Source organism: Myotis yumanensis, unplaced genomic scaffold (assembly GCF_028538775.1).
Source record: "Myotis yumanensis isolate MYYU_CA2020_CCGP unplaced genomic scaffold, mMyoYum1.0.hap1 SCAF_7, whole genome shotgun sequence".
Taxonomy (NCBI): Eukaryota; Metazoa; Chordata; class Mammalia; order Chiroptera; family Vespertilionidae; genus Myotis; species Myotis yumanensis.
In genome coordinates, this window is record NW_027223758.1 from 32,127,577 (window position 1) to 32,268,702 (window position 141,126).

The 141,126-nt window shown below is 49.4% G+C and overlaps 5 protein-coding genes across 15 annotated transcripts; 2 read left to right on the forward strand and 3 right to left on the reverse strand.

Annotated features, from left to right (window-relative positions):
* The first annotated feature begins 8,997 nt into the window (after positions 1–8,997).
* SDCBP2 (syndecan binding protein 2) lies at positions 8,998–26,597 on the forward strand. Of its 2 annotated transcripts, none has more exons than XM_070420072.1 (9): positions 8,998–9,072; positions 16,759–16,831; positions 17,431–17,500; positions 18,217–18,317; positions 22,717–22,875; positions 23,478–23,653; positions 23,730–23,901; positions 25,788–25,879; positions 26,099–26,597. In XM_070420072.1, the coding sequence occupies exons 2-9, from the start codon at positions 16,778–16,780 to the stop codon at positions 26,151–26,153; spliced, it is 879 nt and encodes a 292-aa protein (XP_070276173.1). In that variant the 5' UTR covers positions 8,998–9,072; positions 16,759–16,777; the 3' UTR covers positions 26,154–26,597. The 2 variants fall into 2 exon arrangements, with proteins under 2 accessions (XP_070276173.1, XP_070276172.1); XM_070420071.1 differs by lacking the exon at positions 8,998–9,072 and adding an exon at positions 12,197–12,433.
* Positions 26,598–27,144: 547 nt separating this feature from the next.
* SNPH (syntaphilin) lies at positions 27,145–68,229 on the reverse strand. 6 transcript variants are annotated; one of them, XM_070420076.1, is made up of 7 exons: positions 68,164–68,229; positions 67,803–67,909; positions 41,210–41,237; positions 39,898–40,500; positions 39,153–39,260; positions 34,952–35,101; positions 27,145–31,870 (listed from the first exon to the last, which is right to left on the reverse strand). In XM_070420076.1, the coding sequence occupies exons 4-7, from the start codon at positions 40,077–40,079 to the stop codon at positions 30,697–30,699; spliced, it is 1,614 nt and encodes a 537-aa protein (XP_070276177.1). In that variant the 5' UTR covers positions 40,080–40,500; positions 41,210–41,237; positions 67,803–67,909; positions 68,164–68,229; the 3' UTR covers positions 27,145–30,696. The 6 variants fall into 6 exon arrangements, with proteins under 6 accessions (XP_070276177.1, XP_070276174.1, XP_070276178.1 ...); XM_070420073.1 differs by having other exon boundaries at positions 39,153–39,359; XM_070420077.1 differs by lacking the exon at positions 41,210–41,237 and having other exon boundaries at positions 39,153–39,359; positions 39,898–39,994; positions 68,164–68,223.
* A 6,926-nt stretch (positions 68,230–75,155) lies between these two features.
* On the reverse strand, positions 75,156–104,421 carry RAD21L1 (RAD21 cohesin complex component like 1). Of its 2 annotated transcripts, none has more exons than XM_070421465.1 (13): positions 104,278–104,421; positions 102,309–102,438; positions 100,456–100,549; positions 98,638–98,744; positions 96,564–96,734; positions 95,571–95,666; positions 94,499–94,609; positions 92,645–92,871; positions 92,309–92,408; positions 91,371–91,495; positions 89,080–89,163; positions 80,400–80,477; positions 75,156–75,496 (listed from the first exon to the last, which is right to left on the reverse strand). In XM_070421465.1, the coding sequence occupies exons 1-13, from the start codon at positions 104,419–104,421 to the stop codon at positions 75,308–75,310; spliced, it is 1,656 nt and encodes a 551-aa protein (XP_070277566.1). In that variant the 3' UTR covers positions 75,156–75,307. The 2 variants fall into 2 exon arrangements, with proteins under 2 accessions (XP_070277566.1, XP_070277565.1); XM_070421464.1 differs by having other exon boundaries at positions 89,080–89,166.
* Positions 104,422–113,133: 8,712 nt separating this feature from the next.
* CUNH20orf202 (chromosome unknown C20orf202 homolog) lies at positions 113,134–131,981 on the reverse strand. Of its 2 annotated transcripts, none has more exons than XM_070421469.1 (2): positions 116,364–116,490; positions 113,134–114,539 (listed from the first exon to the last, which is right to left on the reverse strand). In XM_070421469.1, exons 1-2 carry the CDS (start codon positions 116,427–116,429, stop codon positions 114,306–114,308), a joined length of 300 nt encoding a protein of 99 aa, XP_070277570.1. In that variant the 5' UTR covers positions 116,430–116,490; the 3' UTR covers positions 113,134–114,305. The 2 variants fall into 2 exon arrangements, 1 of the variants encoding a protein (XP_070277570.1); XR_011472238.1 differs by lacking the exon at positions 116,364–116,490 and adding an exon at positions 131,841–131,981 and having other exon boundaries at positions 114,495–114,539.
* A 326-nt stretch (positions 131,982–132,307) lies between these two features.
* On the forward strand, positions 132,308–137,581 carry TMEM74B (transmembrane protein 74B). Of its 3 annotated transcripts, none has more exons than XM_070421466.1 (2): positions 132,308–132,681; positions 136,603–137,581. In XM_070421466.1, exon 2 carries the CDS (start codon positions 136,644–136,646, stop codon positions 137,340–137,342), a length of 699 nt encoding a protein of 232 aa, XP_070277567.1. In that variant the 5' UTR covers positions 132,308–132,681; positions 136,603–136,643; the 3' UTR covers positions 137,343–137,581. The 3 variants fall into 3 exon arrangements, with proteins under 3 accessions (XP_070277567.1, XP_070277568.1, XP_070277569.1); XM_070421467.1 differs by lacking the exon at positions 132,308–132,681 and adding an exon at positions 132,852–132,924; XM_070421468.1 differs by lacking the exon at positions 132,308–132,681 and adding an exon at positions 135,822–135,874.
* The last annotated feature ends 3,545 nt before the right edge of the window (positions 137,582–141,126 follow it).

The following is a 141,126-nucleotide window of genomic DNA, read 5'->3' on the forward strand; positions in this document are numbered from 1 at the left end:
GAGCAGCAGAGATAAGGGGCAAGAGGGCCTGGAGAGGGAACTCCCTTTGTTGAGGAGCTTATGTGTCTCAGATTTCACGCCCCTGCAGTGGTCACGCTTATTCTGGCCAATGACCTGCTCCCAGGTGTGACACACGTAATCACCTTTCCTAGTCATCAGACCTTACTGGGCATGCCTATACGATTCAGCCTTCCCTTTGCTCCTTTTCTGTTAATTAATAACTAGGTTAAATACAACGGTATTATTGGCATACAGTAAGTGCTCAGACAATGTTAGTGGTTAATCTTGTCAGTCTCCTGTGCAGAGGCCTCATTCCCACAGTCTCTACAGCCGGCTCCACCCTGCTCCGGAACCCAGCACCCCTCTGCCGCCGGCTGCCCATTGTTCCTGCCTTCCTGCTCTGGCTGCTCCAAGAATCCTGCAGGAGCAGCTCCAGCCCAGGATGGAAAAGCACCCGGGCTCTGGCTGCCCCTCCCCCTCCTTTATGGGCCTTCAGCCAGGCCTCTCCTGACTCCAGCGCCCACGGGGTGGGGGGGAGGCGGGGGAAGAAGCGATGTGTGAGCACTGGACTGCGAGTCCTGGGGGCTCAGTTTCCTCTCTGGAAAAATAGAAAACCTCACAGGACCACATAAGGGTTCAACGAGACCACACGTGCAGGAGGCTGAGCCCCATGCCTGGCTTCCCACCGTGAACACTTCTGTCCTCAGAGGTATTGTCTCACTCAGGTCAGCTTTCAGAATGCGGCTCCCGACTGGTTCAGCCCCTAGTGTCTGGGCCTGAACGGATCTTCGGAAGATCAGCTTCCTCTCCCTGCAATCGCCCCTCCGCCAGCACCAGGCACAAAGTGGGTGAAAGGGTTGGGCAGCTTTCCCAGGCTGGCAGCCAGAGAGACAGGGTCTGGAGTCCTTGCATCCTGGCTCTGCGACAGAAGTGCTGTGTGACCTTGTGCAAGGCCTTCCCCCTCTGGGCCCCGTCTCCTTCCTCTCCTGGCTTAGGGAGCAGGTGTGGCTCCTCCGCCCGGCTGTCCCACTGGCTGGTTGGGTTACTCTGGCAAAGCTGACCCCTCCAGGGCTCAGTTTATTTTATCTGCAAAATGGGATGCCCGGGAGATTAATGAGACGACTCCTGATCTCCAGATGTTTCTTTGGTTTTCTGTCGCCCTCTCCCCCATTTCTCTGTTCAGAAGAGGGACTGTGCCACCCAACTGGGGCAGGCTATGGGAGGCTTCCGGAGACTAAATCTGAGCCTTAGCAGCATGTCTTCCTGTGCTGGGCAGGACCAGGCCAGGCGCTGGATGCGCTTTCTCCCCATCCCGATCCCCGGAAGCGGAGAGGGCCTCTGTGTCCACAGGCTGGCTCTGGCATGCCATGGACACACTGGGCAGCGTGCCCATGGTGCCGGAGCGAACCTCCTGGCAGCTTCAGAACTGACCCTGTTCTCAGAATAACTTGCTGGAGATTACTGTACCTGCTGGCCTCTCCCCATCACACTGCCTTCCTTCCCGCTTCCCTTTTCTTTGCTCCCTAGTCTGTGGAACCCCCAAACCTTCTGTTGCACAAAACAGTTGATCTCTTTCCAGTTTTGAAGGGGACAGGTGTGGGGGGCTTGGATGCTCCCAGATTCTCCATCGACTCTCTCAGAGCCATCTCAAATAAAGGCACCCCAAAGACATCGTAGGAATGTATTGTGCCTCAGTAAGCACACACAGCCTCGGGAAAGCCCCTCCGGCCTGTGTCCTCCAAGCCCCTCTTCGCCAAGCTCCTGCTTTCGAATGTGTCCACCCAAATTCATCAACGGGCTCAGCAGGGCAAAGGCTTTCCACCAAAAATATCGCCCTCTGCGGAAGGCTGCTTGGAGGAAAAAGGCACGTTTCCCCGTGCTGCTCACCTATTCCAATGAATCTTCACTCAGGTTCCTCAGGTCAGGGAGTACTGTCCCTATTTTACAGCAATGGAGCCTAGACGGCTGGCCAGCTTGGTGGGTAGGACTATCGGGCATCACAGCCCCAGGCTCTGGAATGCCAGCCGTCCTTTCTTCTCCTCAGCACTCTCAGTCCAGGTGGGTCCCAGCAGGCTCCACTGCCGGACACAGCTGCCCCCCCTGCCCCTGCACAGGTGATCGCAGCACCCTGGCAGACCCTGATCAGGTCTGAGGTCATCATCAATGTCATTCTCCGTATTATTTCCCAAGCTCTGCCCTCAGGCAGGTGGTGGGATGGCATATCTCTGCACCCTTGTGATTGGGTTGGGGTCATGTGACTAGTCCTGGCCAAGGAAGTACGAGAAGTGACATTAGTCCCTCAGCCTGGAGCCTTTTATTGCCAAGTGAAGACCCTCCCCCACTGCGGAGGCTACTGGTAGCCCCTGAGATAGATGGTGGCTGCAAAGCACCCTGGGCCCTGGAGGAGCCCTGAAGAGCCCTGCCAGCCCCCCACGGGTATGTGGTGTGTGTGACAAATAGCTTCATGTTAGGAGCCACTAAGATCTGGGCTGTTTGTTCTGCAGCGTGACCCAGCCTACCTTGCCTCGTCCAAATCTCCAGAAAGCAAAACCCCAGCAGGAGCTGAGAGGTGGCCTGGAGGACCTTCTGCCTCTGGAGACTTGTTTGTATTCTTTTATGAGATGGCCAGTCAGGTACAGCATAGAGGAGAGGCTCAGAAAAAGTTTCTTAGACTCTCTGGTCCTAGAGACGGGAGGAACGCATGCCACTCAGGGCCACGTGGTCTCTGCTGCCGGTGGCCCGGCCACTGCACTGGGAGAAATACAGGATCCGCCCTAATCGGTTTGGCTCAGTGGATAGAGCGCTGGCTTGAGGACTGAAGGGTCCCGGGTTCGATTCCGGTCAGGGGCATGTGCCTTGGTTGCAGGCACATCCCCAGTAGCGGTGTGCCGGAGGTGGCTGATCGATGTTTCTCTCTCATCGATGTTTCTAACTCTCTGTCCCTCTCCCTTCCTCTCTGTAAAAAATCAATAAAACATATTTAAAAAAAAAAAAAAGAAATACAGGATCCGAGGGATAGAATGGAAAAGGTGATCACTTCTAGAGTAACCATCTCAGGGAGAGTCCAACCTAAACTTATGGTCCAGAAAGGATGCAAGTAATTTCTGTATGTCTGATCTTCTACCACATTAAGAACTGTGCTGCGCCAGCACGGCCATGGGTGAACCTGAGGTGGGGTAGAGAAAGATTAGAAACAACAGACAAGAGAATAAAGCTGGGGCTAGGTGGGACCCTGCCCTCTGATTAGAGAGACAGTGCCATGGCCTGCAAGCCGAGTCTTTATATTATTTTATTTTATTTTTTTAAATATATTTTATTGATTTTTTACAGAGAGGAAGGGAGAGAGAGAGTTAGAAACATCGATGAGAGAGAAACATCGATCAGCTGCCTCCTGCACACCCCCTACTGGGGATGTGCCCACAACCCAGGTACATGCCCTTGACCGGAATCAAACCCGGGACCCCTCAGTCCGCAGGCCGACGCCGAGTCTTTATTTTATAGCCAGATTCCAGGAGGCAAAGTAAGGGCGTGGTCAAGGGTTTACAATGTTCAAATCTACTCAATTACATGCACCTGATCAAGCTTTGTTTACTTGCTGTACCTCCCGCAGCCCATATCAGCCACGTGGGACCACAGGTTCGGACCATAAGTAACCTGCCCAAACACTGTAGCCGCTCTCCACAAAGAACAGTAATGGATCATTTCTCACTTGGATAATGCAGTAAATCCAGTAACATGGATGGAAATATAATAGTTCAAATGTAGTTAGCACGTCCCCTGAGCCAGGCATTAAGCGAGAGTACTTTATTTGTGCTAATAAATACAAAGTGAAATCATTTTCCCCATCTCACAGGTGAGGAAACTGAGGCCCAGAGAGGTCATTTGCCCAAGGTCACATAGCCTAACAGTACGGATTTGAGCCTAAGCTGTGCCCCCTTCAGGATGTCACGTCGGGGTATTGTGAGGGCCTTACAGGTCAGGGTCTCTGGCCAGTGCCTGCACTACCAGGCAAGGGGCTGAGGTGCTGGGTGGGGCTAAGTGGGGGACAAGTGTGAGGAACTGTCGGACATTAGCCCCCTGGGCATCTGACTCGGCTACCACCTGGGACATCTGTGACTCAGCCGTGAGGGATGGGAGACTCCTGGAGCCCAGGCAGCTCCATGCGACTTACAGTCAAAGCCTGGCCTTCCCCCTCGGGCTGCGTGGTCTTGGACAAGGTGCTTCACTCTCTGAAGCCGGGGCTGCTGTGAACAATAGAGGAAACCAGGTAATGCCCCAGGCCCAGCAGAGCACCCAACATGGAGAAGGGGCCAACCAAAGACCTCTTCCTGTTATCATCATCCCACGGTGAGGAGCCGCCACGGTGACCTGCCATCCAGATCCCATGCAGAGGCAGGCGTGCACAGCGGGTACTTCTCTGCCCAGAGCCCTGCTGCAGGTAAGGCCATTTTCACTTAAACCAGATAACTTGTATTTCTGTAGCTTATAGCTGGACTGAGTCCATGAGGAAGTCGGAAACTAACGTTTACTGAGCGCCAGCTGTGTCCTAGGTACGGTGTATGACTAATTCATTTAATCCTCAAGATAAGCCTGTACAGCAGGTCCCAATATCCCCATTTGTAGATGTGGAAACGGTAGCTCAGAGAGGTTTAGTAATGGGCAACGTCATAGATCTGGGCCTCAGATTTGATGCTGCAGCCCTGCCCAGCCCATCTTTTATTTATTTATTTAAAATATTTTTATTGATTTCAGAGAGGAAGGGAGAGGGAGAGAGAGAGATAGAAACACCAAATGATGAGAATCATTGATTGCCTGCCTCCTGCAGGCCCCACACAGGGGGTCAAATCCGCAACCCGGGCATGTGCCCTTGACCAGAATTGATACTGGGACCCTTCAGTCTGTAGGCCAACACTCTATCCACTGAGCCAAACCTGCTAGGGCCCAGCCCATCTTTTAAATAAGTGAGCCATTAAATCTATCACTGTGATTGATTTTCCTAGGAGGGGTATTTATTCACTCAGTAAGTACTTACTGAGAGCCCACTGTGTGCCGGGCAGGGCCCTCGGACAGGGGTGGGAACATCTGGCCCTCGGGCCGAATAAGGCCCAGGAAATCATTTGTTCTGGCCCTGCCATGGCATAAGGGGTGAGTTAATTAAATGTTTGACCAAATATAGCAGGCTAATTTTTAAGTTGATAATTTTGTGTGGCCTGTGAATGATGTTATAAATATCCAAATGACCTTGGGCAGAAAAAAGCCCCCCTCCCCCCCCCCACCACCACCTTAGGACTAAGAATCTCCCTCACAGACAAGCCCCTGCCCTCAAGGAGCACCCACTGGGACCGGGTGGCGCAGAGGTTTCACCTTGGGGCAGAATCCAGGTGGAGGCAGCCGTCTTTGACTTTATTGTGAGAGGATTCTGAGCCACCCCTGGGCTCAGCAGGGAGGACAGTCAATGTTTGGTTACTTAGGTCTGACAAGGGTGCTGTTAGGGAGTTTCTGACTGTATGCTGGATATTAGATACCCGTTTTAGACTTTTGAAGATTGTTCATACCAATGTGTAAAAAACCAGAAATATCTCCTGGTCAGAGCACAGTTTCCAATTTTATTTTGAATATAGTTACTGTAAACCTAATTACTAGGCTCTGCCCTCAAGGAACTTAGGGTCTAGCCTACAGTACACATGAACAATAAGAGGTGATTGCTATCAAAGAACAAACTGGAAGGTCTGATCCAGCCCTCAGAGGTGGGGCAGGCCACATGATGGGGGTGACTGGGGAAGCTTCCTGGAAGAGGGGCTCAGTGGATCTGGCTGGGTGGAATGGGGGCAGGGGGAAGGCGTTCCAGAAGCAGCAGCACAGGCAAAGGTATGGAGGTATGAGGTGGGAATTGGACTGGAGAGGATTCCCACCTGGCTAGGAAGAGGTGCTGGGGAGACAAGGTTGAAAAGGTAATAAATGAGTGTGGGGGGGTAGACCATGTGGCTTCAATGTGAGGTCTGGGAGTTTGTCTTTCCCTAACCCACCCTCATTTGACCCTTCAGTAGTGGATCACTAAAGACTTTGAGCAAGGTCATGCCCAGTGAAAGAAACTTGGTGGCTGAAATAGGGATGTGAGAGATGGGAGGTGGCTCGCATGCTATGGAACATGTAAGTGGGGGTTTGGGGACCTGGGTCCTAGTCCTAGGTCTATACTGAGGTGCTGTGTGACCACAGGCAAGTCCTTTTCTCTTCTGGGCTGGTTTTCCTCCATCTTCTCTTTTTAAAAAAATATATTTTATTGATTTTTTACAGAGAGGAAGGGAGAGAGATAGAGAGTTAGAAACACCGATGAGAGAGAAACATCAATCAGTTGCCTCCTGCACACCCCCTACTGGGGATGTGCCCACAACCGAGGTACATGCCCTTGACCAGAATCGAACCTGGGACTCTTCAGTCTGCAGGCCGACGCTCTATCCACTGAGCCAAACTGGTAAGGGCTCCTCCATCTTCTCTTAAAGGCCCTTTCAGACCATGACTAAAGGAATTGAGGTGTGTGTGTGTGTGGCGGAGGAGGAGGGCTGTCATTTGGTTTAGTCAGGATCTCTATTTCCTACTTTTCTTTGGCCTTGAAGACCTGGCCCAAGGGGGCCCATCACCCACGGTTTACTTCATGCTCAGGACCACGTGGCACAGCCCTGGGTGTGTCCACACTTCAGCTTCAAGCTGCATTTGTCTCACAGAAGAGAAAACATGGCTTGGAGCCACTTTCCAGCGTGTAACTAGGAAAGGGGCTTCCCTCTCGCGCCTGCTCACAGGGAGGAAAGGAGCCACGGAGAGAGGCCTTTCAAGCACCTGGGGCAGGATCTTCACTTCCACAGGCAGGACTGGAAGGGACTTCCAAGCCTGTATGTGGAGAATCTTTATGAGTTTATTTGAGCCAAACTGATGACAACTGCTGGGAGGCAAAATCCCTATGGACTGAGAAAATTCGCTGGAGAATGCAGCTTATTTTATACGCTGGGATAAAGGGAGAAGGGAGGGAGGGTTCCTTGAAATCCATTAGTGGTAGATTAAGGAGGCGGGAGAAAGCAAAGTGGGGACATCTCTGGGATTGGATAAAAAGGCAAAATAGAGAAACCCTATTGGTGTTTACCTTGGTGGGTACAGGATAGTTAGTGAACATTCACAGCACATGGAGAGGCTACGCCGGGAACAAGGTATCAAGGAGCGGTTCCAGGACCTCCTGCTCCGGTGCAGGCAGCTGCGCCTTGATGGGCCTGGAAAAGGCTACTCTGCCATTTCAGAGGTGTGCTCTCTTAGTGTGAAAAGACAGTAGACGGGTTCACTTAAGGTAAAGATCCACCTTTGCCCGGGAAGCTACAGGCCTAGGATGTGACTCCCGTCCCTGTCCCCCTCCCGCCCCGTGACCCGCTTTCAGTTAGGAATTTCAGCGTTCAGATCCTCCTCTGTGGTTACTTTCAGCCTCTGAGTTTGTAAAGCCACCATGCAGGCCTCCCTGAGCTTGTCAGGGTTAGTATGTGGCCCCCTTTTCGTCCACTGTGCTACATTAATAACAGCTGCTTTTCTTGCTATTGTCTCTTATATTTCCTATGGGACTCTTGGCTGTAAGCTCCTCAGAGGGGAGCAGTTCCCTCCTCCAGGGGGCCGAGCACCAGCCGGGCCCCTGGTCAGGGTCTGACACCTGAGGTTAGTGGCAGCTCCACCCAGGCTTGTCATGGGGACCGACCCGGACCTGCCTGGCCTGGTGAGCAGCCCTGATACTCACCCCACCCTGTGTGGGTGCCCTGCGTCATCACATGGGACTGCCCCGCACACAGGGCACCAAGTGTGACAGGCACCTCGGTACAACTAAACACCAGGAACTAAACACAATTTGTCCTCCTTCCTGTTTAATTTTATGTGATTATTTTTGGGGGATATGTAATACATTCAAATGTTTCAAAATTTAAAAGGCACCAAAAAATGTGCTATAGAAAAGATCCCCTCCTACCCCAGCACACAGCCAATCTAAATTCCTTTCTAAAACAAACTTAATTTGCTTTCTCTTTGAAAAATCATAAGCACTCAAAGCAAAAACTAACTTTGAAACAAAACAAACTCCACCACCTTAGAATATACACAAAAGTACAAACCCAAAACCCCACCCACCATCCAGATTTTCAGCATTTAGTATAGGCCTTCCCAGAACGTTGTCAATGCAGATCCACTTTCAAAACAATAAAAGCACAAGAAGAGTATCACAGTCCTGATCATGCCAGTATCTCAGGGACATTCCTCATGGCTTCTTCCTTAAACAACGTTGATAGCTGTGTGATCGTCCATAGGTACTGACTTATAATCAGACCTCATGATGAGCATTTGGGATTTCTAGATTTGCCTATTATAAGCAACATGGTGATGGTCCCTGAGACCTCACTTGTTTGTTTGCCTACTTGTTTGTTTATTTTTTAATATATTTTTATTTCTTTCAGAGAGGAAGGGAGAGGGAGAAATATCAATGATGAGAAAGAATCACAGATCAGCTGCCTCCTGCACACCCCCCAGTGAGGACTGAGCCCACAACCCTGGCATGTGCCCCTGACTGGAATCGAACCCGGGACCCCCCAGTCCGCAGGCCAACGCTCTATCCACTGAGCAAATCGGCCAGGGCTATTTTTTGTAACATATTCCCAGAAGAGGAAATGCTGGATCACGATTTTTTAAGACCCTGGATACCCCTCAAACTGCCTTCATGTTCAGCAGGACTGGTGTCCAATGAAAATCTGAAGGCCAAGAAGTTTTGGTTCAAATCTCTCTTAATAGTAACAGCTGTGTGTGCCCCAAACCCACCTCCACATCTAGACAAAGGCCAGAGCCCTCCTCTGGGCCTGGTGACCTCTGTTTGCCCGGCCCCAGAGAATTACCTGGGCCTGCCCCGGTCCCAGGCCTGGTGAGTCAGCTGACCAGGAGCGGGCACCACCCTCCAGGAGCAAGAACGCAGTTGCGACAAGGGCCACCACCTTCCAGGGAGGGAAACAGACTCTCTGGGCAGTGACTGGAGGAGGACGTGCAGCAGCTCCAGGCCTGCAGGTAAGATCTGCCGCCCCCTTCACCCCAGCTCCCCTATAGACTGGGGCCCAGGTAAGCGAGGTTTGTTCTCACCCTGTCCTGAGCTTTTTGGGATTTCCCAGGCAGTTTCCTTTCCAGGTGCTTCACTCTGGGAGCGAAATGTGAACTGGGGTTTCCTCCTCTGATCCCAGCCCTGGGCCAGGTTTGAGGGCTGAGAGATCTTTATCCAGGCCAGGGCCCCAGCCTCCTTCTGCCTGCCTGTGAGGGTGCTCAGGGAGACGGGACCCATACTTTACCCCTCGAAGTGGGCCCTTAAAGGCCAGGCAAAAAGAAGCCGATTTCCACAAAACGGAGTGCAGGCCTCCGTTTCTGTTACTTACTTCTCTGCCTGAGGCTGTTTCTATCCACAGCCTCCCTACCACAGCCAGGAACATCTTGGGCCAGTGGCTTGACCCCTCTAAAACCTGGTTTCCCCATTTGGAGACTGAAAATACCCCTAAAATCAGGAGAACTGAGTGAGGTAATGGACATGAGGGGCCAGGACGTGCCCTCCACACAGCAGAGCCCCAGCAATGGAAAGGGTGCTTAAAATGCAGCCGATGTGCCGGGCATGCACTGCTGTGACTGCTTTGCCCAAACTAATAAGTCTTATGCCACCATCACTCCTTACCTGGGCTCCCCCTGTCCATTGTGGCCCCTCCAGTCGATTTTCTAAACATCAGCAAGAGGGGGCCCATTAAAATGAAACTTGGACCCTGTCATTCTGCTGCTCAAAATTCTCCAGAGGCCCCAGGGTAAAGGCCAAGTCCTGGCCAGGACCCACCAGCCCTCCAGGCACTGCGACTCCTCCTCTGGACCACTGACTGCCTCACTGGTCAGATGTTCCCTAGACACAATAGGCAGCCCTACCTCAGGTGGCAGTGCTCTGTCCTCGGCCGGACTGCTCTCCCCTACCCTTCAGGCTTTCCTCGTCACCCACCACCCCCTCCCCAAGCAGTGAGGCTCTTGCAGACCTCCTGACACTCTACCCTCCACCTCTTACCTTTCTCCCCATCGCTTCCCACCACCTCACACAGCAGAAGCACTTACTTATCCTCAGCCAGGAGGTTAGCGCTCCTCCGGGGCAGATTTCTCTTTTGTTCAATGCCTTACCACTGGCCCCTAGAACAGAGCTGGGATGGAGGTGCTCAGTAAATACCCTGAGTGAACAACAGCTAATGATTGCTGTGTGCCCTTCAGGTGCCCAGCACTGTGGTAAGCGCTTTCCATACAAAGCTTATCTCTATTTAAGAATCTTTTCACCTCCACAGTAACGCTGTGATGCATGCATTGTTCCCTGCATTACAACAGAAATGACGTTCAGAAGGGACTTGTCCATGCTTGTTCTCACAAGGTCCTGGCTCCTGCCCTGCCCTGCCTCTCCTGGGCTGGCTGGGGAGCACCTGCATTCTCTGAAGAAGTCCCCAGCTTCTCTCCAGCAGGCAGGACACCCTGAGAGGAGGAGGGGGTCTGTGCCGGTGGCCTAGCAACAGCCTCTTTCTTTCCAACTCACCATAATCCTGGGCTAATTTGGCCTTCCAGGAGCTACTCCTCTGCCGCTCTAGCCCACGCTTCCCTCCTGCACACTGTCTTCTGAGATGGATGAGTTGTCCACAGAACAAGTGGGAGTCCCTCGCCTCAGCTCTCGGGAACACAGTGTCCCAGAGGAGCGTTCTCACCCCGAGTCCAAAGATGCGGCTGAACTCTGAGGACCTGACTGCCAACGTGTTGTGGGTGTTGTTATTGCTGATATAAAAAAATAGTGAGGCTGAGGGATGGGCATTCTGCAAAGTGCAGCGGGAGAAGAAAATTCCTTCCAGAGGGGCTAACTGTGCGATTCCATCAGCACTGAACTGAGCAAATTCGTCCCTTGCCAGTGTGTGGGAGCCAGATGTTCAATCTGCCTCATTAGGCTGACTTATCTCCCTTTCTAGGCCCAGGGTATTTGTTCAAAGACTTCTTGGGCTTTCTCTTCCCTTTGTGTCTGCTTTTCCATTTCTTTAAGAAATGGTAACCGGACGCCTGCTGGGTGCCAGGCCCTGGGCTCAGTACTGGGGATTCAGAAATGAGCAACATTCTTGACCAGAGAGGGAAGACAGGCAAACAAATACAAAGCAGTGGAAATCCCACCCAGAAATGCCAAAGGCCTTGATCACAGCAGGTGATTAATCAGCATTAGTGGAGTAAATGTTGAATAGGTGAATATCAATCCTGTGGTCTAGAAAAGGGAGGCTGTGGGTGTGGGCATTTTGGGGAAAATTTAGAATTGGAGTCCACCAGATGAATAAGGGGGAGGGAGAAGGCGTGACTGGCATTGAAGTCAAAGGGCACAGCCATGAACAAGCAGGCTGAGTTTTAGGATCGGCTGTCTGGAATGAATGAAATGCAAGGTGAGTGCAGAAGAGGGTGAGATTGGAGTTGTACCAGGAGTCAGGTCATGGGAATGTGAATACGAAGTTGAAGTTTGAGATGTATCATAAGGAAAAGAGCTGGGTCTGGATGACTTCACGAGCAGGTGCTGAGGATAACTCCCAGGCTTCTGGCTTAGACCTTGGGTTGATTTGGTGGGGAAAATGGGTTCAGGCGGTAGTAAAGATGTGGAAGGCGGCTGGACTCCTGGCCTGGGCCTCCCTGTCCCTGGAATAGCACCCCCCACTCCCACCCTCCTGAACCTCCATACTTCGATCTTCTCAGGGTCTCCTTCCTTCCTCCAAGTGGCCTTTTGTCCTGCACTCCATAAACCCACCCGCCTGAACCCCTAGTAAAATGCAGTGGGTCCAATTTTGCTGTAGGAAGTGATCTGCTCGGCCAAGCACAAGTCCCCTAACCTGGGCAGCAGGGGCTCAAACCCCTCAGTCACCCGGCTGGGAACACTGGGTGGGTCAGTGTGGAGTGGGGCGAGGCACTTGCGGCTCAGGGCCAGGCAGGTACAGGCACCGCCCCCCCCACCCCCCCCAAGAAACCGGTGAGAGAGTGGGCGGGACAGTGACGTCACAAAGGGTAGGAACTAGTCGGTCAAAGACGCTTCCGAGTCCTAAGGAGCCAGGGTGTGTGTAGGTTCAGATTCCTTTTCAGTTTGAGCAACAGGCAGCGGGAAACGCAGGAGTGTTGACTGCCCGCCTCCGCTCCCACAGCCGCCTTGGTACAGAGCTTTGTCAGCGGTGAGCAGCTCAACGCACCGATTGCTTCGGAGGCAATAAATGGCCCTCAGGGGTCCGTGGCCACGGGGCACAAGCCCCTTTAAAGCTCGATTTGACCCGCAGCCTCCAGCCGGTAAAGAGAGAACCGCGGGGCCTGGCCAAGCCTTCTTCCTGCCTCTTAATCTGCTTTACCTGATCTTTTTGTGAGTGCCTTGCCAACCCTGACAGCGTGGCTCAGTGGTGGGGCAGGGACCTATGAACCAGGAGATCATGGTGGGGTTGGGGCACTTGCCCGGGTTGCGGGCTCCATCCCCAGGGCTGGGCGCGCAGGGGGCAGCCGATCAGTGATTCTCATCATTGCTGTTTCTCTCTCCCCCCTTCCGCTCTGAAATCTACAAAAATATATTAAAAAAGAAAGAAGGAGGCCGAGTGGATTCTAGTAACCAACCACGCCAACAACCCACCCGGCGGGGAAGCGGGCATTTCCAACCCCGCAACCGGAAAGCATTTTGGGCAGTGGTTCTCAACCTTGGCTGCACATTACCATCACCTGGGAATCTTTTTAAAATCCTGATTTCTGGGCCTCATCCTCCGGAAATTCTGTTTCTTTGTTACTAATGTTGTGCCCCACCCCATAACAAAGAAACAGAATTTCCAGAGGATGAGGCCCAGAAATCAGGATTTTAAAAAGATTCCCAGGTGATTCTAATGTGCAGCCAAGGTTGAGAACCACTGATTTTGGGAGTCGCCCGCAGCCCGCGCTGGCCGGGTGGGCCAGACGCATGCGCCCTAGACGCCACCGCGCACCCTAGCGGCCTGGCGGGGCCTCTGCGCAGTCGCCGTAGCCCATAGCAACCGGGAGCGGTCGCTTCCGGCGGGAATCGGACTGCGAGGGGATTGGAGTCCGAGTGTCTGGAGATCGATGAACAGGCGGCCTGACCGACTGGGAAGCCGGCCTGGGGTGCAGCACGAACCCCAGGGACCCCGGGGCGCTCTCTGGGCCCCGGGCATGGAGTCTGTGCTTGGCGGCTCCCATTTGACAGCGGGGATTGCGGCTGAGGGAGGGGGCGGGTTTGTCCACAGCGGCCATTTCCTCCGTAAGAAATTGATAGGATGCCCTCCCTGCCTTAGAACAAGGAGAGAGGAGGGCGGTGAAAGTAATTTATAAGATGCACTTCACTATTGGGCTACACCCGATCATGCTCGTCCCTGACAAAATGATTGTTTGGATTATTAAAACACAACATCCAACTGAATTTTGCCAACAGTTTATAGTTGACATTTAAAAAAAAATACATTTTATTGATTTTTTACAGAGAGGAAGGGAGAGGGGTAGAGAGTTAGAAACATCGATCAGCTGCCTCCTGCACACCTCCCACTAGGGATGTGTCCGCAACCCAGGTACATGCCCTTGACCGGAATCGAACCTGGGAACCCCTCAGTCCTCAGGCCGACGCTCTATCCACTGAACCAAACCAGCCAGGGCTATAGTTGACATCTTAAGTCGCAGGCGTGGAATCACTGTGGCAGCTACAAATGCAGACACGCATGGGTGTGTGCTGGTGACTGACCTGTGGTGAGAAGGATCGACAGTGATGTTCCAAAATGGTGAACAAACAAAGTATAACTTCCCTCGATTAACCTGGTTCATGCACTTCTGGATAATTTATTGTATGTGAAAGCCGGGGGGGCGGGATTTTGTGTATTTTGTATTTGTATATAAAACAGGTTATAAGCAGGTGTTTTGCCTCCCTGAAGGTTTGCAGGACAGAGACATTTACTGTGGTGAATTATTCCGTGCATGACAAGAGGCCCAGGTCCCTGCTCCCTGCTTCCTGAAGGCTAGTTGTGTCCCCTCAAAATGCCCTCACAAAATTCCACTCTGGGCTTTTGGAAACACTGATTTATTCAGTCAAATAAGTTTTGCCAGCCTTCGCGTGCTGGGCACGTTTGGTGGGGAGGCATGGAGTGGTGAATGGAGTGGGTGGGAGGGCGGGAGGGAGGCCCCCGCCCTTCTGAGGTTGGGTCCAGTGTGAGAAAATGCCCAGATAGTAATCGTATGATATGCTAAACAGGCCCTAACCGGTTTGGCTCAGTGGATAGAGCGTCGGCCTGCGGACTGAAGGGTCCTGGTTTCGATTTCGATCAAGGGCATGTACCTTGGTTTCGGGCACATCCCCAGTAGGGGGTGTGCAGGAGGCAGCTGATCGATGTTTCTAACTCTCTACCCCTCTCCCTTCCTCTCTGTAAAAAAAAAAATCAATAAAATATATTAAAAGAAATATGCTAAACAGCTTGGTAATAGAGGCAGTACAGCTCAGGTTAGGAACAAGAGAAGGCCCAGAGGGTCCTCTGACCTCAAAAACAGAGAAGTAGTTTTTGAGCTGAGCCTTGAAAGGGCGCCAGGCAGAGAAGGTGGCGGGCCAAGCAGAGGGGCCAGCATGACGGAAAGGGCCGGGGCGCCCGCACACAGTAGACGCTCACATTCTGTGAATGGGACACAGCCATGCTTGCTGGCAGGGAGCACTCCCCACTCTGCCATGAACTGCTCAAAACTGCGACAAGGCAGGGGAACACCGGCCTCTTGATGCCCCCCAGAGCCCCGGACTGAGTTGGGACCCCGAGCAGGTGACAGTGGTGGAAGGGCCACTGAAACGGAGAAAGGGTTGTGTGGCCCTGGCCTGGGAGTGATTTCCAGGAAGTGGCTCTCTGATTCCCCTCTCCCAGAGGGCAGCTGCTAAAAATACAGCCTCCCTGTTGCTTCATCGTTGGGAAAAAACAGGGCAGGGGTAGCCTCTCACCGCTGTCCGTGCGAGGTTGTGCTGGCACGGGGCGTTTTGGGCAGATGGTACCTGCCGAGGACTGTCCTAAGATAAGAACCTCCCAGAGTATGTGCGCAGGGGGAGGCCACAGGCAGAGGGCCCCCCAGCTGGTCTAAAGGAGGTCAGCGTCAGTCTCCCTCTCCCCCTGGGAGATCCCTGACCTCATGAGATGATCATTTCTTCCCCGAAGGCCAGGCGAGGGCAGGATCTGGAACTAAACGGGCTGGCTGGGTACTTGGGGAATAGGAAAGCACTAGCAGCCCCTCCGGAGGTAGGCTGAGTGTTGCTATGCATGACCCCTGCTCTTGCATTGCCCAACGTTCTTATGGTTTTCAATACAATTGGAAGTGAAGCATTTTATATTTCCATATCTTACAATGTTGGCACTAATTCAAAGACCGTGAGAGGTGAACAAGACTGTAGGACCACTGGGCCTTGCTTCCATCTCAGGAAGGCGGGTGTCCTCAGGACATCAAAGCTTTAAAGAGAAAAGTGAGGGCCGGGCAGAGTGCAGTGCTTCTGGCAATATCACCGAGTTAGTCTCCACGCTAGGGGTGAGGGGCTCCATGACAAGTGAGAAGGCCCAGTCCTGCCATTTTGGAACTCCCAGTCGAACAAGGTAGATGGACCATTAAAGAGGCAACTACAGGCAATTGAATAATCAGCATGAGTAAGGACATGGGTGGGGGTGGGGAGAGAGAGCACAAATCAAGGCAGGCTTCCCGAAAGAAGAGTGCTCTGATCTGGGACTTGGAAACGATTAGCAGTTAGCCAGGCAGGAGGTGGAAGGGGTAGAGGAGTATTCAGAGGGAGGGACTAGCATATGCAAAGGCCTGGAGACACGAAAAAAACTCGACTTATTCAAGAATCTGAAAGCAGCCCCTTCCTCACATTTCATCTAGGCAGGAAATAAAGCATCACTTGTAATTCCTTTGAATTTCTTTGGATACCTTGCCCCAAGGTCTTACTGACTCTCCTCTGGGACACGTAGCAGGTATTTGGTAAATGTTCATGGTGCTCCCCCAAGTCCCCATTCCTTCCTGTTCTCTGGAGTTTTTAAATTCTGCTACAGCTTGTGTGCCTTTTTTAAAGAATTTCCGTTGGTCTCACTTCACCGTGGCCAAGATCAAGGCTAGAAATGGGTTATACAGTAGGAACCCAAATGTCCAGAAGTGAAAAGGGGCGTGGGGGGTGGGGTGGGGAGGGAATTCTGAAGGGCCTGCTGCCTTTCTGTTGTAACTAAGTCCCCCCCAACTTGACACTGGACCGGATTCTGTGTGGTGGTGGGGCAATGCTTTGCAAACCCCTAACATAGGCTGGTGTGCAGCGGGTACTCACTACCCACCTGCTGGATGGAATGTAGGCCTCATAAACAGGTCTGATCCTTGAAACAGGGCAGGGAAGGATGTGGCCCCCAGTCCTGCTCTTCCCGGCCAGCATGTCCTGGGTGGTTCCCTGAGCCCGGGTTCTGTAGCCCAGAACCAGTTGAATGTGGTGGGATGGAACTCTGCAAGGGTGGAGACCAGGAGCTGGGGAACCAAACAGACTTGGGTACAAACCCCAGCTCCCCCATTTCCAAAATGGGGGTAATTGTGCCTCCCGGGTATTGTTTTCATCCTGAGAGTGCTGAATGGCTCATGTGGACGGACGGTGGACATGGTGCCTCCTCTCACCTCTCGCTCCTCCTTGCCTTCTGTGCCCTGCAGGGTGTTTCCCGGAGCAGCCATGTCCACCCTGTACCCATCTCTGGAGGACCTGAAGGTGGACCAAGCCGTTCAGGTACGTCGCCAGGCCTGTTAGCCTGGGCCCCCTGATGGAGCCTCAGGGTCACCCAGGGCAGCTAAGGGAGGCTGGTCTTGGACGTCGCTGGGTGGTTGGGCCCCAGGCCTGCAGGTCACCCCCAAAGGGCCTGCTGAGCAGGGCAGGTGCCCAGAGGCCAAGGCAGTGGAGTCGCAGCAGGAATGGAAACAGCCGGGCACCTGTCATGCCTGCTTTGTCCCAGCCTCTCCTCCACCAGGTTCAGTCCCTCCCACACTGTAGGGCAGGCTCCTGGCCTTCTGAGCCCCTTCTCCCTCCATCCCATGTGGTCTCAGTGGGTGTTGAGAGTTTGGGACTTTTTGAGAACTTGGCCCCAATGTTCTGGCTGCTTCAGGGCAAAAATGGGTCATTTGGTGGCTCGTAGAGAACGACCACGAACCTCCCCCAGAAACATGGGCATCTCAGAGACCACATCTACACAGGACCTCAAAGGGTCATGGATGTCTTCCACCCCCCAGGCCCGCCAGCATACATAATGCCTCGCTCCTAGGGTCCAACGGTTCGGGGGGGCAGGGGCCGGTCCCAGACACAGCTGACCAGCACCCCTCACCTCTCCGCAGGCCCAGGCCAGAGACACCCCCAAGATGCCCATCCTGCCTGTGCAGGAGACACCTGTCCCCCAGCCTCCAGGTGAGTGAGTGGGGTGGGGGTGCTCCTGACTGAGAGTGACCTCTTCTGGCATCTCCGAGTGCTGGTCTCTTGTCTGCTACTGTGCTGTGTGCTCTGGACACGTCCCACCTTCACCAGAACCCTTTGAGGGCCGCAGAGGAAACCGGCCCAGTGAGGCACTCACTGCCCTGCTCTGGGCCATCTTCCGTGGTGCCGCCTGAGGGCCAGATGTTGTGGTGGCCCCTAGCGTTGTTCATGGCCGTCTTGATTCAGGTTTTGGCAGCAAACTTGAACTTAGGCTCAATTCTCCCCTCCTCCCTGGGCACAGTGTCCCCAGAGCTGAGCTGCCCTTGGGTCAGACGCCTGCTTCTGTGGATTTCTTAAGAGCAGGGCCCCATGGCCCCAGTGCCAGCCCTGTACTTCGTGTTGGGTGTCTGGCCGGTGCCAAGTAAAGTGGTACATGAGGCACTCGGGGTCCCAGGCTGCTCCTGGAGGGAGTAGGACCCCTGCCCCTCAGACCTGGGGAGAGGACCACCTCACCAGCTCGTGTTCCTGCCTCCTCTCCCACACACCCCATCCCCGGGATACACTGTTCTCGGGGAGAAGCTGCATCCTTGGGCGCTGACAGCATTCCCAGGCCACGTGTCTTAGAAATGAGCCCCCACATTGGAGCCAGGCAGTTGTGGCCAAGCTCACCTTGGTAACACCTTTCTTCCTCCTTCTTCCTTTCCCATCAGTTTTGTACCCAAACCTGGCAGAACTGGAAAATTATATGGGTCTTTCCCTCTCCAGCCAAGAAGTCCAACAGAACCTGCCTCAGAGTCCAGACGGTACCAGTGTAGGTATCTGTCTCGTGCCTGAAGTGGGCACAGATCTTCCAACTCCCCCTCCTTCTTGGTCTTACCTTTGAACCATTCTTGCAGCCCTGTTTCTTGATGGAACTTTCCATTTTGAGCCCTCATTACAAGTGTTGTGGGATTTCATGGGGTCCCGCGGGCCTGGGGGTTGCAGAGCCCTGCCTGCCCTTTGACCCCTCCCTGGCTGCAGGCTGCTGAAGGAGAAGGGAGGACAGTAAACCCAGCCTGCGTCCGGGAGCTGCTCATGAAGGGCTGCCCGTAGCGTGAGAGCAGCCGCGTGGACAGGAGGAGCTCGTCACCCAGCCCTGGCCCCCAAACTAAACAACGTGGCTTGATTCCCGAGCTCCATGGCTCAGGGAGCAAGAGAAATACTGACAGAAACATTCACCTTGAAAACGTGTTCACTCACAGACTCAGTCCCCACGCAGACCCCTCCCAGTTAGGTCCAGCGCCCCTGCGGCCATCTGTCCGTGTCCTTGTCGGCCAGTCTCGGCCTGGCCCGTGAAAATCAGTGGCAAAGTACGGCGGGGACCTGCTGGGCCTGGAGGGTTTCGAGAGGGTGGTGGGAGTGGCACGAGAATGCACAGCCACATGCAAAGCTGCTGACAAGGGAGGATCTCACAGGAGAACGTCGACAAAGATGAGGACATGTGGGACCCTGAGAAAAGCTAGTGGCACTGGGGTGTTTCTCTGAAATGACCCCCTAGATAGTCATGCCGTGAAGTCCACACACCAAGGAAAGAAGGTCATGTTTATCTAGTTCAATTTTAGTCCATTGATTTAATCCCTCTGTTCCAATAATTAGGACATAAATGCATTTAACCTAAGTGTTGATAAAAATATGACAGCTGAATGCATTTTATAATATTTTAAAGTTTTGTTTTTATTTTTAACTTTTTATTTTTAAATAATCATAGATTCACAGGACGTTGCGAAGGACAGAGAAAGGCACCGAAGAGTGTACCCTTCTCTCAGTTTTCCCAATGACTACGTTTTACATAATGATAGCATAATGTCAGAGCAGGCACTGCATTGGGTGCAGGTGTGTCTAGGGTTCTGTGTTGTTTTATCACCTGCAGAGATTCCTGTAACCACCAGCACAATCAGGGTGTTTCATCCCCACCAAGGGCTCCTACGAGCTGCCCTTCATAATCATGCCTGCCCTGCCCCCCCCCTCTCCTGTCCCTTTAAACGTCGTCATTTCAGAATGTCATGTCAGTGGATCCTACAGTGCGTGACCTTTTCACTCAGCATAAGGCCCTGGAGATGCTTCCAGCTTGTCACGTGCATCACCAGTTCCCCCTTTTTACTGCTGAGCCGTGTCCATGGTGTGGATGTGCCACAGTTTGCTTACCCTGTTGAGGGACACTTCAGTTGTTTCCAATTTCTATTACAAATGGAGCTGTTGTGATGTTTGTAGACAGGTTTTGTATGGACATAAGTTTTTATTTATCTGGGATAAATGCCCAGGAGTGCAATTGCTAGGCTGTATGATAAATGAATATTTTCATTTTTAGAGAAATCACTCAACTATTTCAGAGTGGTTTGACCATTTTATTTTCCTGTTAGCAACACACGACAGCCCCAGTTTCTTCACATCCTCACTAGCACTGGGTTTTATCACCATTTTTAGTATTAGCTGTTATGATGGGTGTTTATTGGAATCTTATCAAGGTCTTAATTTGCATTTCCCTAATGGCTAGTGATGTTGAACATCTTTCCATGATCTTATTTACTACCTATATTCTTTTTTTTTTTTAATATATTTTATTGATTTTTTACAGAGAGGAAGGGAGAGGGACAGAGAGTTAGAAACATCGATGAGAGAGAAACATCGACCAGCTGCCTCCTGCACATCTCCCACTGGGGATGTGCCCGCAACCCAGGTACATGCCCTTGACCGGAATCGAACCTGGGACCTTTCAGTCCGCAGGCCGACGCTCTATCCACTGAGCCAAACCGGTTTTGGCTACTACCTATATTCTTTTCAGTGAAATGTTTCCTCCTATCTTTTGCTTATTCTCTAAATGGATTGTTTGCTTTTTTTTTTTTTTTAAATATGTTTTATTGATTTTTTACAGAGAGGAAGGGAGAGAGATTGATAGTTAGAAACATCGATGGGAGAGAAACATCGATCAGCTGCCTCCTGCACATCTCCCACTGGGGATGTGCCCGCAACCCAGGTACATGCCCTTGACCAGAATCGAACCTGAGACCTTTCAGTCTGCAGGCCGATGCTCTATCCACTGAGTCAAACTGGTTTTGGCTGTTTGCTTTTTTAAGTCAAGTTTTTTTTTGTTGTTTTGTTTTGTTAATCCTCGCTTGCGGATATTTTTTCCTTTGCTTTTCAGAGAGAGTAGAAGGGAGGGAGGGAGTGAGAGAAACATTGATGTGAGAGAGACACATGGACTGGTTGCCTCCCAAACTCGCCCTGACTGGGGGGGCGGGGGGCAGAAGTTTACCTGAAACCGAGGTACATGCCCTCGACCGTGCCCTTGCCCGGGAATTGAACCCATCACTCTTTGGTGCGCAGGCCAACACTCTAACCACTGAGACACACTGGCCAGGGCTAAGTCAGGTTTTGAGAGTTCTTTATTGTAGAGTCCTTCATTAGATATGTGGTTTGTAAATATTTTCTCCCAGTGTGTAGCTTCTGTTCTCATCCTATTAAAAGGGTCTCTTGCAGAGCAAAAGTTTTAATTTTGATGGGGTTCAATTTATTGATTTCTTTTCTTTTGTGGGTCATGCTTTGCTGTCCTAAGGAATTTTCACTAAGCCCTAGGTCCTGAAGATTTTTTTTCCTTCTAAAACCATTATAGTTTTATGTTTTACATTTAAATTTATGATTGAATTTGAGTTAATTTTTATATAAGGTGTGGGGTAAAGGTCAAAGTTCATATTTTTGCTATGGATGTTCAATTGCTCCTGTACCATTTGTGGAAAAAACTATTCCTTCTCCATGGAACTACTACTGTTGCATCTCTGTGAAAACAGCTGGCCCTACTTAGGGAGGCTGTTCTGTTTCATAAGTCTCCATCCCTCCATTAATCCACACTGTCCTGGTTGAGTGTGTCTTCTCACTTTCCTTTTGTCAGGATAGTTTTAGCTATTCTAGTTCCTTTGTCTTTTCATATGAAGTTCAGATTAACCTTGCCTAAATCTAGAAAACATCTTACAGGCTTTTGATAGAAATTAAATCTGTATTATCAACTGGGGACATTTGACAGTTTTCCTATTTTCTTCAAATCCATGAATCTCTATGTTTATTTAGATATTCCTTGATATCTTTTATCAGTGTTTTGTAATTTTCAACATACAATTCCTATACATGTTTTGTTAGATTTATAAGAAGTTATAAGCTTTTTTTAAAATTCTCACCTGAGGATATATTTTTCATTAATTTTTTTTTTAGAGAGAGTGGAGGGGAGGGCAGAGGGGCACAGAGAGGGAGGAGAGAGAAACATCGATGTGAGAGAGACATACACATTGATGTGTTGCCTCCTGCACGCACCCTGACCGGGGGTCATGGATTGAGCCTGCAACCAAGGTACATGCCCTGGACCCGGAATCTAACCCACAACCCTTCCGTCTGACGCTCTAACCACTGAGCAACCGGCCAGGGCTTATAAGCTTTTTGGAGTGATCATAAGTGGTATTGTATTTTTAATTTAGGTTTCCACAGGTTCATTGCTAGTATATTGAAGTACACTTGATTTTTGTATGTTGATCTTGTGTCCCGTGGCCTTGCTGAACTCATTTATTAATTCAAGGAGTTTACTTGTAGATTCCTTGGAATTTTCTAGGCCATAATGTCATCTGCAAATAGGGACCATTTAATTTTCCATTTCCAATCTGTATGTCTTTTCTTTTTTTCCTTTCCTTTCCTTTCCTTGCCTTGCCTTGCCTAGCCTTGCCTTATTGCTCTGACTAGTTCTTTCAGTCCTATATTTAATAGTAGTGGTGAGCTTGGACATGTTACCTGTTCTGGATCTTAGGGGGAAAGCATTCATTTTTACTTTTAGACTAAAATCAAACTGAGCCCACTTTTTCCCATTGGTCACTATTGCTGTTTTGTAATTTTATTTACTTTTACTTAAAAGTGAATTTTAAAGAGGTCTTTACCTGATATCAATTAGCCTTGGAAAACGAGGGCCTCTTTTCTGTATAGCCCTGCTCTTTCCTCATTTTCCTGGCTGTTTTTCAAGGCCGTGGACTTGGATGCCCCCTAGCGGCTTCATGGAGTCATGTCCCCTCTGGGCTCCAGCCGATAAGTGTGTGATCTGCTGGTGGGCGAGGCCCCAGGGCCCATTCCATTCTCCTTTCCCCCTCCTTTCGAGGCCCCAGGGGCCCGCTGACCCCCTCCTCCCCTGCTGTCTGCAGACGGTGGTCTCTGGCCCCTCGCCGGGCCAGGTGGTGGCGCCGGTGTCCGGGAACAGCCTGGGTGTGCGGCGTGCGGAGATCAAGCCCGGGGTGCGTGAGATCCACCTTTGCAAGGACGAGCGCGGCAAGACGGGGCTGCGGCTGCGGGCCATCAACAAGGTGGGGCTGGCGGCCTGGCGGGAGCGGGGTGGTGGGCAGCACCCGTAAGCAGCCTGAGCCACCCGAGCCCCGCGCCTTCGGGGCTTTGGCTGCACAGCCCAGCAGCTGGGGAGGGCATTGCGGGGTGGGGGTGGGGGTGGGGAAGATGCAGAGGGTGCTGGGAGCAAGGCCCACCTAACTCCCAAGCCCAGCCCCTTCCTCTTAGCCCCTCCCCCAAGGCCCAAGGCCTGGCACTGGATTGCTGCAGGGACCCACCAGCTGCCTCTCAGGGGCTCCTGCTGCTCAGAGCCTCCCTTCCCCGTGTCCCCCGACTCACAGGGATCTGGCTGCCAGGCGGCTGTCCGTAGGGCCTTGATGCCATTGTGAGAGGCTGCGGTCCAGTGTTTGGGGGTGCAGCCTCCAGCCAGGCTTGAAATTCTGCCTCCGGTGCTCCCTAGCTGTGTGGCCTGGGAGTTTCCGCACCAGGAAAATGGGGAGCCAGTGCACCTGCTGGCAGAGCTGTCGTCTCCGCACCCTACAGGCCCCCAGAGCATCAGGAGGAAACACCTAGGAGGAGGGACCTGGGTCGGTGGGCGCGCTGACTGATGCCCTGCCTCTTCCAGGGACTCTTCGTGCAGCTGGTACAGGTCAACACCCCTGCATCCCTTGTGGGGCTGCGCTTTGGGGACCAGATCCTGCAGATTGACGGGCGCGACTGTGCCGGTTGGAGCACAGACAGAGCGCACCGGGCAGTGAAGAGGGCTTCCGCAGAGAAGATCGTCATGGTTGTTCGGGACCGGTGAGTGCCGGCGGCAGGAGCTCCTCTGTCCGCCTGCAGCCCCGACCCGAGCCCAGCTCACTGTCCCTCTCCGCAGGCCTTTCCAGCGGACGGTCACCATGCACAGGGACAGCACCGGCCACGTGGGCTTCGTCATCAAGAAGGGGAAGGTGGTCTCTGTGGTCAAAGGGAGTTCCGCAGCCCGCAACGGGCTCCTCACCAACCACTACGTGTGTGAAGTGAATGGGCAGAACGTCATCGGGCTGAAGGTAGGCCAGCGGCCGGCTCTGCCCCAGAGCTTCAGGGGCAGGAGGCTGCTGGGAGGTGGGAGGGCCCATGTCTGTGGGCACCATCCGCGCTTGTTTCTTCATCCTAAGGTTGCTTCGAGGAGTCGATAAGACAGTCAGTACATAGAACTTTGGGCACATGGCCAGTGCTCAGTAAATATTAGCTATTGATACTAACATGGAGGTCAAAGGAGTGACAGAAAGAGGGGGTGTGGTGACATGTGAAAGGCCACCGGTGCCCAGGTGGCTACGGGCTGCATGAATACCTCCCTACTTGTGTGGTACTTCTGTTTGCATCCCAGATCACGTGACAGGAATGTTTCTGAAAACAGTTCTTCAGAAATCCATTTCTGACCTCTGTTCACTTTTTGAGGGAATGTGTGTAGCGACTTTTATTTTTGAAAAATATAAGTGGTCTCGAGTCAGTGCTAGGGGCATGGACTGAAGGTGGGTGCCTGCAGGGAATGGACCACAGAGCATGCCGAGTCACATGGCTTTTGGTCCCTGAACAAGTGAAAGTTATGTTGTCCTAACCTGATGCTGCTCCCTGGGTAAGAGGGGTTCTCATCGCAGGCGTGATTTAGATGAGGCCCTTCCCCTCCTGCAGCCAGGGCTCTGGGCTCACAAGGCAGGTCCCCCTGCAGAATGGCCTGGGTGGTGGCATTCATTCTCCGCCCCTCACAAGGGCCATCACCAAGCCTTTCCTGTCACATCTGCTTCCCTGTGCCCGGTAGTCTCTCCGCCTTCCCTGGAGGCAGGTTCTGGTAGCTCACTGTGATCAGGAAGTGCTTCCTAATGTCTGTCCTAGATCCTTCCTGCTGCATCTCTGCCCTCAGGGATCAGGCGTGACAGTCCGAAGGGAACCCCCATACCTGAAAAGCTGGCACACTGGTACCAGTTCTGAGTAGCCGGCTCTTTCGGATATGAATGAATCCGTCCTTTGAGAGCATTACCGCTCATGGACCCTAACTGAGAGCAGTCATTCTACAGGTGCTGTCGGTCCTCTCCTTTCGGACGGCTCACGGCTGCGTTACGGACTTACCCGTTATCCTGCCAAGCCACCGCGTGTGAGGCTCTTAGGACTGGGCTGGCCCCTTTACAAGTGGCCACAGAGAGCTATGCTGCTTGAGATGATCTTTCCACAGTTCATCTGCTTTCACTCTGGCCATCACTAGTCCTATCCAGCACGTCTTCTCCCCTTTATCCTGAACAACCAGACAACAGAAACCAAGCTAGAGTGAAGTCAAGGCCTCTAGTCTCTGGGCGGGCCAGGGCTCTGCTGCCATCGCTCTAGCTGTTGGGCTGCTCGGCACACTTTGCACGGAGACTTTATGTGTTGTGCTCCCCAGGATCTCATCGGCTTCTGCAGGCCTTTCCTCTTCACCGAGTGAGATGTACGAGGAAGCGGCCCCTGTGGGCAGCTCAGGCTGGCTGGCCAGCGGGCCCGGCGGGGGTGGCGCACCTAATGTTCCCCACGGCATGGCTGTTTTCTTCCTGCTTTGGGGCCAGAACCTGGCCGGGCCCAGGGAGATGGGATAGGAGATGTGGCTGGTGAGATTCGGGGCCTCTGTGGGTGAGGGAAGGAGCGTAGTTCTGTTTGTAGGCCCTGCTCCATCAGGCCCAGGTGACTGGCCCTCGAGGCGAGGGTGGGGAGTGGCCCATTCACAGAGGGGAGCCTCAGGGGAGGTCCACGTTCTCGGTCAAGCAGGGCCTCACCAGGTGTCTGCCTGCGACTCTCCCCTGAGGGCAGCCCTACCCCCGAAGTCAGGTGCCAGTGGCTCCCTAGCAGAGGCCACGCTGACCCATCCACAGCGTTGCCTGCAGTTACCCCTGGCCCCGGGGTGACCGCTCGCTCGCCTCCGCTCTAGGACAAAGAGGTCACGGAGATTCTGGCCGCGGCCGGGAGCGTCATCACCCTGACCATCATCCCCACCGTGATCTACGAGCACATGGTCAAAAAGTAAGGCTCTCCCTCGGTTCTTCCCTCCCCGCCCCTCTGCCCCGCCTCCTCAGAGCTCACACAGTGCACAGCCAGCTGCCCGCCCCACCCACCCCCCTTCAGCGTGGCTGGTGGCCAGAAATCTTAGAAATAAAAGTGGAGGCCCACGTGGGAGGCACAGGCGGCGGGGAGGAGGGAAGGCACTGCCCGTGTGGCCACTGTCGTTGTTGCTGTATCTAGGTTGTCCCCGACCCTGCTCCGCCACACCATGGACCACTCCATCCCGGATGTCTGACGTCCCGGGCAGCTCGCCTCCCTCTCCTGCAGGAACGCAGAGGCCTCAGGACGGCAGGTTTCGGAGACCTGCTGCCTGGAGCCGGGATGTCCTGACAGGGTGTGCTCGGTGGTGTGTGTGTGTGTGTGTGTGTGTGACCGCAGAGCACATCGTCTTCATGTGGAGCACAGGCCTCCTCGGAGCCTGACTTGCCTGGACTACGGCGGCCCAGGGCCACAGGCAGCGGCTTGCGCGGGTTTCAGTGTCGCGGCAGCCGGCTCAGGGCCTCGGGAAGGTGCAGCTGGGTCCCTTTCGAGACGTCACCTCTACCAGGACAGTCCACATTGAGAGAACAGAAGCACATTCCTTGTGAGAATTTTTCCCTTTACTTGATCTTTGACACACACTGTACATGGGTATAACTCCTCACTTACCTTTTGAATAAAGCTTTGATTTTAAGTAAAATTCCTTCCTCCAAAGTCATTGAAAAGTCCGGAATTTCAGTCCCAGGACATGCCAGGCTGGTTTTCTTTTAAGCAATCGTGAGACCAAGGCCTTGCCCATGCATTGCCTCTGAGAGCCGTTAGTGCTCTGACCCGTCACAGGCTGCTTGCCGTCGGAGGAGGGACGGCTAGTGGGGGGCTGGGTGGGCCCTGGAAGAGGGGACCAGCTTTGGACACCCCTCTCTCCGGCCAGGCTGCTGTGCACGTGCAGAACGGGCGTGAGAACTAGTGAGGGGAGGAGGAATGGATGCACTCAGGGTCTGACACCCAGGGAGGTGCTTCTAGATGCTTTGTCTCCGCCCCCCCCCCCCCCATGAGGGGCGGGGCCCAGCTGCCCATGCAGCTGCACAGCGGAGCGGAACCACCCGCAGCTTGTGTTCCCCTGACCTGGAGATGACCCCTGCCAGGGGGCACGCTCTGCCTCCCACGCGGGTGGGGACAGCTTGAGCCCCCTTCACCCCCCACCTCAGAAAAAAGACGACATCAAGAAACAGGCCGAGGGTCGTGTGTGTTTTCATGCTTTAATTCAGAGCCGTCTCCGCAGGTACAACTCTGTCTGAACAAAAGGACAAAGGAGACCAAAGTGAATGCCCCTCCCCACCTCCCCCCTTCCCGGGCCCCTGAATTCAGTCAAGGGGATGGCCGAGTGTGAGTGTGCACTGTGACTGGGGTGCACTGTGCCCCCAGGTCAGAGAGGGGATCATGAGGTCACTGGGCAAAGGCCCCTCCGTAGACCTTTGCCCCGGAACCTTGTCCTTTGCCCGCCCCTCCCCAAGGCTGTCAGCTACCTGTGCTGCTGCCGGCGAGCTGTGCGAGTGGCGATTGGGAAGGTGTTCAGTGAAGAGCTAAGTCATCCCCTTGGGAGACAGGCAGTAAACTCCGCCCGGGCCAGCTCTGTGTGCAGAGTCCTGGCCCGACTCTGATTCCGGCCTGAGCCTGGACCAGAGGAGCAGCAGGGCCGCTCTGGCCCGGACCCTACAATGAAGAAGCCACTTTTCCCCGCTGGGCTTCATGGGGCCAGCGTTTCCGGAAAGTGACTCCTGGAAAGACTGTCCCGTAGGACCTAACCGTCCGCTCTGGCAGAGGCTGGCGAAAGGGGGGCCCACGGATTTCTGCTCCAGAAGCGGAGGGCAGGCGGGAAAGGTCAGCCCAACGGGAGGAGGCGTTAAGCAGACACGTGCAGAATGAGCACTCAACAGCCCCACACTCTGTGCCCTGCACAGTCAGGCGGGCAGGCCCCACCTCCACCGCCTGCAGCCGCACAGGGAGCGCTGCACCTTTTGCATAGATGCGGACACTGAGCACACACACGCATACACGCAGGAGCCCTGCGGGGCCACTGGCCAACAGGGTCCCCTGGTCTGTCTCAGGGCTGCCGGTACGCCGCCGCCTCCACTAACACAAAGAAACGCCCGTCCAAGGCCCCACCAGACCCCTCCCTCCCAAGAGCGAGGACCCTCAATGCTGAGAGCAGGGCCCTTCGGACCCAGACAGGCAAGTCTCAGGCCAGAGGAGGCGCCGAGGGTGGCGGCTGGACCCACTCACCTCACCCAGAGGCCTTGGGTCCGAGCCCGGCCAGCCCTTCACCAGTGGCTTCTCTGGCAGCAGACAGTGTTGACTGTGGCCCCAACCCTGACCACATCCACCAAAACATAAGACACAACAGGAAGGCCACAGACAGCAAGACACAGACAAGAGCAGAGGGGCTACGCAGCACCACTCAATTCCAGTGGTGAAAAATATATAGATTTTATGTTGTCAAATAGAGTCATATGTTTATTTCCTCAGCAAAGCTTTGCCTGTTTCTAAGGAGACACTACGCGGCCCATGAGTACATGGCGCAGGAGGCTGGGTCCCGGCCCGGCCCGACTTGGCTTTGGATTGGGCTTGTCCTGCCCCCATGCCACGGCCCCAGCGTCCCTGGGCAGCCCTGGCCAGGCCCCAGGAGCTCGGGTTCAGTTCGGCTGGGGTGGGAGGTGCTCCACAAAGGAAGGCTGGCCTGAGGCCCAGACCGAGGAGGGGGAGCTTTGGAGGCACAAAGCGCGTGGCAGAGGGGGCTGTTGCCCCAATGGCTGGGCCGGCTGCCCACTCCCAGTGCATGCAGGCGCTGCCCCCCGTGAGGGGAGAGCGCAGAAAGGAAGGGCAGAGCCCGTGAGTCAGGCAACGGCTTCCGGAGCAGCAGGGGTGGGCAAGCAACCTTGGCAGAGAACCAGAGTGTCCCATAGGCCAGAGGGGTGAGTAGGACACAGGGTCCCACCAACCCCCCCCCCCCCCCCCCCCCCAGTGTGGGGCCTAACTCTGAAGAGTGGGTGGGACAACTAGATGGGTGTAAGCCCTGAAGGGAAAAAGGACCGGGTTTACTTTGTAAAATAATCTATATATATATATAAAAGGCTAAGTGACCATCCGACCGTCTGACCAGTAGCTATGACGCGCACTGACCACCGGGGGCAGACGCTCAATGCAGGAGCTGCTGAGCTGCGGTGACTTGGCAGCAGTGGTTCTCGGGTGATGTACCCTGGAACCAGAGAGGAGGGAGCCCAATTCCGGGGTGCATCACCCGAGAACTGCCCTTCTGGGACCCCTCGGGGAATGTCAGAGAGCCAGTTTTGGCCTGATCCCCACAGGCCAGGCCGAGGGACCCCACCTGCCAGAGGGGCCCCGCTCACTCCGCAGATGTCCTTTGAGCCCCAGCGCTGTCCCAGGTGTGGCCAGCCGGGGAGGGGCCACGGGAGGTTGGCTCCAGGGCGTGTCTGGCCTGTCTTGCCCAGTCCCGCCCCGCCAGCCACCTTCTAATTAATTTCCCTTCAATGTGCATGAATCCGTGTACCGGGGCACTAGTAATGGTAATAAAAGGTCAGCAGCGTTTCTGGGGGCCCTGATGTGGTCCTGGGAATAGAAGGAGGACAGTGAGTCTTCCCAGGCTGGGCTCGGACTGGGAGCAGGGTGTCTGCAGGCTCCCTCTCCCCCCAACCCAAGAACACCCAGGGCACCTGCTTTGGCTTGGACGACAACATGGCTTCAGTTCCGTCTTGCCATTCATCCTGCAGTAATTCCTCCTGAGGCACATGAGTCTAAGATCCGGGAACCCTTACCCTAGACAGTAAGCAGCCCCCTTTCAGGAGGTCCGGATACATGAGAACCAAGCCCCCGAGTGAGCACAGTGCAAAGCAGAAGTTGGGCCTGGGGCCCCAGAGAAAGTCGGGGTGCGCTCCAGGGCCGTCATGGCCTTGGCTGTCCACACCAGCTGAGGACTGCTGAGTGCTGCCCGGCCTCCCAGACCACAGGGCCTCATCTCAGGCCGGAGGCGCCCGAGCTGCCAGCCCACCTCCTCTCCTCGTGCCGGCACTCTGGACGGGAGCATTCCTCCCCCAGCACCGAGCCGTCTGGCTTAGCTCTCACAGGAAGAATTATCTGACGCCCAGACGTGTCAGGAGGAAAGTGGACCGTAGGGAAGGTCTGGGGCCGACAGATGCAGAACCCACACTGCCCTCGGCCCCTCTTGCCCATCTCCACCTTTCACCCGAGTGTGGAGCAGTCTGAGGGGCTGGGGCTCCAGCCAGGCCCGGCAGTTCAGGCTCTGCTCGGAGTCCTGGGTCAGGAGCCTGCACTTTGGGTCGCAGCTGCCTGCACCTGAGGAGATAATACTGGTCCAGACGCCGGGCTGAGGGCAGGGGTGGTGTGGTGTGAGCAGGGAACTGAACGGGATGTGGGGGGTGGAGGACGGGGAGACTGAAGTGGGCAACTGAGGTCCAGCCTCTCCAGCTCAGTACGCCAGAGACTTCCTGAGCAGTGGCCGCCCTTGTGAAGCGCCGAGCGGAGGGGCCGGGGTGAGGACTCCCCTGCACTCGGTCCTACAGCGGGCCTCCCTGCCTTTGGTCTCTCTTCCCCTCTCTCCTGTCCAAGCTCTGACCCCCAGCCCCCACACTGTTAACATCCAGAAAACACCACTTCCGAACCCAGAACTAAGTAAGATGATGCCCCACGGGGATGTGCGAGAGGGAGGACGGCACCCCGACAATCAGTGGTCAGGCCGCCCGACCCCCTGGCCAGGAAGGGCCTCAGAGCTGGGAGCCGCCGGCGGTGCTGGGGCCCGGCTGGCTCAGCGAGCGGCAGCTGATCCTGCGGATGGAGTGCAAGGCCACCGTGCAGCAGCCCCGCAGCAGGGAGCTGATGTTGTAAATGGGCTGGCCCTGGCGCCGCTGGGAGCGGCAGAGCCAGGCCACTGTGGGGACAGCGGGCACCACCACGGCCAGCAGATCGACGATGTAGTGGCGGCTCCAGTAACTCTTGGGCTCGGCCGCCTCCTCCTCCTCTTCCACGGGGCATGCCACGCTCACCGACAGGCTGGGGTTGGGGTTGGCACCGGGCCGGTGTGGGGTCGGCCCGCGGGTGATGGGCTCCTGGGCCTCAAGCTCATCACTCACCTCATCACCCACCGTCACCACCACCGCTGAGTTGGGGTCTCTGGGCCCTGGGGGGTGGGGGTCCGGCTCCGGGCACCTGCCCCCTGACTCGGGACCCGTCCCGCAGACCTGGGCCTTGGTCACCTTCTCCAGGATGGTGTCTAGGTCAGGCTGGTACTGCAGCGAGTCTGTCTGGATGGCACGCTCCTGCATGCAGCTGACCTGCACGCCAGCCTCCATGCCGCAGAGCAGCCTCTCGTAGGTGTTGCTGGCAGGGCAGCGGGGCCCCAGGCTGAAGGAGCTGTGCAGCGAGGCCTCCTCGGGGCCGCAGTCCACCCCCGACGACAGTAGGCTGCTGGCCTCCAGCACATCCGTCCGGCTCATGGTGTCATCGTTGGCCGCGAAGCCACTGTCAGCCCCGTCCTCCGTGGAGGAGCCAGGGTGGTCCCCAGGGGGCTGGTCCCCGCAGACGGCCGGGTCGCTCAGCTTGGTGTAGGTGGAGCTGCGGGTGAGGGAGCGGGCGGGGGAGCCGCCCGCTGACTCCCCGGCGCCGTCCTCCTTGGCCGTGCCGTTCTGGGCCACCTCCATGCTGTGCAGCAGCGTCTCCAGCTTCTTGTTCTGGATGTTGATGTCCATGAAGTACTTCTGCAGCCCCTTGTCCTTGTCAATCAGGTTGTTCTTGACGGTGTCGATGACCTGCTTGAGCTGCTTGATCTCCTTGCGGGCTTCCTTCAGGGCCAGCTGGGCTTCCACGCGGTGGCACTCCTCCTCGATCCAGTCCTCCTGCATGCGTGACAGCTGTGTCTTCAGGTCGTCGATCTCGGTGTCCCTGTGGCGGACGAGACACATGCTCACTGCTGGCCTGGCACCGCCACCAGGGGGCCAGGTCCGGAGGGGGCTGTCACCACGGACAGACGGCCTGTGCTGCCGGCTCACAGAGCTAAAACCAGGACCGACTCAATGCTCCTTCCTTCTCCTTACTCCCCAGGGTGAGGGGGGTGGGAGAGGGCCAAGGGGTAAAGACAGGAGAGGCCTCCTCCCGGAGGGAGGGGGCGGGAGGGAGGGGGGAGAAGAAATGGGGCAAGAGACAGCACGGCATCCCACGCCCTCCGGGCCGTAATGCACAGGCCTGTCCACGTTTAAATCCATCACCTGCAGAGCAGAGCAGACAGTAAAGTCTCAATTTCAAGGTGCTCCTGCTATAAAAACCCAAGACATCCTTAAAAATCTTAACGTACAACCACAGAAGGAAACCTACAATCTGTTCAATGGGAAGGGATGTGGCTTCCTGTTTGGCGGCTTTAAATGACCACCTGCAACATGGGGGCTGGGGCGGGGGCGGGGGGGAGCTGGTGATTCTACATCTTCCCTCAAGTGGAGGGCGAAGTGGGCAATCAGAGGGGAGCGATGAAACGGGTGGCACTCTTTCATCTGGGGGGGCGTTTCTGTTTTATATCTACTATAAAGAGGAAAGCCCCCCCCCCCCAAAAAAAGGCAAAAAAAGGCAAAAAAGGGCAAAAAAGGCACGCAGCTACTCCTGAGGGAAGAGGCAAGTGCCAGGTGAACCCAACAGTCCGCAGACTCTTGTCCAGAAGCTCTCGGCCTGTAAGTCCCTGAGTTGACGATGACTTAGGGGGTGTGGGGGAGGGAGGTGAGTTCAACAAAGATGCCATCAAGTCCGGAGCTAACACCAGGACGGACAGAGCAGTGAGAAAGCAGTGAGCCTGGAACCGGCTGGGGGTCCCTCCCTCAGCTCACCCCTCGGTGACACGGCCACACGCAGCCGCCGGCCCGGCGTCCGTGCAAATACAGCCCACAAGTGGCACAACGTCACTCTGGGGTTCTTGATCCCATTCGAATGACAGTCCCAGATCAAAGTGAGATCGGAAATGCAGTTCAGGAAGTGCGCCCAGGAATCGCAGCCGCAGTGCGCCGAGGGGCCTGGGTCACGGGAAGGGGACAGACTGCTGACAGGACACAGCTCGGCGCCGCGGCAGCAACAGGCTCAGAGCGGCAGCAACAGTGATGTTGGGGGTACAGGTATGGGGGTACTCGCTCTTCACTCCTCCCGTCTCAGGGTGGGGGGCTCATCCTATGGGGACCCTCCTCACTGACATGGAGCCCAGGGAGGAAGAGTGAGTTTGGAAGAAGGAGCTGGGCATGCTCAGCTCTGCGGGCACCTGCCCCCTCTCCTGGGAGCCAGCAGGGTCCCCGGGACTGTGGCTTTCCAGTCTTGCCTGGGGCTTTATTTTTGAACTGGGTCCTGAAGGATAAGTTTGCCAAGGAAGTCAGATGGGGAAAGGCCATCCCAGGAAGTGGGGGCACAGCCTCCAAAACCACAGGGTGTAAAGGATTACTGAGAGGGAGGCGACTGCTAGAACAGCAGGCACCAAACTGGATACACAGAGAGCGTGTGGAGTGAAGCCAGTGGTGAACGGCCATAGGTTCCCGCAAGGGTAGCAGGCGGGGAGCGGCCAGAGGTTAGGTGTAGGCCCTCCACGGCAGGGCACGCTGCCTGCTCAGAGCCCAGGGCAGCCCTCGAAGCTGTGAGAGGGGCCGCCTCCTTCCTGAGACCTCTGTGCAGACAGCCCAGCAGACCCAGGGCATCGCTGAGGGGAAAGAAAATCAGAAACCCGCTGAAGCCGGTTTGGCTCAGTGGATGGAGCATCGGCCTGCGGACTGAGGGGTCCCGGGTTCGATTCTGGTCAAGGGCATGTACCTGGGTTGTGGGCACATCCCCAGTGGGGGATGTGCAGGAGGCAGCTGATCGATGTTTCTCTCTCATCGATGTTTCTAACTCTCTGTCTCTCTCCCTTCCTCTCTGTAAAAAATCAATAAAATATATTAAAAAAAACAAACAAACCAGAAACCCCAGCCCTGCAGACAAGGAGGCCCAGAGTGCCGCCTGCAGCTGCCACGGTTCGAGGAAGAGGTGGCGTGCGAACTGTGTGCTTCCCGTGACCTGCAGTGCCCGGGACCGACAAGTCTGTAGAGACAGAGACTCGTGATTCCCAGGGGCTGGGGGGATCCAGAGAAGCGGGCATGACTGCTGCTGGGAGTGGGTTCCCTTCTGGGGTGATGGAATGTTCTGGAATTAGATACTGTGATGGTTGCAGAGTTCTGTGAATATAACAGAAACAATAGATTGTGTGGTATGTGATTTACAACCAATAGAGCTGATATATGTGAAAAGAAGATGAAGGAAGACCTGGTCGTGGGGGCTGGCCCCGCCCTCCAGTGCCCCGGAGCGCCCACAGCTCCCGGTCGGCTGCACATCAAAATCAACACAGTCGGAGAAGATGGTGGAGGCGAGGAGGAGATCTGAGGGCGGCCCTGAAGATGAGGCCACCGGCCTGGACAGGGGGAGGCCAAGCATTGGCCCTCAGGTCTGGAGAACGCACTTAGGGGGGCCTGAGGGGGTCCTGGGAGACCCCTGGGCTGGGGAGGAGCTCAAAGATTTCTCCTGACTGAACATCATCTATAACAGACGAGGAGGAAGGCCTTGGGGCCTGAACTGGTGGGTCAGGAGTCCCCTGGGGACGAGCAGGGCCAACGGGCTGCTCCTTCCTCACAGAGAAGGAAGGCCGGGAAGACAGCCCTGCGCGCCCACTGCCCAGGAGGGAAGGAGTCAGGGAGAAGTGGCCAAAGGGGCTGCCGGCTAAACTCGGGAGAGCCCTGCCCTGGGTGGGAAGTCCGACAAGCCCTCCTGGGAGAAACTGCTCCTGGCCTGGCCCCAAGCAGCTTCCTGAGGTCAAAGACAGCAACTCAGGGGGGACAGGGACCCGCAGGTGCTCTGGAAATGGGCTCCCCAAGCCACTCCCTCCTCCCAGCGAGGCCCAGGGCCCTGGTGCCTCGGAGTGTGGAGCGTGCCCCCAGGGCTGCCAAGGGCTGCCCCTGGCCACCTGCTCACCGGTCCTGGAGCCGGTCCTGCGTGTCCTTCAGCCTGGCCCTCAGGTGCCGGATGCACACCTCCTTCTGCTGCAGCGGGGTCAGGTACTGCTCCGGGGTGGGCGGCTTGATGCCATGGTTGTCGCTGCACAGCATGTACTTCATGGAGCGCCTGCAAGGGGGCGCTCGTCAGCCAGGAGGGACGGCGAGCAGAGCCAGGGCTAGGCCCGTGCCTCCAGGGAGCGAGAGGATGCCAGCCCCACCACCCAGGTCCACGGCCACCAGGGCTCCAGGCCAGGCCTCCCGGACAGGCCCCCGTGGGCCCCAGGACACCCCGCCCTTTTCTGGAAGGTGGGCGTTATCAGAGCTCTTCTGAGTGAAAACCACAGCGTCAGGTGGGGAGCCCCGGCTCCTCTAGTTGGGGGTGGGGAGACATACTGTAGGGCATACTGACACCACCTCCATCAGTCCAGTCCCAGAGAGCTCAGGAGCCCAGTCTCCCAACCCGAGAACGAGGCCGGGTCTGGAGGCTGGGGCTGGAGGGCCTCTCCCTCCTCGAACCCGCACACACACTCACTGGGCGTGCACATCGGAGCACACGGACTCCCAGTCCATTTGTGCCTGCATGTCCACAGACATGAGTACACACCCATGCCCACGCGTCCCCACCCTCTCTGCGGGGACAGGCACATGTGAGGACACCATGCATGGACTCATACAAGTGCACGCCCCCCTTTTCTCTGGGGCACCTGTGAGCACACATGTGGACACGGCTGGCTCTGACCCGATGTACCCGAGGTGGCAGCGGGCTGGCTGTGCACTGCTCCGGAGGCCACATGCTCCCCAGCACGAGGTGGCACAGGCGTGTGTATGGTGAGTGCACCCTGGTCCCACCAGTGTAGAGGAGGGAGGGCCAAGGCTTTCACCCCGAGAAGGAGGGCACCCCAATTCCACCAACAGAGCCTGGCCCGGCCTCCTCGGCTCCCAGCTTCCTGCCTGCTGGTGGTTCTGTTCATGAATCCCTCCTCCCCCCTTGGGTCTTGGCTGAACACCCTGGGCAGGTTTTTCAAACAACTTGGCAGGGCACTTGCTGTCCCCCAACTCGGCTCCTTTGGGGCGGGGGGCTCCCAGGTCTAGGGAGGGACGATGGCAAGTGAGGGGCCTGGAAAAGCAGGCCGGGGAGGGCCACTGCTGCAGCGCCAAGTTGCTCCTGTTTTCTGTCCAAATTAACAAAACAAAGAGGGAGCTCAGGGTGCCTCTCTGGTGGCACAAGAAATCTCTTTCCAAAAGACAAGCAAGCCAGCAGAGCCCCGCGGCCCTACGCGCTGGCCCTGTGGGCTCCTGGACCCTGCAAGGACTGCTGGGGACAGCTCTGTGGCGAGTGAAAGGTCTCTTCCCCATGCCTGGGGGCGGGGAACCACGGTGAGTTACGCGAGTAAGTGCTGAGGCTGAGAGAGGAAGCAACTCTTTTAACCTTTCCATTTGCTTTCATGAGTGTTTCCCCAATATAACATTTAACACTCGCACATTTTAGTCACTAGCTCTATCTTTGTGGGAAAACATTTATACACAGGGAGAGAGTGTACTATAATTCAAGCCTCTCCGCTGTTCCCCTGGAGAGCCCAGGTATCTGTAAGGGAGGCCAGCAGCAGGCTCTCCGAGGGCAGCAGGCTCTCTGTGGGTGAGAGGACCCTTCCCCGGCAGAGGTCAGCCTCTGGGCTGGGACCGCCCCGGGGCTGCAGGTATGACATGCATTACAAACATCTGCTACTGAAAGGAAAAATACTAAAGTTGTCAATTATGAACTTTTAAAAATTTAAGTGGCCCGGCTGGTGTTGCTTAGTGTTGAGCAACACCATGAACTAGGAGATCATGGTTTGATTCCCAGTCAGGGCACACGCTCGGGATGCAGACTCGATCTACAGTAGGGGGCATGCAGGAGGCATCCAATCAATGATTCTCATCATTGATGTTTCTATCTCTCTCTCTCTCCCTCTCCCTTCCTCTCTGAAATCAAGCCTATATAATAAAAGAGAAACATGCAGATTAACCATCACTCTGCCACTCTGCTACACCCACCAGCCAATCAGAGTGACTATGCAAATTAACCCAACAAAGATGGCGGTTAATTTGCATATGCAAGCACAGAGCAAAGACTGAAGATGGCAGCGGCCACGGAGCTGGAGCGAGCAGGAGGTTTGGGTTGCTCCTGGCGAAGGAGGAAGCCGAGCTTCCGGCCGGCCCTGGACTCCGCTCAAGGAGGGGATGGGGGTCTGGGGGCCTGGGTCACCGGGGGCGACCCAGGCTTCCATCCAGCCCTGGCCTCTGCTCGAGAAGCTGGGAAAAAAAAAAAAGGAGGGGCTGGGAGCAACCGGAGTGGAGAAGCCAAGCCTCGCTGCTGTGGCCGGACCAAAGGCCTGGGTCCTGGATGCCAGAAGAAAACTGGTGCTGGCAGCCAGGCGAAGGAAGGCCTATTGCATGAATCTTCGTGCAATGGGCCACTAGCACAAAGATATTTTAAAAAATAGTTATTAACTAATCAGAACTGCATCTAGGCTGGCTGGTGTGGCTCAGAGGTTGAGTGTCAACCTATGAACCAGGAGGTCATGGATCAATTCCTGGTCAGGGCACATACCCAGGTTGTGGGTTCAATCCCTAGTAGGGGGTGTGCAGGAGGCAGCTGATCAATGATTCTCTCTCATCTATACTAATAAAAGGGTAATATGCTAATTAGATTGGACAGCTTCTGGACGTCCTCCCAGACAAAGCCACGGTGGCAGGGGAGAGCAGTTAGGGGCAATCAGGCAGGCAGGGGAGCAGTTAGGGGCGATCAGGCAGGCAGGCAGGTGAGTGGTTAGGAGTCAGCAGTCCCGATTGCAAGAGGGATGTCCAACTGTCGGTTTAGGGATTGGGCCTAAACCGGCAGTTGGACATCCCCCGAGGGGTCCTGGATTAGAGAGGGTGCAGGCTGGGCTGAGGGACACACCCCCCCCTGCCGCATGCACAAATTTTGTGCACCGGGCCTCTAGTCATTGATGTTTCTATCCCTCTCTCCCTCTCCCTTCCTCTCTCTGAAGATGGATGCATACACTTTAAAATGTAAGTGTATGCCTCCGTCTTCCTCATGCCCTGTGTTCTGGAGTGTGGTTACAAACGGAATGCTGGGGCATGGGTCCTGCACACGTGTGTCACCCATCACTCGTGTGTCATGCTGGACAACACTGAGAACTGTTGCCTCAGCACAACCCGAACATCACTTCACACAAATGACATGCTCTCCACTGGAACGGGCAGACGAGTCCTCCCAGCGGGTGCGTTGGCCACGGGGCTGCAGGCTGTCTTCCGGCCACGACTCTCAAGGAGGACCAAAGCCCCACCGACGGCCGTTACCAGTGTCGGATGGAGACGTGGGGATGGGAAGTGACCGAATCCCCAGGCCACAGTCTTCTGCCTCCCCCAGCATTTCAACGCTGGGGACAGGCTTGTGCCGTCGTCCCAGCTCGAACTCCCTGGTCTTCGAGGACCCACGGCTCCCCTTGCCCTGCCTCCCAGCCTGATCCCGCTTCTCAGGTCTCTGCTCGCCTTTCCTGAGGGCACAGCTCAGCCTTTCTCCCCCACTTTCCTTTCCAGACCTGCTCACCTCTGCCACCCTCATGGTGCCCCCCAGGAAAGCAAGCAGCAGAAGCTGCGAGGTGCCCTCCAACGCTGTGCCCGGGAGCACACAGCTCTGCCCGACCTGGGCCCGCACATCACCCAGCTCCACAGGGAGGCGCACACAGGATTCCCGGGGAGGGGTCCCCGTCAGGAAACATGAGCCGGGAGCCTGGGGGTGGGGCTTTGGGTTGTCCCCTTTTCCTTCCTGGGCATCAGCCCGCTGCCTGGAGGTGTGGGAGCCACATGTGACAAGGACAAGAGCTACACACTGAGGAGGGGGAGCAGGAAGGCAGGAGGCGGCCTCTGACGTGCAGAGAGCTGCCGCCTGTGGCGCCTGGTCCTGAAAGCATCCCTCCTCATGGGCCTAGGACACTGTCTTTGGAGACTCACAGCTGGATGTATCACACCCATTTCACAGACACAAGAACTGAGGCTCAGAGAGGACGCGACCTGCTTGGGGTCGGACAGCCAGGGAGTGTGGGGGTGGTTAGGACACCCACTCCCCGCCCCCCAGGGTACCCAGGCTCCCAGGCGGCTGGGCCGGGCCAGGCTGGAGGGGAGGTCGTTACCTGGGCGTGGGGCTGCCATCGCTGCCCTTGCAGGAGCCCGAGGTGCTGCTGCCGCTGAGAGAGGAGGTGCCGTAGGCGTCCCGCATGCTCACGGGGGGAGAGGTGCGCCTGGAGGCAGGAAGAAGGGGCAGGTGCTCGTTCTGGCTGGCGGGCAGCTGCGGACACTGGGCGAGCACTGCCAGGCCGCTGCGGCCCAAAGCGCCCCCACTTCGGGGTCACCGCCGGGAGAGAAGCAGAGGAGAATTGGGGATGCACAGACAGGGTGACAGAACAGACAGTGCAAATCAAGATGGAAAACCAGAAGGAGGCCGGTCCTCCTGACTCCCCAGGGCAGGAATGGAGGCTGGACAGGGCTGCAGGCCAACGGGGGGTGGGGGGAGGGGAGGAATGTGCCCTTAAAGGGTCCCCCAAGCCCAGAGGAGGAGGTCCTGCATGGACCGAGTCCCAGATGGAGAAGAATGAGGCAGGCGGGGGGAGACAGGAGGGAGCTGCGTGGAGGACAGTGTGACATCCCTCTAACGGTGAAGGTCAGACAGCACTGATGTGGGCGGGAACCCCATGGTTGTGCCTTCAGAGAACTTTACACCCACCGTGCCAGGGAGCCCTAAACAGTTCCAGGAGGAGCGAGCGTCAGCAGCCCATTTTAGAGATGGGAAAACTAGGGAAATGCCTTGCAAGGGGGTGGCAGAGTGGGGACACCCCTCCCATCCTCTGAGGCCAAGGTCTGGGCCAGGGGGAGACTCACCTGCGGGATCCAGCAGAGGCCCGTCTACTGCCCTGCAGGGACATGGCCATGAGGCTGCGGGTCCGGGTGAGGGGTGGGATGGGTGGTGTCCCCGGGGCTGAGGAGAGAGCGCGCATTGGGGGGGCCGCGGCGAGGGCCGGGCCGGGCCAGGTCATCCTCTCGCTGGGGCCGCTGCCCGGCATGGCTTCTCCTTTCGCCCTTCAGCAGGGCGCCCAGGACGGAGCGAGGGCCTGGCAGGCCAGGCTCTGGCCACAGCTGGCTCCGGGCACCCGACGTAAAATGACTGGCAGAGCCTCAGGGCAGCCAGAGATCATCAGTCCAACCCCGTGCTCTCCAGGTGGGCGACTGTGCGGCACGGAGTGGAGGCCTCGCCCAAGGTCACACAGGCATCGGCAGCGCCTCCCGACCCCCGGCAGCACCGCGTCCTCTATGCTACACGCCAGCCCCCTGGGTCCCTGACACTCAGACCCCGATTCTCCCTCCTCGGCAGGGGCTGGAGGCTGGAGGCTCCCGGAGCAGGACCAGGACCCCCAAATTATGCTGGGCTAGTCTCGACGTCACCGTCCCAGAATGCCTGCTGGCGTGTGGCTCGGGGCTTCCCGTCTACAGGGGAGACAAGACAGACCAACAGACCAGCACACGTGTAGAAAGACATATGGACACACACGGTCATGAAAAGGCACCATGCCTGACATTCCACGTGAACATGCTCAGGGGACCTGCGCACGGTGCAGCACATGCAGCGGCCCTCCCGCACACGTGCCGCACACACACGCCCGCACCCATGCAGGAGCGCGTGCTGATCCTGCCATGCACAGGAGCTCAGGGCGCAGGCTCAGAGCAGGCGAGGACTGGGCAGTGGGAGCAGAAGCCCCCCTCGGGGTGTCTCTGGGGCTGGGCCCAGTAGAAAGTGACTGTGCCTGCAGAGGCCCACCCTTGGTCCTCTAGACAGTGGGTAGGGGGACGCAGGCCCTCTGGCTCCGGCCTAGGAGTCACTAGGCCCCTCTCCCGGGACCCTAGGAGGGGAGGGCCCAGGCCAGACGGGGTGTGAGCTGCTGTGGGGAGGTGGCTGCCTGGGCACCAGTCCAGGGCTCCTGGCGTCCAAGGTGGAGGGCCTGGGCCCTTGCAGCCAACATGCTAGTCCTGTGCCGGCTCCAGAGACCCATCCCCTTCTTCCACCCTCAGGTCAGTAGCCTGGGTCACAGGAGACTTGCCGAGGACGCTGGACCCCAGACCTGCCCCCATGCCAGGAAACAAGCATTCACCAAGCCCCGCTCCTCGTCTCAGACCCCAGGCCGAGCACGTTACGTACATTCCGCCATCGACGCCTCCCAACAACCCTAAGAGGAAGTGCTGTGGTTAGTCCCTTTACAGATGAGGAATCCCAGAGGGAAGGGACGGGCCCAAGTCACACCCAGTGGTGGCTGGGCCAACACCAGACGCTCAGGGGCTGGACCTCAAACCCTGGAGTCCCCGGGCCAGGGCACCACCCCTTCCCGCGTCAGGGCCCCCGGGGAGCCTGGCCATCCTGGCCGGCGGCGGGGCTGCCTCCTGAGCAGACAAAGGCGCTCCTCAGTGGCCTGTTTCCTGGCTGTGACACAGATGCGGCCCGTCCCCTGGATGGCCAGACACAGCCCGCATTGTCCGCACGAGGTGTCAGGTGCCGGCGCAGGAGCCTCCGACACCAGGCCTGTCACCTGAGCCGCTCGCCCTTGCTCGGTGACGCGGCCCACCCATCACGCCCCGTCACCCAGGCAGGGCCTTCTGGGACCGTCTGGCCGGACCTGGAGGAGGAACCACGGGACAGGGGCTGGGGCAACAACGGTGCCCCCACACTTGGTCCTTCTTCGTGGGGGGGCCAAGGCTTCCGTGATCACCTGCCGGGGACTGAACCCCGTGCGGCCAGGTGACCGTGCAGAGTGCGTTTGTGTGCCCCGCCCATGTCTTCAGATATCAACCTTCCAGGCAAGCAGGGTTTGTGATCACATTTTGGCCAAGGCCACGCGGCCGCAGGTCTGACAGACCCTGGGTGCTGGTCCCCGCCAGCCCGCTTCACCGGCATCGGCCCACATCCCCGCCTCACCCTGCTTTTGGGAGGAGGCGAAGCGGAGGCTGTGCCTCTAGGAGGACCTCTCAGCAGAGGCAGGACTCAGATCTGAGCACGCGCCGCGCTCTTCCAGGCCGGCTGGGATGCGTGTTGCTAAGTAGCTTGGGTGGGAAAGGCCAAGTCGAATTCTAGTCCCAGGTCCCGGGAGGCAGGCAGATGCCTGGCCTGCCTGGGAGCTGCGTGTGGCCTCGGTACAATGAGGGCCTTGTCCCAGCTGTCCCTCCCCTACCTTGCTTGGCAACCCCACGCCTCCCCCTCTTGAGCTCCTTCCTTCCTTTCTGACAGGAGGGTGGGGGTGGGGGTGGCGGGGTGGGAAGGGGACTGCGTTTGTACCTGGATAAAGCCCACAGTCTCCTGGGAGGCCAGGGCCAGCCACTCATCCAGGGCGGAGGGGAAGTGGCGTTTCCCCTGCTGGGACGGGACCTTGCAGGCGGGGGTCCTCAGGGGAGGGCAGAAGCCACCCAGGCCCAAGGCAGCCACCTTTCTAGGATCCTGCTCAGAAGTCCCAGTGTGGGGCCTGTGCGCTCTCAGCTCCCCCCTCCCCTCCAGGCCCGAGAGGAGGCAGGTTGCCATGGCATTTGTCACCACGCTGCCTGCTGGCCCAGAGTCCCCGCAGGCCTGTCCCCAGGTGGCCAGAGGCAGCCACTGGAACGGAGGGCGGAAAGGAAACCCTTAGCCATGGGTCACAGTCTCTCATCATGTCAACCCCAAGTAACTCCAGCCCCTTCTCCCTCCTGCCTCCCTCCAGTTCCCCACCTGCCAGACCAGGGTGCCCTGCCGAACCCAGCCCTGTGGTCAGTCCCTCACACGCCCAGCATTTCCTGAGGACCCACAGGGGGGCCTGGGGGATACAGGAGGATCTAGGGAAGATGCAGGAAGAGTCCACCAGATGTGGGCCCAAATCCCAGCTCTGTCTCCTGCAGCTGCAGGCCTCCTCATCTGTCCGGGGGCTGTGCCAGAAGGCGCCCCCTGTGGTCACTGTGGGAATGACATGGGATGATGCATGGGTGGGGCTGAGCCCAGGGCCCATCACCCGACAGACCCTCACAAAGGGGAATGCCAGTCAGTCAGAAGGGCATCACTGCAATGCAATGTGACCCCCAGAACAGAAACGCACCCAAGGCGCAATGGCGGCCTCAGGAAGGCCAGGGGAAGCTGCTCTAAAGAGAAATGTGCACGGGGCCCTGAAGGATGAGTAGGAGTTCACCAGGCAGGGAAAGTGAGCAGGAAGCAAGAGGCCCGGGCAAAGGCACAGCTGCTCAGGACACGAGGGGCCTGGTGAGGGCCGAGTCACAGCTGGGGTGAGGGGGGGCGAGGCTGCAGGGGAAGGCGGGGCCCAGCCATGCAGAGCGGCATCAGCCAGGGTTTCGCCCGCCCTCTGGGCACAGGAGGTCACGGAGGAACACCATCAGACCTGCATTTTAGAAAGCCTGGTGGACAGGGGCCCTTGTGGAGTGTGGATGGGAAGGGACAAGAGTAGAGGCAGGGAGATGAGGTAGGAGGTTATCAAAAACCCCCAGGTAAGAATGAGAGGGCCCAGGTCAGGGTGGCAGCGGGAGCAATGGACAGGAGGGCCCGAAACTCCCTCAAAATTCACTGGAGGCGTCTGATTAAGTAAAGATCAGGGCAAAACTCTTAACCCCGGAGTCCAGGGCCCTCTCACCTGTACCCTTCCCCCCGCTCTCAGCTGTCTGCTATTCTCCACCCCACCCCCACCCCAGGAAAACCATTCTTTGCTCCCACAGCTCTGCCTAGGCTGTCCGACCATCCTGCATCTGCCCCCCACCCCCCGCCCCAGGCCCCATCCCCACGCGCACACCACACGCTGGGACCCCTCCCATCATTTACTGTCATGACCACTTGCATGCCAGGCCGGGGGTTGGAACGCCACCCTCTGGGGAGTTTCATACAAATGAACACAACCAACACACACTGTACATAACACAATGGCTAAAACAGGCACGTTTGCTAAGCCCAGAGGTTGGATTAGATGGTCTGAGACGCTTCCAGAGCCAACCTTTTCCGATTCTGTAATTCCAGGGCTGTTACTGAAGCGATGGACCCTCGTCATGCTCCCCCCCTTCCATCACTAGGGCTCCAGGTTTCAGGTCCCACGGCTGTAGAATCGGGACGCTGCATCCTTTAAAGACACCATGGCATTTCACTCCACCAGCAAGTCACGGGGGAGAAGCCAGGCACTCGGGTTAATCTAATATTCCAGCTAAGTGAAAGTCCCTGCACAGCCTATAAATTATCCTTTTTCAAAGAATTAGCCATCCAGAAAGAAGAAAGCTATCCTAAAACCCAGCCAGGGAACAGAACAATCTGCGACTGGTGACTCACGCCTCTGACAGCTGTGAAAACCAGAGCCTCTCGACCAGCAGAATAGAACTTGGGGAGGGGGTCCCCTCTCTGCCCAGGCAACGCGGGAATGCGGAACACCCCACCCATCACACGGCAGAGCGCCGGGTGCGCCCAGAGTGCGGATGCGGAGAGACGTGGGAGGAGAAAGAGCGGCCTGGCAGCGTGCCAAGCGGCCACGGGGATCGCAGAGGGTTGTGCTCTGAGGGCTACTCACAGCCGCGTTCAGTGACCCTTCCACTGGCTTTGCAACCTGACCAGCCACCCCGCTCCTCCTCGGCGCTTCCAGCCAAACCCAGGGCCTCCCTTCCTGGGCCTGGGAAGGAGGCAGTGGCGGCGTTTCTCCAGCCGGCTTCCTGGTCCTGCCAGAGCTGCCCTCTGAGCTGGAGCCATGGGTGGGAGCCACTGAACGCCTCCTCTCACCATGGCAACCCCGGCTCAATGGCAGGGCAGACCCACCGCTGGGCCAATGCTGTCTGGGTTCCTAGGGCAACCAGGACGGGCCTGAGGGCTGAGGTGGCTGCGGCACAGGACTCTCCGGGAGTCAGACTCCAGGCTGGGAACCACCCGGCGAACTTGCCTCTGGGACTGCTGAGGGGTGAGCTCGGGCCTCCTGCCCCACTGCACCTGACGGGGCTCCTCTTGTGTGTGTCCTACATATGGACAATCTACAGGAAGACGGCTTTTTATTTTTATTTATTTATTTTACTTTTAAAAGAAATATTTTTAAAAAAATATTTTTATGGATTTTAGAGAGGAAGGAAGAGGAAGAGAGAGATCGAAACATCAAAGATGATAGAGAATCATTGATCGGCTGCCTCCTGCTCGCCCCCTGGGCACATAACCTCCTGGTTCATACGTGGACGCTCAACCACTGAGCAGTGCTGGTCGGGCAGGAACTGGCTTTTTAAAGAGGGACTTGCAGATTAAAAACCTGTGTCATATACAGTTCCCACAATGAGATACTCTCACATCCGCTAGGATGGCTATGATAAAAAAGATGGGCAAGCCGAAACCGGTTTGGCTCAGTGGATAGAGCGTCGGCCTGCGGACTGAAGGGTCCCAGGTTCGATTCCAGTCAAGGGCATGTGCCTGGGTTGCGGGCACGTCCCCAGTGGGAGGTGTGCGGGAGGCAGCTGATGGATGTTTCTCTCTCATCCATGTTTCTGGCTCTCTATCTCTCTCCCTTCCTCTCTGTAAAAAATCAATAAAATATATTTAAAAAAAAAGAAAAAAAAAAAAAAGATGGGCAAGCCTAGGTGAGAATGTGAAGAAACTGGAACCTTCGTGCATCGCGGTGGGAGTGTAAAGTGGTTCAGCTGCTGTGGAAAACCGTCTGGCGGTTCCTCAAAAGTTACACATAGAATCACATGACGCAGCAATTCCCCCAGTGGGCACGAGCCCTGAGGAACGGGAGAAGGTGTTCACACAGAAACCTGCACAGCAATGTTCCCAGCAGCACTAGCCACGGGGGCCAAAGGAGGAAACAGCCCGAATGCCCATCGATGGAGGAGGGGGTACACAAACGCGGTACATTCATGAAACGTAATACCAGTTAGTCACAAAAACGACGAGCTGCTGACGTGCCACCACGGGCACGGACCTGGGCAGCATGATGCTAAAGGGAAGAAGCTGAGCACAAAGACCACACATTGTAGGATTCCGCTTATGGGAAATGCCCAGAGTGGGTGAATCCACAGAGACAGAAGGCAGATTAGTGGGTGCCAAGGGTCGGGGGAAGGAGGAATAGCAAGTGACTTAATTGGTATGCAGTTTCTTTTGGGGTTGATTAAAATGTTTGGAAATTAGAGAGTGGTGATGAATACACAACTTTGGGACTATTCTAAAAACCCCTGATTTGTGTATCTTTTAAAAGGGGGAATGTTATGGTATGTGAATTGTATCTCCATAAAAAGCAAATGTGAAAGTCTATGTAACACATGTGTAAAATGAACATCTGCAAAAGGGCAGGCATGGTCCAGGGAGGGAAGGGAGCTGCCCGGGGTGGCTTGGCAAGGAGCGCCAGGACAGGCTCGGACCATCCTCCTCCACCCTCCTGACTTTGGTCAGCGCTTCCCCGCTGCTCCTGGCTCTGGTCAGCCTGGGGGAGACAGGCGCCACGGCCGCCCCTTTGGAAGGCTTTGCAAATCCACTCACCCCATCTGGTCCTCACACGCTCCCTGTGGAGGGAGGCCAGGTAGAGACTGTTCCATCCGACCCATGGGAAACCAGAAGGTGCAGAGGTTGCAAGATCACTCAAGGTCAGACCTTGGACGGCCAGGTCATGAGCACCTGCATTTCTACTGGATCATGAAGGTCTCATGATAGGAGAGATCTGGGACACATCCCATTTTGCTGCATAAAAGAGAAAAAAATCTACTTGCCCAGAAGACACTCAGACCACGGTGAGATGAGGGGGTTATATCCCTACATCCTGGCCTCCTCAAGCTTCCATAAAACCAGACATCACAGAAACAGGAGGTAAGCAGGGCAAGGAGGCTGTTAAAAAGAAATTCTTGCCCAGGCTGGTGTGGCGCAGTGGATAGAGCGTTGGCCTGCAGACTGAAGGGTCCTGGGTTCGATTCCAGTCAAGGGCACATGCCTGGATTGTGGGCTCAATCCCCAGTAGGGGACGTGCAGGAGGCAGCCAACCAGTGATTCTTTCTCATCATTGATGTTTCTATCTCTCCCTCTCCCTTCCTCTTTGAAATCAATAAAAATATATTTTAAAAAAATAAAATAAAATAAAAAAATAAAAAGAAATTCTTCAAGTCTTCTCCCTGACCAGGGCAAGTCTCTCCTGCTCCTAAGAATCAGCCACGCAGGCAAGGGAGAAGCCCTCACTGTGAGGATCACCGTTCCCAATTCTTCCAGCAGCTGCTGCAGCCCAGTCTTCAGCGCAGGTACTGGGCCAGGCCACCACTGAGGGACCCTCAGCTCCCCTGAGCCACACCTCCTGGTCCTGCTTGGTGACCCTGGGCCTTAACCTCTTTCGGTCTCAGCTGCCTCATGTATTCAGTGGGAATCACCTCCTGACCCTGCCCGTCTCTTCAGGACCCAGCCAAGGCAGGGTATGGAGGGATGGGGGAAGTTCTTGGACAACTGGAGGTCCCGACACTTCTTGCTATTACTACTGCCATCTCTTTTAAAAACAATTTTATTTCTATTGATTTCAGAGAGGAAGGGAGAGGGAGAGAGAGACAGAAATATCAATGATGAGACAGAATCATTGATCGGCTGCCTCCTGCACATCCCCTCCTGGGGATCGAGCCCACAACCCCGGGCATGTGCCCCAACTGGGAATAGAACCATGACACTTAACCACTGAACCACACCGGCCGGGCTACTACTACCACCTCTTGAGGGGATCTCTCTTTTCTTCAGAGATAGCACTGGCTTTGCCCCTCAGGGTAAGTCAGAGCAGGCCCAGGGGGTGGCTCTGAAATTCCTGGCACCTTCTGCCACACCGACTGCGGTGGGTGGCTCTCCAGGGCGATGTCTGGCAGGCCTCCTGTGTGGGGAGAAGCAGCAGGTGGGACACCGGTTTCCATCCTCCCACCGCCCAGCTCTATGCTAGGGCTGCCTCTCTGCAGACAGCGTGGGGACGGGTGGGGGACAGAGGGACTGTGGGGCTGGCCTAGCCGGGCAGCTGCCTGGCCAGCAGCTCCTGGCAGATGGAGGCCCTTCAGTGACCTTGGCCGCAGCATATGCTTCCCTGGCCTTCCTGGCTGATAGAGCTGTCAAGCCTCAGCCTGGCTCCTCTACCTGCTCCCGAGGTTCCAGCTCTAGAGCATCATGGGAAGGGGGAGAAAACGGGGCCTCCATGTCTGCGGATTCCCCCTTTTTCCCAGATCTCTGTCCTGGTTCTTAGGATCCTTGAGTCGGTGCCCTCCCTGCTTTCACTCCAGGTACCAACAAGGGCTAACACACTCTCAGAATTCTAGAATGGGAAGCATCTTGGGTGGGCTTTGTCACAGTCCCTCATTTCAGGAGAGGAACGGAAACCTAGGGAGAGCGTGTGGTCTGTCTGGGGTCGCACAGCAAGTGGGTCAGAGCCTCGCTGGCGGCTTCGGCACCACAACCCCGCCCCTCACTCGCATCTGAATCCGGGCAAAAGCTCCACAAAATAAGAGCCAAGGGCAGCTTTCTGAGTAAAGAAGTCGGAGGGGAAGCCTAGAGCGAAGACGGGGAAGTCTCACCAACTTCAAGACAGCTCGCAAATGACCGTAATAAAATATACATGGAGTCCGGGCCCAGGAAGAAGGGGGAACCACAGCCTGGCCGCAGACACACATGGCACAATGACAAGGCTCAGATTTGACTCCGAGCTTCCTGGCCACCGATGCAAAAAGAGAAATTATGCCCAATCTTCTTGCTTTCTGGGTTAAGGGGGAATGGAAAGTGGACCAGTTCTTTAGGAGAAATAAAGCCCTCCCTAGAGTAAAAGCTAAAAGAAGTATTGCTGCATGGGATTTGCTGCAGGGGAAGAGGGGCTGGGTACACTTTATTCCTGTGGCCACACCAGTGCCTAGTACACTATAGACCAGCCGTGGGCAAACTACGGCCCAAGGGCCGGATCCAGCCCGTTTGAAATGAATAAAACTAAAAAAAAAAAAAAAGACCGTACCCTTTTATGTAATGATGTTTACTTTGAATTTATATTAGTTCACACAAACACTCCATCCATGCTTTTGTTCCGGCCCTCCGGTCCAGTTTAAGAACCCATTGTGGCCCTCGAGTCAAAAAGTTTGCCCACCCCTGCTATAGACCATGCTGCTCCAGCCAGGTTGCCTATTGGGAACCTGCAAGGAGGGTCCTAAAATAGAGGAGAGATAACGCCCTCAGAGTTCACCCAGGTGGCCCTGTGTGTGCTGTGGCCTGTGTGTGCTGTGGCCCTGTGTGTGCTGTGGCCTGTGTGTGCTGTGGCCTGTGTGTGCTGTGACCCTGTGTGTGCTGTGGCCCTGTGTGTGCTATGGCCTGTGTGCTGTGGCCTGTGTGTGCTGTGACCCTGTGTGTGTGTGCTGTGGCCCTGTGTGTGCTGTGGTCTGTGTGTGCTGTGGCCTATGTGTGCTGTGGCCCTGTGTATGCTGTGACCCTGTGTGTGCTGTGGTCTGTGTGTGCTGTGGCCTGTGTGTGCTGTGGTCTGCGTGTGCTGTGGTCTGCATGTGCTGTGGTCTGTGTGTGTCTTGTGGCCTGCGTGTGCTATGGCCTGCGTGTGCTGTGGTCTGCGTGTGCTGTGGCCCTGTGTGTGCTGTGGCCTGTGTGTGCTGTGGCCTGTGTGTGCTGTGGTCTGTGTGTGCTGTGGCCTGTGTGTGCTGTGGCCTGTGTGCTGTGGCCTGTGTGCTGTGGTCTGTGTGTGCTGTGGCCTGTGTGCTGTGGCCTGTGTGTGCTGTGGCCTGTGTGTGCTGTGGCCTGTGTGTGCTGTGCTTTGCGGACATGAGGGTGAGGACTCGTGGAACACAAGGGCACATGTGGCGATGTATCTGATCTGCCGGGACCACTGCCCCTTTCCATGGAGACCGCTCCTGGCTCAGCCTGAAATCAGAGAGCTTCTGTGTTCCTAGGAATCCAAAACAGGGAACCACATAAACTCATTCATATTCTCTCACTCATCTCCTCTCTCTCATCATACTCATTTCCTCCTCACCCTTCCCCTCCCCCTCCTGGCATTTCATGACCACCTAGTTCAACTGCCACATTTTCTACGCAGAACAGAGGACTTGCCAAAGGCCACAGTGTGAGCCACAGGAGCAGGGACAGGCTGAGAGCCAGCTGACTCCAGTCCCACCAACCACTCGGGGTGCGCTGCCCTGATGGAGCCGAGTCTCCTCTGTCTCCTTGAAGTTCCTGGGGGCTCTGCACGGAGATACAAGCCCAGCTCATCCGACCATTCCCGCTTTAGCCCAGGAGCCATGTAGACCCCATGTCAGCACCTTCCCCTCCCCTCCCAGATCCTCTTTCTTCCTGCAGCTGCCAGCGTCTCCGCCATCCTGAGCAGCCGGTTCCTGTCCGGCTGATTTCCAATGGCACTTCCCAGGTCCAGCTGAATTCGTGTGCCTTCGCCAAGACCCAGGGCCTCCCACAGGTCCAACACGGCTCGTGCTTGCAGGGAGAGCGTGGGTCATTATAGACCCCTCTCCTGAGAAGCCTGCTCTCAGGCTGCCCCACACCTTAATTTAGCTAAAGCGAACATTTTAAAATGTTTTAAAAGGGAGATCTGTAAATAGCGATGTCCTATTTATTTATTTATTTTTAATCCTCACCTGGGGATATTTTTCCATTGATTTTTAGAGAGAGTGGAAGAGAGAAGGAAAGACAGAGAAATACTGATTGGTTGCCTCCTGTAGGAGCCCTGACCAGGGCCCGGGCTGGGGAGAAGCCTACAACCGAGGTATGTGCCCCTGACTGGAATCGAACCAAGGACCCTTCGGTCCGCAGGTGGACACTCTACCCACTGAGCCAAACCGGCTAGGGCTAAGTCCTATTTAAAAAGCCCTTTGTCACAGAGAGGCCGGCGAACCTAATAGAAAGAAATCATGGCTTTGGGCTCAAATATGCCTGGATTTGAATTCCAAACTCCACGTCCACTACCTTGTGACAGTGGGACGCCCTTCACTTCTTCAAGCCTCGGGGTCCCTGTGAGATGGGGCCCATCACAGCTGTGCGTGAGCTGGTCATGACTCGTGACAGCACAGGCTCAATGCCCAGCAGTGAGCTGGCACAGGGAAAGCACTCTGTGCACAGTGGTGCTTGTTTATTCACCTGAATACAGTCTGATTCCTAATGCTCTTCACACACACGACATCCTAGCCCACTCCCAAATCTTAGCCTGAAATATTCTCATAGTTGGTATCTCAGGGGTCCTGGACCCCAGAACCATTTATACTTACCTAGGTCGGTTGGCACCCACAAAAATCACAACCCAGTCATCGCCTACTAACCAAAAGAACTCCCGGGCATTGCTACTTCCATCAAACAGAGCATCTTAAAATGAGTATGTCCAAAACATGAACTCCTGGTGTGAATGCGACGCCACCAGCACCTGACGGCCCCTCCCTGGTCCACGCCACCACCTCTCTCCTGCATGATGCCAGTCTCACCCCTACAACCTCTGTGCATTAGTCAGGGATCCTTCAGAATGTGAGTCAGATAATGTCACTCCTCCGCTCAACTCCTTTTCCAAGGGTCGCATCTTGTTCTCATGGTTAAGGGATAGTGAAAACTCTTGGATTGGAATAGAAGCCAAAGTAACGAGAGCTCTTCTCTCTCTGACCTCACCTACCCCCCCCCCCCGCCCCCGCATTCATGCTGCTCTAGCCACTCTGCCTCCGTGCACACCCCCACTCAGGGCCTCTGCACATGCTGTTCCCTCTGCCCAGTGTAGTCTCTCTCCCTTCCAGTCTTCGCTCCAATGCCACCTTCTCAGGGAACCTCCCTTGACCACTTTATCTAAATTGCAACCCCAACTCCCTCTCTTTCTTCCCATGCTTCATTTCCCCCACAGGCCTTAGCAACAGCTAATATATTTATATATTTACTTTGCTTATTGTCTCTAACATATAAGCTCCAGAAAGGTAAGGATATCTTCCCATTGTGTCCTTTACTCCCGTGCCCACACCAGTGCCTAGTACACCATAGGCCTTCAATAGATATTTGCTGAATGAACACGTAGGCCTACACTCATCGACGTCACCACCCAAGCAAGTGCAAGCATCTTAGTAAATAAAAAAAGGGACAAAAAAGCTTTGTAGCACTTTGTTAATATTATTACAGTATTCTTTTTTTTTTTTAAATCCTCACCCTGGGCTATGTTACTGATTTTAAAAAGAGAGGAAGGGGGAGAGCATGCATAACAGAGAAACATTGATGTGAGAGAGAAACATCAATTGGGATCAGTTGCCTTCCATACGCACCTTGACCCAGGGATCAAACCTGTAACCTTTTGGTGCACAGGGTGATGCTCCAACCACCTGAGCCATCCAGCCAGGGCTTATTACAGTCTTTTTAATTATTATTATTATTTTTAAAATACATATTTATTGATTTCAGAGAGGAAGGGAGAGAGAGAGAGAGAGAGAGAGAGAGAAACCTCAATGATGAGAAAGAATCATTGATCGGCTGCCTCCTGCATGACCCCTTCTGGGGATCGAGCCCACAACCTGGGCATGTGCCCTTGACCGGAATCAAACCCGGGACTCTTCAGTCCACAGGCTGACATCTATCCACTGAGCAACCCGGCCAGGGCTTATTATAGTCTTTTTCATACAGAGTCCTATTTAGGTGCTGTCTCTCCTACTAGATTAGGAGCCGGAAGGGTTTCTGTCATCTCTGAAACATCAGCATCTCACAGATCTTGAGTGCTAAGCTCTTAGTAACTGCATCTTAAGGGAAGGCAGGAAAGCACCGCGGTTTAGAACTGCCAGCAGCTAATCAGCGTATTGCCAGGCACTATCTTGTTGCTCCACCTCTGTTCTCTCAATCCCCCCTTAGGTCGCCCCCACAGGCTACAGTGTGTCCTCTCTGTTATCCCCGAGGAAGCTCAGGCTGCAGAGACCATGAACTTGAACGAAGGCACATGGCAAGTAGGAGAGCGGAGCTCAGAACGGATGCCAGCTGCCCCTCCAAACGACACCTGCACTCAGAACAGCCAGTTAGTTCCGCCACCAACCCCAGGTCCTGACAGCAGCCCCGGAAAGAGGTGAGAGATACACAGCTGAAACTCATGCCGCGCGGGTTCTGTATCTGTGGATTCACCTACTCCCTGAGACTCATCTGGGACCCTCCAATCAGCTCACAGCTCCTGCACAGCCCTCCTCGGACATGTGCTGAGCAGTGGGAACATCTGAGGTGGAACAAGGCGACCTTCTGGTTCCATCTCCAATCCTTCAGCAAGCTTCCTTTTGGCAGCCTGTTAATGCCATGTTTGTCACACGTCTGTGTTTTTTGTGGATTTTGCTGATTAAAATGGCCCAGGCCTACAGGGTGCTGAAGTGCTGTCCAGTGTTCCTGCGCACAGAAGCCTGTGCCTGACAGAAAATGTGTGTCCGATAAGCTTCACTCAGGTACGAATTATAGTGCTGCTGGCTTGAGTTCAATGTGAATGAATCAACAATCTATTAGGAAGGTGTCTTTAAACAGAAACACACATCAAACAAGGTTAGGGATCGATCAGCTGATGAACTGTTGTGACCAAAGGCTCACAGGAGCCTAGCCCTGTACTCTCCCTCAGGGGCACTGGCTCAATACTCACTGGTTCAGGGTTCACAGCGGCTTTATAGAACCTAACTATTACCAAGGATGGGAATCGACGGTGCTGGGCACACCCATCCAGGACACAGATTTGCACACAGTACGTGGAGTTGTGTTTGTGTACAAGTGTGCACACATAATCACACTCATTTGTTTGCTCTCCGCTCTGTGTACCAAACACTGCCGTCAGCACCGCAGTCCCATCCGAGGGGCAGGGTGACTACTGCGTGTGAGCCCAGGGGGCAGACACTCCTGGATTCAGCTGGGAGTTCTGTGCCTCAGGCCAGTCCCACTCAGGGCCAATTTCCTTACGTGTACACTAGTGGCCCGGTGCATGAAATTCGTGCACAGCGGGGAGGTGTCCCTCAGCCCGGCCTGCACCCTCTTGCAATCCGGGACCGCTGGCTCCTAACCGTTCACCTGCCTGCCTGATTGCCCCTAACCAATCTGCCTGTCAGCCTGATCAACCCCAACTGCCCCCCGCCCCTTCCAGCCTGATCACCCCTAACTGCCCACCCCTGCCAGACTGATTGCCCCCAACTGCCCCCTGCCCGCTGGCCTGATTGCCCCCAACTGTCTCCTCCCCCCCACCGCCGGCCTGCTCTCCCCCAACTGCCCTCCCCTGCCAGCCTGATCGCCCCTAACTGCCTCTGCCTCGGCCCTGCCACCATGGCTTTGTCCGGAAGGTCTCCCGGTCTAATTAGCATATTACCCTTTTATTAGTATAGATGAGGCTAATCACTGACAAGACCATAAAGGGATGTCAAGCTGCTGAGCACAGCGTCTAGTGCACAACGACCCACAGGCACGGCTGGGCCAGCGGTCCTGGCAGGCAGCAGCACGGCCCTTTCAAAGGCCTGTGTATTTGCCCAGGGCGTGGATGGGGCCCAGGAGAGCCAGTCTAGGGCCTCTTCCTCCTGGGCTGACTGACCTCCCTGCTCTCGCAGGCCTGGGCCTCATTTGCCCAGCAACACCTCCAGCAGGATTTGTAGCAGGAATCCAGGAAGCAGAGAGGCCAAGCCAGATGGGCTCAGAGGTGGGCGCCTCCAGAGGTCAGACTGGCAGCCCCTAGGCCCTCTCGTGGCTGTAGACCTGCATGTGCATATATTTTAATTTTAGTTCTCATTTATAAGTGGAGAGATTTTATATTTGAATGAGTCCAGGTTTCTAGCTTGTCTTACCAACCCAAAGACCCCACAGCGCGTGTCTCATTCCAGCTTGGAAAGCCTGCTGAGGCCGAGCAGAGGCTCCTGTGCCAGCATCTCTTGCGCTTACACCAGGGCTGTTTGGGGAGCTGCCAAGCACTGGAGTTCGGAATCGCTTATCTAGTCAACCCCATCTGACAGGTAGAGGGTCTGAGGTCGGGGAGGGTGGCACCGGGGAAGTCAGTGGTAGAACTGGGACTCAAGCTCTAGGCTTGCAGCGCTGAATTCGGGGTGCTGGGGACATGAACAGGGGCCTTGGGCTGAGGGGACACCCTGTTCAGGAAAAGGCTTCTGGGTTGGAGAGGTTCAGCAGAGAGCACCGCCCAGGCTGCAGTCAGCAGAAGGGCTCTTCTCCCCGCCGCTGGCAGACACCGACCTCCCCGCCCTGTAAGAGAAACCCCAGCACGGGCTCTGCGGACACAGCGCTCTCAGGTGTCCCTCCCGCCTGCCTTCCCCGGAGCAGCGAGATCTTCATAATCACGGGGCCCCTGGGGTGGTGTGCAGAGCAGGACCTCCCCGGAAACCTAGTTCTAATCAGACTGAGCATGAACTTTAGCCTCCACATCTGAAAAGCAGGGCTCCGGTGGTGAAATTCAATTAGATGATGCGTGTGAAGAGCCTGGCACACCAGCTCCTCACGTGCCCAGGGACACGGGCTCCTCTCCCTGATGCCCTAAACCAGGCCCAGAGACAAGTGAATAATTCACCCTGAGAGGGTCATGAACGAAAATGTGCCCCCTCAGCTCTGACTGGGTATTTTTAAAATGTTAAATATACTTATAGTTATAAAAGCAGCTGTTACAGTCTAAAAATAGCACATACCTTTTAAACAAAAAACTCCAGTTTTGCTACTTGAAGATAAACCACTGGTCCTTCTCGATTTTTTTCTAGGTCTAGAAAAAAACTTTTTTCTTTTGTGTGTGAGTGTGTGTGTGTGTTTCACACAGTTACAGCCATGGTACACATGCACCTCTGTATCTTTAAAAAATGTAACATGGTTTAAGAATTGCCCCTAATATGGTATATGCTTTATAAAAAGTATTTTATGGGCTGCATAATATTTCATTTCACGGGTCCATCACAGTTAACATTTAGACTTTCTCCCTATCAAAAAGAATGCCTTAACAGATATCTGTGCATAAGTACGTTTCTGTATCCAGAATGGTTTCCTCAGGAGGGGTCCCCCGTGGATTTATAGGGTCAAAAAGTATGAAGATGCTGCCGGCCGCTTCCCTAAAGGGTTGAGTTGCCGTTGACAATGCTCCCCCATAATACGTGCACATCAGCTGTGCCTTCCCTCGACAAGGCCGTTGGCGCCCAGCCTGGCCTCCTAAAAGGCAGGAAGTTCAAGCTCAAACACAAGACTTCACCAAGGTGATGGTTCTGTGCCTCTCCGGCCTTGGGGCAGGGCGGGGGGTGGGGGTGGAGGCGGGAGGAGAGACCTGGCTCAGAAGCGGCCCAGCTGCAAGACTGGCAGCGGCTCCCCAGAGCTCCTTCCCTAGATAATTACAGCACTTATCTGTGGGGCGGCCCTGGCAGGGCCCTGGCAGTCAATATTTACCAAGTGTCCACTGGGCAGGGCCTCCTCCCTCAGTCCCTGTAATCGAAGCTGTGGTCAGGAAGGGCAGGCCCAGGAGGGCGGAGTCTCTGTGCCGAGCGCAGGGGGAGGATGCAGAGCTGTCTGCTGTCTGCAGGGGAGACATGAGATTCAAGGCAGGGGCAGGGGTGAGCACCGCAGAGGCACGAAGAGGGAGGAGGACAAGGGTGTGGGTAGACCAGACAGTGTGGGGGACGCAGGGGAGCAGGGAGGAAGGCTGGCAGTGCCACGTGAGTCCCCAGAAAAAGGTTCTGGGCAGGACAGTGACAAGGTCGGGTCCACGTTAAGAAGGAAACCCTGTACCAGCTCTGCTGGGAATGGGCTGGGAAGAGACGAGAGGCATCGGAGAGCTGAAATGGGAGTAGAGGAGCGAGAGAGGCAAAGATGGAGTCAAGGGAAATTACGGAGGTAGACTCTTCAGGGCCCCAAAGAGATGGGCTGTGGGAACGTGGAGGGGAGAGCATCATGGTGGTGCCCAGGTGCCTGGGTGGGTGGAGTGATGGACACTAGTCACTGTCCACTCAGTGTTCCCTCTCCCCTAACAACAGAACCCCATTTTGTTCAAGTGTGGCCACAGAGCCAACCTAAAGCACAGGAGTAGCCAGAGTGACCGTGGCAGGTCTGGGCCGTGCACCGTAAGCAGCAACACCTGGGCTAGTGGTCCACTAGCCTGCGAGGCCGGAGAGAAGCGGGCATCGTGCCTTCAGGGGCTCGGGGCCTTCCCAGGTGCCGAGAAAGCACTGGCCTGAGAACCAAGGCCTAGCAACGCCCGCGGAAGGAAGTCAGGACCAAGCAGATGCCCTGGGAGTGCTGAGACCCCCACCCCCCCCCACTATCCAGGGAGAGCCCCACCATCCATCGCCCCTGGGACACAGCAGACAGAGCACGGCGGTGGGAGCCTCTGGCTCACAGGCCCAAGGCACACTCCACCTCGTGGTACTTCAGTGACCCCATTTGTAAAATGGAGATACACCCCCCGCCCCCCACCCCCCCCCACACCCACCCACACACACAGCTGCTGTGGCAACCTGACCCCGGCCTGCCTTGCGAGCTCTGGCTCCCATCACACAGTCTTCTCTCCATCTTCCCCGAGCTCGCTCTGCGTTCGCCTGTGTGGTAACCTCTGCCTAGAAAGCCCTTCCAAGCTTCTAGCTCCTTATCTTCCAAAGCCCAGGTCCAGCCCAGACGCCCAGCAGAGCTCACAGGAGACAGAGGTTGGGGCTCCTCCGTGGGCCCCGCATGCTCCTTTGGGAGCACTTCTCACACCAATAGGACACAGACTACTTACACACATCCCACCTGGGGACCACGAGCTTCCATCTTTTGAAGGTTTCTAAGCGACAACCACCCCCCTCCCCCGCCCACCCCCTCACAGCTTAAGCAGCTGGGCTGCTGCTGGGAGCTGTGCAGGGCCGTGCAGAGGGATGAAGATGCCCTCAACCAGGCTCTACACAGCCCAGAGCAAAGCAGAGGAGGTTCCCAGCACTGGCCCAGCCACACCCCCCCCCCCCCCCCCGGCCCCCAACCCAGCCAGTGTGGAGCTCAATAAACCTTCTTTAATGAACACAGGGCTTCCCCTCCAGGGCCTGTGATGGCATAGATGGCGCTTGAAGTTGGGATGGTCAGCTAGAGGGGTCTGCCCTGGGCTCTCCCCCACAGGAAGGCACTGCTGTGCCCACTTTACAGACAAAGTGAGAGAAGCTCAGAAGAGTGACCTGACTTGCTTGGGGTCACAGGAAGAAAAGAAATCCAGGCACCCAGCCCTGGGCCTGCTCCCTCTGTGCTGTCTTTCCATGATTCTGCACGTTAGTGGAGAAGAACTGAATCCAGAAGCAGGAATCTCACAGGAAGCCAGGCCCTCTCTCACACCTGCACGTTCACACGTGCACACACATGCGCACACTGAGTTGGAAACTCCCACAGGGCCCTCTACGGCAAGACACAGACTGGGAGAAAATATGTGCAAAATACATACTTGCCAAAGAACTTGTATCCAGAATGTATAAAGAACTGTTACAACCCAATAATAAGATGACCAACAACAAAATGATTGAAGATTTAAAGGTGGGCAAAATACTTAAACAGTCACGTCACCAAAGAGATGCATGGATGACAAGCACACAAAAGATGCTCAACATCATCACTCATTGAAAAATGCAAATTAAAGCCACAAGGAGATACGACTACATGCCTGTTAGGATGGTTAACGTTAAAAAGACTGACCGTAGCAAGTGCTGGCGAGGAGCGGAGGAGCCGGAGCTCTCATACACTGATGAGGGGAATGTAAAATGCTACAACCACTTGGGAACTATTCGGGCAGTTTCTTAACAGGTTAAATATATATTTACCGAATAATTCAGCCATTCCACGCCTAGGTATTTAGCCAAGAGAATAGGGAAGTATATGCCCACACAACAACTTATACACAAATGCTTCCTGCAGCTTTATTTCTAAGAGCAAAAAACCTGGAAAAAAAAGTCCAACAAATGAAGAGATAAACAAATCAGGGTTTATCCATCCATGCAATAGAATACCACACAGCAATAAAAAGGAATAAACTATTGATATACACAACAACATGAATCTAAAATAATTATGCTGAGTGAAAGATGCCAGACCAAAAAAAGAGTGCATACTGTATGATCCTGTTTCCATAACATTCTAGAAAATGCTACATAATCTGTAGTAACAGCAGGTCAGTGGTTGCTGGGGACGCGGTGGGGGAGGGAAAGACACAAGAGGGAGGAACTACCAAGGGGCAAGAGGAAACTCTGGGGGATGATGGAGGCGTTCATTGTTAATCATGGTGATGGCTTCGTGGGTTAGATGCTATGTAAAAACTAACCAAATTGTACACTTTCAATATGTGCAGCCTGTTGTGTGTTGACTATCTATCTATATATAAAACCCTAATATGCAAATAAACCTAAGGGTGGGATAACCAAACAACTGAACAACTGGTCGTTATGATGTGCACTGACCACCAGGGAGTGCACGCAGAACATGGCGGGCATTGGCCACGGTGGAATGGTGGAGCAGGTAAGCAAGGGCACCAGACCAAGGCAGGGCACCAGTCGCTGTCATCGAGGGGAGCCTCTGGTGGTGGTTACTGAAAATTCTTTGCTCCTGTGTGCCACAGTCCTGCCCAGAGCTCGCACCCACTGCTGGAGCCAGAGCTGCTGCTCACACCTGCTGTCGGCACCCAGCACCAGCCCCGATTGCTTGATGCCATCAACGGGTGCGAGGAACGGCTGCCGGCCCTGATCACCCCTAAGGGCTTCTCCACCTTCCCCTGCTCCTGAGGGGTGATCGGGCAGCAGCCGCCGCTCTGGCCCTGGCCCCAATTGTTCCGCACTGTCTACGGGTACGAGCTGAGCCGGCGCAGTCAGCATGTGGGAGCAGCGGTGGTGGGAGCGGGGCTGCGGGCAGACAGGGGACCCGGAACTGTGGCGGGAGGGGCAGTGCGGGGCCAGGCTCGGAAGATGGGCCAAGACTTGCCCCTGTGCCCACTGCAGCCTCATGGCCCATCGTTCCTTTTTTAAAATATATTTTATTGATTTTTTACAGGGAGGAAGGGAGAGGAAACATCGATGAGTGAGAAACATCGATCAGCTGCCTCCTGCACACCTCCTACTGGGGATGTGCCCGCAACCAAGGTACATGTCCTTGACCGGAATCGAACCTGGGACCTTTCAGTCCGCAGGCCAATGCTCTATCCACTGAGCCAAACTGGTTAGGGCCCCACTGTTCCTTTTAAGGTGCACGAATTCATGCACTGGGCCCCTAGTAGTTCAATAAAGCTGCAACACAGAGAAGGAGGGACAGGGAAAAGAGAAGCAGAAGGAGCAGCAGCAAGCAGGGCGAGTCTTACTTAGGATGCCAGGCACACACATAGACATACACATGTGTGTGGAGGATGAAGCTGCCACCTGGCCTCTAGGGATACTTAAGTCTCTCAACCCAGGATTCTATCGGCTACTTTTCATTTGCTCACTTTCTTTTTCCAGAGTACTTCCTGTGGGCCTGGCTTGTGCTGGGCCCTGGGATTCAGCGGTAAAGCAAACACAGTCCTTGTCCTGGGCAGTTCGTTCCATCAGTCATGGCATAGCCTGCCCCAAATTCAACCTGAACATTTAGCCACGTGCCCCAGCTGGCTCCCTGCTCCCTTCACGGGACCTCTCAGAGCTCTTCCTGGACCTCATTTTGCTTCTAGCCTTGCCACCTCTGGGGAAAAGCCTTCAATGAGCGCACTTCTCCAGCAGAAATCTGTCTTTTATCTGTGCCGAACACACACTCAAGCCAAACTCAACTGATTTCTAATAACTGACTAATGAGATCTGAGCCAAGTCTGCACAGAATCACAGGAATTCGGGGTGGAGGAGAATCTGAAGGTTTCAAAGCCCAACATCCATCTGTTTGAAGCTCAATTTCTCTGACATCCCTCAGACCCAGTTTGAATACCTCCAGTGAGAGGGGAGCTCACTACCAACTAAGGATGCATTGGGTCTTTGGAAAATTAGAGAAGTTACAGTTCTTTCTAACTGTGGATGGAAGGGCATGGCATTTATTAAGCACCTACTGTGAGTTGAACCCTGTGCAGGGGGCTTTGCGCATGTGGGATTTCTTATCTGGCTTAATTCTCATGCCAGCGGTGCCCTAAGAGGCTGGAGCTATGCTTATGATGCCTGTTTTTACTGCTGAGGAAACAAGGGCCAGAGAAATCAAGTGACTCGCCCACGTCACAAAGTAAGTCCACGTGGAGACCGAGGTGGCAGCCCAAGTGTGTCCACCTCCAAAGTCCGGGCTTTCTGTCCTCGACCGCTCAGGGCAAAGGGCCTGCCAGCGTCTAGATCTGGAGCCTGGTTTCCTTCACCTGGATGCTGACCTCTGGGATTCCTTACGGTGACCATCTCCTGACAGTCCTACCCAATCTGAGGCTCCTCCTCTCGCAGGACAGAACGCTCCGCGGCCCCTCCTGCAGGGGATGGAGAAGGGCTTTCCGAAGGGAGTCGGCCCAGGTGGGCCGTAGGCCCAGGTACCAGCCAGCAATCCCCATAGCCACCCTCTCACACAGGTGCTATAGGGCTAGTATCTAACATTCGGAAGGCGCGCAATCCAATGGCAGCTGTTACTACTATTTCTCCGAGCCAGGCACCATTTGTATATCTTCATCAGGCTGAACAGCTCCCCAAGGGCAGGACCACACCTTGGCGCCTGCCTCAGAGCAGACACCCCGGGCATTCTGGTGGAATGAATGGGTGTAAATACTTCTTTGCGTTCCCCCACAGAGGCGGGGATCAAACCTTACCACGGAAGGTGCTTGATGCATATTTGATTAACGGGAGCCGCAAAAGAGAAGCTGTCATTAGAGCTTTCCATCGGAATCCCAGAACGCCCTGCAACCTGTCCGTGGGCGTCCTCCCGCGAACTCGGAACTCTTCTGGGGCCTTTCTCGGAGAACGATCCGGGCTTCCTCCACAGCCAGATCCCGACACCCCCTCCGTGGCAGCCACGTGGCAGAGCCGTGCACGTCCGGAGGGACTGCTTACCACCCAGCCCTCACCACGACCCCAGCAGAACCTCGCCCGCAAGGCCAGCCAGGCTTCCCAGGACAGGAACCGCCCCCCACCGAGCAGCTGCCAGAGCCTCTCTTTCCGCCACCTCTCCAGGCGGCTTCTCTGCCAGGCTTCCCAGGCCGTCAGCCAAGTTCCCTCTTCTGAGGCTGCCGACCAAGCTCCCAAAGACCCAGTGGTAGGGAAGCCCTGCTGGTGCCAACTTCAAGGGGGCACAGAGGTGTCTGGAGGCCTCGGTCCCTAGAGACTCGATCCCGACAGTGCTGCCCAAAGGGAAGGGGCACAAAAAGGGCCTTTGACGCCGGAGGCCCAGACGCAGATCACAAGCTGCCAAAGAAACGTGTTCCCAGCCTTGCAGACAGGCATGCCCGACCCCGGCGCCTTTTCGGCCTCCCCTCCCTCTCCGACCTCACAGCTACTGAGCTTTAGTGTCTGACACCTGGCACTTGACATCGCAGGACACGAACCGATGGCCCACCACACTCACGTTCTAATATGTGCATTTAAAAATGTTGACCATGTTTTAAAAATCAAGAGATGTCACGAAGGAACATCCAGATTTCTGTTTTATGAGTCAGAAGATCTGGCAACACAGGGCCCAGGAGGCGGCTGGCAGGAGCCTCTTTCAAGCAAGCCCCTCTCCATTTGCCGCAGTCCCCGCACAGCCCAGCCTGGTTTGCCTCTGTGGACAACTGGGTTGGAGGTCCCTGGCTGTGCTTGCTTTATGGTGGCACACAGACCTCCTAATGACCGTACGAGGTGGATGGCACCGTTTCCCCATTTTACGGATGAGGAAACAGAGGCTCTGGGAGAAAAAGTCACTTGGCCAGGATTCGAACCCAGGCAGCCTGACTCGAGTCAAACACAAGGACACCCCTCTACGGCAAAATTAATGGACAATGCAGTGTTTAGTAAAGCAGAATGCATTCAATTTGAAGAAGTACTTCCCCCCTGATATTATACGGCCTTCTTTCTGTGGGAGATGGAACTGTTAACATGCTCTTTCTCTCACTATGTGGTAGTGATAGTAAACAGAACTCTCACTGCCCTTTGAATGTCCTTAGATGGCAAAATAGAATGCTGGCTAACCGAGGACAGACTCCCCAACGCACCGATGTTTGAAATCTAAGGCCGGGGACCGCTGCTCTGCTATGAAACCTCCTCTCCCAGGAAGACAGCCTGCTTTGGCGACTGCCTGGCTCAGAACCCCCAAACCACCTTATCTGCATCGCATCTGCATCCTATCACCGAAGAGGTGGCTTCTGAACTGAGCCTTTCCCAAGCCCCGTCCCTGCAGCAAACCCACAGAACACTTGTTCTTGCCTCTTGTTATATTTATCTCATTCTTCCTCGAGTTACAGTTATCTGTATCCTCTCCACTCCCCTACCCCCTAAAGTGGTTACAGAACAGAAGAAAGAGCGGTTGAACTGTCCGCCAGTGGGAGCTGGCGAAGCCCTCAGAGACCACCTCTGGCGCTCATTCTGAAGGTGTGGGGAAGCAAAGGCCTCGCCTCGGGCCACCCAGGGAGCTGCTGGCAGAGCGAGGTGAGTCTCACAACTCGGCGCTGGCTCTTTCCACTGCACCAGGCCGCTTCCTAGACACTCCCTTTTGGTTGACTCAGCACCTCAATTCAGAGGACAGCGCTGAGCATGTGACAAATGCTTTGTAAATATCTGTCTATTAAGAGGTGCAAAGCGGCCCAGGGAACACAGGCCTCTCCCTCTCCAGGGCCCTCAGCCAGAGCTTCATTTCACCAACATCCAACCTTCGCTCAGTGTGAGCTGCCCATCAAATGAAGAAACGGCCCCTCAGGCCGCTGGTGACCTGGATGGAGAATGACTGCATGCAGCTGAGAAATGCCATTCCCACGAGGCTGGAGTTATGATCCCAGGCTTGCTGAGGGATCGTGGGTAAATGCCTTCACCTCTCCAGGTGCTGCAGACAGGAGGGATGGTGAGAACAGACGTGTAGGCACGTTGTTGTAGGCACCTGACAGACTTTCCAAGAGGAATTTCAGAGTCCCACCTCCATAAGCACCTGAGGAGGTAAAGCTTTAGGCCCCCCTGGGGCACACGGGTAGCTCCACTGGAAGGGTGCCACACGGTGAGCTTGAGCTGTCCCTCAGATGTCTGTGGCTACTTTTTGGGTTGTTGGGATCAAGAGTCAACAAGACTTTAAAACTGTTGGGAAATATCCTAAGCTGGGTAGAACATTTATCATTGTCCTCATCATCATCCTCTTGCATAAACTCAATGCCGAAAATTAGGAGCTGACCATGGTATGAACTCTCTAATGCTTTCCTGGCCTCTGAGTAGAAAAGACCACCCCTCCCACCCCAGGCCCATCATAGTCCATATCAGGATTATCACAGTTCCTAGACGGTTTATCATACCTACACGTTTAGATATTTGTCTCTTCCGTCAGCTTCTTAAAACTAAAGATCAACTCTACTCTTTCCTGTATCCCCTGCACTTACCCTGCGGGTAATAAATAACAAACAGATGCTGATTAATGTTTCTCTGGACAAGGAATCCCCTTCACGCCTATTCTGGGACAAGGTGGCATTTAGGTCTTTTACAGCCAGTAGATTCATCCAGTCCTTTTGTGGGACGGGAGCACCGACATTCAGAGGGAAGCTGGTTTACCCAAAGCTACTCAGTCAATGAGAGGGCACAGACTGAAAGCAACTCTTTGACTCCCAGGACAGCGCGCTTCCAGCTCAACTTTCTCAGGTTTCACAACAAATTCGCCGTGTAACGCTGGGCAAGACCCTTTGCCTCTCTGCCCTGACTTTCTCACTTGTGAAATGGGTAAAATTATGGCGTCCACATAACGGGATTTTCTGAGGAGTAAATGAGTGCCCTGTGTAAACCACACAGCACATGGGAAGCCTGTCTGTCCTGATTAGCATTCATTCTGAGCCATTCTCCGTGGTAAAGGGCACCCACCACCCACCAGCACAGCAGAGGTCACAGTGAAGGAAGACTTTTCAGCACCGGTTTATGCACGTTTCCACCCAGCAAGTCCTCTGCAGTAATCACTTCAGGGAAATGCCTTTCCCTTCTCCAAACCGCTGTGTGCACGTGCAGCGTACACACACGCACAGCGATGACAGCAGGTCTGACGGGGGGGCAGTGAAAGTTTTGCAAGAGCATGCTCTTTCGAGTCAGGTGGACCTGGTGTCAGATAATAGTTCTGCCCCTTCCAGCTGTGCAATCTTAGGCAAGTCAGTCTCTCTAAGCCTCAGCCTCATCCTCTCTCAAATGGGTATGCTTTTTAATGAGAATTACATGAGATAGGGAATGGGCTGGCACTCCATCAATGATACTGAGAGCAATAACAGTCCCATTTTTATTTAACAAAATCCACTTAAAAATGTCAGAACCTTAGGGATCATGTAGTCCAGTCCTCTCACTTTATAGCTGGAGACCCAGATCTTGAGAGGAGGCGTGATTGGCCCAAGGTCACCCAGTGAGGTGGCGGAATGAGACCTGGGACCTGGGTCTCCTGGTTTTCTACTGTGCATCCATTTTGGCTCACTTGATTCTGCTCATCTGCCTCTACCCCACAAACACAGCAAGTGGCTGGACTCACTCTCTTCCCAATCTTCTTCTCTTCATATTCATCTTAGCACCACCTGTTTGCCAACGACGCCCCTCTCCCAGGCACAGCTAGCCCCTTTAAACCTGACTTGAGAAGGTAAAACCGCTGTTGGCCACTGGCAATGGCGATAACAACAGTATTAACAACAGAAGTGACAACCAGGAACTTGCACAATGCCCTGTACTTAAAAGTGCCTTCACCTACACAATCAACACATTCCCAAAACTTCTCCCTAACCCAGTTGGCTCAGGGACATAATTTCCTCAATCTTCCTGAAGACCTACTTTGTGCCTAGCCACAGACCAGAGGTTGAGGACATAGAGAGGAAAGACAGGGCCTCTGCCAGGAGGATGTAGGCAGGTGGAGACACCACAACTTCTTTTGACCCAAAGAGTACAGCAGCCAAGTCCCTGCCCACCCCCTGGGGTGCAGTCTTTATCATGCCATCAAGAGGCAGAAGGTATGTGTGGAATAGGCTGGAGAGAGACAGGGTAAGTGCAAGCCTGGAAATTACAGCAGGGAAGGAGATAAAGAATCGAAAAGATGGACACTAAACACGTGACTGCCTCGTCTCAGGGAGATTCTAGTAAGAGACTCCCGAGAGGACAAGGGAGCAGCAGGGGGTCCACTTGAAACCAGGAAGCCTTGGTCCCCAACCCCCTGCTGGCACATAAGATTCTGATGCTTCTGTTCCCTTAGCGACTCTGCCCTCAGATGCCAAGATTTTCCAAACCCAGGGCCAGGCTATCTATGCCTCTTTGGGACCATCTTTTGCTAAAATGATGTCAAAGCCCTTGCAGTGGGAATGTGGCTTCCTAGGCCCTCAGCCCAGCAGCCCAACACACTCCAGCATCATTAGCTCCTGGCAGGGACACCATCCGCAGGGATGTAGAAGAGGCTGCTGGGGTGGGGTGGGTGGGGGTACCAGGCAGAGAGAAGAGGACTAAAAGCAGCTACTCCTCTTTCCTCAGTCTATCTCCCAGCTCCCATGTCTCTGAAAACCTACTATGTGCCAGGCACAGGTACAATTCTAAGTGTTTCCTTTAATCCCAACATCAACCCTTTGAGACGTGTGCCCTTCTTCCCGATTGACAGATGAGGAAACTGAAGCTTGGGGAAGGGGAGTGACTTGACAAAGGTCACCCTAGTGACGGCACGGGGATGCCAGCAGAGGACTGCCTGGTGCCTCCAGTTCCACGAGACCCACAAGGTCAGTGTTTCACTTGAGAAGTCCAGAGTTGAGAGAGATCAACTGAGGAAACCCCAATGATTTCATAGACTCGAGTTTAAATCCTGGGTTGCTTTAAGAGACGGGTCTCCTGCCACGTTAAAGCTGCTTGAGTGGCATATTAACATTGTACAGACCATCTAATCCAACTCCTGCATCGAACAGATGAGCAGACAGACACCCACGCCTGGAGCATTTTAAAATGGCTACTAGTCGCCTACTAGCCAGCTAAGGGGCCAGACCCCAATCGCTGGCACTTTCCCTACCCCACCCTGTCTGAAGACACCACCGTTTTCTGGGGAGCAACTCCAACTCATCCCACACCACCCGATGGGCAGGGAAGGCAGAGGACCCAGGCCTCCCTCATCTGCAGGGCCGAGGGAGGGGATACAGGGCTGCTCAGGCCTGTGGGTGCTCCCAACAGCCCAGCTCCCTGCCGAGGAGTGGAAGGAGGGAGCATCCCACCCCAGGAAGCTCCAGGGAGAGTAGGGCCGGGACCTCCCGCGTTAGAGGTCACGGGCATGTTCCCCTGATCTACTGCAGAGCCTGGATACTTCTCAGGGGGATATGGAGAGAGGCCGTCACTGGTACTTGACCTTGGGTTGGGTGTGGGGTTCCAGCCTTCTTCCACCCCCAGGGAGCCTTGCTCCTCCTCCAAGAGGAAAGAGGCGAAGTGTTTGCCAAACGCTGGGAGAGGAAGACAGACAGCAATGCGGGGAGTCCCTAACGCCCTCTTCATCGCCCACCTGGGGCATCTTCCTTGTGGCAATGAGTATCCTCTAGTTGTGAATTTCACGGTGGTGGCGGTGGTGGGGGTGCAATGAGAAGGATGTAGGGGAAGGAAGGGAGGGTATGAGTGAGTCACAGTTAACCCCTCCTCGGCCGGTGCCCTCTGCGGATTCTACCGCAGCGAGCGGCCCCCGCCCGCCACCCGCCGCGGTGCAGCGCAGGGGCCCCTCCCGGTCGCCGCGGCCTCCTCACCTGAGTCCACTCGCCCTCTGCGGCCGCGCGGGCTCGCACCGCTCCGGCCCGGCTTGGCGCAGCGCCTCTGCAGTCGCTGCTGCAGCTGCCCGGCCGCGATCAGCAACCTGCGGCGGCGGGGAAAACAGACAGACAGGTGCAGGTGAACGCGGGCGGGGACCCCGGGCAGGGGAGCCCCGGGCCGCCGACAGCTGGGCCGCCGCAGCCGGAGAGCTTGGAGGGCGGGCTGCCTGCCGGGCGCGGGGCCCGCTCCTCCCGGCGGTGCGCGCCTCCCCTCCCCCCACCCCGCACTGGGCACCCCGGGCTGCGGCGGGCGCCGCTGGGTGGTGGGCTCGGAGGTCCCCGGAGACCCTGTCATCACCTGTGGAGGCTGCCATGGCCTCGGCTGCCCGGCCAGGGCTGCCGAGCTGCTCTCCGGAGCCCCTGCTGGAAGCGGCTAACTGGGCGCTCGCCGGGGCTGGGGCTGCCGGGAGGGCGGGGCGGGGAGGGTGAGGTGGATGGAAGGGATGAGCCAGTCGGCGGCTCGCCGGCAGCTGCGTAAGCGGCTGGTCTTCACTTTCCTTCTTAAAGAGATAGTTGGCCCCTTGCTCCAGAGGGCGTGGGAGCGGACACGCGAGCACGCAGAGCGGCGTCCTCTGCCACCTACACACCAGTCTGTACTGGGCGGTGGGGCATCGCGGAACGTGAGTTGGTTCACTAAGCGGCTGTGTGACCCTGGGCGAGTCCCTTAACCTCTCTGGGCCTCAGCTTTCTGCTCTGTAACACGGGATGATGATACCCATCTGGCTTCCTGGCACACGGTTGGCTTACATGAAATAAACATTTTGATCTGAATTCCTTTAGGAACATATTTCACTCCCCAAACCAAGTATTTCTGAGTACCAGGGTTATTTAATGCAAACTGCACTTGGACTATTACAAAAATGATAGCAAGAATCTTAAATATCTGAAAACGAACATGTTTTTCTTTGAAGCTAAGATGGTGAATCATTGGAAAGATGGAAAGAGAAACAATCACAACCTAAAAATAAATGTTCATGAAACATTTTCCCCACTGCCTTCCATCACTATCACGGGGGAAGCATGGGGGGAAAGTCCAGGAAATTGGATTGTCTCGCTCACCCTTTCACTTCTGGCTATGCAACAAGCGCTAGCTCCACAAGAGAGAAGTTAACTAGCTCTCTGGGCCTGGTTTCTTGTGGCTCACGTGGGAAGGGGGAGCAGTGGGCAAGGGCTGCCTCCTTTTGAACCAGCCCTAACTACCTGACCGGTCATTCTTCTGCTCAAAACCACCCCTCACTTCCAGGACTGTGATCAAGTGTCACTGTTTCAAGGAGGCCTTTCTTGACCTCCCTACATAAAATAACTCCCTCTCCCCCTCTCCCTCTGCTCTAGTTTTGCTGCATTTCGCCATCAGCTGATGTGCTATTTATTTACTATTTGTTAGTCTGTCATTATCACCCCCCCTCCTAGAATGTACACTCTATGAGGGAAGGAACTTTGTTTTATCTATAGAATAGTGCTTAACACATAGTAGGTGCTCAATAGATATGACTAAGTGAACGAGAGAGCAAGCGCACATTGTGCCAGGCCCTAGTCTTCTTTAAGGACACTAGGTCATTTGCCATCCTGGTCTCTCTCTTTTTTTTTTTTTTTTAAATATATTTTATTGATTTTTTACAGAGAGGAAGGGAAAGAGATAGTTAGAAACATCTATGAGAGAGAAACATCGACCAGCTGCCTCCTGCACATCTCCTACTGGGGATGTGCCCGCAACCCAGGTACATGCCCTTGACCGGAATCGAACCTGGAACCTTTCAGTCCACAGGCCGACGCTCTATCCACTGAGCCAAACCGGTTTCGGCAACATCCTGGTCTCTTAAGCCCCTAAGTCTCTGTCTACTGGTGGCGAGGCTGAACTCAGTACCCTCTACTCTCCACCCAAAGCTGACCTTTTCAGAAGAATTTGTAAAGTTACTCCACGGATTTTATATTGTGACTTTGGACTACTGGCTTGGTTAATATTTCTAATGTACATGAAGAAATAATAATTAAATAAAATAAATGTTCAATTAACTGTTACTTTTCAAAGTTCAGTCTTTTTTTTTTTTCTCCTCCCCGCCTCCTCTTGTAGTTGAACCTTGATTGCTGTTGGCACATCAATGGAAGTGATTTACCTCCCAGGCTGGTCAGCTGCAAGGACTGGCCGCAACCACCATGGAGGATCAGCCGTGCAAGATCCCTCCCCTCGGAGAAGGACTTCCTGCAGCAGGGCTTTGGTGCCCATTGAGCCTGCCTCTTAAGTGTGTAGCTTACAGAAGTGGTTGGGTAATGCTTTAACGCGGTTTTGTTGCAGGAAAAAAAAAAATAGGTTTGGAGTGGATCTTTCTTGGTCTGGCCAGTCTTGGGTGGGTTCTTGACTTCATGCAGGAAAGATCTCACAACATGAGTCCAGTTGGTTTTGAGAGTACGTTTATTAAAGCTGAGGACAGTGAGACAAAGGAAGGTCGTAGGGTAGAAGAAGTTGAACAGGAGGGAGCCCAGGCGGTACTCTGTTTTTACTCTCTAGGAATGTTATAAGAAAGAAGTGAGCCACGCCGGGCTGAGTGAAATCACTGAGAAGTAAAAGTCACAGTGAGGGAAGTGAGTCTAGGCAGGGCTGCTGTTAGCTCACTGAAAAGTCTAGGATAGAAGAAGCAATAGGAGAGAGACTAGGTGGTGTTCACTGTGGCTCTCTGGAGACGTTATAGCGAGTGAGCCACCGCGGGCTGCTGTTAGCTCACTGAAAAGTCAGAGGAAAGGAGGCCTTGGAAACAGAATCAGGGTGTAAACTTGGGGCGAGCCGCCACTGCCTATTGCTCCCTCGGTTGCAAGTCTCGTGGGAACCCTTAGAGTTTCTAGGAGAGAAAAGTAAAGATGTACACCTGAGAGGGAAGAAAGTTGTGGGCGTGCTCCAGAGAGAGCCCACCTCAAAGTGAAATCTTTTTCTGTAGCTCTGATTTGTGGTGAATCACTCTACAACAATGCCTATAATTTTGCAATAAAGGCCTATAATTTTTTTGGCATTGGTTATTTTCCCCCCGCTATTCAATTAAATTGAATTCTATCAGATGACCATTATTACATTATGTTTTGTGGGAAAACATGTAGAGCATTTGTAGCAGGAATAGGAAACGGTAGTGAAAAAAGCCATGTGAAAGGAGGCCTGATGTCTAAAAAAAACCACCTATTGCTATATTAGCAAGTTAATTGATGAAATGTTTTATCTGCCCTAAGGCCCACCTAAATTATGTAAGTGACTTTTTTACACTTAAAGTAAAATCAAAGGAAGCCATGTTTTTTAAAATCAGGAGATAATTTCTGATCCTCATTAAAAATATACCTTTTTGTCTGACCCCCATGTATTTTTGCTTGGTACTTAGAAGACTACATTTCCCAGAAATCTCCACAAGGAATTTCCCTAAAGCTAGAGTACTTTCACCCACAATACTCCCATCTGGAATGGTGTTAGGCAATAAATAATTCTCTCCTCTGCATCATAAAACATGTGATTAAAAAAAGAACTAGTGTTTAGTTATAATGTAAATTGCAAATGAGGATGTTAAGCATAAAGCAAAATTGTTCTAAAGAAATCAGTAGTTTTGTTTTGTACTAATTGGGAAATACTTAAATGTGTTTAGTTTCAAAACAATTTTGATTCCACTGCTGAGCACACTGCTCCCACTGAATGCCATAATACAACCTGAACAAAATGCAGAGAGCAACTACTTGAGGGGTCTGAAGAGAAAATATTAGCAGGCAAATTGGGGAAGAAGGCCACTAAACTAGTGAATTCACCATTTTTGTTTCCTCTGGTGCCCCCTGGCCTGGTTTCAAGGCAGCCAAAATCTGGAATTTAGGGAATAAACAGAGAGACCTCTCAAAGAGGCTCCCTAGTTCTGACTTGAAGATCAGGAAAGGAGACCCCTTGATGCTCAGGGTGAGTGGGGGAAATAATTGTTCTTTTCTGTTTTAGTCTCTTCTCCATTGTCTCATGACCCAGCCTCCAAGCAATCCTGCAGTGGTGGCTGTGACAACAGGGACCCATAGGTGCCTGGAACTCGGAGGGAGGAGAAACTTCTCCAATCAGAGTAGCTGTGGTCCTGGATTACATGCTTAGCAAAAATATCCTTCAGAAATAAAGATGATGTAAAGACATTCCAAGATAAAGAAAAACTAAGATAATTCATTGCCAGAAAACCTGCTCTGAAAGAACTACGAAAGAAAATTTTTTAGTTAGAAGGGAAATTATATAAAAGGAAACTTGGAACATCGGGAAGAAAGGAAGGACAGCCACAATGGTAAATATCTGGGTACATTTAATAACCTATTCTTCTCCTCTTGAATTCTTTAAAATACGTTTGACAGTTGAAAGCAAAACTCTCAACATTGTCTGATGGGGTTTCAATGTAGTAGATGTAAAACGTAAGACAATTAGTTGCAATACAAAGGAGGGAGTATACCAGCAAAGGAACTTATATGATGCAAGGTTTCTACGCTCCACTTGAAGTGGTAAAATATTGATTCTAAATAGAATGTGAAAAGTTAAACGTGTTTTGTAGTTTTTAGAGAATCCACTTAAAAATATAACAAAAGATATAGTAAAAATCAGTAGATAAATTAAAATGGAGTTCTAGAAAAATGTTCAAATTTTCCAAAAGAAGACAGGAGAAAATGATAAACAAACAATAAAATGGTAGATCTAAACGCAAGCATATCAATATCAATATGTGGCTTAATGACACATCAATTAAAACAGAGATTATCAGGATGGATAAAGATGACTTAGATGCTATCTACAAGAAACTCAGTTTAAATATAATGATATAGGCAGGCTAAAAGTAAAAGATGGAAAAAGATATACCATGCAAATACTAATCAAAGGAAAGCTGGATAGCTTAATATGAGAAAAAGAATTTACAGGCAGAGAGAAACAAATACCATAAGATTTCACTTACATATGTAATCTTAAAAACAAAACAAACAAACCAAAACAGAAACGGATTCATAGATACAGGAAACAAATTGGTGATTACCAGAGTGGGGTGGAATGGAGGTATAAGTGAAATAGGTGAAGGGGATTAAGAGGTTCAAACTCCAGTTATAAAATAAGTCACAGGGATATAATGTACAGCATGGGGAAGGGAATGCAGTCAGTAATATTGTAATAACTTTGGTGACCGATACTAACTCATTGTGGTGATCAGGTATACCAAAAAATGTATACACACTTTAACAGCTGATAGATCAATTTCCAAAACAAAATGTATTTTAATAAACACTGCTTTTATAATTACTCAAAGTGTATGTATACATTTTTTTGGAACTCCCTATAGGTAAATATCAAATCACTATAATGTACACCTGAAATTAATAGGATATTGTATGCCCATTATTTTTCAATTTAAAAAAAAAAAAGAAAAGAAAGACTTCAGAGCAAAGAAAATTACTAGGGATAAAGAGAACCATTATACAGCAATAAAAGGGCCACTTCACCAGGAAGACATAATAATTACAAATGTGAATGCATCTAATAAAAGAGTTTCAAAATACATGAAGCGAAAACTGTCAGAACTGAAAGGAGAACTAGACAGATTCACAATGACAGCTCTAGACATGGACACTCCTTTCTCAGTAACAGAAAATAAGCAAAGTGACAGGAAATAAGCAAAGATGTAGGAGAACTGAGCAGCACTATGTGCTACATGTAACAACGTGGACTCATCTCAAAGATGTTACACTGAGTGAAATAAACCAGTCTCCAAAAGATTTTATACTGTATGATTCTATTTACATGAAAATGGAAAAATAAAAAATAAAACTATAGTCATGTAGTAGAGTGGTTGCCAGGAGTTAGAATGGGAGAAAGATGTGACTGGGAAGGGATAGCATAAGGCAGTTTTTTTGGTTGATGATACTGTTGGCATCTTGCTTGTGGTGGTGAAATCTACATATGTGTTAAAATTGATAGAACTGTGCACCAAAATGAAAAAGTCGATTTTTCTGTATATTAATTTTAAAAATAAATTTCAAAAAGGTAATTTGACATTTAAATCTTATAGTTAATATACTCAAAGAAGCCATTTAGAATTTAGTTTGTAGCATAACAGTATTTTAGAGAATATCACAGGCTTCATTTTACAGTATAGTATGGAGCTCACAGAGCATTATATGAAAATTTCCTAGCAAACTCCAAATAAGAAAAAAAATCATTTTAATGTAAGAAATGCTTAATAAACACCAAGTAAAAGAACATTTATTTTAGTAACCTTCACTTGAATTCCAGCTGCAGACAACATATCTGCTAACATTTTTAACATAATAAACATACTTAGTTTTACTGACACATGAATGGTGATTATAATAATCAGTAAGTAGTGAACAAAAAGGTTAAATAACCTATAAATAGACTGACTAACAGCCATTTAGATAATTTAAAACAAAGATGAATTTTATAACTCTTCAATTAAGATACAGTGGGGCCTTGACTTACGAGTTTAATTCGTTCCGTGACGGAGCTCGTAACTCAAATTACTCGTATGTCAAATCAACAGTGAATGAGTGAGACATGTGATGCTGGGCTGATGTTGTGGCGTTCACTGTGACGTTCGCTGCACCAACTAGCGGTGGGGTATCTGAAGCTGGCTCGTAACCTGAATTTTAGCTCGAAACTCAAAGCAAAAAATCGGCCCGAGAGACGGCTCGTATCTCGAAAAACTCGTTAGGCGGGACACTCGTAAGTCAAGGCCCCACTGTATTAGATTGAAAACCATGGCACTAGGTCAAATCAAGGATGATATGCATTTGAATCAAATAAGTTATTGTCTGGCCCTAACCAGTTAGGCTCAGTGAATAGGGCATCAGTCTGTGGACGGAAGGGTCCGGCAGGTTCAATTCCGGTCAAGGGCACATGCCCAGGTGTGGGCTCGATCCCCAGTAGGGGGTGCACAGGAGGCAGCCGATCAATGATTCTCTCTCATCATTGATGTTCCTATCTCTCTCTCCCTCTTCCTTCCTCTCTGAAATAAATAAAAATGTAAAAATAATTAAATTATTGTCTGTGGGGAAATAAAAAAGTAGTAATTATTAATTAGCCCCATAAATTTAAAATAAATATTCCAATGTAAAGTAGCCCTTTAATAACATCCTTGAGTGTTTCCTGAAGCCATATAATATTTTCAAAATGTATTCTAAATGCAACATTCAAGTCAGGGAAATGGTACATACTATACATTCAAGTCAGCTAAGTTAAAACTATTACTCAGCTATAATTTAGTATTTCTGTGAGCATATATGTTTCCAGCTCTGGCTATGATTATTCTGAGCTTACAAAGAAGAAATGGCAGGTTGGCTTGTCTATGATAGGGATCAGACCTTCAGCTGCTTCCAGGCGGCTGCTGCATTAAATCGAACAATCTATACAGAAATTCCAATGATGACATAAATCTGCATGTTCTGAATTTCCTTCATATTTTATGGAACATTGGTCCCACTGTAGCTATAATATCTGCATAGGGGGCACTCTGGCTCAGCTCAATAGCCCGCTGTTTTTTTAGGACAAGAAAGCTATAAAATCTGGCAGCAGCTTGTTTTCGGTCACTATTTCTGCAGAGAGTCATCAGACTAAAGCACTTCATTCCTGTCCTGTGAGATTCCTGGGGAAAGAATTAGAAAAGAGAAAAGGAAAGGCAAACAAGATCACTAGAAGTAGAGCAGGCTGTGGATGCACAATGAACAACAAAATATTGGCATTTTTAATAAGTGACTGTGAAAGCCTTACATGGAGAAATGCAAATGACTCGTGAGTAAGCTTAAAAACTATATAGGTCATTGAGCACAAGCTTGGTTCATTGAGAAATGCATGCAAAAGAGCTCTAAAGCATTATACAAATTCCTAATGTGTTATACAAATGTTAGGTCTTTTAAAAAATTGATGTTAACATAAATGGCTTCTGTGGAAAGTGTAATTAATTTAGGCTTGCAGGGAGAGAAAAATCCACAGGACTTTGGGAGGCTCCTAATGCAATGAAGATTATAAGCTATCAGGCTTCTCTTCCTTAAAGGCACCGAGGGATAGTGGTGACTGTGAAATTCTAGCAGTAAATATAGAATTCTATTTTGTATCTCTCAGTGATAGGGCAATATGACTATATAAATATCTCCCAGTTTCTTTGCACAGGTTAAAAAGATGTTGGTTTCATCATAGGGTAACTGTGAACCTAATAGAAAAAGTTGAGGTAAAATGAAGGGTTTAATTATGGATGAAGAGAACTCCTTTTATGAAGACTTGTACTTGGTATCAGATTCCTAGAATAGAAGTACGGTTTTTAGTTAGAAATGCTGGCCAGTATCCCTGTGAGTACGGTACTTCTTGGATAGTTGTGAAGCATTTTTAGAAATATCACATACAAGTGTGTGTGTTATTTTTTTTTTTACCAGTTCATTCCATTTAACAAATTAATAAGCTAAATACTGTATCTCAACCAAAGAAGTGGCCCAGGCTTGGCAACCTTTCAGAGATGGCATGATAAGTCTTCATTTATTCCTGTTCTTGAGGAGATGTGATGTGAGTTAGAGGCTTTCTCCCCTGGGAGGGAGCAGGGACAGCCCTTTCAATTTCAAGAATCCATTTGAAAACCACTCTGAGTGGACAGATATGCAAGGTTCAACAATGTGCTTATTCTGTTCCCTCCAGACACCCCTCTGAAATGAAGGAAAAGAAATATAAGGTAACAAAGAAAGGACATAAAGACAAAGAAAGTGGAAGACTGATGGACTTTGCAGAGTGGAGAAAGCTGAAACCCAAGTGCTAACAGGGAGGAAAGCCAACAAAAAGCAAGCCAATTTGAGCTATAGAACCTTTGGAAACCTCGGGAATTAGAGGCAACAGTATATGATGAGCTGGAGATATGGAGTGAAGCTGAAAACAGGAGAATTTCTTGAAAGTCTACTTGGGAGCAGTTGACCCTCAAGTCCACTCCACCACTTCACAGAACCAAGACACAGCTGTACCCTAGCAGGCTATTTACCCTGGGAGAGAGCAGGGACAGTCCTTTCAACTTTAAGAACCCTTTTGAAAAAATACCCTGAGGGGACAAATGTGCAAGACTGAACGTATGTGCTCACTCTGTTTCCCCCCCAGAAAGCCCTCTAAAATGAAGGAGGCAGGAAGATGCTTTTCTGGAGACAGCAACCATTGGGATGAGACTCTAGCCTTGGGACACCAGGCACTGTGGATGGTAGAGAAATGTCATCCCACAAACGAGGAGGGTAAGTATAATCTACACCCTAAACAGTAAGAGAGTCAGCCTCTCCCTGACCCACTTTTGGTTCCCAAACCATGGGCATCATGCTTATACATATATGCTAGGCAGTAGATGTAAGGATTAAGCTGGGAAAACTGTCCATTTTGAGAAAAAACACACCTATAGGTAATGACATCAGTGTGTGTGTGGCGGGGGGAGGGGAACCACCCAATTACTTCATGATGAAATCCGTAAGTCTACAAGTACCACCCATCCTCTATAATAAAAGGTTAATATGCAAATTGACTGAATGGCGGAACGACCGGTCGCTATGACGCACACTGACCACCAATGCAGGAGCTTCCCCCTGATGTTCAGTGTGTTCCCACAGTGGGGGAGCGGGCCAAAGCCATCAGTCGGACATCCCCCGAGGGCTCCTGAACTTCGAGAGGGCGCAGGCCAGGCTGAGGGACGCCCCCACCTCCCCGTGCACAAATTTCGTGCACCGGGCTTCTAGTGTTTATATAACTTTGAATCAGATTTTGGTGTTTCACTCTTAAATAAAAACAGGTAACCTAAGGTCCATCAGACATTTGAGTAAAAGTTCTGACATTCAAGAGCAAAAATGAAAGAATTCAAGAGAATCAGTAAAGAAACGGAGATAATGCAGGGAGCAAAAGAAAATGATAACCTCTAAAAATTAAGAGACTACATCTGAAAAAAATGATTAGGATGATATGAGAGAAAGCAGAGCAGTGGTTTGCTTGGGGATGGGAGAGATGGGACAAGAGATTATCAAGAGGCACAAGGAAACTTTTGGGGATTGTACATATGTGCAGTATCTTTTTTGTTGTTGTTAATCCTCACCTGAGGATATTTTTCCACTGATTTTTAGGGAGAATGGAAGAGAAAGGGGAAGACAAAGAGAAACATTGATATGAGAGAAACACATCGATTGGTTGCCTCCTGCACGAGCCCTGACCAGGGCCAGGGCCCGAGGAGCCTGCAACCAAGGTACATGCCCTTGACTGGAATCGAACCCGGGACCTTTTGGTCCACAGGCCAATGCTCTATCCACTGAGCCAAACTGGCTAGGGCCATATGTTCAATATCTTGATTGTGGTAATGGTTTCACAGGTATATACATATGCCAAAACTTATCTAACTGTATACTTTAAATAGGTATGGGTTTTTGTACATTGTACCTCAATGAAGCTGTTAAAATGAAATAAATAATAAGATTAGTATACTATAAAACAAACAAATGAAACCCCACCTAAAACCTAAGAAAAAACTCCTAGAAAACAAACAAACAAAAAAGGTAAAAGCAGAAATAAAATTCAATAGATTGGAAGATAAAGTTGAAGAAATATCCTAAACAGTAGAAAAACAACAACAAAGGAAATTAATAAAGGAGACACAAGATTTTTTTAAAATTGAAGGTGCAATTTAGGAGATCCTGCATCTGACCCTTCTGGACCCATTGGGCAGTCCAGAAAGAGAGGATAGATTAACAACAAGGAGAAAATCCAAGAAATAATAATTATAAAAAAATTCCCTAGAACTCAAGGGCATGAACTTTCAGAATAAAGAACCTGCTATACACTCAGCACAATAAATGAAAAAAGATTCATACCAAAGCACATCATCATGAAATTTCAGACCAATACGGATAAAGAAAAGATCTAACAGTTTCCAGAGAGAAAATAAAGGTCACTTACAAAGGATCACCAACCAAACAGCATCTGACTTTTCAATAACAACCAAGAAGCCTAGAAATGTTACAAAAGCCTTTAACATCTGAGAGATAACATTTCAAACTATGTTCAGAGACAACCAAACAAGTTAAAGGTAAAATAAAGAAATTTTCGGCCTTGTATGTAGGGTCTCCTATGCGCTCCGTGTCTCAGGAAATTATGACAGTATGCTGACCAAAAGGAAGATCAAAGTACCAGGAAACAGAGGAATCAATATAGGAAAAGGACAAAGGAATTCAATGTTATGGAAAAGGAATGTCCCAAGACAAAAACTGTGGGGCAGACCTAGAGAACAACTAATCCAGAGTAGAACAAAAGGATGATGAGCTCCAGGAGGAATAGCTTCAAGGAAAATAAAATGGAACCAATGAATTATGTTGCCAGAAAGTTTGGAAAAATAATTAAGAATGGATATATAGACACTAGGAAAAAGAACGATTACCTACCCCCCTCATACAGTTGACAAGAAAATAAATGTAACTACACTATGAAGTTTCAATGTGGACTAATTTTTAACATAGTCTTTGGGGCAGCAACTGCTGGTTGTCCCTTGATACCCATTCTCTTCTTCCTCCATGGTAATAGAATTACTACCTGGGCCCCAGATTGTCAGAGAAGGACTACATTTCCCAGCTAGATGTGACAAGGTGACTAAGAGCTGGTCAATGAAATGAGAAAAATGATACACACAATAACTGAGTTGTGCCCTTAAAAGAAAATTTGCTGCTGATTGGAATGCAGCAAAGCCATTTTGGATCATGAGAACAAAAAAATGAGATAAAGGGAAAGGTGGGTCTCTGACAAGTTTGTGAGAACACCTGCCCTGCCAGTTGGTACTTTTACCTGAGAGACAAAAAAGTCTACCTTTTTAAGCCACTAATATTTTGGCTCTCTGTCACAATCAAACCTGCGTTATAACTACTACAATTATTACATTATATGCACTGAATACTGCGCTCAAATATACTGAGGGGTGAGATGTAATTAAGCTAAATTTTCATTAGAAAGAAGTAAATAAAACTTAAAGCTAAAATATCAGGAGCAGTAAAACAAGTCATTAGAAATATGGATATAAATACTAAAAGAAACAGCTTAATATAGTTGCTTTTGGTGAGCAGGACTTAGAGATAAGAAGGGAACAGGCCTCACAGCATAGTACTATTAAACTTTCAAAATTACCTACATGTATTTTTTGATAAAAATGTTAAATTTTAAAATTATGGTTCACTCATAAACTGTTATAAATTAAGTTCCACATTGAATATTTGTTAATAGTACGCTAAAAATAAGAATAGGACATAAAGTAGATGTCTAGGGGCATGGGAATGGGTAAGAAATTGCTTAGAGCTTCTAATTAGAACTGTTTTGATGTAGGCACAAAAAACAGACTCCCATAATTAGCCTTGCGGATATTGCTCAAAATCAGCTCACGAATCTGGTCTCAATAAAAACATAATGAAAAACGGTTTCATTTTTACAGACCTCTAGAAAACTGAAGTTAACATTTTACTTATTTTTAAAAATAAAAATAGGGTTAACAAACCCTACCATCTTACCCGCAAATCATTTAACAGCCGATGTATTCTTCGATTCCATCTCTTTGCCTCAATATTTTGTTCACTTCCCAATGACTCCTGTTTGAATGATTGATAAAATATTTCACTTAAACCAAATTTTACTGAATGTTTACTATTTGTCAGGCATAGTGGTAGCTGCTACAAGAAACACAATTATAACACTGGGCTCTGCAAATAAGGAGCTTATAGCCTGATTAACAGAGAACAAGACTAGAATTCAAATATAGATCAACCTCTGTAGTATTACATCTATACTCCCCAGGTTACCTTCTTTTTATTAAAATTTATTGGGGTGACATTGGTTAATCAAATTATATAGGTTTCAGGTGTACAATTTTATAATACGTTACCTGTATACTGTATTGTGTGTTCACAACCCCAAGTCAAGTCTCCTTCCATTGTCACTTATCCCCCCTTTACCCTCTTCTACCTCCACCCACACCCATCTTTCCCCTCTGGTAATCACAATACTGTTGTCTGTGACTATGAGGTTTTTTTTGTTGTTGTTTTTTGCTTAATCCCTTTATCTTTTTCGCCCAGCCCACCACCCCCATACCCCTCTGACAGCTGTCAATCTGTTCTCTGTATCTATGAGTCTGCTTCTATTTTTTAATTTATTTTTTATTTTTGTTAATTCTCACCCGAAGATATTTTCCCATTGACTTCTAGAGACAGTGGAGGGGGCGGGGGGGAGAGAGAGAGAGAGAGAGAGAGAAACATCGATGTGGGAAAGACACATTGACTGGTTGCCTCCTGCATGTATCCCAACTGGCTGGACTGGGGCTGGAGCCTGCAACCCAGGTACGTTCCCTTGACTAGGAATCAAACCTGAGACCGTTCAGTGTGCAGGCCGATGCTCTAACCACTTGGAAACACCAGCCAGGGCAAATCTGTTTCATTTTGTTGATGGTTTCCTTTGCTGTGCAAAACTTTTTAGTTTGATGTAGTCCCATTTGTTTATTTTTTCTTTTGTTTCCCTTGTCTGAGGAGATATATCAGAAAAAATATCTCTATGAGAAATGTCCAAGATTTTACTGCCTGTGTTTTCTTCTAGGATTTTTATGGTTTCAAGTCTAACACTTAAGTCTTTTATCCATTTTGAGTTTATTCTTGTGACCAGTATAAGAAGGTGGTCCAATTTCATTTTTTTTTTTTTGCAGTTATCTGTCCAATTTTCTAACACCATTTATTGAATAGACCAGTGGTCACCAACCTCTTGGACCTCACAGACCACCAGAGGTCCACGGACCACCGGTTGGTGACCTCTGGAATAGACTGTCTTTACCTCATTGCATGTTCTTGCCTCCTATGTCATACATTTAAAAAAAAATATATATATATATATTTATTATTGATTTCAGAGAGAGGAAGGGAGGGGGAGAGGGAGACAGAAACATGAGAGAATCATTAATTGGCTGCTTCCTGCACACCCCTACTGGGGTTCGAGCTGCAACTTGGGCATGTGCCCTGATCGGGAATGGAACCTTGAACTTCTGATTCATGGAGCAACACTCAACCACTGAGCCACACTGACCAGGCTGTCAAATATTAATTGACCATAAAGGTGTGGGTTTATTCTGGGCTCTCTATTCTGTTCCATTCATTAAATGTCTGTTTTTATGCCAGCACCATGTGGTTTTGATTATTATGGCCTTGTAGTATAGTTTGATATCAGGTAGTGTGATTCCTCCAACTTTGTTCTTTCTCAAGATTGCTGTGGCTACTCGGAGTCTTTTGTGGTTCCATATAAGTTTTTGGAATTTTGTTCTAGTTCTGTGAAATATGCCATTGGTATCTTGATAGGAATTGCATTGAATCTATAGATTGCTTTGGGTAGTATGGGCATTTTAATGATATTAATTCTTCCTATCCATGAACATTGTATAGGCTTCCACTTATTTGTATCTTCAGTGTCTTATAATTTTCTGAGTACAGATCTTTTACATCCTTGGTTAAATTTATTCCTAGGTGTTGTTTCTTTTAATACAATTGTAAATTGGATTGTTTTCTTACTTTTCCTTTCTGATACTTCATTATTGATGTATATAAATGCAACTAATTTCTGGATATTCATTTTGTATCTTGCTACTTTACTGAATTCATTTATCAGTCCTGGTAGTTTCTTGGTGGAATCGTTAGAGGTCTATATATACAGTATCATGTCATCTGCCCCAGGCAATCTTCTGATAAGGGGCTCCAGAGTAGGAGATTCTGTTGTCTTTACTGGTAATGCATCCAGGGCATTGGGCCCTTGCTTTGAAAAACAATCAGCAAAGATCACCACTGTTGGCTAGGACTTATTTCAGCTCTGGTTAATCTGAACTCAGTTAACAGGAGTAAACATAAAGCTATATATTAAAAAACCTGCCTTGTAAAGGCCTTTATCTGAACTTACTTGGTGATACAAGAGCTCTTTTTATTTTTTTATTTTTTATTTTTTATTTTATTTTATTTTTTTTATTTTTCGCTAAAAGTATTACAAAGGGTATTACATAAGTGTCCTTCCCCCCCCCCCCCCCCCCACCCTGATACAAGAGCTCTTAACAATAACTGATGTTTAGCAGTTTGTGTACAATTGGGTTAGAAACCTTTCAGATTTTGAGGGTGCCTTGTCCAAAAGAGATCAACCAACTGCCAATCATTATCTGAATAGATTCATTCTTTTCTGTTTTTAAACCTTCAGCAACACCTCAGTATTGAAAAACCGTAAAGTTGAAATCCCTTCACAGGAACCCACTCAAAGCCCTTATCATCTAACACCTTATGAGCTGAGAACAGAACTGGACATAAGAAAGGTGCTGTTGAATCTGATAAAAAAGCAGGCCCACAAAGAGTTGGGGCAAGGTAAGTGGCCCAAATCTGACCTACTTTATACTTTTCCCTAAGCTAGCTCTGACCATGCAACACAACAGCATCTGTGTCACCTTTTCACGGGTTCACTGTCCTGCTTTCATGTGTATCTCTGGAGCCTGGATACTTCCTAAAAGTGCTTTCAATTACAAGGACTCCAAGATGATTTCAGAAAACTCCAGAATATTCTGTATGACATTTTATTCTTTTTAAAAAATATTTTCTATTGATTTCAGAGAGGAAGAGGGAGAGAGAGAAAAAAATCAATAATGAGAGAGAATCATTGATCGGCTGCCTTCTGCACGTCCCTATTGGGGATTGAGCCTGCAACCTGGGCATGTGCCCTTGACCAGAATTGAACTGGGACCCTTCAGTCAGCAGGCCGACACTCTATCTGCTGAGCCAAACCAGCTAGGGCCTGTCTGACATTTTAAATTATTTGAGGCTAAGGGGACTGCTGAGTCCCCATCCCCACCAGCTTTATGGCTTCCTGATCCTACCGATGCTGTATCCTTTCTTACATTCCAAAGAAAATTTGAAAATATGGTCACTTTATTCTGAAGCGTTTTCCCAATCCCTCCAGTTACAATGGATGTTTATTCCTTTCTGGTCTGTTCTTGGATAAATGAGCTCATCCAATTACTAATGTTGATTTTTATTGTTAAATACACAAAATGCTATTTTTCAAATGTAAAAAGCAATGGTCCAACTCTTTGTTAGAGATCCATGAGACTGAAGCTTGACCTATATTGCACAACTAAACTAACCAAGAAAAGGTTCAGAAGAAATAGTTTGTGTGCTTTGCTGAATGAAGCCTGTCCACTTGATCTGTCTGGACACCCTACAACTGAATCCTTTGTGTAGAAAGCCCAGTGGATTATTAAAACAGCTGAACTTGTGCTGTGTTGTGGTTTGCTTGAAAATAACCTGTGTCTATAAAGGCAAAGAGAAAAGAGCACATAAATCAACCCACTTCAGGCTCAGCTGTTTAAATGCTTCAGGTAAAAAGTTTAGGTATTTATTCTGTTCTAGATTAGCCAGAGAATTCAGTCTGTTTTCCACCTATGAAAAAAATAATAATCTAATAACCTTAGAACTCATCATAATGATTATTTAAAATATCAAGCATTCAATGTTTTGATATTATTTACTAAGAAACTTCTGCTAAAATTCATTACAATCTTAAAAATGCTTTTAGCACTCTGGGCAAAAACTAGAGAAAGAAGATAATAATATATATTGAGTTAGGCAGGTCAAACATTACTTCTAGCTTTGCTTTTTTTGTGATTCTGTGATTTCATTTTTTATTTATAAAATTAATAAAGGTTAAAAAAAGTAGGGTACATCTGCAGGAAAACAAGCCCTTTCATGTACTTCTGATGAATATGTAAGTTGATAAAATTCTTTTGTAAAAAAACAATTTGTCAATATATATCAAAAGTTCTAAAAATGATCATACTCTTTGCTCTAATAATTTCATATCATGAAGTAACTGTAGAGGTGCAGACTGATCTATATAGCCTGGATGTTCACTGCAGCATTATTTATAACTAGAGGCCCGGTGCATGGATTCGTGCACTGGTGGGGTCCCGAAACCCACTCTCTGATATCCCCTGAAGGGTCCCGGATTGTGAGAGGGTGGTTCTTGGGTGACACACCCTGGAATCGGGCTCCCTCCTCTCTGGTTCCCTGTGCATCTCCCGAGAACCGCAGCTCCTGTGTTGAGCATCTGCCCCCTGGTGGTCATTGCATGTCATAGCTACTGGCCAGTCGGCTTGTCACTTAGGCTTTTATATATATAGTTTTGCTATTGACCTGTGGCCGTTTCTCAAGTCTTATATAGATATAGGCCAGGGATTCTCAACCTGTGGGTCGCAACCCCTTTGGTGGTTGAATGACTCCTTTCACAGGGGTCGCCTAAGACCATCCTGCATATCAGATATTTACATTATGATTTATAACAGTAGCAACATTACAGTTATGAAGTAGCAACGAAAATAATTTTATGGTTGGGTCACAACATGAGGAACTGTATTTAAAGGGCCAGAAGGTTGAGAACCACTGATATAGGCTTTGAGCCATATAATCTTTTGGGAAAAAGATTCCCATACATTTTTTGATAAATATAGTAAAATTTCCTTTTTTAATCACTTAAAACATTTTCAATTACAGTTGACATACATTATTACATTAGTTTCAACTGTACACCCCACTGATAAGACATTACATAACTTACTAAGTGATCAACCAGATAAATCTTGTCTCTATCTGACACCATACTTAGTTATTAAAATATTATTGACTATATTCCCTATGCTGTGCTTTACATCCCCATGACTATTCTGTAATAACCAATTTGTACTTCTTAATCTCTTCACCTTTTTCACCTAAACCCCTCCCTTCTCTCAACCATCAAAATGTTCTCTGTATCTATGAGTCTGTTTCCATTCTGTTTGTTCATTTATTTTGTCTTTTACATTCAGTTGTTGATAGATATGTATTTATTGCCACTTTATTGTTCATATTTTTAATTTTCTTCTTTTTAAAAAAGACCCTTTAACATTTCATACAATACTGGTTTGAAAAAAATCGGGAGAGACCAAGATGGCGGCGTAGGTAAACACCGGAGACGGCTGCCGCAAACAACCATTTCAAAAATACAACTAAAAGACTGAACGGACATCACCCAGAACCACAGGAAGGCTGGCTGAAGAGAGACTCTACAACTAGAAGGAAAGAGAACAGCAAATCGAGGCTCAGAGGCGGCGCAGTGTGGAAAATACAAAGGTACCGAGGTGCGCGCGCAAAGCGGGCTGGTGGCTGAGGGCGCGGTTGTCGTTTTCTGTCGGGAGTGAGTCTCAGACTCTGGGCTCCAGATCCGGGCGAGTCTCTAGGGACCCAGACTCAAACGGGAGAAGCGGGATTATCCGGCATCAGTTGGAACCTGAGGGCAGCTTTCTCTCCGAAGCTTGCAGCGGCTGCCGGGGTTCTGAGAAGCAGAGCCTCTGGGAACGGGACTGAGCGTGGCCATAACTGCTCCCTCCGCCCGCCCTGTTGAGCCCGCCCCGCCCAAACCCTGTGCACAGCCATTTGCCGATCGCCTCAGACAAAGGCTGGATTAGCGCCTCCCCAGAAGGCAGACGTTTTCCATACAGCTGATTCCTATAGCCAGTCAGCCTGGTGGTCAAATCCCTCTAGTGTTAACTACAACAATTAAGGCTTGGCTAGAACAAGACTGTGCACAGAGACCACAAGGGGGTGCACCAAGAAAGCATAAAAGATGCGGAGACAAAAAAACATGACAGAAATGGAGGATATGGAGCTAAGAATCGCAATTTTGAGGGCTTGCCATAAATTTGTGCAGAGCCTCACGAAAACTAATGAGACCCTCGATGCTACGATAAAGAAATTAGAAAGTAAGCATACACGGACTGAAATAAAGAATATTATACCCAATAGCAGACCAGAGGAGCACAATAATCAAACCAAAGATTCGACAAAAAACACCCAATTGGAAAAGCAAAATGAAAAAAGAATCCGAAAGTGTGAAGATAGTGTAAGGAGCCTCTGGGACAGCTTTAAGCGGTCTAATATCAGAATTATTGGAGTGCCAGAAGATGAGAGACAGCAAGATATTGAAAACCTATTTCAAGAAATAATGGCAGAAAACTTCCCCCATCTGGAGAAAGAAATGGACTTACAGGTCCAAGAAGCGCAGAGAACCCCAAACAAAAGGAATCCAAAGAGGACCACACCAAGACACATCATCATTAAAATGCCAAGAGCAAAAGACAAAGAGAAAATCTTAAAAGCAGCAAGAGAAAGAGGCTCAATTACCTACAAGGGAATACCCATACGACTGTCAGCTGATTTCTCAACAGAAACTTTGCAGGCCAGAAGGGAATGGCAAGAAATATTCAAAGTGCTGAATACCAAGAACCTACAACCAAGATTACTTTATCCAGCAAAGCTATCATTCAGAATTGAAGGTCAGATAAAGAGCTTCACAGATAAGGAAAAGCTAAAGGAGTTCATCACCGCCAAACCAGTATTATATGAAATGCTGAAAGGTATCCTTTAAGAAGAGGAAGAAGAAGAAAAAGGTAAAGATACAAATTATGAACAACAAACATGCATCTATCAACAAATGAATCTAAGAATCAAGTGAATAAATAACCTGATGTACAGAATGAACTGGTGATTATAATAGAATCAGGGACATAGAAAGGGAATAGACTGACTATTCTTGGGGGGAAAAGGGGTGTGGGAGATGCGGGAAGTGACTGGACAAAAATCATGCACCTATGGATGAACACAGTGGGTGGGGAGTGAGGGTGGAGGGTGGGGTGGGAGCTGGAAGGAGGGGAGTTATGGGGGGAAAAAAGAGGAACAATTGTAATAATCTGAACAATAAAGATTTAATAAAAAAAAAAAGAATTTTTAAAAAATCATTTACCTAAAAAGTATGGATATTCTTAGCAATGAGTGCTTAAAAATAAAAGTTAATGTTAACAACAACAACAAAAATAATACTGGTTTGGTGGTGATGAACTCCTTTAGCTTTTTCTTATCTGGGAAGTTCTTTATTGGTCCAGCTCTTGCCCTGATGGCAGACAATTCAGTTCCTCTCCACATGTCCCTGGTGCCTTTCAAGCTGCTATCCCAGTGCTGGAGTTCAGAGAGAGTCTGAGTAAGTCAGTGTGTGGGCCCTTTAAAAGGAACTGCCTGGTACTCCAGTAGCCCTCCCTTTCCCTCAGCCTCAATCCCTGCTCTTTTTGTTGTTGTTATTGTTTGTTAATCCTCACCTGAGGATATTTTTTCCATTGATTTTTAGAGAGAGTTGAAGGGAGGGAGGGAGGTAAGAAAGGAAAAAGGGAGAGAGAGAGTCAGGAGGAGTGAGAGAGAGAAAGAGAGAGAGAGAGAGAGAGAGAGAGACAGAAACATAGATATGAGATACATTGATTGGCTGCCTCCTGCATGCACCAGGGGATCAAATCTACAACCCAGGTATGCACCCTTGACCAGGAATCAAACCCAAGACCCTTCACTGTGCAGGCCTACACTCACTTGAGGCAATCCCTGCTGGTTCTTACAGCTGGAACTTATGGGGCTTCCCTTCCTGGAACTGGAACCCTGGGTTGGGGGGCCTGGTTAGAGCTGGGACCTCTTGCTCCTCAGCTGAGATATCCCTCCTGATTTTTATCTGCCACACATGGATGTGGGATCAGCTGGTTCTGCATCTCCACCCCTCTTACCAGTCTCTATGTGGCTTCTTCTTTAATTCCCTAGTTGTAGGGCTTCCATTCAGCCAGATTTCAGTCAGTTCTGAATGATGGTTGTTCTTTTTTTTTTTTAATGATGGTTGTTCTATAGTTTAGTTATAATTTTGTGGTTGTGGCAGGATGAGAGTACTGCATTTACCTACACCACCATCTTGACCAGAAGTCCCCTAAAATAAATTTCAAATGCCTTAGGCCACACCCCTAATATAACTCTTTCTCTAGAGATTTTATAAGAATAACTTAAAACAGTGATTGTCAGCCTTTTTAATCTGTTACTACTTTTGATAAGCATAAATTCTCACAGATTCCTTTAAAATTATTTGAAGTTTCAAAACAAAAAAAGCCAAAGCAATTCTGAAATTGTATTATCAAACCACTCACACACATATTTGCTGAGATAACTAATATAAATTATAATTTTAGAAAGTAACATTATAACTCTGAAAACCAATTTTTAGGTAAATAAGGTTTTAAACATTCAGGAACAAAGTTTTTAAGAATGTTTCCAAGACTATACATATATTTACCAATTCAACTGAACCATTTTCAATTCCTTGTGCCAAGGTAACATTCATTAACGAGGATTCCTCAGCAGCCAAAGAAACAATATCCTGCTAAAACAAATTAGAAAAAAATGGGTAAGTTATCACAGTAGTAGTTGTCATCACAGGAACAATCTCATTTTGTTAAATGTTTTAATCACATGAATGCTCATTTATAAAACTAATTTAAAATACCATATTCCAGGTAGGCTGCCTCCAACGTAAATATTTCTGTTTTCCATATGCCTCCTACAAAAGAAGAACTTGCATGCCCCTTCCTCATCGCTTCCTATCCTTGTCACTCCTATTTCTCTTGCCACTCCAGATCTCATATCAAAAGTCTCTGCTGCTGTGTGGCTGAGGTCACTTTCCTTTGAAGCATTTTATCTAGCCCCAGTCCCCTACCTCTATTCTCATGCCAGTACCAGGTGGCAGAATGAGGAGATCTGCAAGTAGAGAGGGTGAGAATGAGAAAAGAGATATTATTATCCCCACCCAGGGCCATGGCAGGATTCTTCCACCACTGCTGGAGCTGTCACTGGCAAAAGGGAAGAAAAACTGTATCTGGAAGGGGAGCAGAGACATAAAGGAAGAAGGAAAAAGAGAAAGCCAGGAATTCTTCATTTCCCATCCTCTCCCCTTTTCATTGCTATAGAAGCCGTCCGCCTTTTTCATCTTCAACCTGTCGCCAAGCTTCATACCCCAGGTGTCTGTCATCTATGATCTTGAATAAGTAAGGAGCTTCCTACAACAGTTTCTTACTTGATTTTTCACTTCAGTTTTTAAAAATTTTAGTGAATGTAAGGAGTTGCATTTTATTCTTTAATATACATATTTGTGGAAACATGTTTTTCTCTCTTAATTTTTATGAATATTCTACATTTTAGATACTCTCAATTCTTCAGTTACTCTACATAAAAATTCTGTTTATGAAGAGTTGAAAATGATTAATTGGAATCAATATTTTCCTGTCCCTTCAAACTGATTGTTTTCTCATTCCTGACTATATTTCACATCTGTTTACCATTTTTGGAAGAAGAATAAGAATGAAATTGAAGGTTAAAGCATGAGCATAGGATAAAGGAGTAAAAAGTTCAAAAGAACCACTGCATCAATCTCTTTCCTTCACTCCAAGCACTTGGGAAAATCAATAAAAAAATTTTTTTTATTGATTTCAGAGAGGAAGGGACAGGGGAGAGATAGAAACATCAATGATGAGAGAAAAATCATTGATTGGCTGCCTCCTGCACGCCCCCTACTGGGGATGGAGCCTGCAACCCGGACATGTGCCCTTGATCGGAATTGAACCCGGGACCCTTCAGTCCACAGGTCGACGCTCTATTCACTGAGCCAAACCAGCTAGGGTGAAATCAATTTTGTTAATGGTAAAAAGTTATAAACTAAACAAGCTTGTTTAGTCATAATTTTCAGTAGTTGTGCTCTAAGAAATGCCTGAGCCCAAATAAAGAAGAGAGTAGTATCCCAGTATCCAATATCTAGTATGTTATCTAATATTTAGTAAAACACATTCTCTTAGTGCATTATGAAATTGTCTTTCCTTCCAAAGGCATTCAGTTTCAATGTGGGCTGACTCTGAATTCCCAGAGTGGTTATCAAAGTACAGTGATGATGGAACAGAGTAGAAAAGCACTGGTTTATTTTTATTTGGTATGGCTATAATATTTACATTTGTACAGCCAATAAAGTGACAATTGAGAAAATATTTTATAGTACATTGTTTCCAAATAACTATGTTTTTTTAAGTAAAAGTTATGTCTTCAAATAAAAAAAATGTTTAAAATTTTATTTTGGTCATGGAATCTTTAGATAGTCTTTCAGATGCAAAGCTAAGGTAACTGGTGGGCCCAAAACATACTATTTTAAAGGTGGGAAGGGTGAATTTAGATCAAAATCAAAACACAGGTGAATTGTCTAGAGTCTTAGAAGGTTCCATGACAAACTGGGGCCTAGTAATATTCCCGGCATATAACCAGATTCAAGTACAATCACTTATTTAATGCACCGCACAAAGTACTATTTCAGTATGAAACTGCTTTTCTTGTGATTAACTATCCTAAACTTCTAGAAAATCCTGTTCTACAGATGAAAATCATGTTTTATCCTGTAGTACTGCTACTTACTGAAGAAATTACAGGATAGTATGAGATGAAAATATAAACTATAAATGTAAGAAGAAACTAATTAGAGTCTCAACATTCCTTTAATATATCTTGTCAGAAAAATAATATCTTTATGATTCTCTTTGGTTAACGTACCTCAGAGCTAATATTTTTATTAGTATCCTCATGAGAGCTATAATGAGATTCATCAGTCACATCCTGCCAACTTTTGGGTTGGCTTAACTCTTGCTGGGAATTTGGATCTTTCATCATGGAGGTCTCTGAATTATTAAGGAAGTAAAAAAGATTTTACCAAAATATCTTTCCAACTTAAATTCGAATAGGATTGTTATAAAAGAAAACTTCTGACACTGTGATCCATTGAAACAAAGTGTGTTCAAACTCTCTCTGTCACAGATTTATCTTCCCTTTCCCCACAGCTGCCTCTTTTTCACCTCCACCCCCTATCCTGCACCAACTATCTCCTCAGCACTTACCCCCATATGTTTACTCACAGACAACAGGGATCGTTCAAGCCCACTTAGTATATCGTTCAGCAGATTTTAATGATTTCAGAAAAGGTGGTCAGGAAGCAGGGGCTCACTCACCACATAAGTTGGCTTTATTATTCCTTTATAATAGTCACAATAATAATCAGCAATTATTAATACTCCATGTATCCTCTGGGTGTATGGAAATATCTGTCTCAGGTTAACTGTATTGTTTAAATGCTATTATCACTAGGTGACTTTTTTCATGTTGTTTTAAAGTAAAACATTAACTTACTAGATATAAAATTTTTCTTTGTTGGAGGTTTGTGAATACTGTCTTGGGGTGGAGGTGGTGGGAAAGTGTGAGATTAAGAGTAGTACACACTGTATATAAACTTCATCTTTTTATATAGCTTTGTGGACAAAAATTAATCCATAAAGCTGAAAAATACAATGCTTACATAACAATTTCTTTTAAATTCAAATATTCTTCTAGAGATAGCATTTATAGTTTGGAATATAAAGATGGATCCCATCCTCATTTTGAAATATAAAAGGAAATTTTACATTCCCCTCAACATCAACAGAATTAGGATGTCTTACCTACTACGTTTCTGCCCCCCATTTCTTCACTTATTGATTCCTTTTGTATCAATTTCCTTCCAAGTTTAAAGCCAGAAGACAGAAAGCATTTTGTAAACAACTGTAAAAATACACATTTTTGTTTCTAGATTTTGTACAAATAAAGCAATTCAATAAATACAAGCAAATGTGCTAAAAAGTCAAAATTATAATTCATGCACACACATCCAGCATATTAATTAAAAATAAAGAGGTATTGTTTTCCAAGTTTAAGTTCTTGACTATATGAGTGTAAATATGTGTTTATTTATTTGTAAGTAAACATTGCCCCCATGTAAAAGGATGGAAAACTATTACCATTTTCAGTTCAGTATGAATCAAATCCTGGGTAGCAGATGACAGAAGTGTATCCACTCCTCCCCTTGTTTTCCACATCATCAGTCTTTGGGTAGGAGGTGCAAGTTCCAAAACCATGAGCGTGTCAGCGAAGAAAGTAAGCTGTTTATGCATAGTTTTGCTGCTGATCTCCTTGACTGGATCTATGAGCAATTTCCTCTTTTTGTTTTTCCTTTTCCAAGCAATATCTAAATATAAGAAATAGGCACAAATGTGATTGATTGTACAGCTTTGTAAAATATTCTAGGCACCACATATCTAAGAAATGTCTACCACAATACAACCTACAGAGATGCATAGAGAAGAAAATTCCCTTCTCTCTACTGAAAATTATGCTTTACAAAGTTTTTGCACAACTAGAGTGTCCAAGCAGCCAAGAATTCACACACTTTGAGGTGTTTCTCCAAGGCTCTGAGGAGAATTCTGTTGACCTACTTGGTGGACAACTGAGAAAATGTAGAGCAGAGGTTATATGGATGAGGAAGTCACTCAATTCTGAGGTTCCTTAAAATATATACATAACAGAATAACTCTTGAAACATTGACTTGTATTTGTCCAGCATATTTTTTCCTTTCCCACTGAAATTCATACACAAAGTCTAAGTGGGTAGCCCATGGGATTTCGTTCCCATAGGACATTTTACCAGGTAGGAAGCAAAAGTTAAGTTTTTCCTTAGTAAAGATGTAAAAGGGGAGGGAAGGTGAGATTTCCAAGAATGTGAAGATCTGGGATCAGATGGAGCCAGAAAGAACAGAAACCAGATTGCTGATGTGCCTCAGTGAAATCCTGGGATAAGATCCCAGAGGAGCTGGCTGTGTGATGACTCCAGAAGCTATGCAGGCTGGGACAGTGGGCACCACAGACAGTGTGGTTGATAACCAGGCGTTCCCTTCCACTGGTCACATATGTCCCCCAAATTTTGATATCACATGGCTTAGGGCAGATAAGGGAGCAGACTGAAATTCTTGCCAGTCCCATGGGGTAGAAGCTCAGAATTGAATTTGGTAAAGAAAAACTTGAATGCTTTATTCCTGGCATGTCTGATTTTATCAACTGAAATCCATATCAAATGTACTACTTAAAACTAGTGCCTTCTTAAAAGGTTTAGTTATATATTAGATTCATATTTATTGTTATTCCTAAAAACATGCTTGAGGTTAAATGTTAGAAAAGATAGTACCTCTCTTCTGGTTCTTTTATTATGCCTTATTTGATGTTCATTTATGTGTTTATTTATTTACTGATGAGATTGTAAGCTTCCTTTTTTATTGAGTTTATTGGGGTGGCATTGGTTGGCAATACAGGTTTCAAGTGTACAACTCAACAAAATAGCACATGTATACTTCATCATGCACCCATCGCCAAGTAAAGTATCTTTCCATCTTTATTTATCCCCACTTTGCCCTCTTCCACCTCCCCCACCCCACTTCCCTCTGGCTATCGCCATGCTTTTGTCTGGGTCTATGTGTTAAATATATATATTAAAATTAAATATATACACACATATATATAATTTTAATTTCCTTAATAGCAATAACTATGTCTTCTTCATTTGTGCCCAATACAGAGTAATGGCTCAATAACTATGGGAATTGAACTCAGTTTAAAATTTTCCAGTTTCCCAAACTGGAAATATGGTTTGATCAGAACAGAATATAATGAAAGGGTCATCTCAAAGTTCCTTCACACTCTTCCCTTTGTATTACAAATGTTATTACTAGATTGCCAACCTCCTAAAATATTTCATAGATTATTCAACTATTTAACAGTGAATAAGATAGTAGGTGTCAAAAATAAAAACATGAATGACTGACCTGAAGTATCAATCGGAACAAGGGTAAATCCTTCCTCTTCATTTGATAATGTGGTTTCATGCATTTTTTCATTTTCCAGTAGATGTGTACACTCTGGATTATCTGGTTCTACTAATCAACATCACCGTAAAAGGAATTATAAAAAATAATAGCTGGAGGACTATTTGAAAATTAAAGTGAAAGATAGACTAATTGAATATTTATATTGCCATCTGGAGCCACATCTGAATTGTTAGAATCATGTATTTAATAGAGTCAAAGCGGCTCAGCTATTATATGGTCTGGGACCCACAGTGTCTAGGTGAGTCAAGTGTGATCACCCTCTTTTGCACATGTGACATCTAAGGCTGGACTTTGATGTGACTGTGACTATAGTTTCAGTGAAAGTGAAAACAGTGGTACTAACCATAACAAATAACTGACTTAAAAGTGATTATATGTCTGCTAAAATTTTCATAATCTATTAAATAATTTAATTAATAGTTGACCCATGAAAACATAACTAAAATTTAATTGTCTATCTCTTGTAACATTTTAAATTTCTACTATTGTGTTAGAAACCAATATCACATGAACGTGAAGCCAATCATATTTTTAATGCTCAAAAAAAAAAAAGCAGACGAAAAGACCCCAAATCATTTGAGGTGCCTTCACATAAATTTCAAGTAGAAAATATCCTCCCATTTGTAATTTCTCTCAAATTGTATATAGGTTGTCAAACCATATTAATATGACATTAATATAATTAATAACCATATTAATGTCAAACATTAACGATGTTTTTTACCATGTAACATATGTTGTTTTAATGATTCAAAAGCACAGTATTTTGGCAAAGTATTTAAATGTGCTCTCATACCAAATTAACCCAGTCCTTGATAAATAACTACTATTGTACCTTTCTCAGAACCCAGTATCTTAATCTGCATTATATTGAGTCATACTAAGAGTTTGCAGGACATTTTTTATTATCTTCCAATATACTATACTGCTACTTAAACCCAGAAGTTCTAAAGCTTAATTTGAATATTAGCCACTGTTCACTTTCTACACAAAGAAAATTTCAACATACCCACTATAGTATTGGGAGGCTCAGGAGGCATGGAAACTTCTTTGTTCAAATGCATGTCTTCTAACAGGATATTTTCATCATCTTGTAATAGGTTGTCTTGAAAAATACAATAAATACTTTTGTTATACAGAGTTGAATCTATCATTTGTTCACTAAACGTTGATTGGCATTATATGCAAAGCATTGTGAAAGGATACAAAAACAAATTAATCCTACTTAATTAGATTTGATTGGATACATAGATTATCACATTTCATGCAGGATGACATAGAATTTTATATACTTAATTTTCTTTCCTTTATTTAAAATATATTTTTAGATGTTTGATTTCAGGAAATACTATACTAATACTAAGATAGTAGCCTTGTTACAAAGCCATGTTTAGTTTCAGATCAAGAAATAAAAGTGTTCAAACTCCTTTGGTAGAGATCTAAGGTAGAGCCACTATTTTTTCATATTTTCAAAATTCCAGAAATTTGCCATAACCAGCCTTTTAATGTAGGCCAAAGAATTAAAAAAATATTTGATGTATAACAGTCAATATCTTTAAAATATGTGCATTTGGATTTCCTAGTTTTTGTCTACCCTACACTTTCATATAATATAAAAATAAAAAATGACATAAAATGCTGGACATAGAATAGCCCTCCCACAATTTTTGTTAAAGAAAACAATGTTTTTTGGTATATGACCTAGTATATTTTGTGAGGACTATACTAAGCTCATTCTTTCCCTTCTAAAAATTAGAAAATTTAAAAAATTAAAGCAAGCAGTATTTCACAATCTATATAGAAAATATGTTTAAACAGATGGTTATTTACTTAGACCTAGCCTAAATGTTTAAATATATTACAAACTTTGAAAACTTGTGTGAAAAATGTGTGGACATATATTAAGCATATCTAAAATGTTAGTTTGATCTAATAAATCTACTAGTACATTAGTAATTTCATAGAAATAAATGTCCAATTTCTATAGAACCAGACAGCATACCAATCATTTCTCCTGCAGCCCCTTCATCACCAAATCCATCTCCACTGTCATAGAGCAGAGATTTTTCTGCATTGAGGCTTCCAGAACTATGTTCAACTAAAGGACCATTGGAATTCAGCAAGATGTTGTCATCAAAGAAGCTATGGCTTCTGAGGATTTCAGCTTCCGCCCCTAAATAAATACATATCATGAATACTGAGTTAATCAGAAAAACACAGAATTTTAGGGTTAGAAGGAAATGCATATATCATCTTCTATAGCCCCTTCCCCTCATTTTACAGGTAAGGAAAAATGAAAGCTAAAAACACTTAGTTAATTATTAAACTAAAGTCACTAAGCTGATTAGTGGATACTGGATTTCTAGTCTAACACTTTTTCCAATACAATAAGAAAAAAGAAAGTCAAAACATCAGGAGAGAGCTTTTAGTTGGTACAGTTTAATAATTCTTCTACTTTAGGTAGGTCATGTCCTGCTTGACCAAGTATTATTTCAAGGATACTTGCTTGTGTTGTTTATCCATAATGGGGGTTTAGAAAAATAAGAAATATGTTTGCCTTCTTAGGAATGAAAAGAATGGGCTTACTACATTCATTCAATAAGTACCTATTGAATGGCTAGGTATTAGGCAATATGCAGGGGATTGGAGATACAACAGTAAAAAGAGAAAAATTAACTAACATTAACTGAGTGCTTATTATGTGCATTACATTATGCAATGGAAGATACTATTACTAACATAATCCTCATTGTACAAACAAGGAAACACATCTACAGGAAGGTATTGTAATGTGCACACAGTCACACTCTAATACTAGTAAATGACAAAGCCAGGATCTGAACCCAGCAGAGCTGGTGGTAGGGTAGTATCAGTGTTAGAATTCTGACTGGTAAAATATTTTTCCAAGTGGAAGTTTACGACAGAAAACTCCTAAGACACTTTCAGCACCAGATAAACTCCCTGCTTCAAACTAGCCTTCTTCCAAATTGACTGAGAGCACATATTCTCTCCCTTCCCTGGGTTTAAATCTCTATGTCCAGGAGTCTGAAATCCCAGAGTGTCAGAGTTTGGTCTTTCCTGTTCACCCTATAACAATCCATATTAGTGCTAGTCAGTAAATAAAATCATGAAGTACCACTCAGATTGAAAATTCTTCTATAGGCACACATCTTCCAGAAAGTAAGAGTTTAAAAAGGCAACCTTTATTGTGCTGGACTAAAGATTTGCTCAAAAGAAAAGACTGACTTTTCAAAAAGAACTAAAAGTATATCCACATTTTCCAGGTACAGCTTGATAGCACACTCCCCCGCCCCTTCCCCCCCACAGCCTCCCCCCCCCCCCAAAAAAAATCAGTCTTGGTCAATAAGATAACATTTATGAAAAGACACTATATTCCTAGCACTGAGCATCACAAGAACCGAGATTACACAAATACAATCAATGAAATAATCATTGTCTTCAATCTTATATTGTATTCAGAATAGGATGGATTAATATTAAACATTTCTTGAAGGACATTAGATTTAAATTAGTTTTTGAAGAATAGAAATATCACTAATTGGTAGAAAGGGTTAAAGGAGGGTATAAGGAAAATAACCCTGTGATGTTGCTAGAAGTATCCCAATTTAGGGGAGTAAAGCAGTAAGGGATAGGGCAGTAAGGCTCAGAGAAGTTAGGTAATTTGTCCAGTATCACACAGCAAGTCCACAGAGAAAGCCCATATTTGAATCCAGGTTTGTCGGTCTACTAAGAACATGTTCTTCCCACATATACTAGAAAAAGGCAAGGACAATATTATTGGGGGTTAAATTTATACATCAAAAGATTCATTTTAAGGATATTTCTACTGGCATAGAAATAACTATTTCTATTGGCATAGTTTTAATACAAAACCGCAAATAAAGGGTGTCCCCCCCCAAATGCATACACACTTTAACAACTGATAGCTCAATTTTAAAAATGAAATGTATTTTAATAAACATTGCCTTTATAATTATTCAAAGTGTCTATATACATTTTTGGGACATTCTATATAATTGATTATGATGTAATTTTGATTTCCCAAATATTCTCACCAAAGTTCCCAGCTTGGAAAAGTAGAACATTGTGATAATCTTCTCTAAGTGTGATTTCTTCTGGTCTGCTTTGGTTCTGAGTAAATTTTTCTAAAACACCAATAGCACTGTGGAGAATATAAAATTGAGGAAAACATGTGAACAGAACATGTTTTATAGTATATTGCAAAACAACAAAAACATCCCTAAAACAAAAAAACAGATTTTATTATAAAATAAAGATTTTAATTTTCTCAATAGTATTATTTATAAACACTAGTTTCTTATACATGCCTATGACCTCCAGGTTGCAAAGTCCAATGGTCAACTCTCAGTCCTATCTTACTTACCCCAACCAATAGCATCTGAAATAGAAATTAACTTCCCTCCTTATGAAACACTTTCTACTCTTGGCCTCTGGAATACCACTCTCTCTTGATTTTCTTTCTATCCCATTGGCTGCTTCTTTTCCATCTCCTTTATTATCCTTCCTCATCTCCCAGACTATTAACTATTAGGAATGACCCAACAGTCAGTCTGAAGATCTTGATCTCATTCTCTCCCTTATTCTCTCTCTCCCTTTAAAATCTATACTTACTCCCTTGGGGATCTCCGATGACTCATGGTGGAAGTTCATCTAAATATTCACAACTCCCAAATTTATACATCCCATCCAGACCTCTTCACATTTCCTGAATCTCAGACCCAGATATTCAACTACCCTCCTACTCCCCTTGGATGTATAACAGTCACCTTAAAACTTATGTCCAAAACCTAATTTACTTCTTTCACCCTGTCCCTCTTAAACCTGCCATTCTGTAGTTATCCTAATATCATTAAGTGGTAACTCCATTCTCATGCCAAAAACCATAGAGTCATCCTTCACGTCTCTTTCTCTTAAAGCCATATCCAATCAGCAAATTCAGTTGGCTCTGACTTCAAAGTATATTCATAATTTGACTGTTATGCCTCAATATAAATGAAGACTGAGAACTAATGACATACCCTGTCATCTCTCACCTGGACTTCTTACTGCAATAATCTCTCACAGGCTCTCTGCTTCCTCCCTTTTCCCCTATAGTGAGTGGCCAAAGAGAGCACTTGAAATCCAGTCAAGTGCAATCACTCTCCTAGTTAAACCCTCCTGTGCTCCCCAAGTAAAATAAAAGTCCTTATTGTAGCCCCACATCTGCCTTCCTGGCTACCTCTCTGACCTCATTTCTTACCACTCAGACCCTCATTCACTCCACTCCAGTCTCACCTGCCTCCTTGCTGTTCCTTGAAAATGCCCAGTGCACTCTGCCTTAGCACCTTTCTTTCCGCTTGCTCTACCTGAAATATTCTTCCTCGCATTATTGAATGATTTGTTCCTTTACCTCCTTCAGGTTTCTGTTCTGACCTTATTAGAAAAGTCTGGCCTGACCATTCTGTTACTCACCAGTATTTTATTTTCTATTTCTCTTCATAATGATGATCATCTCATAATGTATATTTACTTGTTTATTTGTTTATTGTCTGTCTACTCCAACTAAAATGTAAGATTCATGCTGCCAGGAACTGTGTTTTACTCATTGCTATCTCCTCTGTGCCTAGAACAGTGTCTGGCATATAGAAGGCACTCAATAATTATTTACTGAATGAATGGATGAATATACTATTCATATTGCAAATTTAGCAAATATAATGATATTTTTTTGGTGTTCTTTGAAATTTCACACTAAATTTAAGTCTTTGTCTATGTGTTTACTTCAGTTAACTACCATTTGCATTCATGATATCTGAAGATGAAAACAATAAAATATCAAGAAAGTCAAATTGAAGGAAAATAAAATAACTTACTTCACATTCTGGATTTCAAAGTCATGAAATTCTTCTGGCAGTGTGATAGCACTGTAAGATGCTTCAAAATTCTCCTTCGGAAGGTCAACTAGTCCTGAAAAGAATAAAAAACCACATTCAATAAGTCACCATGCTATGCAAAATAGAAACTCCCAACTGAATCTTTTTTATTTAAATAAGACTTTCTCTCACTGGACTACTGCTTAGTCTCCTAACTGGTTCCCTTGTATCCACTCCTGCCTCTCTCCAGTCCATTCTCTGCAAGGCAGCCAGAGTGATATTTTAAATACAAAATCAGATCAGATCACTCCCATGTTTAAAATGATTCAGTGACTTTCCCAGTGCATTTAAATAAAATCCCAATTTCTAATCAGGGCCTCTGCAGCCCTACAAACCTATCAGCATCATCTAACGACACTCTTTCCCTCACTGACTATACTCCAACCATACTGGTCTTTTTGTTTCCTGAACAAGTTAAGCACTTTTTCACCTCAAGACCTTTGCTCGTACAGTTCCCTCTACCCAGAATGCTATTCCCTCAGGGACTTTTTAGATGACTGGGTATTTCTCATTCTTCAAGTTTGAGCTTAAATGCTATTCTCTCGGAAAGTTTTTTCCTGACTAACCTAACTAAAATAAGATGTGCTGTTATTTTCTGTTGCAGTAATCTTTTTATATTCCTTCACAGCATAATCACAATCTATCATTATTGTAATAATTTAAAAAACTGCTTCATTATCTGATTTCCTCACCACACCAAAAGGGACCTATTTGTCTTGTTTGTCCTTGTATCCCAGAGCCTAGCATAGTGTTTCACATAAAGTATGGGGCAATGAACATTTGTGGAATAAATGAAATAATGAACAAATGAACCATATTCAATATAATTTTAAATCTACATAGAGATTATACAAATATTTTAAATAAAGAAAAAATCCTGTCAATCCTGATTCAACAAATATTCATTGAAGGAATAGTATATACAAGGAACTGAGAAAAATACTATTAGAAATTCAGAAAATAAATGACAAAAATATTGCCTTCAAGAAGCTTACAGACCAGTGTGAGAGGCAAAGCCTGTAACTAAATAACCATAATACAAGATGGAAAATGATTTCTTAAAATTAAATTTAAAGGTATTATATTTATATTACATGTAAATCTCTAGCACTTTGGGATAGCTAGAGATTTTTTTTTTAAAATATATTTTATTGATTTTTTACAGAGAGGAAGGGAGAGAGATAGAGAGTTAGAAACATCGATGAGAGAGAAACATCGACCAGCTGCCTCCTGCACATCTCCCACTGGGGATGTGCCTGCAACCCAGGTACATGCCCTTGACCGGAATCGAACCTGGGACCTTTCAGTCCGCAGGCCAACGCTCTATCCACTGAGCCAAACCGGTTTCGGCAGGATAGCTAGAGATTTAAAAAATATTTTATTAATAGCATGCTATTTAAGGAGTCTTGAGAATTCTGAAAACAATGACAATTATTGATATCTAGGTTTTGTCAATTATACTATTTCTAATTTATCTCAAAAGGCAAAAACAGATATGGCAAACAAAGTAACACATTTAAAACTGAATATCAGAGTGTGTTGCACAAGTGTGGTAGCTTTGTGTATATTTCTTACATAAACATGCAGAAACATTACACGTTTTTGAAAGCATAACCTTTTCTATAAACACAGGAAAAGAATGAAGGAAAGAATATAACTTGTCCTTAACCATGGACACTTAGTTCAGTCAAAAGAAAGATTACTTTCACTATACTCAACCTGGATTTATGGAGTTCCGCCAATTAAAAGAGCCCACCTGAAATAAAAATGCAAAAGGGAACCAAGACATATACCTGGGCGAAATGTCATCTTCATTTTAAGCAATGCTTCGCTGCAGTCTGCCAAAAGATATTTTGCCTTCCTATTATAGATCCGAACAACTCCCAAGAGAAGATGTCCTGAAGTCCGAAGTGCAATTTTCACCTTTCAAGAATTTTTAAAGTATTAGAATATTAAAAATTAGATTCACAAACTCTGTTCTTTGACAATTATGAAATCATAAGAATTTCTTTTCTTTAAAATCAGACATTTTGTATTCTTATTTAAAGTGAATTGCTTAACTTCTACCTCACCTAGTAAAATAGTTAACATTTTTTTTCTTCTATGAAGATAATCTAATGTGGCATTTAAGTGAAGTATGCTATTATGGGCTTCATGGGAAGAATACAAAGTCTGCAGTCAGGCAGATTTGGGTTCAAGCCTTGGCTCAACTGCTAACGCTGAGTCATTTAACCTTCCTGAACTTCAATTTATCAACAATAGCTACAATTTATTATATACTTCTTCTGTGCCAGGCATTGTCCTGAGAGCTTTTGATTCATTCATTAATTTAATTTAGACAACAACCTCTTTTTACAGAAGAAAAAATTGAGACTCAGAGACGTTAAGTAGTATGCCCAAAGTAACACAACTATTAAGTGATGAAACAGGAATTAAATTTAAATTTGACCAACTCAAAAGTCCACACTCTTAACTACCACACTTCACTGAAGCAAAAAGAAGTGCATTGCATAGGATTGTTATGAAGATTTAAAAAACTAATGAACATAAAGCCTAATCCACTGCTTTATACATGGTTGGGTTTTTTAAAAATTATAATTTGTCTTCTCAAGCAGAAAACTTAACCTATAAAATATTAAAATACTATCTTAGTGTAAATTCTAATAGCTTGTTATGGTTTTTATAATGAACATAATACTTTATTGTTTATGAAGTGTCTTCATAGATATTTTCATTTATATTCAATCCTTTTTTTCTACTCTCCTTATTTATTCACTCATTTTTTTAAAAGGAATACTTATTTGATACTACTATGTACATAGTAATCTGATAGAGGATGAGAAACGATTGCAAAATATGTATAAGACATGGCCGTTATCCTTCAGAGTCCAATCTATTTATGATAAACATTAACACAGTTCATCCATATATATAAAAGCTCAAGCAACGGTTACGACCGAATGAACAGAATGACCCATTGACCAGTCGTCATGATGTGCACTGACAACCAGGGGAAGACGCTCAGTGCAGGAGCTGCCCCCTGGTGGTCAGTGCACTCCAACAGCCAACCTCCCACAGCCCGTACCCCCAGGCCCTGATTAGGGGGGCCAGCAAGCCAGCCTCCCATGGTCCCTCCCCCCGGCTGGCTGGCCCCTTGATAGGCCTCTATCACTGGCTAGGCTGAGGGACCCCACCCATGCATGAATTCGTGCACCAGGCTTCTAAAAAAAAAATATATATATATATATACATATCATATATGATATATGTATGATATATTTATCATCTATATGAATAGATGATAAATGTTATAGCAGTGGTTCTCAACCTTCCTAATGCTGTGACCCTTTAATACAGTTCCACATGTTGTGGTGACCCCCAACCATAAAATTATTTTCGTTGCTACTTCATAACTGTAATTTTGCTACTGTTATGAATCGTAATATAAATATCTGATATGCAGGATGTATTTTCATTGTTACAAATTGAACATAATTAAAGCATAGTGATTAAACACAAAAACAATATGTAATTATATATGTGTTTTCCCGATGGTCTTAGGCGACCCCTGGGAAAGGGTCGTTTGACCCCCAAAGGGGTCGCAACCCACAGGTTGAGAACTGCTGTGCTATAGGAACTAAAAGAGAGACCATTTGAGAAATAAAACATCCCGGGAAATATGTTCCATGATATAATGTATTTTAATTCCTTTCCTCTCTGTAAGTCATGGCAAGTACATGCTATATTTAAACAATAACATACCTTAGGTGAAATAATTTTCTCAATGATTATCTCTAGATTACATTCAGATACATGGGCCTTTGTGAGTTTCTTCTCCCAGTGAGCGGCAAGCCAGATTTTGGCCAAAGGCCCCCGCTTACTCATAAGCACATGTGTGTAGAACATGCTGCCTGTGTTCCTTAGTTGCGTTTAGTGAACAAGAGAGAACATTAAAAGCTATTTAAAATTTGATTACAAAAGCTTTTCAGTACTGACAGCAAGCAAAAACACTTTTCCTTCGTTCTATAAAATAACGCTCAGATTACCTTCTAGTTCGATGTGTTATTCAATTCAAATTATTTTTTCGAAAAGAAGAAACCCTTATTTAAAATACAAAATAATAAACGAATGACAGGGCTCTATTAGATTGTGAATCACCCCTGGTTTAAAGGTATCCTGACCACTGATCCCTGTTTGCATTTTAGTTATTTTATCCTATAAAAGGTTCTCTTATTCATATGGTCAAATAAGTAGAGGAGGGAGCCTGAAGAAAAAAAAAAAAGATATGGGAACAGGGGGAAAAAACAATGAATTGGAAAAGGTGGGCCGAGCTAGGAAAAGAGAACACAGGCCACCTCTTTTCTAAGGCACAGGAATTTGAGACGTGTGGGATTATTGCTTTATATCCGGGAGTCGGATTTCTTTGTTCTTTTCAAGATGCTCTGGTTTACTCAACAATATATTAATTTTTAAAATATATTTTATTGATTTTTTACAGAGAGGAAGGGAGAGGGATAGAGAGAAACATGGGTGAGAGAAACATCCATCAGCTGCCTCCTGAACACCTCCTACTGGGGATGTGCCCACAACCAAGGTACTAACCGGTTGGGGCAACAATGTAGTAATTTTTGAAGTTGAAATAATAAAACTCCAAAGGACCGTAAAGTGGAAAAAAATAAGAAAACAAGAAACTATAGGGGGAAAAAAGGCGAGAAAGGAAACAGGAATCAACTTCAAATGTTCTGAGATGAGAGTGGCAAAAGTAAACCACTGACAACAGAGAAGTTAAGCATATTTCTACCCAACGCGCTCTTCTCAAGAACCTGCTAGGCTCGCCATGGAGCAAAGGGGAGTCCTAGTGCTTGGCTGACGTCGAGAGGGAGAATCGGCGGGTCGCTCACATAAAGGGTGTCCCAAAATTCACGCAAGATTTGAATTTTGCGTGAGCATTAACAACAACAACAAAAAAGCCTAATTTTACTTGGTTTATTGAATCAGATTCTAATATCTGTTGCCCTTTGATTTCAATCCCTTCAATTTGATAAGCATTACCAAGTACCAATGATGGTCCAGGAGCAGGGACAATGAAGACCAATGAAGACCACGGCTTTGCATATGTGCCAGCAAAGCCGTTGGAGGCCATTTACCCGATGTGCTATTCCATACATATCCCTACCCTGTATACTTTATGAATCAATACAAAATTTACAATTTTTTTGCCCTAGCCGGTTTGGCTCAGTGGATAGAGCGTTGGCCTGCGGACTGAAGGGTCCCAGGTTCGATTCCGGCCAAGGGCATGTGCCCAGTAGGGGGTTTGCACAAGGCAGCTGATGGATCTCTCTCATCGATGTTTCTAGCTCTCTATCCCTCTCCCTTCCTCTCTGTAAAAAAAATCAATAAAATAAATTTTTAAAAAAATTTACAATTTTTAATTATAAACCTGTGTTTTCTATCAAAATTACTTCTTGCGTGAATTTTGGGACAGCCTTTATAAATCATTTTAAGCGGCCACCATAAAAGCTGTTCTCTTTTTTTTGGGTTTCCTTTCTAAAGTTCGGAGCAAGTTGAGCCAAAATAAATACCAAAACCAAATCAGCCACAGCGTTAAAATCAGCGGGACTGTGACCAAGGCCCGTGTCCGCCCAGAGAACCAAATCCCCCTGAGCCGCGCTGCCTGCCCGCCGCGCTCCCTCCTCCGCCCGCCGCGCCCCTCCCTCCTCCGCCCGCCGCGCCCCTCCCTCCTCGATGCTCCTCCCTCCTCCGCCCGCCGCGCCCCTCCCTCCGCGGCGCCGCTCCCTCCTCCGCCCGTCCCGCCGCCCGCCCGCGGGCGGCTGGAGGTCAAGGTCTGTGGCCGTGTCCGCGCCGGCTCCTCGCTTCTTTCCTTCAGAAATTAGTATAATTTCGTAAAGAAGAAACCCTTATTTAAAATACAAAATAATAAACGAATGACAGAGCTCTATTAGATTGTGAACCACCATTGTTTGGTATCTTGGAATAAACTCCAGTTGGTCCTTTTAAACTGCCCCAGGCGTGTGGTTACCCATGCACGTGAGGAAGAAAAGGAGCCAGCCTGTGGTTTGACGTTCCCGAGGCACTGACTTCCTCAGCACGTGCCTCTCGCAGAGCAAACCCCAGACCCCACAGGTGCTGCGGGTGACGGGGGAGGGGACGCCAACCGGGCGCAGGGGCCGGGGAGCCGGGGAGCCGGGGCGGCGGCCCTAGAGGGGCCCGGGAGGGAGGGGCGCGCGCTCGGGGGAGAGCCGAGGAGGGCGAGCTTCTTCGGAGCAGGCGGGGCGGGGCGGGGAGCAGGCAGGGTCTGGGCGGGGGCGTCCGGGGCTGTGAGGAGACGGCGAGCGCCTGGCGCCGGGACGCCAAAGCTCCTCCCACCGGGCACGCCTCAGGGTTCAAGGCCAAGGCCGGTGCTCCTGGCGGGGAGCTGAGGCCAGAGGGGCGGCCGCCAGCGCCCCGGCCCCGAGGAGGGGCTCAGAACGGGGCCGCGCCTCCAGCCCCAGAAGTTTCTCCCTCAGGCGGGGACCTCGCGGCTGGTGCCCGTGAGGAGCCCGGCGGCGCGTGCGGGGAGGCGTGCGGCCGCGGCCCCACCGCTCAGCCGCCTTCAGCCCCCAGGTCCCGCGGGGTCCCTCAGGCTGAGCCCTACTTTCAGCGCGAATCTCGGGACAGGTGCGCCCTAGCAGGGAATGCAGGGTCAGTGCGCCAAGTCTGAGGCGCTTCGCTCTCAGAGGGGCCGGGCGAGTGGGCGGAGTGGCAGGGGCTGGGCGGGGCGAGTGGGCGGAGTGGCAGAAGATGGGCGGGGCTAATGGGCAGAGTGGCAGGAGATGGGCGGGGCTAGTGGGCAAAGTGGCCCAAGATGGGCGGGGCGAGTGGGCGAGTGGGCGGAGTGGCAGAAGATGGGCGGGGCGAGTGGGCAGAGTGGCCGGGGCTGGGCGGGGGCCAGGCACTCCTCTCCAAGCACCAGCTATGTCCTTGCACTCTAGGCACTCTCTGACCTTAAACCTTACCGATGCAGGGGGATGACAGGGCCCTACAGAACAATTGTGAAAGGTAGTAATGCCTGACCCCTCTCTCTGGTCTCTGAGCATCGCTAGGATGGTGTCGCATCTCTTCCACCCCTGAAGAAGTTACGGTATTTAAACCCTTGAACATCAGTTTTTCTCATCTGAGAAATGGAAATGATAACAATAAAAGTATCTGTGCCATAGGTATTGTAAGAGATAAATGAGATGAAGCCTGTAAGGAGCCTAGCAATGATAAATGCTCTATAAATGTTAACTATTATTACTGTTGTTATTAAAAAGATCATCCAGTCCTAACCTGTTTGGCTCAGTGGATAGAGCATGGCCCTGTGGACTGAAGGATCTCAGGTTCGATTCCGGTCAAGGGCACATGCCCGGGTTTCGGGCTCGATCCCCAGTTGGGGGCGTGCAGGAGGCAGCTGATCAATCAATGATTCTCTTTCATCACTGATGTTTCTCTCTCTCTCTTCCTCTCTAAAATCAATAAAAATATATTTTTTTAATTAAAAAATCATTCACATTTACCCACCCTTTGGGGACAGAAAACATTTTTTGCCTGGAATATCAGTTTTCTTTTTTTAAAAAAATATATTTTATTGATTCTCTACAGAGAGGAAGGGAGAGGGACAGAGAGTTAGAAACATCGATGAGAGAGAAACATCGACCAGCTGCCTCCTGCACATCCCCCACTGGGGATGTTTGTGCCTGCAACCAAGGTACATGCCCTTGACCGGAATCGAACCCAGGACCCTTTAGTCCGCAGGCCGACACTCTATCCACTGAGCCAAACCAGTCAGGGCTGGAATATCAGTTTTCAACAGCCAAAGTCAATTGCTAGAATGTAAGAAAAATCATACTAGACCAGTAGTTGGCAAACTGCGGCCCCTTGAGTGTGGTTCTTCCACAAAATACCACGTGTGGGCGCGCACGTAGAGTGCGATTGAAACTTTGTGGCCACACTCAAGGGGCCAAAGAGTCGCATGTGCCGACCACTGTACTAGACCATAAGGATCCAAAGTTGGCTTCCTCCCTGAGCTCCATAGTAAATACTAATAAATATTGGAACAGCAATGGCATCCAATGTATAGGTTATTGATATGGTCTCGGGCTCCCTGTTGATAGGTTGTCTCATTTACCCTTTAAACAACCTCACAAGGTAGAGCCCCTTTTGCAATGAGGACATGACCCAGAGAGGAGAAGCACCCTGTGCAGGGTCACATAGTAGGGAGTGCTAGAAACAGGACTCACTCAGGTTTAGCTCCTGTTTTCCCACCTCAGGGAACAGTGTCCCAGCAACCACTCAAGCAGATGCCTGAGACACCTTGATCCCCACCTGGCCTCTACCTTAATGTCAATTCATCAGCAAGCCCATCACCCCACCTTCAAATGTGACTTTATCCACTTCTTACTGTCTCTACTCACTTCACCCTTGTCTAAGCCGCCTTTCTCCTGAAAAAGCTCTAACAGCCTCCTTCATGTCACTTGCCTCTCTTAAGCCCATTGTCCACACTGAAGCCAGAGGGGTCTTTGAAAAACATAAATCAAATCACATTACCCCCGACCTTCCCCTTTAGAGCCCTTTAAGTCTTCCTGTTGCTCTTAGAATAAAACCCAAACTCCCTTCCAACAACTATAGGACCTTGCATGGTCTACCCCATGCTTATTATTCTAGCTTCATTTTGGATGGGTGGGTTTATCTTGACAACAGTGATTCTTCAGTTTTAGGGCCCTTGCTTTCATTGGTCCCTCCACGGTCCTGGGGGAAACATAGCCACGTGATCACCTGGGCACATGTTTTTGGAAATTTGGCAGATGTAAGATATTTAACTATAATCCTTTAAGATCAATGTCTCTTTCCACTCCCACTTTCTATCTATCACACTGTGTTGGTGATGGCAATGGAGGACCCGAAGGATGCAGCTAAGGCACAGTTGAATTAGGTACATTTAATTTAGGTTCAGAGATGTTTTGGGCTGAATGTTTGTTTTCCCCCAAAGCTCATATATTAAAACTAGAGGCCAGGTGCATGAAATGTGTACATGGGGTGGGGGGGGGGGGGGCGTGTCCCTCAGCCCAGCCTGCACCCTCTCCAATCCAGGACCCCTTAGGGGATGTCTGACTGCCAGTTTAGGCCCGATTGTCGGACATCCCTCTCACAATCCGGGACCGCTGGCTCCTAACCGCTCACCTGCCTGCTGGCCTGATCCCTCTAACTGCTCTTCTCTGCTGCCCTGATTCCCCTAACTGCTCTCCCCTGCTGGCCTGATCGCCTCTGCCTCAGCCCCACCACCATGGCTTTGTCCGGAAGGTCGTCCGGAAGATGACCGGTCTAATTAGCATATTACCCTTTTATTAGTATAGGTCTTAACCCTCAATGTGAAGGTGGGCCTTTGGGAGGTGATTAGGTCATAATCCTCAGGTGAGGATGAACAACAACAACAAAATCATTGTCTTATGACTAGATGATCAAAGAATATACAGAAAAAAAGTAAAGAAAAATTATTAAAAAGCTGTATCATGCAGCTAATTAGTAAAAATATGTTGGCTCTAGATTGTATAATATTTGTGGTATTTGTCAGCTTTTTAAATTTTATAATTTGTTATTATTTCTTCTGTTATTCTAAAAAAAATTATTTGCTAACCAAATTCTGTATTTATGACTTTGTATTCTTTCTCTTTTTTAAAAATATTTTTATTGATTTTAGAGAGAACGGGAGAGGGAGAGAGAGATGGAAACATCAATGATGAGAGAGAATCATTGATGGGCTGCCTTCTGCATGCCCCCTATGGGGATCGAGCCCACAACCCAGGCATGTGCCCTTGACTGGAATCGAACCCAGGACCCTTCAGTCCGCAGGCTGACGCTCTATCCACTGAGCCAAACCAGCTGTATTCTTTCTCTTTAAGAAAAGAATACCCTAAACTTTAAAAGCTTTAAGCCCCATAAAACCTGGTTCAACCCTGTTCCTTTTGCTCCCTGTGGTCCAGCCATATTGGAATCCCTCCATGCCCACTGCCCGACACATAGTAGTATCAGGAAAATATCTGTAGATGAATGAATGACTCAGAAACTGGAGTGCTAGAATGTTAACTACATAAGAACATGAATTTTGTCTGCTTTATTCATTGCTACCTTCCCACATGCAGAATAGTGGCTGGCATACAGCTGGTGCACAATAAGTATTTTAAAAAACAGATCCAGGCCTGTTCAACTGCAGACCATACTTCTTTCCATTGCCTCCAGTTATTTTCAGTTCACAAAGCATTTTCCCAAGATCCTCTTCACAGATCTAAGAGGTGTCATTTTCATTTTAGATTTAAGGTTAAATGGAGGCTCAGAGGAGAAGTTACTTGCCCCAGGTGACTCAGGGACAGAGCTGAAATTCAAGCCCAGACCTCAAGGGCCAGAAAGCCTTATCCTCCTTGGCCCTCCCAATAAGATGCCCCACAATAAGAAAGCATGTGGTGAAGGAGCCAGTCCTACAACCCAGAGCAGGCAGGTTCCGGAAGAATGACTGTGCATGGACAGCAGGTGGCGCCCATCCACACAGTAGTTACCCTGACTGATAGCTCTTGGTTAAGAGACACAAAAACATTTGTCAAACACCAAACTTTGAATTGCCAGTTTCATTTGCTCTCAACGGCCCTGCTTTTGCTTCCGTGGCCATTGCTCTTTAGGCCTGAATAGAAAAACCGAGTCTTTCCCTCTTGAGTAGGGAAAAACCCAGTTCTCCATCTCCTGTGTGTTTTCCCTTTACTTTTACACAGAACACTTCCAAGCAATTCTCCATGACAACAGCTGGGTGTCCTACGATTTAACACAATTCTGACACTGTCTACCTGGAGGTCTCACAGGTTAAGGGCTCAGTCCCACAAGATGGCTCCCACCCCACTTCAGATGCCAATCAGAAGTAGAAGTTCCCCAGGTTACTTACAGCTTCCACCCAACGTGGCCACAAATTGGAGGTTCCCGTGGCGCCCTTCTTGATTCAGTTAATTTGCTAGAAGGGCTCACAGAACACAGGGAAGCACTCACTTACCTTTAGCAGCTCATGAAAGAATACCGAGGAGCAGCCAGATACAGAGATGCACAGGGCAAGGTCTGGGAGGGTCCCCAGTGCAGGAGAGCATCTACACCCTCCTGCTATGTGGATGCCCCAAATTGGAAGCTCCCCAAATCCCCTACTAGTGGGATTTTATGGAGTCTTCCTCATGTAGGCATGAACAATTAGTACCTCCATTTCCAGCCCCTCTCTCCTCTCTGGAGGATGGGGGATGGGGATGGAAATTCCAAGCTTCCAACCATGGTTTGGTCTTTCTGGTGATCAGTCCACATCCAGGAGCCATCTAGGAGCCCACCCAGAATCAATATAATTAGGAACTTATAAGCGTTTTAGGAGCCTGTGTCAGGGTCAAACAAATGTTAGAACAAGAGATGCCCCCAGTGCTCTGACAGGACAAGGAAGCTAAGAGAGACTGGAGCATGTGTCTGACACCCTGGTACTCACCAGACTCTCCCACTGTTTCCCACACTTCCCAGCGGTCTCCTGGGACAGATCATGTGACCTATTCTATTGAATGGGCTGTGGGAGGAAGGGACATATACTAGTAGCACTTCCTGTCTAAAGTGTCATAGAGCCAGTGTGTGACTCTCCAAATGTATCTTCCTAGCTTGGCATTTGGTGGATGCCCATGGGGCCTGGGACCTAGAGCCTTGACAAGAGGGTGCTGGCTGGTGCCCTGGGGAGAAATTGCTGCTGTGAGGTGAAGTATGGCGAGGTGGTGCTGCTCATAGGAACAGAAAGCTACAGAGAACAAAGATGAAGAACTGAATTCTTTCTCCCTCCTCCAGCCGTGGGGTGTCCCTCTAGCCCCAACCTGATTATTGGCAAAGTCTAACAAACTCTAACATGGGGCACTGGTAACACAGAAATGTGATTCGTGAAGCCTGAGCCCCAGCCCCAGCCCCAGCATCACAGTGCATTTTTTTTTTCAGTATTTATTTTTGTGTTGTATTAAAACTATATCACAAATGTTGCCATTTTAGCATTATAAGTGTACAGGTCAGTGTGGCATCAAGTACATTCACACTGTTATGCCACCATCACACCATCCATCCAGAATGGTTTTCATCTTGCAAAACTGAAACTCAGTACCCATTAAACTCACCACTCCCACTCTGCAAGCTTCTAGAAACCACTATTCTACTTTGTGTCTTTATGGATTTGACTACTGTAGGCACCTCATGTAAACGGAATCATACAGTATTTGTCCTTTTTCTGACTGACCGGCTTATTTCACTCAGCATAATGCCTTTGAAGTTCATCCACGTTGTAGCATGTGCCAGAATTTCCTTCCTTTTGAAGGCTGAATGAAATTATACTTTATGTATATATCACATTTTGCTTATCCATTTAGCTGTCAATAGAGAAGTATTTTTATATTATCAACTATTATATTTAAAAAGTCTTCGATTAGTCTGGCTGTAGACACTGTACATATAATGCAAATCCCCCACACTCTGTGTTTGTATGCAATGAGTTTACTTTTTCAAAACCATAAAAACAATATGCTAACAACATGCAAGTCGATTTTAAAAAATAAAAAGGCCTACCAATCATCAGACCATCCTAAGAACAGGGCTTTTTATTTTCACTTCTTCTGTTTTTTCAAAGTTATAACTCCAGCACCCCATCCCACTGAATGTTCTGCCACATCATAAACCTTGTTGCCTGCTATTACAGGGTTGTTATTGCCAACCCTGAATGAGTGAAATGCTGTTTTCTTCATCACTCCCCTCCTTTGCTTCTGTGAACATCTGGATTGTATTCTTCAGGACTGTTTTGGTTGCAAATGAGGGAAACCCTACTCAAAGCTGCTTAAGCAAAAACAAATTGGTGTGTGTGGTGGTGGTGGAATTCACTGGCCTCAGTCACTGGAAAGAATGCAGGAGTAACTCATTGAACTGGGACCTGAAACCAGGGACTAAAACGAGCAAGCACTCTACCTCTCAGCCTGTCTCTTGTGTGGTCCTCTCTCTACTCTTTTAAGATTAGCCTCTTCCTTTCTAAGCACAGACAGGCCTTCCCCACCTGGCAGGTTACATGGCCTCTGGCAGCCCCAGCTTTGCAACTGCAATAGAACAAGCATCCAGCTAGCAATCCCAGAGAAGGGCTGTGATTGGCTGTGCTGACCCACTCAGCCAACCCACTTAGCCAATCCTGTTGTTAGAGTGGCCATGCATTATAATTGGGCAGGCCTGATCACATGTCCATCCCTACGGCCAGGGCCAGAATGGTGACAGCGTCTGTTGCTTTCAGATAAAGGGGAATGAGAAGTCCGGTTGGAAGACAGAAAACAACCATCAAGCTTTACACAGGCTTCTGCTTGTCACCATGGCAAGACTAGATAAACTTCCTCACACACTGAGCTCTTGGTCCTAACAATTACTTTTTGAGAAATTCCCAAGGATAGGATTACCTGATGGTGCTTTCCAGAACCATGTCACATATTTGTGTTTTTCAAAGCATGTTCACACCCAATACCTTATTTGTGCCTCATCAAAAAATGCTCATAACTGACAGAGAAAGAACCAGTGACACAGAGAAGTTGAGTGAGGGGTCCAGGGACATTTAGTAGATGAGGACAGAGGTGAACCTAGGGACTTCCTGACTCCCATCCCAGTGTCCCCCACCCCAACAGCATCACAAAACTTAGATTAGTGGTGAGGGGTTCAAGCCCAGGGTCTTCTCTGACCAGTTAGGGGAGGGAGCTTCGTCGGCCATCTACCCCTTGGCGGAGCTGGGCCAGCCGCCTGGACGACACGGGCTGGTGACCCCGGCCTTCGGACCCTGCTCGAGCTCTGATGGGCGATGTCTCTCTGCTGGACACGGCATCCTCCCAGTGGGCACTCTCGGAGCGCAGCTCCTCCAGGACACTGCGAAGATGCCTCAGTGTGAGCAGGAGCTTCTGGTCTTGGATTTGCATCTCGGCCTGGGAGAGAGAGAACAGGTCTGCGAGGGGCGGGCAGTGCACTGGACACTCCCCTGGAAGGCCTGTTCTCATTACTGTCTCGCCGGAGACAAGCCCACAAGCTCAAAGAAGCCGTTTGCACCAAAGCCTCAGTTTCTTCATCTGCAAAGCGGAAAGCAAATTACCTACCTCCCAAGGCTCTTACTGTAACCAGCTCAAAATGGTCCTCTGCTGTTCAACGAGATACTGACTTGCTTTTCAGCAAAGCAGACCAAGACCACAATCATGCAGCCGGAGCACGGCACAGAGGAGAGAACTTTGGCCTCCAGCTGCACCCAGAACCAAGGTCTCACCACAACCACCACCGCCCGCCCCACCTCCCATCCTCCACCTCCCATGCCCCAGCCCGCACCTCACAGAACCACAGGACCAGGACATAACCGGAACTTGAACGCTGGAATCCTTTCAGAAGTCAGGGTTCTGTTGTCCAGGAAGATCCAGTGTTGATGCCTTTTTACCACCGATGGCCAGGTTCCGAGGTCCTCTAAGACGTGCCCCAGCAGCACCAGCACCTCCTCATAGCCCCTTAAGAACCCTTGGCCTGGTCCAGTGGGCAAGATGGATCTGAGGCACCCCCAGGTCTCCCATCTTCTCGGTGGGTGCCTTCTTGATCAATGAACCTTTCCTTATTCCAAACCCCGACATTTTGAGTTTTGGCCTTTCGAAGCGTTGGGCACACAGACTTCGGTCCAGTAACATTATGAGGATGGGATGAATTAGTTCCCACTCTAAAGAGGGCATGCGGAACTACCAAGATCTGTGATGATCTTCATCATCATCATCATCAATATTAAACATGATTCTCCTTATTTACAGCCCCACTTACATGCTATCACCCTCACTAACAAATCATTTTATAGGCATTAAGGAGATAGTGACTTCATATTAAAGCGAAGTACACCCTGCAGGCAGTAGTAATAACACCAAGAGAGCAGGGAGCTAGAAAGAGGAAACCCCTGAGAACACACAGCCATCCCTTCCTAACTCCTGGGAAAACGTTGCTTATGTTTTCTCAATTTTAGGGTTTTCCTCCCACACATTTTTTAAAAAATATATTTTTATTGATTTCAGAGAGGAAGGAAGAGGGAGAGAGAAATAGAAACATCCACGATGAGAGAGAATCATGGATCGGCTGCCTTCTGCAAGTCCCTCACTGGGGATCGAGCCCACAACCTGGGCATATGCCCTTGGCCTCCACTCCCCATTTTCCTCACTCTCACTGCTCTGGGCTTGCACCTACAAAATGAATTGTTAGTACCCCAATCCTTGTGCAAGCCTCTGCCCCAGGCGGACACAGAGCACACCCAGGCTAAGACAGCAGCTATACTCCACAGCCACCTGGATCAGGATTGTAGCAGACGTGCCGAGCAGACACTGAGCGAATGACACCATCTTCTCACCGAATCCTTTCAGTAACCCCTGCAGTGTTGGTACAACTGTTACCCCCATCTTATGATAAGGAAACTGAGGCTCAAAGAGGTAAAGCCACTTGGTAGAAGCCACACAGCAGCAGAGCTGGGCACATACCCAGGACTCAGTGTAATTTCTGAAACCGGTCTGGCACGCAGTGCACCCAAGGCCTCCTATGTAGGCCATGACCTACTTATCCCTGTACCTGAGGTGGCGACTGTGCACTGTGTGGCTGGTCCCAGAGGGCTGCCTGCAGGGCCTATACCCCAGCCTGCAGCCTCTGTCCCAGCCAATGGGGCACCTGGGAAGGGGGACCAGCAAACCTTGGCATACGTGGGGTGGAGGCGTCAGGTAAAAAGAAATGCAGAGCCTTACCAGTTCCTTCCGCAGCCACTCCAGGGTCTGCCCAAGACTCGCAGTTGGCTCTTCTGCTGTTTTCATCTCAGTGTCCTTGGGAGGGACCTTGACGCTGGCCTGGTGATGAGCCTGACAGACCGTTGACTTACACAGTCTCCTGCCTGCTTCAGGCTGGAAGCAGAGTCTGGCCAAATCACTGAGGATGAAGTTAATGAGACCAGGAAGTGGCTCACATTGGAAAATGTAGGGCTTTTTTTTAAAAAAAAGGGTTTCAGTGCTCTAAAGAGAAAAAGTAGGGAGGGCAGGAGGGAGACCATTGGATAACAGTGCCTCCGTGCCTGCGAGTTCCAGAATCCAAGCTCTGATGCCAATAGGATTACAGAGACTGCAAAGCTTTACATGATGAAAACAACAATTATTATGAGAATAGGGGTCCTCTTCTGAGGGCTCCAAGTGACATATATATCTATAGTCTCTCCCTCTAAAACATGTATTTCTATTATTTATATATGAAATCTCACTTGGGGCAAATACTCCATCTATTCCTGCCATGTCCCCAGTCCCTCCCTCCCTTCCTCACTTATCCATCGCGTCTAGATAAAGGGGAATGTTCACTCCCCAAGTCCCCCTGCTTCTGGGATGCCCATTTCTAGCAAATGGGATCAAAACAGAAATTTGCTTTGAGACTGCTAGGAAAACTTTTGTCTAGCTGGCAAAAGGGAGTGTCAGCGATGCTCCCCTTTCTTCCCCATCTTTCTGCCTTGAATGTGGGTGTGATGCCTGGAGCTACAGTAACCAGCTTACACCCCTAAGTAAGACAAAGGGCAAGAACACTGCATAGGCTTTGTGATCACTGAGTCACAGAATCACCAATAGCATCTGCCTGTTTTGTGAGACAGTGAACCCCAGTTTTAATTGGGCAAACACAGCCTTAACTGACACCCCATTTATTCTTCACAACTTGCTATGAAGCAGATATCCTTTTATTGTTGTTAATCTTCACCCGAGGATTTTTTTCCATTGATTTTTACAGAGTGGAAGGGACGGGGAGAGACACAGAGAGAGAAACATCCATGTGAGACAGACACATTGATTGGTTGCCTCCTGCACGCACTCCGACCAGGGCCAAAGATCGAGCCTGCACCCTAGGTATGTGCCCTTGACCGGAATAGAACCCAGGACCCTTCAGTCCACAGGCTGACGTACTATCCACTGAGCCAAACTGGCGAGGGCTGAAGTGGATACCCTTTAATTCTCTCTTTCCACAATCACTTATTGAGTGCCTACTGTGAGCCAGGTTCAGCTGTAGGAACTGGGTAGAGAGGTTGGATTGTCACAAGGACACTGTCACAAACCTCTCCAAAACTCCATGCTTTCAAACAACAAGTGTTTATTTTCACCTTTGAGTTGGTGGGTTGGTGGGGGTGGTCTGCATCAGACTTCAGATCTGCAGATTTGAGCCTGCTTCATGGGACTCTTGTCCTCCTCCTCGAATCACTGGGCCACTGGGGTGTGTTCTTCCCCTCTCAATGGCAAAGAATAAGAGAGCAAGTGGAACCACGTGAGGCCTCTTAAAGCCTACGCTCAGAACTTTCACTTTCAACACATTCCATTGGGCAAAGTGAGTCCCATGGCCAAGTCCAAGGTTAAGGGGCAGGGATGCACACTCCACCCAGGAAGAGGTCACGTCAAGTGTGTGGAGTTGGGGAGGGGTGAGGAAGTGGGACCAACAATCTGCACCAGGAAGGAAGTTAGTTCAGAAGTGGGGCCAGAGGCCTGGAGGGGCCCAGAGGAATGGCGGCAAGCAGAAACCAGCAGGCGGTGGGAGCTGGAGACAGGAAGTATGGCTGTGTGGCCGTGGCAGGAGACCCAGAAAGAACTAGAGAATTGAAGGATAATGTAGACTACAGACCAGGTATCATGGCATCCATAACTTCATTTCATCTTCAAAACCTTCTGGCTTCGATTCCCAAACCATGTGCCGAGGCACCCTGAGGTATGGCAGAAATCTCACAGATGCACAACGAAGTATTTTAAAAATTTGAAGAAAATAATAACCTCTGTTGGGTACTGTGTAAACTACAATTATTAAGTTGTTTAAAACGAATTGCTTAATAACTGTTAGGTATTTCTTTGGGCCTGGCACACTGTGAAAAAATTACTGACATGCTAAGGGTGCTGTGAACTGAGGAGGTTTAGGAACCTCTGCCTACGAGGGAGACACCATTGTTATTTGCATTTTATAGTTGATTACAGATAGATCCTACTATTCGCCCCCTTTTCTAGATGAGGAAACTGACATTCAAAGAGGCCCTGGCCCTGGCTGGTGTACTCAGTGGTTAGAGCGTCTGCCTGAGGACCGAAGGGTCGCCAGTTCAATTTCCAGTCAAGGGCACATACCTCGGTTGCAGGTTCAATCCTCCTCCTCCTCCCCTACCCCACCCCACCCCCCGCACCCCCAGTTAGAGCACGAGCAGGAGGGAATCAATTGATGTGTCTCTCTTATGTTGATGTTTCTCTCACTCTCTCTTCTCCTCCCCCTTGCTTCCACTCTCTCTAAAAATCCATGAAAAAAATATCTTCACTCCTCTGATGAGGACTGAAAAAACAAAACAAAACAAAGAGGCACGGATTTCTCAGGATCACCACCGCAGGGCTGGAATTAGAACCTGTTCCCCCTGACCTGTGTGGAAGACCTTGCCTGTTGTTTTGAAGTGACGGAGCGCCAGGCAGGGGCTCGAGCCAGCCATCTGCTGAGCTCCTGGGCAGGCCCAGTGGGTTCTCTGTCTGACACAGTGGAGGGTTGATAGGAGTGCGTGGCAGTTGGAGTCTGGCGCTCGGTCCTTGGCCTCCAGTGCTGACACCTGATCACCTGGAAAGCCATTTCTCCTGGTTAACTTGTTCTGATGCACTTTCATTTATTTTTAATCTTGGGATTCTGGCTCATTTTACTTCATAAGCTCAGAAAGGCTTGGCATGTGGGGATAAGGGAAGGGGGAGCCAGGAGGCCTGGAACAGGAAGGAACTTAAACTCTGAGCAAGGAAAAATGTCTCCACCAAATACAAAAGCCAGAATCGCCATCTATTCATCATCCATGGGCAGCTAATAATATGGCTTCCATGTGTCAGACCCTGCACTGATGCTGGGGGTACAGGGATGCTGGGGTACAGCGGTGAGCAAGAAAGAGCCCCACAGCTGATCTCATGGGGCTTATGGTCCAGCTGGTAAGAGGACCCATTAGCAGTCAAGTGGTTCAAAAATAGTACTTTGTAACACAAACCTGGCACATATACTAGTACTAGAGGCCCAGTGCACGAAATTCATGCACTGAGGGGGAGGGGATCCCTTAGCCCGGCCTGCGCCCTCTCAGAGTCTGGGACCTCTAAGGGGATGTCCACCTGCCGGCTTAGGCCCAATCGCCGGGGATCGGGCCTATGCCGGCAGTCAGACATCCCTCTCACAGTCTGGGGCTTTCGCAATCTGGGACCCCTCACTCCTTACCACCTGCCTGCAGCGGAGGCGAGAGAGGCTCCTGCCACCACCACTGCACCTGCCAGCCGTGAGCCTGGCTTCTGGCTGAGCGGCGCTCCCCCTGTGGGAGCACACTGACCACCAGCGGGTAGCTCCTGCATTGAGCGTTTGCCTCCTGGTGGTCAGTGCACATCATAGTGACCACTCGTTCTGCTGTTTGGTCAATTTGCATATTAGGGTTTTATTATATAGGATATGTAGAATGAATACATGAGTGAAAGAATGAAGGGATTTGCAAATGAAGAAACTGTGGCTCAGATGGAGATACGAGTTGCCCAAGCCATTCAGCAGCTGTGGCAAACATCGGTTGTCCTTTGATATCCCTTCTCCTAGTCACTCATAGCAAAGACACAGCCCCAGTTTCCCTTGTAGGTAAGTGTGGCCATGTGGTTAAATCCTGGCCAATGGGATACAAATGGAAGTGATCTGTGCAATTTCTGGGTTGTGCCCTTAAAAGGAAGAAGGAGGGGCCCTGCCTCTTCCCTCATCCTCCTGCTGACTGGAATGCAGCCACAAGGGCTGGAGGTGGCATAGCCGTCTTGGACCACAAAGTGGAGGATGGCAGAGCAACAAGCTAGCAGGAACCCAGGTCTCTTGTGACTGATGAAGCCACCATGCCAGGCTTAACTGCCAAGTATACTTTTACATGAGACAGAATTAAGTTCTGCTTTATTAAAAACACTATTTAATACAGGAGTCAAACCAATGTCCTTAAAAATATAGCGGCAGAAGTCAGGTCCCTTGATTCCCGCCCCCCCCGCCCCCCCCGCCCCCCGGCCCTTTCTATAATCCTCCCACCTATTTTATTTTCTTCCAAGTGTTTTCTTGTTCAGGACCTGGCCTGCTCCTCACAACAGCTCCGTGAAGTTCATAGCAGAGAGCGCACCCCCGTGACGCTCACAGGGCTCACAGAGATGCGAGAGGTGTAGTGACCTGCCCTGAGGCACATGGGCAGAGTTCCCATCTCTTGGACGGGGCAAGTGGACTCAGAGGTGTCATTTAGCTCTGCCCCCATTTCTGACTCCCAGTCTAGGGCCCTCCCCGCCCTTGGGGCTGTCCCCTCTCCTATTCTAGGCACCTTAGCCCTCTCCCCAACTTAGTAAAATATACATGAGGCAGATGTGTAGCAGGAAGAAACTTCCACATGTTAGAGCCCTCAAACCCTTCCACCCTCCCTTCCTCCCACGTGAGCACCTGCCATCGTGCCAACTAGGGGGAGCATGGGGATGATGCACCCACAGAACACGGTGGTTAAGATGACTGAGTTAATATTCGAAAAGCACTTAGAACAGTGCCTGGCATACAGGGAGGCCCATATAAGTGGTTGTAAACTAAAATACACACACAAGTAACTCATTACTATTACTTCACCTCTGAGCCTGTTAAGTGTTGTTACCTCTTCCAGGAATACTTTTCCTCCCCGCACCCCCGCCCCCCGCCTTCCTTCACCTAGCGAAATCTCAATCTTACTGGGGCTATTCTTTCATATCATTCCCCTTGACACATTGCAGGCTGTTTTCAGAGTTTTCTCACCTAGAACGCAGGGGGTCAGATTTGATCTGTATTTTTTCAAACTTCTGCTACTCATGTACCTCCTCCTCAATTTTTGCCTACCATCTCTGCTTTGATTTATGTATATTTGTCTTTAAATTATTCTTTAAAGGAATTTTTTTTCCTGAGTGACAGAAATGAAGTGGTCTCTATTTTCTCTCTTGTCTCCTTGCACCTGAGGGAGAATGAGCAGCCACAGGGAGGATATTTTCAAAATGCAAACCTCTCTCCTGCTCATTGCCACCCACCACAATGTCCACAAAGGGTCTTCTTTGGTTCAAATACACCCTCAGGCTCAGGAGATGATCCTAAGCCCCACTTGGCATTGGCCTATGCTGCAGGATAGAGTTCAGAAACCTCAGCTTGCTAGCATGGCACCCCACGAATGCTAGCATCAGGCACTCCTCTCTCAGCAGCAGTCCTCGCTGCCATCCAGCAGGCAGTACAGTGTAGGTGCAAGGCCGTGAGATCCCCATCCGATGGGTACAGGAGCCATCCTGGCTTAAAAGCTTCATGTCCCATGGAGCCAACATCTTTGCACCTTCCCAGTTATATGTGTCACCAGTTCATGAAGCCCAAAGTATGACTTCCTGCCATGCATTTATAATTCCTTCTAGCCCAGATGTAATTTACCAATCAGTGTCTTTAAAAAACCACTTTATTTAATTTTTAGAGAGAGTGGAATGGAGGGGGAGAGACAGAAACATTGATGAGAGAGACACATTGATTGGTTGACTCTCACATGCCCCCCAACCAGGCCCGGGGATCTTTTAAGCCTGCAACCAAGGTATGTGTCCTTGACTGGAATCGAACCCAGGACCCTTCAGTCTGTGGGCTGATGCTCTATCCACTAAGCCAAACCAGTTAGGGCAAAAAACTTCATTTTTTAGAACAATTTTAGAGTACAGAAAAATTGGGAAGGTAGTAGAGAGAGTTCCCATATCCTCATACTCATCTCCTCTATTATTAACACCTTATATCAGTATGATACATTTGTTACAATTAAACTATAATAATAAAAGGGTAATATGCTAATTAGACTGGACATCCTTCCAGACGTCCTTCCAGACAAAGCCGGGGCCAGAGTGAAGCCTGTGTCCCGGGTGCCAGAGGGAAGCCGGTGCTGGCAGCCGGGGGAAGGAAGGCCTACTCTTGCATGAATTTTTGTGTATCAGGCCTCTAGTTAACTAATATTGATGCATTATTAGCTGAAGTCCTTTATTCTGATTTCTTTAGTGTTTAGCTAATGTCTTTTTTTCTGTTCCAGGATTACATTGAGGATAACATGCTACATCTAGTCATCATGTCGCTTTAGGCTCCACTTGGCGGACGGTTTCTCAGACTTCCCTTATTTTTGATGACCGTGATCGTTTTGAGGAGTACTGCTCAGGTATTTTGAAAAATGTCCCTCCATTGGGATTTATTTTATGCTCATCTCATGGCTAGACTAGGGCTATGGGACTGGGGAGGAAAACCACAGGGGCAAAGTGCCACTCTCATCACATTATATCAAGGGCATGTACTGTCAATATGATTTGACCGTTGTTGACCTTGATCACCTGCCGGAGGTCAGCAGGCATGTCAGGTTTCTCCCCTGCAAAGTTGCTCTGCCTCCCACCCCAACTCCCTTTCATGGGAGATTTATCCCATTTTTTCATTTATCATACTTTAGGGTATAATCCAATATTCCTTTATTTATTTTGTTGATCAAATTTTTCCAGGTTTGGCCATTGGGAGCTCTTCCAATTGGTCCCTATGTCCTTTGACATACCACAACGTGTGTGTGTGTGTGAGAGAGAGAGAAAGAGAGAGAGAGAGAGAGAGAGAGAGAGAGAGAGAGAGAGAGAGAGGTTTGTTTATTTAAGCACTTCCTTAGTTTCTGGCACTATATGATGCTCCAAGCTCATCTTGTATATTTCCTGCCCCAGGCCTACAGTCAGCCCTTTCCCCCTGATTCCCTTTTACTGGAGAATGGCATTAGAAACCAGGATGTGGGCACGAGGTGTGCTTATTGTTACGCAGTCTCATTGCTTCTAGGACCTTTGGCTGACAGAGAAAGGAAATCATGCATGTAGACCAGTGATGGCGAACCTACGATACGCGTGTCAGAGGTGACGAGCGAACTCATTTTTTGGTTGATTTTTCTTTGTTAAATGGCATTTAAATATATAAAATAAATACCAAAAATATACATCTTTGTTTTACTATGGTTGCAAAGATCAAAAAATTTCTACATGTGACACGGCACCAGAGATAAGTTAGGGTTTTTCAAAATGCTGACACGCCGAGCTCAAAAGGTTCGCCATCACTGATGTATACTAACCCGGTGTATATAACTTACATATCTATAAATATTTCTATATGGAGTCATCTGCATCTATACGAGCCAAGCACGAGTTCATACTGATATCTCCAATCCATTACCACATGGATCATTCCAGCCTCCTCCTCAGGGGTCATTTTTATCACAGCAATGTTGCCTAGTAACATAGTGGACACATGTTTATGTGTTTCCAAGGAGACAGTGCTAGACAGTTAACGAAAGGTACAATTCTCAGGCAAAAGAGGAAAAGATGTTAAGCCTTTACTCTCACTGATCAGTGGCTACTCACTGCTCTGAGGATAAAGAACTAACACCTTGGCCCACAAGGTTCTGCAGTGACCTGGCCTGCTGACAGTCCAGCCTTTTCTCCTCCCACTTCCTTTCTGCGCTTCCATGGCAACCACGCTCTTCTCCTCCGAGCCTCACACTCACCATACTCCCTTCTCTCCTAGGGCCCTTGCCCAGGCCAGTCTCTCTGCTGGGTCTCTCTTCCTGGCCCTCTTTACCTGGCTGCCTCCTACTCATCTCTCCAATCTCTGCTCAGTCCTCGCTTCTGCTGGGGAGTCACCCCATCTCCCTCCCAGGCTAGGTCAGCACTGTTTCGGGCTTGCGCAGCCTATGCACCTTTGCTTTGTGGCACTTACTACAACAGCAGTGTTATGTTTCCTTTTCCTTTTCTCCCGCTAGAATCAAGCTTCTTGAGGGTGGGGATGATGTCTACCTAGTTAACAGTATATAACAGGGGCTCATCCTCTCTCTGTTGAAGTTCTCACTGTGTTCACCATTCTTCTCCCCAGTTCAGTGAGCATCTTGATGACCAATACTTTAAAGTCTTTATCGGGTAAATGATTTATCTCCATTTCATTAAGGTTTTTTCCTGAGGTTTTTGTCTTGTTCTTTCATTTGGAACCTATTCCTGTGTCTCTTTATTTTGCTTGACTCTCTGTGTTGGTTTCTCTACAGTAGATGAAGCAACCAGCTCTCCCAGTCTTGAAGGAGGGGCCTGTGTAAGACATGAACTTTTGTGATTCAGCCCTGCCTCAGCTCTGGGCTGTCTCTCAAACCTTTGTACTTGTCCAAGCAGCCTGTTATATTCTTTTATTAAAAATATATTTTTATTGATTTCAGAGAGGAAGGGAGAGAGAGAGAGAGAAACATCAATGATGAGAGAGAACCATTGATCGGCCGTCTCCCGCACGCCCCCAACTGGGGACTGAGCCTGCAACCCAGGCATGTGTCCCCAACTGGAATCGAACCCGGGACTCTTCAGTCCGCAAGCCGACCCTCTATCCACTGAGCCAAGCTGGCTAAGGCTCTATTATATTCTTAATAGCTCCCAGTAGTTGAGGATATGCCAAGACCTGTCAGCGTCCTAAAGGGGAGGATCTCAGCCCCTAGACATAGGCTGACTGGGAGCCAGATCCTCGGGCACCGGCTTTTAAAAGTATGCAAATATAAACAGTCCGTGGGACTGCTACTGACCAGCAGAGCCAGGTGATCTGGAGGTGTCACTTGGGTGGCAGTTGCAAAAATCAGGGCTCCAGACGAGTGTATAAGTCTTTTCTGGGTGATACTGGTGAGCTGCAGCAAGGTAGACGGGGAGCGCCGAGATGGCATCCACAGCCCATGCTCCTTGAGAGGAACTCTCTAGGCCACTAAACATGTGTCAGACCTGAAGCCTGTCCCTCAGACCAAAGCTTCAGGGCAAGCAAAGAGGCCTCCTGCACAGAAAGACTGGGGCGTCAGCCTCAGTCCACTGTGTGTGCAATGCCCCGGGGGCAGCAGCTCTCCAAGAACTTTCCAATTGCCATGGTCCCAGAATGCAAGCCCCACTGGCCACCAGATCCAGGCAATCAAGGGGTGTCCGCTGGGCAGAAGCTGCAAAAACCAGTGCAGACTCATGTAAAGCTCCCTTCAGGAGACACTGGTGCTCCAGAGCACGTCAGAAGGTGAGCACAAAGACCCCCTCAGGGGTCTCTAGAAAGGATTACAATCGGCCCCTCGATGCATATTTAATGAGAATCCTGCCCCTCAGGCCTCAGGCATGATGATTAGCTAACAGGCATGACGATTAGCTAACCAAGCTCTTGGGTCTGTTGTCCCTTGCTGTGTGCTGGGGTGGCTGTTAAAACTCTCTAGTGGTTATAGTCCTGTAGGACCCACGAGCATAAGCCCCACTGGCCACCAGAGTCAGAAGAGGTAGAGGTGTCCGTCGGCAGTAGTCATAAACATTGGGGTGCAGTGAAGGGCATAAGTTCCTTTCTGGGTGACACCAATTATTATAGTCCCTGGCTTCTCTGGCCTCCAGAGCCAAGCAACAGGAGGTGTCCCCTCGGCAGCAGCCACAGAAATTGGGACATCAGACGTGTGCAAAAGCTCCATTCTGGGAGCTGCTGGTGCTCCGAGCATGGCACAGGGCGAGTGTGAAGATGGCACCTGCCAGTCTCCATCCCTGGACAGTCCCAGCAGACTCCCAGACACGTGTGTTAAATGAGATGCCTGGCTCCCAGGCTGACGCTTTAACACAAGCAGGTGAACCTCCTTCATTTTAAGTCTGGGCACGGCCGGCTGCCTCTGAGCTGGGCCCTGGGCTGAGCAAGTGAGACCTTTAAGAGCAGTTTCTCAAATTGCTTCAGTCTTGTGGGTCTCAGGATGGAAGGCACATTGGTTTTCAAAGTTAGACATTTTGGGGGCTCATCTCTCAAATGTATGTCTTAAAAGTTGGAATGCCCAATGTGGGGGTTCAAACCCTTTGATCCTAAAGGAGAAGCTCTGGGTTTTGAGTCCCACTCATTGTGAGTCACTGCACCTGGGGTGGGGGTTATGGTGAATTGTCTCCAAGTCTCTCCTAGATGAAGTTGAAGACAGAATCAGTGAACTCGAAGACAAGGCAGTGGTTACCCATTAAAGCAGCAAAAGAAAAAAGAAAAAAAGTGAAGATAGCTCAAGGGACTTATAGGAGAACCAGAGGCCCGGTGCACGAAATTAGTGTATGGGTAGGGTCCCTATGCCTCGCCGGCGATCAGGGCCAATCAGGGCCTTCTGGCTGCTGGCTGGGGCCTTCCTTCATTCTGTGCCACCCCGTGGTGGTCAGCACACATCATAGCGAGCGATCAAACTCCCGGTTTCCCGGTCGAACTTCCGAGGGACACTTTGCATTATATATAAAGGAGGAGATAAAGAGAAAGGGGCAGAAGTATTATTTGAGGAAACAATGACTGAAAGCTTCCCTAACTTGGGGAAGGAAACACATCCAGTCCCAGGAATACCAGAGAGTTCCAGATAAGAGGAACCCAAAGAGACCTACACTAAAACACATTATAACTAAAATGTCAAAATTTAAAGCTAAGTAGAGAATACTAAAAGCAGCAAGAGAAAATAACTTATTATGTACAAGGGAACCCCTATCAGACTATAAGTAGATCTTTCAGCAGAAACTTGACAGGCCAGAAGAGATGGTATGATATATTCGAAGTGCTAAAAGAATAAAACTTCCAACTAAGAAGTGAAGGGGAGATAAAGAATTTCCCAGAATGGCAAAAGCTAAAGTTGTTTATCACCACTAAATCCGCCTTACAAGAAATGTTAAAGTAACATATATACACAGTTGTTAAAGGAACTTCTTTAAGCTAAAAAAAGGCACTTGTTAGTGCAAGAATGTATATGAAAGGATAAATCTCACTGGAAAGTAGTGAATGAATCACTTAAAAAACTACTATGAAGGTTAAAAGACAAAAGTAGTAAAATCAACTAGGATTACAATACTTATTTAAGGGATACACAGGATAAAAAGATGTAAAATGTGACATCAAAAATGAAATGTGTAAGGGATAGTAATAATATTGAGTTTTAAAACGGCATCAAATATAAGTTGTTATCAACTTAAAATAGATTGTTATGGATATAAGTTGTTAAATGTAAGCCTCATGATAACTACAATGCGAAACCTATAGTAAATACACAAAAGGCAAAGAGAAAGGAATAAAAGTATACCACTAAAGAAAGATATTAAACTTGTGCTCAGAATAAAATTTTAAACTATTTTATCTTTCAAGAGTTGAATTTTTTCCTAGCTGATGTGGCTCAAAGGTTGAGCGTCAACCTATGAACCAGAAGGTCATGGTTGGATTTCCAGTCAGGGCACATGCCCAGGTTGCAGGTTCGATCCCCAGTTGGGGCATGCAGGAGGCAGTTGATCAATGATTCTCTCTCATCATTGATGGTTCTATTTCTCTCTTCCTTGCCTTTCCTCTCTGAAATCAATAAAAACATATTTGAAAAACAAAAGTATTATGCTAAGTGAAATAAGTCAGATAGAAAAATACAAATACCATATGATCTCTCCTATATGTGGAATCTATAAATAAATAAACAAACAAATGAATAATTAAATAAACCCAAGCTCATAGACACAGAGAACATATTGGTGGTTGCCAGAGGTGGGGGTTGGGGGAAGAAATGGGGTAAATAGATTTTTTTTAATTAAAATAAATGGAAAAAACTAAACAAAGAAAAAAAAAAAGATTGGCAGGATATTCCTAGTGAAAAGGGGAGTTCTGCGGTCAACCGTGAATAGGAAATGTGTGGTTGATAAAGCTAACACAGGTTTCTTTAGAGAAGGACTCCTTAGACAGTGGTTCTCAACCTTGGCTGCACATTAGAATCACCTGGGAATCTTTTTAAAATCCTGACTTCTGGGCCTCATCCTCCGGAAATTCTGTTTCTTTGTTATGGGGTGGGGCCACAACATTAGTAACAAAGAAACAGAATTTCCGGAGGATGAGGCCCAGAAATCAGGATTTTAAAAAGATTCCCAGGTGATTCTAATGTGCAGCCAAGGTTGAGAACCACTACCTTAGAGCCTTTAAGGCCAATATGCTTTGCAAATCTCCGACAGGGAACAAATTATTCAGCATTTCTCAAATTCACTTGACCCCAAAACTCATGTTTTACAAAGTTCCTCTTTTTATTTATAGAAGTTACAGAAACACTGTGGATGAAAGATACAGTGGGTGATGTAGATGAAGTATACAATATAGTTCCTGTCTTTCCTTTAAGGCAGACATAGTCTTGCTGGGGAAACAAAGCTTTTAAAACAAATGTGCATAAAACAATGATTGACCTGTTCCATAGACAGCAGGATTTCAGGTAAAGTAAGCAGGGAAGGGAAGATCAGTGTGGGTTGAGACACCTGGAGCTGAGATGATAGGAAAGGTATAATTTAAACCGGGGCTTGAAAAAATAGGGCAAAGGAAAGGGGTGGGAGGATGATGGTAAATAAAGCAGACAGAAGAATGAGTGAGTGAGGAAATGGGTGACAGGTTTGCATAAGTCTGATTTTTCATTTGTTCAGATAGACCAACCAAGGGGGGTTTACTGGACAACCTATACACAACTGATTTTATTTTTTTATTTTTAAAATATATTTTATTGATTTTTTTACAGAGAGGAAGGGAGAGGGATAGAGAGTTAGAAACATTGATGAGAGAGAAACATCGATCAGCTACCTCCTGCACACTCCCTACTGGGGATGTGCCCGTAACCAAGGTACATGCCCTTGACCGGAATCGAACCTGGGACCCTTGAGTCCGTAGGCTGACGCTCTATCCACTGAGCCAAACCGGCTAGGGCCACAACTGATTTTATAAACTACTTTTTAAAATATGTTTTTATTGATTTTTTGGAAAGAGGGAGAGGGGGAGAGAGATTAAAAACATCAGCGAGAGAGAAACATTGATCAGCTGCCTCCTGCACGGCCCCTACCGGGGATCCAGCCTGCAACCCTGGCATGTGCCCTGACTAGGAATCAAAACAGTGACCTCATGGTGCATGAGAAGATGCTCAATACACTGAGCCACCCCGGCTGGGCTAAACTACTTTAAAATATATATATATATATATATATATATATATATATATATATATATATATTTATTGATTTCAGAGAGGAAGGGAGAGGGAGGAAGAGATAGAAACATGAATGATGAGAGAGAAAATCATTGATCAACTGCCTCCTGCACACCCCCTGCACGCCCCCCTACTGGAGATTGAGCCTGCAACCTGGGTATGTGCCCTTGACAGGAATTGAACCTGGGACCCTTCAGTCCGCAGGCTGACGCTCTATCCACTGAGCCAAACCAGCTGGAGATAAACTACTTTAAAATGTCATATTTTTAAGCTCAAATGATTACTAGCAATTCATTCTGGACTAGTTTTTCTTAGGAGAAAATAATATCAATAGCAAACATATCAACTGCACATCAAGAGAGGTGCCTCAGGCAGCCTGAAAGTCCTCTGTTCTCCCACACATCTACAGCTCCTTATCCAGAACTCCCAACCCCCAAAGCTCTAAGTTCTCTCCCCCAAGTGATTTTGTGGCAAAACCTTTCCTGAACTGATAAGAGGCTATTTATAGTCTTTATCTAGCCCGCTTAGTGTGAATATCCATTCATTTGGGGATGCTATCCCAGACTACATTGGAGTATTCTATAAATTGTAGTATACGTATCATGTCATCTTTCTAAACTCTTAAAATTCTAAATTCTGAAAAAGGTCTCTAAAAAGGGACTGTGGACCTATAATTCTTATTTGTACCCTAGATTTATGCTGTCTGTGAAAAAAAGTGTTTGCTATGTAGCACAGCCTATGGGTGACTCCGATTTAAAAGGGGAAAGAATAGATGCTCAGCAAATATTTGCCTATTTTCTCCATTCTCTATTCAATAAATATTTATTAGTGGCCTCCAATGTATGGGTTCTGTTTCTCGTCTCTAGGGATACAGCAGGGAGGGAAACAGGTAAAGCCTCTGCTTCCTGCAATTATTTTTGGTAGGAGTGACAATTAACAAAGATAAGCTAGTGTCTGGAGTTGATCAATTTATGGAGAAAAAAATCAAGGAGTAAAGGGTTCTGGGGCATGTTATTTTTCAAAGGATGGTCTGGGGCCCAGCTGGTGTGGCTCAGTTGGTTGAGCAATGTCCTGATGCACCAAGAGGTTACTGGTTGGATTCCTGGTCAGGGTACATGCCCAGGTTGCAGGCTTAATCCCCAGTAGGGGGTGTGCAGAAGGCAGCAGATCAATGATTCTCTCTCATTGATGTTTCTCTCTCCCTCTCCCTTCTTCTCTCTCTAAACTAAATACAAACATATTTAAAAACAAAACGAGCCCTAACCGATTTGGCTCAGTGGATAGAGCGTCGGCCTGAGGACTGAAGGGTCCCGGGTTCGATTCCGGTCAAGAGCATGTACCTTGGTTGCGGGCACATCCCCAGTGGGGGATGTGCAGGAGGCAGCTGATCAATGTCTCTCTCTCATTGACGTTTCTAACTCTCTATCCCTCTCCCTTCCTCTCTGTAAAAAATCAATAAAATATATTTTTTAAAAAACCCCAAACAAAACAAAGGATGGTCTGGGAAGAAGTCTCTGAGAAGGTGACACTTGAGCAAGGACGTGAAGGAGTAAGAGAGTGAGTCTGGGGATCTCAGGAGGAAGTGTCCCAGGCAGAAGGGACAGCGGAGGCAATGGCTCTGAGGTGGGGCCGTGCGTGAGGGAGGGAGGAAAATGTAAGTGCTTTATAGGGAGTATCTCATCTAATCCCCCAAACCCTTACGAAGTCCACTTGGCAGATGAGGAAACTGAGCTCTGAGAGGGGAGCCTTTTGCACAAGGCCACAGCTGTGAGTGGCACCGCTGGGATTCGCTCTGGAGCGAGGTGTTGCGGCTAGCTTCCCCTCGAAGTGCCTGACAAGCCAGCCCTTTGGAAGGCACGCAGAGACCGAAGCCTTCCCAACCCTGGAGGCCCTGCCTCGCTCTCCCTCCTCAAAGGCGCAGACATCTGGCTTCCCGGGTGACCTCGGCTCTCCTGGCTGCTGAGGACCCTCCTGGCTGCTGAGGACCGCACAGGCCTTTGGAGCAGGTCAGGACAGGGCAGGCTCTCCAATAAGGTGGCTCGGGGAGCCAGGACAGGGCACCTCCCCTACTTACCTTTCTGGATGGCGGACCTCTGCTAACCCCTCAGGGCCCCGGGAGCCTGCACTTTCAGGATCCCATCAGCAGGGCGAACACTGAGGCTCACAGAGCAAGAGCACTTACCTGAGGCCACGCTGGCGGCCACCGAGTCTTCCCAGGAGCCCATGACCTTCAGACCAAACTTCTCTTTGGACTTGGCCTGGGCGCCCAAAACGAGGAGCATCTCTTTAACTCTTGTGCTCTGGGCACCTCACTTAATCCACCTTAATCGAGACCCTGTAAAGGAAAAAAACCGTGAAAGTCACCCCTACTCACCACCTGTTCACTCACCCCACCGCGCAGGGCTCCCGGGGACCAAGAGAGCACCTCGCTGGGGCCCTGGGGCCGTGCACCCCACTGTCCCACTGAGAAAGAAGAGCAGGGGAAAGGTGGTTGGTGGTGGGGAGGGTGGGGGTGTCTCAATGGCTTTCTTCCAGCCTTCAGGTGGCGCCCTCGAGCCGCGGAGCCGCACGAGTCAGTGAAGACCGCCGGCACCTAAGGACCAGGTCCTACCTGGGGGCTGTGTGCCCGGCAGAGAGGGGAGGGCTGGGGCGGGGAGGCGGCGTCTGAGATTGGCGCAGGCGGGGCGCCCCAGCGGTGGAGACTGGCAAGCGGCGGGGAGGGGTCTCCTTCAGCAGCCCCCCCCCCAGACCCCGCCCCTGCGCCCTGGAGCTTCGGTCCCCCCACTCCGCAGATAAGCCCTAAGGGGAGGGGAGGAGGATGGCGCCATGTCCCCCGCTCCTCACCCCCGTCTGTTCCCGGCCTCCCCGTCCCTCCCCACGCTAACTCTCCCGGCGCCCTCGCCGGCCGCGGGCGTAGCTCGATCCGCTGCGTCCGGCGATCCCCGGCTCCCTCCCCTTCTCGTGTCCCTCCTCCCCGGAGCCCCCAGCGGCCGCCGCCGTGCAGCCCCGCGCGGCGCGAGCAGGTACGTGCGCCTCGGCAGCAGCGGCTCCGCGCCGGGCCGGGAAGGGGGCGGGAGCTGCGGGAGGCACACGGGTGGCGGCCGGGCCCGCGCCTCCCGGGCTGCGCCGCAGCGGAGACTCCGGCGGGCGGGCGCCGGCTGCCGGGAGGTGGGTGGGCGCCGGGGAGGACGCGCCCTCGCCTTCGTCCGCGGCCGCGGGGCGCAGAGCCGCCCGCCTGGGGAGGCAGGGAAGGAGGCCCGGCACAGGTACGCCGCGGGGACGACTGCGGGGCGGCGGGAGGCGGAGGCCCGAGGCGGGGAGGGCGGCGAGGAGAGCTCGCTGACCTCGCGGCCCGGCCGAAGGACACGCGGCGAGGGGACCAGGGCGCACGCCGGTCCTCGCGGACCTGGTCTCCCTGGGCCGCCAGGCAGTCCTTCTACAGGCGCCGCTCGGCCCGGTTCCGTCTGTCCCGGCCCGGCCCGGCCCGGCCGCGTTAGTGGTCAAGGGCAGGAGCAAGGGGTGTGAGCTGCGGGCAGGCGGTGCGCCGGTGCGGCGGGCAGCCGGGTGTTGGCGCTTCCTGCGCGGAACTTTGGGTGTAACAGCGAGGACCTGCGTGTGCGTCTGTGCGCGCCCCAAGTCTTTGTGTACAACTCGTGCGTGTATCTGTCGACTGGGTTTTGTGAAGCTTCATCCACGCCGGCTCTACGTCTGTCTTTCCGCGTGTTAGTGCGCGCGAGTTGATGGGGGTGCTGGGCCCCGGGTGGGTCTGGCGTAGACCTTAGCAGTCCTGGGGGTAGTTAACTGTGTGTGTGTGTGTGTGTGTGTGTGTGTCCAGCCTTATCCCTTTTGGGTGTGATTGCCTGTGTGACCCGTGAATCTGTGGGTCACACCGTGTGGCTCCCCATGTCTGTGGGTGCTGCGGGTGGAAACGGCCCCTGGGGTGTGACTGTACGACTGGGGGGTGCCTCTCAGGTCTTGTGGGACTGCAGGTGAAATTGGAGTGTCTCTGGTACAGTTGCCATGTGAGCAGTGGACTCCAGCATCTTTGTCAGTTTGCCCGTTTCTCCTTATGTTTTGGGTTATTGATTGGGCATGTGGGCATCTCTGAACCTGTTGTGTGAGAGAGACTCCCCTTTTCTCTGCCCTCTTCCTAACTCTGGCATCCTGAGGAAAAAGTTTTGGGTTCTTGCTGGTGAAAGCCCTGCTGCCAGAATCTGGGTGCCCTGGATTTCCTCTGGGATACGGAGGCATCCGTGCGCCAAGCTGGGAAGGTGGTTCCTGGAGTTGAGCTCTCTGGAGAGTGCTGAAAACTGGGGGTGGGGGCACATCTGGACACCCACTGGCAGCAGCTGTCATCACCAGTCCCTGTTTGTGCAGGGCACTCAGGAAAATGCGTTTGGTGCAGAGTAGAAAAGCCAAACAATCTATCTCTCCTCTCCTTTTACTGCTAGTGGGAGCAGTCAGCTGGGCCTGGCCTTGAGTTGGCCTCCCTTATCCTTGTGTGGGAGAGATTGTCTCCCTGGGCAGGTTGCCAAGCCACTCCTGGGGACTGCCTGTGTTCTAAGCCCTGGGCAGGGGGCTGGAGATCCAGACGGAATCCACACATATCCCTCCCTGCCCTCAAGCTGCTCATAGTGGCTGGTAAGTAGTAGGAGAAAGTCAGTCTAGAGCGAGGGCGGGTGGAATGATGCCGCTGGTGCAGGAGTGTGTGGGTTTGCAGGTTTGCAGGTGATAACAAGAAGCTGTGCTTGCCTTCGTGTGCCCACATGCACTCCATGGGACCTTGGCCACGTTTTGTCAAGTGGAGAGAGTACTTCCTGCGCTCGCTCGGGGCTGGTGAGGGTTATAGCAGATACTCCGGAGGGAAGTGCCCACTGTAGGGCCCAACAGGGAGTGGAGGTGCTCAGTAAACACTTACTAAACGGGAACTCAGGAAAGAAGAATGTGGTGATAGAATTGGGTTGTAAGTGGAAACAGGCTTTGTACTCAGATGAAAGGCTCTGTGTGAGCTAAGAGGTGTCCAATGCAAGTCCATGTTGGAAAAAAGATCAGAAAGATAGAAAAACGTGTCTTCCTGCACTGAGGCTCTTTGAGTTTCATTTATTCACTCATTCATTTCATTCAGTTTTCACTTCATTAACTAACTCATATCCCCTCTCCCCTGCCCCATCCCCCCCCCCTCTCTCTCACACACACACACACACACACACACACACACACACGGAACAACAATGCACTGGAAAATAAATTCAGGCATGAGAGCGCACAGAGACATCTAGAATCATGTGTATGGGTGTATGTAGACACACCAGAGCGTGTGAGCCACTCTGCAACTGGAGGGTCTCTGTACAGTGTGGGGACTTGGGTCTGTGTGCCTGGGGCCCTGGGTCTGTACTCCCAGGACATCGGGTGTGTGGGGAACAGAGGAGTTCTGCTGTGGGACCGGGAATTTTACACGCCAGGTGGGGAAGGGGGCTTCGATGGGACCTGGGAGGGGTGGCACTGAATCTGCTAACAGGAGGCCTCCATCAACTCCAGCTGAGGTGTTGTGAGGAAATGGGTGCCTAGGGTGTTGAGATTATTCATTTTATAAGAGAAGCCAGGAACCCAAAGCTTAAAATGTAAAATATTTTGCTTTTTATATATTGGCAAATACTTCACCAAAAACAAATGGACAGACCAGAAACAAACAAACAAAACCCCCCCTGAAACTTCTGTGAGCCAACATTGGCCCATGACCCATAAATTGGTATCCTTTGGCAGGAATGCACTTGCGCTGTCTACCTGTCTGACTGTGCGGGAGTGTGTTCTGGTTTTGGGTGGGATACCTCCTCTTTGAGCAGCGTGCTCCCTTTCTCCCTCCCCTCCCCTCTCCTCCCCCTCCCCTCCCCCTCCTCCACCCCTCTCCTCCCCCTCCCCCTCTATCTCCCCATCTGCAGTCCTCAGCCAGCCCCCTCCAACCCCCAGCTTCTACTTACATGAAGGTGTTTGGCTTTGACTTCAGCATGGCTCTCAAGTATGCTCCTTCCTCTCAGTCCCCATCCGTGCCTCCGCTGACCACATCAGAGTCCTCCCTGGACCCCTGGCCTCCACACAGCAGCCAGAAAGAGCTTTCTGAAACCTAGGCAGTCCTCCCTGTCGCCACAGCTCACCTCCCTGACTCCTTGGCCTGACGGTGTAGAGTCCTTTGAGAGTGGATTCCAGCTGACCTGTGAGGTACCCCATCCCCCTATCCCCACTCATCCTCTCAGATCTGGCTCAAATGCCGCCCACTCCCGGAATCTTCCCTGACTTTCTCTGCTTTGTTCCCACATCACCACCATCACCTCTATCCCTCCCCTGCTCCTCGCCATCCTCACTTCATCACAATGGTGTCCATTAATTGAACTGGCTGGGCCTTACATGCATTATTTTATGAAACCCACAAGTTGACCCTGTGAGGGAGGCACTTCGCTTATTCCCATTTAACAGATAAGAAAATTGAGGGTGGAGAGGCCACATCGCTTGCCCAAGCCCAAGTGGTGAAGCTGGGATTTAAACCTGACAGCCACTGTGTCTAAGTTCCCTCCATCATAAAATAGCCCGTCGCTGATCCTTACAAGCACTTATTGTCATGAGAGCTTTATATGGATTATCTCAATCCCTACATCAGCCCCATTAAATAAGGGAGGGGTAGTAGTACCGTCATTTAATAGATGGGGAAACGGAGGCCCAGAAAGGATAAATGAATTGCCCAGAGCCACCTGCCAGCCAGGCGTGGAGCAGGATCCTAGCACGGGTTGTCTTTGTCTCATTCCCACCTCCCCACTCTCTGGCAGCTCCCCCTGGTGGGAACTGTGCCTGGCTCATCTGCACATCGCTTGGGGTCCAGTGTGCCGTCCAACACCAGCAGGATCTTGGTCGAGGTTTGCTAAATTCTACTGACTTTCTGTTTTCTCTTCCAGCTGCCAAGGGGCCAAGGGATGAGCTGGGGCCCTCCTTCCCAATGGCATCTCCCCCTGGTCTGGAACTGAAGAAACTGAGCAGTGGTCCCCAGACCCCAAGGAGACCAGCTCCTCTAGGCCTCGTGGCCCCATCCAGGCAGGGTGTGGAGAACGCCTGCTTCTCCTCGGAGGAGCATGAGACCCATTTCCAGAACCCTGGGGACATCAGACTCGGCAGCTCCCCCAGCCCTCCCGGGGGTGTACCCTCAAGGCCCCGATCCCAGCGGGATGACCTGTCCCTGCATTCAGAAGAAGGGCCAGGCCTGGAGCCCGTGAGCCGCCCGGTGGATTATGGCTTTGCTTCTGCTCTGGTTTTCCTGGTGAGTGGGATCCTCCTGGTGGTGACAGCGTATGCCATTCCCCGTGAGGCCCATGTCAACCCGGACTCGGTGACAGCGCGGGAGATGGAACGACTAGAGATGTACTACGCCCGCCTGGGCTCCCACCTGGACAAGTGTATTATCGCGGGCCTGGGGCTGCTCACAGTGGGCGGCATGCTCTTGTCCGTGCTGCTGATGATCTCCCTGTGCAAGGGCGAGCTCTACCGCCGGCCGGCCTTCGTCCCCTACAGGGGCTCCAGGAAGACCTATGGCTCCATTAACCTGCGCATGAGACAGCTCAGTGGGGATGGGGGCCAGGGCCTGGTGGAAAACGAAGTTGTCCAGGTCTCAGAGACCAGCCGCACCCTCCAGGGGTCTTAATTAGGAGCTCCCCTGATCTGAAACCCAAGGCTACAAGCCCCCCAAGGCCTTGGGTTTTAGACTGAGCTCCACACAGGGGCCTGGGGCAGGAGTCTTGGGTGCTGGAAGGGGAGGCCAGGGCCGGGCTCAGGCTCCCCTGCAGAGGGTGGCCCCCTCATCTGTTTTGTAGCTTGAGGTTTTGTATAAGTTTTGTTCGGAGATGGCTTCTGCTGCTAAAAATACAGAAGTTCAGAAACTGCTGCCCTTGGAGGATGAGGTTTCTTGGCATTTCTGACAATTGAGAGCAGTTTGAAAGGCTGCCCATCCTGTTCCTCATGCCTTGGGAAATTCCAGAATCTCTGTATACAGTCCTCATCAGCAAAGTGTGGGTGCTGGGCGACTTTGGAGGGACCCCTTTCAGCCCTGACCATCTAAGGTGGAAGGTGGCTTCACAATGAGGGGAGAAGTCAGCACTGGGGTGACTCTCCCCTCTCCAGGCCTCTGTCCCCCTGACTGTAAAGTGAGGGTTGGACTGGACGATTCCTTGGGCGCCTCCAGTTCTGCCCTAGGATGAGCGCCCATTACCTGCCTCTGGCCACTCCTTCAGGTACTGACCATTCTCTGTGCCGTTTTCTGGGCCACTTCAGGAGCTCTCACAGCCCTGCTAGAGTTCCCTAAGCCTCCCGGTGATGCCAGGTTAAGTCCAAAATTTGCTACAGCCTGGTTTTGGTCTTGGGATTGAATTTCCTTCAGTGACTAGATCTTAGCACACATTTCACAAAGTCAAGTGCACAGTTTTCACCAACTCCCTGAACAAGAGGGGTCTTTTATGCAAGAAAAGGTGAGGGCTTTGCTGTGTTTCTATGGACACGAGGTGGCCCTGCGTTACCTCCCCCTTCTCCATAGTATTTCTCGTGGGCCTGACTTTATTCTGATAGCAGAAAAAAAATTTTTTTTTTTAGTGCTGAATTTGTAATCTCTCCCTCTCCCCCAGCCCTTCTCAGCAGTAAAGTGCAGTCCCAAAATATCTGGGGAGGAATCAGGCACATTTGGGTGGCCTGGAAACTCTGATCACGGTTTGTTTGTTTCTCTTGTGGAGTGTTCCCAGGCTCTGTCCAGACTCTTTTTAAACTACTGACAAGGAAAGGAAGTGAGTTCTAGGGGGCAAGGAGATACAGGTGTTTGAGGACTGGGGGAGTCTCTGTCCAGTCTGAATGGCCTGGGGAGGCTTTGAGAGTCCGTGCCTTCTAGGCCATGGGCGGGAAGGGGTCAGTTTAGTGAGCCAACCTGACTCCGTGCAGATCCTGTTTCACTCCATCTCCACTGGCCATGTGGGCCTTGGATCTGACTGTCCCTTGGGGGTGGGCAGGTGGGGTGGGCATGGGGTCTGTAGGCTAGAGCAGCCCTGATTAGAGCTGTAACCTGAGCCTCCAGTCTGGTGAGTGGCACATGGGGCAGTGTAACATCACAGCTTCTAGGGAAGATCAAGTATCTGCTCCTGCCGGCAGGTTTTGCCAGAAGCAGAGGGCTAGGGGAGGGCTGGAGGGCACAAGGGCTGTTCAGCTTGGCCTGCCAGGTGCTGCTCCTGGTGATGAAGGGATGTGGTGCGAAAAGAACAAGGCTTCAAGATGGAGAGAGATTCACAAGCCAGGGCTTCCACCACGGTGCCCATTTCCCCTGGGCTCCCTGCGAGGAGTGGATGCAGAAAGTGGCAGGAGCCATTCTAGGGAAACGACAGTAGAACTGAGCATCCCAAATGATGAGCTAAGGCCCTTCAAATTCATAATGATAATAAAAACACAAACCCAGGCCATATGGATTCCTGGGATGGTGGGGGACCCATTTGGAGACTAGACCCGTGGAGTAGATGCACCTGGGATCATCAGTTCCTATAATTTAAATGCAATGAATTGAATTTAGGAGCTAAATCAGAAGATGAAATCCCAGGAATCTCAGGTTTTCTCTAAGCCAGAGAAGCCTGCTTTGCATCCTAATGCAGAAATTCCTTTAGAAAATGTGTGTAATGGATCGAGGCAGTCATTACCTTGTCAGTGAATTAGGAAAACCTGAGAGATGCCAAAAACATTTCTCCAAGGTTGCAGCTGAACTCTCCCAGCAGTGGATGGGAATGAGGTTAGGGAGGGTGGCAGAGGGTGCCGAGAACTTCCTTTGCAGGATTTTGGGGGGTATGTGTGAAGTGGTCCCACAGGACCGGTGGCCACTGGAATGGGGCTCACCTCCAGGAACGGCCTCTCCCACCAGACATGCTACTGGGGTGCAAGTCTTGCTTCTCCTGGCGCATTAGAACAGATAGCGACTGGGAGTTGGGAAAACTGGGTTTGAACCCAGGCTCTGCTCTTTACTGGCCGTGTGACATTAGGCAAGTTATACTCCACCTCCGAGTATATTGCCTTCTTTATCTGTGAGGTGAGAAGAATGAAAGCTCGGGCTCAGGGAGGTGGTAAGAGATGAGCTAGAGACCTGCATGGTCCGGTCAGTGCTCGCTCTCCTCCCCACCGCAGTGGAGACAACTGGATTAGGCCTAAAACCTCAGGGTCAACTGTCTGCCTTTTTTCTCTCATGCCTCCTTCTACCCATCGGCAGATCTTTGTTCTGTCTTCAGAATCTGCCCCTCTGCTGCCCCCCCTCTGCTCCCCATTCAGCCTCCACTCTGCAGCCAGATGAATCCTGTGAAAAGGTTACTTGGGGAAGGCCACTCCTCAGCTCAGAACCTTCCGATATGGTCCCCTCTCACTCCAGGCAAAAGCAGAAGTTGTTGCCCTGTCAAAAGGAGGGTTTACCGTGCAGGCCCCTCACTTGCATAGGCTCCAAGGTCCCGAGTCAAGTTTTTATTTATAATTTTGATTTTTAAAAGGATGACCCCCTAAATTGCCTAAGTTTTAGGTCCCTCACAAGCCTATATAATAAAAGCCTAATATGCAAATTGTCCCCTTGGGCGGTTGTTCGACCGGGAGACCAGGAGTTCAGCTGCTCGCTATGATGTGTGCTGACCACCATGGCAACGTGCTGTGACCTCTTGCCAGCTACCTGGGGGTGATGGGGATGGAGGTGCGGTGAGAATGCAGGGTGTCCCCTGAGCTCACTCTCACTCCCCCTACTACCCTCCCCCAGGATGCCAGGGTTTGGCTCCGGGGAAGCCCCCCACCCCCACCCCCCATGGTGCCGGTGCCCATGAGGAGCCCGCCCCTGCACCCCTGCTCCCCGCACCGTGGCCTCTTTCGGGTGAGCTGGGCCATAGCCACTGGGACCTGCCACAGCGGCCTGGACCATAGGGACCAGTCAGTTGGGTTCCCCGTGGGTTAGTGCAGGAGCTGGTCTGGGAGGTTGGCTGGGAGAGAGCGCTCTGTCCATCTAGCCTCTGTGTGGTGCTACTGGGCGGCCCAGAGGCCCACGCTGCGCCCCGGCCCACAGAGTCTGGCCACGCTCATTGCAGCTTCGTGTGGGAACTCGGCAACCGTGACTCAGGCAGAGGGGCTTGTACAGGGGTCAGGGACCCAGGTGTTGCCAAGGGCCCAGAGGTCACCTGGTACCTGCCCTTCCATGCCAGACGCTCCTGCTTTGATCACCGGCCAGGCCTAGAGACCACACTCATGCATGAATTTCATGCACTAGGCCTCTAGTGGCCTATAAAACACCAAGCAATATGGCCCCTGGGCCTCCCTGACCTTATTTCCCCATCCCTTGCCTCTGGCTTATTCCAGGAGAGCCAGGCTCACCTCCTTGTCTCCCACTTTATATGGGAGAGGTGAGGGTCTCCCTGATGGCAGAAGACCCCTCTCCCCAG

Excerpts from the sequence above, each read along its gene's own strand:
- SDCBP2 (XM_070420071.1), top strand. The coding sequence starts at position 12,291 with ATGGCCCTCAGGGGTCCGTGGCCACGGGGCACAAGCCCCTTTAAAGCT. Across the intron at positions 23,902-25,787 it reads AGAACGTCATCGGGCTGAAG|GACAAAGAGGTCACGGAGAT; the intron begins GTAGGCCAGCGG and ends CCTCCGCTCTAG. Across the intron at positions 25,880-26,098 it reads TACGAGCACATGGTCAAAAA|GTTGTCCCCGACCCTGCTCC; the intron begins GTAAGGCTCTCC and ends TGCTGTATCTAG.
- SNPH (XM_070420073.1), bottom strand. The coding sequence starts at position 40,079 with ATGCCGGGCAGCGGCCCCAGCGAGAGGATGACCTGGCCCGGCCCGGCC. Across the intron at positions 39,360-39,897 it reads GCCTCTGCTGGATCCCGCAG|TGGGGGCGCTTTGGGCCGCA; the intron begins GTGAGTCTCCCC and ends GTGACCCCGAAG. Across the intron at positions 31,871-34,951 it reads CAGGACCGGCTCCAGGACCG|GGACACCGAGATCGACGACC; the intron begins GTGAGCAGGTGG and ends CGTCCGCCACAG.
- RAD21L1 (XM_070421464.1), bottom strand. The coding sequence starts at position 104,421 with ATGTTCTACACACATGTGCTTATGAGTAAGCGGGGGCCTTTGGCCAAA. Across the intron at positions 91,496-92,308 it reads GGGGGGCAGAAACGTAGTAG|AGACCTCCATGATGAAAGAT; the intron begins GTAAGACATCCT and ends TTAATAATTCAG. Across the intron at positions 75,497-80,399 it reads GGCTGTTAAATGATTTGCGG|GAATCTCACAGGACAGGAAT; the intron begins GTAAGATGGTAG and ends TTCTTTCCCCAG.
- CUNH20orf202 (XM_070421469.1), bottom strand. The coding sequence starts at position 116,429 with ATGAAAACAGCAGAAGAGCCAACTGCGAGTCTTGGGCAGACCCTGGAG. Across the intron at positions 114,540-116,363 it reads AGTGGCTGCGGAAGGAACTG|GCCGAGATGCAAATCCAAGA; the intron begins GTAAGGCTCTGC and ends TCTCTCTCCCAG.
- TMEM74B (XM_070421466.1), top strand. The coding sequence starts at position 136,644 with ATGGCATCTCCCCCTGGTCTGGAACTGAAGAAACTGAGCAGTGGTCCC.